The following is a 144179-nucleotide window of genomic DNA, read 5'->3' on the forward strand; positions in this document are numbered from 1 at the left end:
GTTATAGTTAGCAGCGCTAACTATAACTTGCTCTCCTGCCATGCAAACTTTATGACCTCGCATGTGACATCGCTCATGACATGTTCTATGGCATAATTTTTGTCATGACTGGTGACATCTCAAATTATATCATTGATGACATTACTGATGCCATCATCCAATGAGTGTTCTAGTTTGTTTTATGATTTACATACTAGCGAGCAACCTTCATATTGCTTTTCTTTCAAAGGGATTTCATTTGATTTTCGGACTGGATTGTAACAACAACACAGCCAACATCAACAGCGCTGATCATATCACTTGCTACATCCCTATTCTTGTCTGCCATGCTAACCCCCCCAACCATCCCCCATCTCTAGTCCCCAAGAGTCCACAAAAATGTCCAGCAATACCACACTTCAGGACGCGATTCCCAGGAGCACATTGAGTCGCATACTAACTACAACATCCCTCCCACCCCTTGAAATCACTCAGTGAAGTGCAGGGATTGTAGCAATTTGGGCATCTATAAACACAGTCTTTTGCTGTTAAGTAATTCATTAAGGGCCCCCACAATTCCTCAAACTTATGCCCCATTTCTAGTAACCCAAAGACAGTTTTTCCATCACCAATAGGTCCATAGCCATCCCACCCGCTTGGACATGGAAGGTATGTGGTCAGTTTTCCATTTCATGGCAAGCAATTGTTTGGCAAAACCTTCTCCATCATAGGCCATCTGCAGTGTCATAGATGTGGTGTAGTTTCACAGGTGTCACATACCAGCCCATCATTATTTTGTCTATGGTTTTGCAGTTCTGGACAATTTTACACAGTGAGGTAATATCCCCCTATAACTTCTCCCACTGCTGCATCAAGATCTGCCTCTCCAGGGCCAAGAGTCTCTGTTTCATAGCTCTACTCTATGACAGGGCCTACCCTGGACAATATATTTATTGATATAACTATTAGAGATAAGACCGTTCAGACTGCTATATGTTGCAAACAGTTTCTCCCACACCATCAGGGGCCAAAGAGCTGCTGCTTTGGTGTCAGGGTGAAGAGCCCAGTGCCGTAACTGAAAATAGTGGAGCCGACCAGTTTCCTTAAGGCTAAACTCCTGTTTGCTTTGTAGGAAAGACTTGATTTCCCCTCTGTAAAACAGGTCTGCAAGAATTCTACAACCCCCTTCCTCCCATTGTCCAAAATCTCCTTTAAGTAGACCCGGAGTAAAGTCTTGATTGCCCAGCAGCGGTGTGCGGGGGGGGGAAGGTCGTAAGAGTCGCAGTCCTTGTGAGAGAGTTCCACACCTGCATGACTGGCTTCAGGAGCTCTGAATAGTAGCAGACCGGTGGCCCCGGCTTGCTTGAGTACCCTAGGCACAGCCCATGGTGCCTGGTTTATCACTGCTGCATCCGCGTGGATTCAGTGACGTTCTGTCTAATTGAGAAACCTTTAAAAGAATAACCGCACTTGGGCCACCTGATAATATTTCGTGATATTTGGCAATCCTACCCTCAGAGTGTCTGTTGGATTGCAGCAACCTTCTGGACACCGGCACCCATTTCCCATTCAGAGAATCACCCTCTGTTAATCCCCGCTCACCCCCTTGGTAGCTTGGCACAAGCAGGCAGCCTTAACTTCAGAGTCTAGGTGTAAAGTATTTGTACGAGCACACACAATAACTCAGTAAAAACACTACAAAATGACACAACACAGGTTTAGAAAAATAGGTAATATTTATCTAAACAAAACAAGACCAAAATGACAAAAATCCACCATACACAAGTCAAGGTTTGAATTAAAAAGCAAAAAGAGTCTTAAATCCTTAGAAAACAGTGCTAACGCTGTTAGCGTGAAAAAGTACCTGGGTTGCGTCAAAATAACACCACATGTGCGAGTGTGCATCGGTAAAGGCCAGCGATGCGTCGATTTCTAACTCACAAGCGAGACTGTGCGTCGTTCCTCCTCCGGTCGGGTCTGAATGCGTTGTTTTTCCTCTACACAGGAGAGTGATGCGTCGATCCAGACAAGCACCTCAGGTCCGGGCAGGCTTTGCGTGGTTTTTCCGTGCACAGCGAGGTTTGCGTCTAAAATCCTGCCACACGGTATCAGAAAAAACGCGCTATGTGGGTTGCGACATTATCAGCCTCTGTCAGCGGGTGTTTCATGTAGTTTCTACAGCCGCGTGCATCGATCTTCCAGCTGAGATGCAGGTGGAGCGTACATTTCAGCCACGAAGCCGGCGGCGCATCATTTCTAAGCCGCGTCTTGGAAGGTGCGTCAAACGTTTCCCCGCACGCGGTCTGTGCGCAGACTTTCAATCTTGGTCTGTCAGCTTCACCTTTCAAGGGCCTATGCACTGGATGGCCATGACACTTCAACAACAGGAGGCAAGCTCAGGACAAGTCCTTGGAGATTTCTTCACAAGCAGGAATGCACAACAAAGTCCAGTCTCTGTCCCCTGGCACAGGCAGAAGCAGCAACTGCAGGATTGCTCCACAAAGCACAATCACAGGCAGCGCAGCACTTCTCCTCAGAGGTCTTCTCCAGACAGAGGTTCCTCTTGATTTCCAGAAGTGATTTAATTTTACAGGGGTTTGGGTGCTCTTCTTATATGCATTTTGGCCTTTGAAGTAGGCCTACTTCAAAGGAAAGTCTCTCTTGGTTGTGAAATCCTGCCTTGCCCAGGCCAGGCCCCAGACACACACCAGGGGGTTGGAGACTGCATTGTGTGAGGACAGGAACAGCCCTTTCAGGTATAAGTGACCACTCCTCCCCTCCTTCCTAGCACAGATGGCTCATCAGGAAATGCAGGCTACACCCCAGCTCCCTTTGTGTCACTGTCTAGAGAGAGGTGCAAACAGCCCAATTGTCAAACTAACCCAGACAGGGAATCTACAAACAGGCAGAGTCAGGGAATGGTTTAAGCAAGAACATGCCTACTTTATAAAAGTGGCATTTTCAAACACACAATCTCAAAACCAACTTTACTAAAAGATGTATTTTTAAATTGTGAGTTCAGAGACCCCAAACTCCACATATCATCTGCTTCCAAAGGGAATCTACGCTTTAATCATATTTAAAGGTAGCCCCTGTGTTAACCTATGAGAGAGAGATAGGCCTTGAAACAGTGAAAAACGAATTTGGCAGTATTTCACTGTTATGACATATAAAACACATTAGTATATGTCCTACCTTAAACATACACTGCACCCTGCCCATGGGGCTACCTAGGGCCTACCTTGGGGTGTCTTACATGTAAGAAAAGGGAAGGTTTAGGCCTGGCAAGTGGGTAAACTTGCGAAGTCGAATTGTCAGTTTAAAACTGCACAGACACTGCAGTGGCAGGTCTGAGACATGATTACAGGTCTACTAATGTGGGTGGCACAATCATTTCTGCAGGCCCACTAGTGGCATTTGATTTACAGACCCTGGGCACCTCTAGTGCACTGTACTAGGGGCTTACAAGTAAATAAATTATGCCAAATATGGATAAATCAATCAACAATACAATCTACACAGAGAGAATATGCATTTTAGCACTAGTTAGCAGTGGTAAAGTTCTCAGAGTTCAAAAGCCAACACAAACAGGTCAGAAAAAATAGGAGGCAAAAAGATTGGAGATGACCCTGTAAAAGGAAAAAAGTCCAACAACCAAGATTAACCTTGAAGTAAGACACCTTGCCATAACTTTCCCGGGCTGCCATTGCATGGGAATAGAATGCTCAGGGTCCTTTAAGGTTAGCAGGACATTGTTAGCAAATAGATGAATCTTATGATGATCGTCCCCAAAATGGCATACCCCTATTATTTAGGTGGTGCTGTATCATGGCAACTATGGGCTCAATGGAGAGAACAAAAAGTTTAAGCGATATGGGGCAACCCGGTCTCATACCCCTCTTTAAGGAGAGGGTGGCAGAGCACAAACCATTCACCTGGACAGATGGGGCCCTCACAACAGGCTGCTATACAGGTTTCCAAATTCTTCCCCAGGCCAACTGCTGAGAGCACGTGAAAGAGGTAGACCTAGTTGAACCTGTCAAAGGCCTTTTCAGCATCCAATGACAGACTCGTGATAGGAATGTGCAGCATCCGTCATATATTATGAGCAGCCTGGTGCTGGAGAACAAATCCTAACTGATCTGGATTAACTAAGAACAGGAGGTGCTTGCAGAAGCCTATTCGCTAAGACTCTTGTGAACATTTTCAGATCAGCATTCAGGAGTGCTATGGGCCTGTAAGATTTGCATTGGTGCGTGGGTTTAAAGTAATATGCGCCTTCTGCATCAAAGGAGTAACCAGCACGAACAGGCGCCTTCTCCGCTATGCACTGCCTTAAAGGCATCACAAAGCATATTAACATACGTCTCCTCCTCATTTTTCTCCTCCTCATTTTTCCAGACGTTGTTCCTTTTAGATTCACATAGTGCCTTCTGACAGGGGCGGTCCCTAAGCAAGGTCTGATCGAACCACCACCATGGCGTTCCTGTTCCTCCCCTCTGCTGCTCATCTCCATTCCACAGAACCCACACATGATCCAAGAGTGTTATGGGCCCTGCTCGATAGTCGCAGTTGCCTCAAGAAAAAATGGAGACCCCCAAATTACATTTCTACCTATTTTTGTACAACCAGGGTCCATCTAATGGGTGTCATTGTTACAAAACGCCTGTGCTACTGTTGCATCATAGGTGTATTGAGGTATTGAAAATGCTATAGATGTTTGCACTGAAGAGTAACCCTGTGTGCAGGTGACAGTTGACAACTCTTGTCCATTATGTTCCACACAAGTTTTTAAACATTTTAGAAAACGTTGGCAGCAGGTATATTCTACATACTAAGCACGTTAAGCACCCTTGAGTTATCAGACAGCATTGTGTGAACATGACAGTTTCTATGTAACGTAGAAGACTTTGGCCCTCATTATGAGTTTGGCAGTCTCAGGACCACCATGTTGGAGGCAGCGGTCGTACAGCCGACCGCCTGGCAGTGAAGATTGTCAAGTGTGGGGTATTCGAACTGTACAATGTGGCGTTCTGTTCTGACAGGAGTGAGTTCTGAGCGTGGCGGCTTGGACGGCAATGGTTTTCTGCCATGGAAGAACCACTGTGGTGAATTGCGGGTAGTAATCTGGTGGGTGGAAGGTTGTTGGCATGACGGTGCTGTGGTGGAACCGCCTGTTTCCTGCCCTTCTGAGTCCTGGCGATGTCGGATTTGTGGCTGTTTTTTGGCGATCTTCATAATGTGATTCTTAATACGATGGTTGGATTACCGCCAACATGGCCAACAAAGTTGCAATGAAGCCCTTTGTGTGGCAGGTATTAAGCTATGCCAATGTGCTTGTTTTGCATCAGGAGATGGGCATCTGTAAAATGTATACCACATTGTGAAAGTGTAAGTGTTATGATCTTTGGCACCTTCAGACCTTGGTTATTTTATGTAAATAGTCTCTCCTTGGACAAGTTCTGCATAAATTGTGGAGTATTTCTCATGGGAGTTTCACTGCCATAAAAACAGTGTGATACAGACTAAACACTCTCCATTGAGCAAAGAATGTTAACAGTACCCATTTTCTACTTATATCCACTTCTTTTCTCAAGGTACGTTTAGTGACTGTCAGGGGTTTGATACAGGTAAAAAATGTATGTAGTAGGGTATTAGTTATGTAACAGGGCATGACTATCTGGAGGAGCTTGGATTTCCCTGAACAGTTACATGCAGCTTGAACACCTTGTGCAGGATAGGTTACCCTTCCATCTGTGGTTCAAAGTCAACATGAATATGGCTACCCATGAAGTGTATGGTATAGGGTCAATGTTGCAAATAATACAAGCTTGCTTTACCTATCATGGTTGTATGTATCCTAGCAGTAAAGACGCTTCATAATATTCTGAGCTATTTAGCATTTACTTTGAAAGCGCTAATGGTACATCTGTTTACAGAGTAATGTGTATAAAAGAAGTTTGGATGATGTCATCAGTGATACCATAAATGATGTCATAGAAGATGTAATGAGTAATGTCACATGTGAGGTCTTAAGCAGTGTTTGGGGGGGGCACAAGTTATAGTTAGCGTCTGTCAGCTCCAGCAGCGTCTGCCAGTGAGTTAGCTTTTGAATTCTTTGGCGATATCTCACCAGACGATTTCCCGTAACATCATGGTGGCGGGAGCCAGGTTGGGGACACCATGTATTTCACATTTACTGGCATTCCCCGGCTACTACCACTCTGGCGGGGTCAGTGCGACGAGCGGAAGCCGGCCACCATTCAATAAAATAGAAAAAGGATTACAGGTACCACCAGTACCTAAAAGACGCACTCCACAGGCTTGTTGCTGTGTAATAAAGAAATTTAATGGCAACGCGTTTCGATCTCCCAGAGAACATGGACTATTGTAGAAATCGGAGTGATGTTTTCTTGTTCTGTAGAAAGCTAAAATTGTTGAAGATTTTCACAGAGGAATAGACCTTTAAGAACCGTTTTGCTGAAAATCTTACTGTTTGTCAGAAATTGGCTCTTCAATCATTAGCAGAAGATTCTAATGTAGTTAATAAACCCTCTGATAAGGGTGGAAACGTAGTCTTATGGGATGTGCAGGAATATTTAAAGGAAGCAGATAGACAGCTTATGAGATCAAGAGATTATGAGATCTCATCATATGAAACTTATAAGCAGTTTATAGGATGTTACCATAGTAAACTTGGAGATTGGAGGGGATGAGGTCTTCTCAGTAAAGAAGAATTTCAGTTCCTATATGTACAAAACCCAGTGGCACCCTGTTTTTATATGCTTCCAAAAAGCCATAAAAATAAGACCAATCCCCCAGGAAGGCCGATTATTTCAGCAAATGGTAGTCTTTTGGAACCTACCTCCATTTATTTGGATTTTTTCCTGTTACCTTATGTGTTCAACCTTCCTTCCTACTTTAGGGTCAGTGCAGATTTTATCTCTAGAATTGAGGAAAAACCTTGGCAGTCCACGTATCTTTTGGTTACCATAGATGTAGTGGCTTTATATACATGCATTGATCATGCATTGGTGATTGGAGCATGTAGACACTTTTTTCGTGACAAGGTCATCCATATGTATGATCATACCAATATGTTATTGGATATGTTGGTTTTTTGTCTCAGACACAATTGTTTTATCTTCAGCAACAAATGGTATAGACTGGTTACCTGGACTGCCATGGGAAGTTGCTTTGCTCCAAGTTTCGCTTGCATCTTTATGCGCTGGTAGGAGTAACAACATGTTTGGACTGATGAGAATGAGCATTGGACGAGTCATAAAGCCCTTTGAACAAGGTACATTGGTTACATTTTTGTCATCTGGGATGGTTCTGCAAGTCTTTTGCTTGATTTTTAAAACTTTATATTGAGTAATTAGATAAATCTAGCCTTTACTCATCAGTTCTACAGTAGTGCAATTGATTTTCTCAATGTTCAGGTGGAGATTCAGGGAGGCAGGGTGCGTACTAGCCTTCATCGTAAAGAGAAAGCAGGTAACAGTCTCCTGCATGCACAAAGCATTCATCCGACCAATTTGAAGTGGAGCATCCCCTACAGTGAATTATTGAAGGCCAGGCGTAGGTGTAGTGTTATGCATGCATATGAGAAAGAAGAGGCCGTCATGTTACATAGATTCCAAGTGAGAGGATATTCCCATTGAGTCCTTATGGCGGCTACAGATAGAGCAAGAAGTGTCTCTAGAAAGGATCTAATTATAAAGAAATCTCGATTTTCCAGTGATGAGGGTAAGGTGAGACTCATTACCTCTGACAATGCCGAATCACAAGAGATCAGAAGGATGATCTAGAAACACTGGCATGTGGTAAAATCAGATAGTGTAATTGGAGGTAAGGGCCCGCCTTTCCCCTTGATTACTTATTGTAAAGCAAGATCAGTGAGGGACTTTCTGGTCCATAGTGACGTGAAGAAGGCTCCCAAACAGGGTAGTTGGCTGACTGAACAGAAGCGCTTTCATAAGTGTGGCAATTGTAAAGCCTGTAAGAACAGTGTCAATGTCAAGACATATTCAATGCCAAATAGACAGAAGAGAAAGATTTACAAGGTAATCACTTGTAACAGTGATTTCTGTGCATATGTTTTGGAATGCCCATGTGGCTTATGATACATTTTTCCCGTCAAGAAGTGTATCCTGGAGCATTTGAGAGCGATAAGGAACTGTGATCATAATTATTCAGTGGCGAGACATTGAGAACAAGAACATGCCAACAATTCCGATACTCTTTCCTTTTTTGGTATCAACAGAGTGAAGGTATCACCAAGAGGAAGCAAAAGAGAGAGAAAACTCCAAATCTTGGAGTCTGAATATATTGTGCATCTTAACAGTAAGGCCCGATGGGTCTGAATCTTGATGAGGAGCTCTCGGTCCATATAGGCTGACAGCATTCATAATGTGGGACAATCAGCAATAGGTTTCTCATTATATTTATGATTGGCTTTATGGGAGACAAGAGTTAGGGGCATTTCCATATGTAATGCATTTTTGTTTTTTCATTTTGCTATGGTGGGATAATAGGTAGAAGTCTTTTCAGTACATTCCTTAGTTTACATATTTACGTATTTATGTGGGTGCAAGGGGTTATTTTTTTGTAGGACATTGACATGAGAAAATAAAATAAACTGAAATGTTATTGGGTTAATATGTAAGATGAGCATATAGGGGGTCATTCTGACCCTGGCGGTCGGTGAAAAAGCGGCGGCCAACCCGCAAACAGGCCGGCGGTCAAAAAAATGGAATTCTAACCCTGGCGGGAACCGCCAACCCAGGCCGCCACTTTAACACTCCGACCGCCACGGCGGGACCGACAAACAGCGCAGCGGTCACCGCCAACAGGCAGGCGGCAGACAATGTACCGCCCACCCTATCACAACTCACCAATCCGCCACCTTTTCCGGGGCGGGAGCCCCGCCGATAAAAACACGGCGGAAACAGACTACGAATGGGAAAACGCTCACCTATACACACTCCACAAGGAAGGAGGACAGCATGGAGCCCGAATTACACATCCTACCAGCTATTGTCTACCTGCTCATCTACCAGGAGTACGAATGCCGGCGCAGACGACAACGGTGAGTACTGCACCTACGACACAGGCGAGGGGGGAGGAGGAAAGCTTACGGGCACACACATGCGCCATACACCCACCCCCCCACCACAAATACCTACACCCCAATGCCGAGCAACAAGTCAGAGTGACACCACACAAACCCCCCGGAATATTGCAAAGACACAATTTAAATGATCTATAAAATATATGTATAAATAGCTCCATTGAAGGAATGGCAAATATGCCATATAAAAGATACAAAAATAAGGAATGAACATAGGCAACAATATATCCTTGGTCAAAAAGTCCAGCACATTCCGTCAAAGTTCCATAGTCCGTGGGCCAATGTGCACAAACACATGGGCAAAGCCCACACAGGAGACCAGATACCATTGGAGAGAACACTGCAGGGGCATCAGATGATAAAACTACAGGCACCTCAGGGGGAAGGGAAGGGGGGACACCTCAGCCACATGAGTCCACGACGCCAGATCCACAAGGGGCCTCCATTCCCACTGTCCCATCCTGGGGAGTGCAAAGCCAAAGTCTCACAAGTCCCTACAGTGGGAGGCTTGCCCACTGGACCATCCTGGGGAGTGCAAAGCCACAGTCTCTCAAGTCTCTACAGTGGGAGGCTTGCCCACTGGACCATCCTGGGGAGTGCCAAGCCACAGTCTCTCAAGTCTCTACAGTGGGAGGCTTGCCCACTGGACCATCCTGGGGAGTGCCAAGCCACAGTCCATCAGATGGATTACCAACTCCACTGTTATTGGAGGAGGCATGGTGCCCAGAGTGCTTCCTGAAGCCCTGCTCGACACAGAACCGGCACTGTCAATGGGCCAGCGGTGCTTGAGATGAAGGGCCCAGCGGAGCGGTGCTTGACAGGAAGGGCCCAGCGGAGCGGTGCTTGAGATGAAGGGCCCAGCGGTGCGGTGCTTGAGATGAAGGGCCCAGCGGAGCGGTGCCTGACAGGAGACGGCGGGGCCCAGCGGAGCAGTGCTTGACAGGAAGGGCCCAGCGGAGCAGTGCTTTACAGGAAGGGCCCAGCGGAGCGGTGCTTGTCCCGGCGGGGCCCTGTTCAGCGGTTCTTGTCCCGGCGGGGCCCTGTTCAGCGGTTCTTGTCCCGGCGGGGCCCTGTTCAGCGGTGCTCCTCCCGGCGGGGCCCTGTTCAGCGGTTCTTGTCCCGGCGGGGCCCTGTTCAGCGGTTCATGTCCCGGCGGGGCCCTGTTCAGCGGTTCTTGTCCCGGCGGGGCCCTGTTCAGCGGTTCTTGTCCCGGCGGGGCCCTGTTCAGCGGTTCTCCTCCCGGCAGGGCCCTGTTCAGCGGTGCTTGTCCTGTGTGTCTAGGGAGCCAGACCTGGGCAAGACTTCCCGCTCATTCACCATCCGAGCTTGCGGTCGCGGCGCCCTCCTGTGATGGAGTCCTGGGCCCGTGGGTGTCGTCCGTCACACCCGGAATGGGGCTGGTGGGGCCCTCCTGGGCAGCTCGCCTGCTGCCTGACTTCTCCGCCCTGCTGCCCTTGCCCTCCTTCGCTGGAGCTCTGTGGCCCTTGCCTCCCTTGGATGATGTGGCAGGTGACGAGGCAATGCTACTCTCCTTGGTGGCAGCCGTCTCAGGCTTGTCGCGCCGGGCCTTCTTCTTTTTTGTCCTCTTCCCGGGGGGGGCTGGCTGTCCCCTTGCTGCTGGCCGATGTTCCTGCCCTAGGATCTGGTGGACTCCAATAGCCCTGCACTATGGTCACAGTAGATGCAGGGCTGGTGGTGGCTGAGGTGCTTTTTTTTACTCTTACCAGATGGAGGGGGTGGGTCAGGGATTGGAATGAGCTCAAGGTTGGAAAGGAAAAGGACTTGGGAAGGACAGGGACGGGTAGCTGTAGTGGGTATGGGAGTGGAGGAAGAGGATGTGGTTGTAGGAGAGTCGTGTGCTGTCTTTCGGTGCAGGTGCTTGTGACGGAGGCTGTCGTGAGGTGGATGGCTGTTGGGTGGGTGGCTGCCTGCGTTTGTGTGCTTTGGAAGAGGGGGTGACAGACACACTGGGAGAGGACACAGGGGACGTGTAAATGGCAGTGGGGGTGGTGACTGCACGTGTGCGGACTGTAATGGAGGGTGTGCTGGTGATGAAAGTACTGGCTGATGGTGGTGTGCATGCAGGTGTGAGTGGAGACGTCACAGGGAGGGAGGAGGGAGATGAGGAGGTGAGGGACACAGAGGTGGTAGTGACTGTTGCCATGTCTGCATCTGGATGTTGCTTGGGTGAATGCTTGTGGGATCTGAGGTGCTTATGTCTGGATGAGCTGCCCTTGGGTGTAGAGGTGTCTGCAGGCTGGTCTGATGGTGTGGATGGGATAGGCAGAGGAACAGGAGACTGGGTGGAGGGAGTAAGAAGAGGGAGGCTGGAGACAGGGACAATGGCTGCCGTCAGTGCTGAGGCCAGAGCGTTGAACGATCGCTGATGGGCAGCCTGACCCGAATGAGTGCCCTCCAGGTATGCATTGCTCCGATGCACCTCCCTTTCTACACCCTGGATGGCATTCAAAAGGGTAGACTGCCCAACAATGAGTGTCCTGAGGAGGTCAATGACCTCCTCACTGAGGGCAGCAGGGGTAACTGGGGCAGGGCCTGAGGTGCCTGGGGCGAAGGAGATGCCCGCCTTCCTGGGCGTGCGGGCACGGAGCGAAGGCTGAGGGGCTGCTGGGAGGGCGGGGCTGGTGCGCTAGGTGGCGGCTGTACCTGTTGTGGCGGTGGGCACGGATGTTGCCGCCACCGCTAGGGAGCTCCCTTCCGAGGACGTGTCGGTGTCGCTGACGTCTCCACGGGTCCCCGTTGTGGAGCTCCACTCGCCCTCCGTCTCACTGGTGTACTCGGAGTCTGTTGTATGGCCCTCCGGGGCCATGTGAGATGCAGCTCCCTCATGCGCCGATGTCACTTCTCCTCCGCCTGATGATGCTAATGCGCACATGAACAGGAAGTCAAAGAAAATGGGGGGGGGAGAAATGAAGACAGGTTGAGTGCATGCATTGGCAACATCGTTGGCGGAGAGGACAGACACAGAAGCCCCCTGAACTAGGCCGCGCAATGGGGGTACACTACTCAGTTATTGTGACTAGGCCAACGGGTCTATGGACGACAGATGCACACATGGGTGGGGCCGGACCATGGCTAGCTGTACTTGGCACCCTACAGAGGTGGGGGGCGGGGGCACAGGGCCGTTTCTAACGGAGGGGCCTAGCCTACAGAATGCGCCCTGGCCTGGAGATAGCCACAGCCCTCCTCCCCCACCCAGACACCTTCACTGCGCGCAAAGATAGCAGAATGTGCTGATACTCACCCCCTTGTGTCTGCTGTGATGTCCTCACGCGCCCATCCAAATCGGGGTAGGCCACCGCCAGGATCCGGGGCATACTGGTCAATTGCCGGCTGGCACCCCTCCTATGTTGGGAGGCCATCCCCAGCAGAGACTCTGCGGTCTTTCTGGTCCCGCGGCGGATGTCCTCCCACCTCTTTCGGCAGTGGGTGCCCCGTCTGTTGTGGACCCCCAGGGCCCGGACGTCCTTGGCGATGGCACACCAAATGTCGATCTTCTGATGGGCGCTGACCTATGTGACATGTACAGGGTGGTAAAGGAAATCGCATCAGTTTTCTGCCTGGTCAATGTGAGTGGCCCCCCCCCTCCCCAACCTTGCCATGTGGCACATGCTCTCATCTTTCGTACGTTGCACTCCTCATTCGCTCCCCTCCCCACCATCTTACATACACCCCACTCAACACAAGCATAGCCCATTCAACGTGCACCCTGTGTACTAACCTGTTGGTCTGGAGGACCGTAGAGTAGCGCATACTGGGGGAGGACCCCATCAACAAGTTTCTCCAATTCTTCGGCAGTGAAGGCAGGGGCCCTTTCCCCAGTCGCAGCAGCCATTGTATCTCCCAGACCGAGGTCACAGCAGCACTTGCAGTATAGGTCCTCTCCTGTGGATGATCAGGTCTCGAGTGATTAATCAGATAGAAAATGGCAGTCACGCCTGCGGCGGTGCGTACCGCGACCGCCGCCGCACATCGTCATTGGCTCCTGAGACCCATAGGGTTCAATGTTAACCAATGCTGCTATGCGCCGCGGTCTTTGACCGCCTACCGCCACGGTGTGCCACGCCAGCACAGTGACCTCACATCCCACTGTCACACTTCACAGGTCAGGCAGCGCCATTTCAAGGGCCCACATGGCATGATTTCTACTGCGTCACACAGGCCTAGGCCTTGCATTGCCACTCATACATGCCGTTCTATGCATAGCGATTCGTGTACTGTGCAAGCTGTGTGAACTAACCTGTGGGTTGCTTGACTCTGTGCTCCATGTTGTCCTTCCTAGGCACCGTCCGATGGGACTTGCGAGGAGAAGGATGAATCCTCCCGTGTACCGACCGCTGGTGGACCTGTCGACAATGGAAGAACGACATATCATACTTACATACCGGCTTGACAGAGCAACTATACATGAACTATGTGCCCAGCTGGAGCCAGACCTAATGTCACCCATCCGCCAACCCACGGGGATTCCCCCTCTGGTGCAGGTTCTGTCAGTACTCCATTTTTTGGCAAGTGGGTCTTTTCAGACAACAGTGGCCCTATCATCTGGGATGTCTCAGCCTATGTTTTCTAAGGTTTTGTCCAGAGTGTTGTCTGCCCTGATGAAATACATGCGGAGCTACATTATTTTCCCTGAGGTGGGCGAATTGGCTACAGTGAAGGGTGATTTCTATGCCCTTGGACATATCCCCAACATCATTGGTGCCATTGATGGGACCCATGTGGCTTTGGTTCCCCCCAAAGAAAGTGAGCAGGTGTACAGAAACAGAAAAAGTTATCATTCGATGAATGTACAGGTGGCCTGTTTGGCTGACCAGTACATCTCCCATGTAAATGCCAAGTTCCCTGGGTCAGTGCATGACGCATATGTCATGCGAAATAGCAGCATCCCTTATGTGATGGAACAGCTACAGAGACACCGTGTGTGGCTAATTGGTGACTCTGGTTACCCCAACCTGTCGTGGCTACTGACCCCAGTGAGGAATCCCTGGACCAGGGCAGAGGAACGGTACAATGAGGCCCATGGGCGATCTAGGAGGATCATAGAAAGGACCTTCGGGGTCCTGAAGGCCAGGTTTAGGTGCCTGCATATGACAGGGGGATCCCTCATGTACTCACCAAAGAAGGTGTGCCAGATCATCGTGGCCTGCTGTATGCTTCACAATCTTGCATTGCGACGCCAGGTGCCTTTTCTGCAGGAGGATGGTCCAGATGGTGGTGTTGTTGCAGCTGTGGAGCATGTGGAGAGTGAAGAGGAGGAAGACGACGGGGACGACACGGACAACAGGGATACAGTCATACAACAATACTTTCAGTAGCACACAGGTAAGAAACAGCCACCCCAATTTACATTTACTTGAGGCCTCATGCGTCTCCACTGTCTGTGTTTCCCCCCAGTTCCTGTTAACCGATTTGTGAATTTCCCTTCCCTTTTCAGAGCTGTATGACCCACTGCCTGACTTCAGCTTTGTTTGCACATGGACTAAAGCTTATTGAAATTGGTATGTTGTCATCACAAAGTAACTGGACATTATTGCACTGTTATGTGTAATACATTTGTTAAGAATACAAGCAGACTCCTGTTTTTTTATGTGGAATAAGTGATTTATTTTAAGTGCGACATATAGGTATATGATTGGGAAGCGGGGATGGGTGGGGGTGGAGTAATGTCCATGGCAGAGTCCAGTTCTCAGTCGCACAGGTGCATTGTCCATATGCCTGTGGAAGGATGGAGCAAGGGCAGTTCAAGGTTGGACAGGGTGACAATGTGGGACAGTGGGATGACATCAGGGGGTATCTTAGGCTGGCGGGGTTCTTGCAATCCTACTCTGTCTTCTTGTGAGATCTCAGGTTCCGCTTGCGGGGTGGTTCTTCTTCTGCAGGAGGTGGGGTTCTGGTGGGCTGTCGTTGTGTGGGGGCCTCCTGTCCACTAGCGCCGGCGGAGGTGGTAGGCTGTTCCTGGCCTGGGCTAGTGACAGGGGCCCTTTGGGGTGACACATGGTCCCGCAATGTGGTGACGATCTGGGTAAGGGCCAGGACGATGGTCCCCATTGCGGAACCGATGTTCCTCAGTTCCTTCCTGAACCCCATGTACCGTTCCTCCTGCAGTTCCTGGATCTCCTGGAACCGGGCCAGTACTGTCGCCATCGTCTCCTGGGAGCGGTGGTATGCTCCCATGATGGAGGAGAGGGCCTCTTGGAGAGTCGGTTCCCCGGGCCTGCCCCCCCCCCCTGTCGCACAGCAGCCCTCCCAGTTCCCCTGTGTTCCTGGGCCTCTGTTCCCTGGACGGTGTGCCCACTACCACTGCCCCCAGGTCCCTGTTGTTGTTGGGGTGGTGGGTCAACCTGGGTGCCCTGTAGTGGTGGACACACCGCTGATTGACGTGTCCTGGAGACAGAGGCATGGGCCCGCTGGGTGGGAGCTGTGCTGGTGTTCCCAGAGGCGGTTGGGTCTGGTGTAGCCTGTGGCTGTCTGTGGGGAACCGACTGTCCAGAGGTCCCCGATGGGCCGGGCTGGTCGTCTGGCTCCAGGGAGACAGAGCTGCTGTCATCCCTGGGGGCCTCTTCTGGGGGTGGGATGGACATCTCTGGACCCTCCGTGGCGGTGTGGTGGCGTTCGGGTCCTGCAGGGGTATAAAGGTATGGTTATTGCTTCTGTGTGTGACATTTCGTGTGATGGGTGGGTGTCCGTGTACCCATGTGCAGGCATTTCCTTGTGGGGGCTTTTGTGAGGGTGGCTTGTGGGGGTGATGTGTGTGTGCAGTGGGCATGCTTTGGTGATGGGTGTCCATGCTTTGGGGTCGCATGCAGGGCTTGGTGTTGGGATGGGTGGGTTGTGATGGTGAGCCTTTTGCTAGGGGTTGGTGTGATGGGGGAGGGGGTAAGGGTGGGGGTATGATTTGGCATGCAGGTGGGGTGGGGGTGGGAAGCAGTAGTGAAGATTTGCATTACCAGAGTCCATTCGTCCGCCCACTCCTGCGAGGCCCTCAGGATGCAGGATGTGCAAGACTTCCTCCTCCCACGCGGTAAATTCTGGGGGAGTAGGTGGGGGTCCACCGCCAGTCTTCTGCACCGCAATGTTGTGCCTTGATACCATGGAACGCACCTTCCCCCGTAGGTCGTTCCATCTCTTCCTGATGTCCTCCCGATTCCTGTCCACTATCCTTTGCCATAGCTCCATCTTCCTGGCAATTGTGGTGTGCTGCACCTGTGCCCCGAAGAGCTGGGGCTCTACACGGACTATTTCCTCCATCATGACCCTGAGTTCGGCGTCACTGAACCTGGGGTGTCTTTGGGGTGCCATGGGGTGGTGTGGTTGAGGTGTGGGGTGGCGTTTGTGGTGTTTGGTGCGTGGATTCTGTGTGGGTGATGGTGTTGTGTGCCTCTGTGTTGTGGGATTCTCTATTCTGTGCTCTCTCTCTAGCCTTCGTCAATGATTTCGGGTCGTAGGGGCTTGTGGGTGATGTGGGTGTGTGTTTTATATTGTTTTGGGTGTGTGGGAGTGGTGTTAATATATGTATCAGGTGTGTGTATTTCGAACTGGCCAATGTTGCTGAGTTTTCCATGTGTGTGTGTATTTTGACCGCGGCGGTGTGTACCGCCAATGGAATACCGCGTTTGAAAGACCGCCGCGTGGATTTGTGGGTCGGAATGGTATGGGCGTATTTCTGTTGGCGTGACAGTGGAGGTTTGGTCATCGCAATTTTTGCGCTGACCTTTGGTGGGGCGGACTTTTGTGGATGTCGGGTTTTTGGCGGTTTGCCAGTTGCGGGTCAGAATGACCGTGGCGGTTTACCGTGGCCGCGGCGGTGTTATGGCGGCCTTCTGGCCGGCGGTAAGCAACTTTTACCGCCGAGGTCAGAATGACCCCCATAATCTTTACAATGAGATCTAGGAGGGAGTACGAGTTTTTGGTCTGACAAATTGTGTGTTAGAGATTATAGTATCCTGTATGGCCACTTGGTCAGAATATGGGATACAGATATTTGTATAATGGATTTGGGGAATGATAAAAATATGATTGTATTTTATAATTTTACAATTGAGGTAATGCAATATAAAATTAGTTGTTTGATGTGCAATATTGCCAATTGACCAAAATACGTGTTTTGTGTATTTACACCATGGTAAGAGAACCTGATAAAAATGTGGTTGTACAAATTGATAGTTAAATCATGAATACGATTAGTGATGATTAATTGTATATATACTGATCTGTCTTTCTTCTTACACTTTGTTAATAGCTCTTAGTCTTTTTACTATGTTCAAGGTATTTCAATTGTTTTTTAGGGAGGTGGTGCACATTATTTTTATTGGCTGTGAGGATGATCTCTGGGAGATCGAAACGTGTTGCCACAATTTTTTTTTTATCACATAGCAACAAGTCTGTGGAGTGTGTCTTCTAGGTACCAGTGACGGTGGTACCTGGAATCCTTTACATATTATATAAATATATAAATATACAGTAACAAAAATATATTGTAAAAACGTATATTCATAATTAATTCAAGTAATATACTAAATATAAAATATTAAAAAAATAAATTTTCCTAAAAATAATACAGTCATTCCAAAATACAAAGTGTGAAAAAATAAACACAAACAATATTAAACAACAATATACAAAATATTTATATGAATTCAGTTTAATCAGCATTTGGGAAAGTGTTGGACTTGGGTGGAGACTGGTATGGGTTGGTTCGACTTACTATTCCCACTCCAGTCTAAGCAACAGTAGGGAAAGGGTAAGACTATTGAGCAGTTAGATTTACTATTGCCACTCCAGTTTAAACAACAGTAGGTAAAGTGTAGGACTGTGGAGTGGTTAGATTTACTATTCCCACATAAGTCTGAATAACATTTGGAACGGTGTGGAACTCCAGTGGGGTTAGAGTTGCTTTTCCGACTCAAGTCTAAGTAATAGTGAGGAAAGTGTTGGACTGCGGACATGAATGTTGGCAGTTTGGGATGGACTGTTCCCATGGGGAACAGGGTCAAGACTAATTTCCATATGGTTGGGTCCAAACTGGGATGGCGTGGTGGGAAAAAAAACAATGGATTAAACCCAGACCTTTGTGATTGAGGGTGGATGTTTGTATTGTTCAGCATAACGTCCATCATCTGTTCATTTTATTCAATATATGTAGGGCATGCATGTGAGGGGTAATATACAAGTGTGGGCAGGGCACGTTATAGATAAATGTACTGACAGGGTGTTGAACATCATTCACCTTCCTGCATGGCTCAATATAAAGACGCAAACACTGAAAAGGAATGTAGTATTGCAGAAGGAGAGATGTACACACTTTATACAATGCACACATCTATTTTCCGTGGCCCTCGATAGATATTAATCCCAACATAACAAGAGGAGGACTTGCAGAGAAGTACAAATTCACTTAATAAGATTCCAAGAAACTTTCCATGATTGCTTTTCTTAAATCACAAAGAGCTTTTTTAAATGTGTTTCAAATTCCCTAGGACAAGCATATCTATCTCCAGGCATTCATACACTTTTGGCTCTCAAACACAAATATAATTCTATCAGTGCAACACTAATGCATCCAATTTATATATTTTTCAGAAACTGATGAGTCTAAATCACCAAGCCATGCTTCCCATGCAACGTTTATTCAGTTCATATTTTAAGAAATGTATAGCTTATGCAATAGGTTAGCATGTTGTATGCTGGCTGCAGAACCCTGGGTAGAATGTGCAGTTACATATAAAACTCAAAGACTCAACCGCAGTTTTCTGGTGTCCATAAAATAGTAGAAAAAGTAACACAACCAACCTCCTACTTGGCTCCAATACTAGAATCAAGTCTGTAAACGTCGAGCATAAATTTATACTTACAGAAAAATACATTGAACATGATTATTTGTATTTGTATCTATACAAATGATTATTCAATGTCATTGTATTCCTAAATCACAAGTAGAAGAACCTACATTAATACTTCAAAATCGCTCATACCCACATACTTTACTCATTCTCACCAATAAAAAACAACTGTAAAAATACAAATGATCTAAAAGATATTGCTCCCCTGCCCCTCCACTGATAAGAAAAAAATAGCATCAATCATTCCAAATTAGACTTAAAACATTGTATATTCATCACACGTCTTATTGCATTGTCATAAGTCAATCATATTATATTGATCTCATCATTTGATGAAACGTCCTCCAAGCGTCTGTTTCTCTTTGAATAGAACACAGAGAGTTACATTCTCTGATACCTCGGAATCTGATAGGGAGGGAGGATCGAGTAGACATGATCTCTCAAAAGAAGGAATAACACAACTCATTCACAATAGAAATACTTTTTTAGAATATTGAAGGGGGAGGAACAGCCCTCATGGATGGCAACAAAACTGAGGGATAGGGAGGTTTCAGTATCAGAATGCTTAGTCCCATCAGTATCTTCTGACGCGCAAACAACAATATTTGAAATCTTAGATACTTCTAAAGTCCTTCCTGTCTTTAATTTATCTAATCTATGGAGTTTTCAGAATTTGGGCTCTCCATGCTATGCATAGTAGGGTGGAATTTCAGAATTCCACCTTCCGGTGCAAAGCGGAGTTCTTTGTTTCATTCGCATCCGTGAGATTGTTTTAATGCGAGAAGCCTTTTTTTGCTTTTGTTTCCCAACAAGAAGGAAGTGCCCAGAGACTCCAACTTTCTGTCCCTGTCCAGCATGCTCCTCCCACTGGTTTGTCCATCTCCTGGTCACTTTTCACTTGGATTTCAAGATGGAAGGATCACTCTCTTTGTCTGCTGGATATATACCTTTGGAATTAAAGACTTTGTTTTTGTGATATCACATAAGTAAGTTAATAAACTATTATATAAGAGTGTTGTTTTGTTGATAGGCCATAAACCAGTACTTCTTAGAACTTGTATTTGGTTTTTAAGTGTAATTGTGGTATGTGACCAGGAGTTTAGGTAGGAGCCTAGTTATTTTTTTTTGCATTTCATTTTTCACCTTTTGTAAAGGGAAAAATGTTGCACAGTTCAGTACCTTTTCTCCATGTTTTTTATATTTGCAATATTAATTTATTTTACTACGTGGCCTAGTCTTCCAGTGGGCAATCCAGCCAGTAAGCCCAGTATTAGTCATCAGTGTATGAAAGAAATGTTTCTCTTGTATATGTTTTTAAAACATCATTTAGGGCAGGGATAGCATTGGGTTAAATTAAAAATGGTGGCTACTGTTTGTATTTCAGGTTTGTTTTCTGCAAAAGGTGCATGTGTGGGGTAATATTTCATGCCATAGAATGATGTGTGTTTTATAATTTAGTTAGTATTCTTGTTTTGGATTGCTGAATTAATGGTCGTGTTTTCTTCAGTGTTACCATGCCTCCTTTTTCTGGCCAGTGTGTGTGTGAGTGTTTGTCATCAGCCACCATTTGTCTTTGTTCTCCATGCCATGTGGCCAGGGGCCATTTTGTGTAGTATGTGTCCATAGGCCTGCTTGTGTTCTTTGTTCTACATGCCTCCTTGCTCGTTATTGTTGTTGGACCATGTGGCTGGTGGGCATATTGTGCAGCCAGGCGGTGTGCTTTTCCATATGTTTGCATGTGTTTTTTGTTACGCATGCCTCCTTGCTTGCTGTTGTTGTTGTTTAACCATGGGGCTGGCAGTAATTTTGTGCATGCAGCCAGTATGCCTTGCATGTGTTCATTCTTACCCATGCCTCCTTGCCCGCTGTTGTTGGTTCGCCATGTGGCTGATGGCCATTTTGTGCATCCAGCCAGTGTGCCTTTGAATAGGCTTGTATGTGTTCTTTGTTCCCCATGCCTCCTTGCTTGTTGTTGCTATTGGACCATGTGGCTGGTTGCAAGTTTGTGCATCCAGCAAGTGTGCCTTTGTCATAGGCTTACATGTGTTCTTTGTTCCCCAGGCCTCCTTGCTCACTGTTGTAGTTTGACAATGCTGCTGGTGGACATTTTGTGTATCCAGCCAATGTGTTTTTGCCTTAGGCTTGCATGTGTTCTTTGCTCCCCATGCCTGCCTGCTAGCTGTTGTTGTTTGACCATGTGGCTGACGGACATTTTGTGCAGCCAGCCAGTATGCCTTTGCCATAGCCTTGCCTGTGTTCTTTGTTCTCTATGCCTCCTTGCTTGCTGTGTTGTTTGACTATGTGGTTGACAGTCCTTTTGGGCATCCAGCCAGTGTGCTTTTAGTCAGGGAGACCAAATCCTCGGGGTCTGCGCACGTTCCTAACATGTCCACCACTAGACAGCTCCAAGACTCTGATAGATAACATCACAGAGCCTGAGAGAGTCCAAGCGGGGGAAAAGGGGATTAGGATGGGAACAGCTGGGAAGGAGGCCTGTAGGAAGCAAAAGGTTAAACCACACAATATCAAAATTATATCACATTGGTTTTCACTAGACTTTAATTCTAAGCAATGCAATACTGTAACCATGGATAACTTAAGAAAGGATTAATAACTAGACCTCAGGACGTCTGGGTCCTGGGAATGAATCAAGAATGATTAATACAACTTCTCATATGAAACTTTTCATGAAATGTTACATATTTGCCTAGGAATATAAGAACCTTCTAGGATTAGGTTTTCAGAAACAAAACATGGTCTTTTTACATGAGGACAAAAAGTAATCTGAATATTTTCTGGAAAACAATAGGAATTGTACTAAGGACATAATATGCACATGTAATGTAACATCTTTAATTTTAACACCTTTGCAGAAAATTCAAAAGCCCTGGATAGTTGTGTGTACTTCAGGAAACACTACACATCAAAAGTTTTTTATTTGCCATGAAATTATCGCGCACACTGTAAGCGATCTGAACACCTAGATTTAAATGCGGGAAAGGAATCGCGCACACTGCCGATTTCAACAAGTATATGCAAATGCCATGAAATGATCGCGCACCCTGCAAGCGATCTGAAACATCAAGATTTAAATGCGGGAATGAATCGCGCGTCTTGCCAATTCGAATACCACCATGCAAACGCCAAGAAATGGTTGCGCACAATGAGTATCAAGGTTTAAATGCAAGGAATGAATCGCGCATCTTGCCGATTCGAATGCCACCATGCAAATGCCAAGAAATGGTCGCGCACAATGATTATCAAGAGTTAAATGCAAGGAATGAATCGCGCAACTTGCCGATTCGAATGCAACCATGCAAATGCCAAGAAATGGTAGCGCACAATGAGTATCAAGAGTTAAATGCAAGGAATGAATCACACGTCTTGCCGATTCGAATGTCAATATGCAAATGTCTAGAAATGGTTGCTCACACTGTTGCCGACCCGAATGTCAAAAGTCAAATGCCAAGAATGAATCGCGTGTCTTGCCGATTCGAATATCAACATGTAAATGCCAGAAACCATGAGAACATTCACATACACAAGGAAAAATCTTTCAACATGAAAACTTGGCCCAAAAACTCAAATGCCTTCTAAAACAGTATCGGGGGCACAGCCCGACCTCCGTCTTACCGCCCTGATCAAGGATCACCAATACAATGAAGGGCAAAGGCCTGGAAGGTCAAGGTAGGCCTCTGGAACAGGAGCTCAGGAAATTGCTGCTGCTCTGCACCGGGACCTCTGAATAGTGAGCACGTGGAGCTGGGCTGGCTCCCTTATATAGAGTCTGGCCCATCCTACAAACCACACCCAGTCATGCTGCAGAAAAAGCTTCTAGAAGGCCCTGGAAAGGGACCAGACCCTGACACACTCTGAAAGCCTGCAGCAATACATTGCAAATGAACAGTATTTGCAAGCACCTTGAATATAAGGGCCAGATGTAGAAAGCATTTTGCATGGTGCAAACTGCGAAAATCGCAGTTTGCGCCATGCAAAATGCCTTTTGCGATGCACATTCACAATTTGCGAGTCGGTACCGACTCGCAAATTGTGAATGCAACTCGCAAATAGGAAGGGGTGTTCCCTTCCTATATGCAACTCGCATCGCTATGCTAAATTGCTTTGTGACCGCGAATGCGGTCGCAAAGCAGTTCGCAGTTACCACCAGTGTCACATTGGTGGTAACCCATTCGCAAAAGGGAAGGGGTCCCCATTGGACCCCTTCCCCTTTGTGAATGTTGCCAATAAGGGTTTTTCAGAGCAGGCAGTGGTCCAATGGACCACTGCCTGCTCTGAAAATCTGAAACCAAAAGGTTTCATTATTTTTTTTATTTTGCAACTCATTTTTCTTTAAGGAAAACGGGCTGCAAAATAAAAAAATTAAACCTGCTTTATTTAAAAAGCAGTCACAGACATGGAGGTCTGCTGACTTCAGCAGGCCACCATCCCTGTGAGTGCAGGGACTCTCTATGGGGTCGCAAAATGCGACCCACCTCATCAATATTAATGAGGTGGGTCTTTGCGACCCCATAGCGACTCGCAGTCGGTGTCTGAGACACCGTACTGCATCCGATTTTGCGAATCGGAAATTGCGACATCTGGCCCTAAGTCTTCAGGATTAAACTCTGGAATGCAAAAGGTTAAACAACAGCATATCAACATAATGCATGAATTACGTTATCTCATAGGTGCTGGGTTTTTGCATTTCAGTCGCCCGTAGAGCACACATTGCCCTGATGTTGACACGTTTGCCACAGGCTTGCATATGTTCTTTGTTCCCCATGTCTCCTTCCTTGCTGTTGTTGTTGACCATGTGGCTGGCGGCTGTTTTGTGCATTCGGCCAGTGTGCTTTTGCATGTGTTCTTTGTTCCCCATGTCTCCTTGCTCACTGTTGTTGTTTGACCATGTGGCTAGCAGCCATTTTATGACTATGATTATGATGAAGAATGCTTATATTTCATGCATTTTTTGGCATTTTTCATTTGCACCTCCTTGCCTCACAATACGTTTCTTCTCATAATACCATACAAACATCAGCAATTATTTATCTTTAAAAAAAAAGAATTCAACTTTTTTACTTTTTTTTCTATTTTTTAATTTCATTTAATTAATTTATTTATTTATTTGCATTATGCCTCGTTCCATCAATCCCTCATAGGCACACTTCTGCACAACAGAATTCATATTTTTCGGTATAATTCCATTTCCTCCTGGACACCCTGCCTCTGGTGCACTGCAGACACATTAGCATCATTCATTTTTTAATGAATATTCCATTTTCCCATGGACCACCTTGCCTGCCATAGTTGCACACTAATCTTAATTTTTGTAAGGATTATTCCATTTACCAACGCACATCCCTGACTGCCACAGGTGTTTCCTTTAGAAGAGATGGACATAAAACAAAGAGCTGTAACTGTATGTTGTATTATCCTGATTGGAAATTACATTTTATGGTATGGTCTGACTTTGAAATGGTTAATTTATTACCAAGTTACCAAGTAACCAACCACTCTAATGTTGCTTATGTCTGTGTTAATTCAAACTGCAACAATGCCACGTTTTTCTATATGTTTTCCTTGCTTGTTGGCTTTTAGGTGCACAAAAGAAGATGATACATCACCCGCACTTCTGCCAGACAGAAGGTCTGGACAATGATGCCAGTCCTCCAATCTCTTCCATTTGTGCAGTTTAGTGCCACTGCCAACTGAAGGCTTTAAGATGGCCCCAAAGAAAGTTGCTCCCAAAAAAGTGGTCATTGAGAAGAAGCAGCTTTTCACCAGTCCCGACCACAAAATTTTTTGGGAGATGCAGGCCTGCCGCACCAGCCACTGGGGAGGAACCTGGGACAGCACTCCCTCTTAAACAGCACCACCCCAACCTAAACCCAAGACCATGTCTGTCAGTGAGGCAGCCACTGCAATCATTGGCGACGCTGACAATCAGTGACTTTGAACTGTATTTGCCCCTTTCACAAAGTGGTACCCAATTATTTCGTGAAACAGAGCAAAGTGGACAGTAGCCACAGCCAGCAATAGTAGGTCTTCCTGAAGTTGGAGCAGAATAGGAGGTTGAGTTTCCTGCCAAGCAAGAACCTCCTCTTTAAGAATCATTGGACCCCAGATCTCCAGCTCCTCCAAGCACCACTTCTGATGATGATGATTATGGGTCCCGGAAATGCCAGGCAAGGCAAGGGAAAATAAACATTCCTGAAAGCCTTAGAATTAAGGAAGGGGATGTTGAGGAGGATGATAACAATGAGCCAGTCATTGTGGAAGCTAGCAGAGAGGAGTTTGACATGTAGCAACGCCAGTGCCCATATTTGTAAGGCCCCAGCTGAGCACCAACCCCTATGTCAGCAGAAGTATGCACTACAGGGAGGCAATTGACAACACACCCACCTACCTCCAGTTCTTTTTCAGGCATTTTCAGTGACCCACAAAGAAAGTACTTCTCCCCAGTTTGGGACTTTTCTACGCTTAGCAAACATGAGGAGAAAATTGCAATATGTTCTATTTGCCACACCAGTGTTCGTCAAAGTAAGCCTGGTTCACCTTATGGTACTGGAGGCCAAATGACCCATATGGAAAATCATCACACAAGCCAGTGGGAGGAGCACTTGCTGAATGTGGTTGTGATGGTGAGGAGAACAGGAAAATATCAGCTACAAGTCCAATCACAGTAAGAAGTCATGAGGAAGACGAGGGTGACATCCTCACACAAAGCAGCCCTGTCCCCAGCAGTGTACCAGATTCACCCGCCTCAGCAACCTCACAATGGCACAACAAGACTCAGAGTCAGATGGAAACACCACGACATACAGTGACTACCCCACAACGCACATTGAGTCTACTACCACCTACTTCTCAAAGGTCACCTGCATCAGTGGCCCCAGAAGAGAAGAAAATCTAGGCTACTATTACGAGCATGTTTAGGCAGGAGGGGTCTTATGATCACAATCACCCAACGGCATATTTGTACAATGGAAAGCTGGAAACAATGTTAGCGCTGGACCTCCTCCCTTTTTCTTCTGTGGAAGAATTTGTGGCAGCCATCTACCCAAAATGGAAGGTTTCAGGTCAATCCTGTTTTGCCAAAGTTGGTGTTCCAGCACTGCATCATGATGTGCTGCAATTGGTTGGACTAGCTTTGCAGCTAAGTGTTGCTCACACTGTCCACCTGACGACAGACATGTGGACCAGTTGTCATGGGACTGATTACATGTGCATCACTGCACACTGGGTCTCTTTTCTGTGGTAAGGCATCAGCCTGGTTTTGACCCTGAAGAGAGCTTTAAGAGCGCTTGGCAGAATGCAACAGTAGCCATGTTCGCCTTGGAGAAATCACATACAGCTGTAAACACTGTAGACCAATTTAACAGCAAGGTGTCTGAATGGCTGTGACCCAGAGGCCATAGAATTGGATTTGTTGCCATGGACAACGGCAGTAACATAGTCAAGGCCCTGGCAGACAGTGGCTGTTTCTGGGTCCTGTGTTTGGTGCATTGCATCATCCTGGTTGTGCAAGAATTTCTCAACAAGGAAAACTTAGTCAGCAACATACTGACCACCTACATGAGAATCTGCACTCATTTCAGCCATTCCTTTAAAGCCCGGAATCAGTTGCAGATTATTCAGCGTGCTAATAGAGTACCAGGTAAAGCCTGATACAGGAGGTGCCAGCACATTGGAACTTGACCTATTACATGTTGCAACATCTGTTTGAGTAGTACAGAGACATCAATGACTATGTCATTGAAAAAGGAGGGGATGCAATTGGGAAAGCTATGACCATACTGTATATGCAGACAAATGATGCCTAGTCAAATGGCTGACACAGATGCTACTCTGTTTTAAGCTTTTCACATGGGAAGTTAGCAAGGAGGACAGTACAATGGGCCAAGCTATCCCATTGATGCATCTGCTACAGAACCAGCTAAAGAAGGTGTCTCAAAGGTTCACAGTTGCAGGTGTGAACAAAAACCCAGAAGTGCATACCTTGGTTGAGATCTTATTCTTTCACTTGGCTTGTAATGCAAGGTTGCAAAATGACATCATCTCGTCCAAAGTGTACATCTGTGCCAAACTACTTAATCAGTGGTGCAACAAATGTATGCCCAGTTCCATTCCTTTTTCTGAACGGGATGTTTAAAAATACATAGAGGCAGATTATTGAGCAAGCCAGAGACCTGGAAGAAGAACAGCCCTGATATATGAGGTGCCAGCACATTGGAACTTGACCTATTACATGTTGCAACGTCTGTTTGAGTAGTACAGATAGATCAATGACTATGGGGGTTATTACAACTTTGGAGGAGGTGTTAATCCGTCCCAAAAGTGACGGTAAAGTGACGGATATACCACCAGCCGTATTACGAGTCCATTATATCCTATGGAACTCGTAATATGGCTGGTGGTATATCCGTCACTTTTACGTCACTTTTGGGGCGGATTAACACCTCCTCCAAAGTTGTAATAACCCCCTATGTCATTGAAAGAGGAGGGGATGCAATTGGGAAAGCTATGACCACAGATGCAGACAAATGGGGCTTAGTCAAATGCCTGACACAGATGCTACTCCTTTTTAAGGTTTTCACATGAGAAGTTAGCAAGCAGGACAGTACGAATGGCCAAGCTATCCCATTGCTGTATCTGCTACAGAACCAGCTAAAGAAGGTGTCTGAAAGGTTCGCAGTTGCAGGTGTGAACAAAAACCCAAAAGCTCATACCTTGGTTGAGAGCTTATTCTTTCACTTGGCTTGTAATGCAAGGCTGCAAAATGACATCATCTCGTCCGAAGTGTACATCTATGCCAAACTACTTAATCAGTGATACAAAAAATGTATGCCCACTTCCATTCCTTTTTCTGAATGGAATGTTTCAAAATACATAGAGGCGGATTATTGAGAAAGCCAGAGACATGGAAGAAGAACGGCCCTGATACAGGAGGTGCCAACACATTGGAACTTGACCTATTACATGTTGCAACATTTGTTTGAGTAGTACAGAGATATCAATGACTATGTCATTGACAGAGGAGGGGATGCAATTGGGAAAGATATGACCATAGATGCAGACAAATGGGGCCTAGTCAAATGCCTGACACAGATGCTACTCCCTTTTAAGGTTTTCACATGGGAAGTTATCAAGGAGGACAGTATGATGAGCCAAGCTATCCCATTGTTGCATCTGCTACAGAACCAGCTAAAGAAGGTGTCTGAAAGGTTCGCAGTTGCAGGTGTGAATGAAACCCCAAAAGCGCATACCTTGGTTGAGAGCTTATTCTTTCACTTGGCTTGTAATGCAAGGCTGCAAAATGACATAATCTCGTCCAAAGTGTACATCTGTGCCAAACTACTTAATTAGTGATACAAAAAATGTATGCCCACTTCCATTCCTTTTTCTGAACAGGATGTTTCAAAATACATAGAGGCAGATTATTGAGCAAGCCAGAGACCTGGAAGAAGAAAGGCCCTGATACAGGATGTGCCAGCACATTGGAACTTGACATATTACATGTTGCAACATTTGTTTGAGTAGTACAGAGAGATCAATGACTATGTCATTGAAAGAGGAGGGGATGCAATTGGGAAAGCTATGACCATAGATGCAAACAAATGGGGCCTAGTCAAATTCCTTACACAGATGCTACTCTCTTTTAAGGTTTCGACATGAGAAGTTAGCAAGGAGGACAGTACGATGGGCCAAGCTATCCCATTGTTGCATCTTCCACAGAACCAGCTAAAAAAGGTGTCTGAAAGGTTCGCAGTTGCAGGTGTGAACGAAAAACCCAGAAGCACAAACCTTGGTTAAGAGCTTATTCTTTCACTTGGCTTGTAATGCAAGGCTGCATAATGACATCATCTCGTCCAAAGTGTACATTTGTTCCAAACTACTTAATGCCCACTTCCATTCCTTTTTCTGAACGGGATGTTTCAAAATACATAGAGGCCGATTATTGAGCAAGCCAGAGACCTGGAAGAAGAACGGCTAGAAGTTAAAGTCCCACTCTGCAGTTCTGGGGTGCCGGCTTTAACTTCCAGAGAGGGCAGTCTTCTCTCACAGCAGAAAACAACAACAACAAGAACACCAGCAACAAAAGCAGCAGCAGAATCTAACCCAACCTCTGCATTGGCTTTGTTTCAAGTGGCAGGTCTTAAGTCCAGTGCAGAGGCAAAAGCAAAAGAGGTCAAGCAAGTGGGACCACCAGTGACCAGTCAGAGGATTTTTAGGGAGTATCTGGATGACCCAAAATCAATCAATCATGGGCTCAATCATGCGATTTGTAAAGTGCAGCTTATGACTGAAATCAGGGAGGGTGTGGATGGTACGTAGGAAGGGGGGAGGTTGGTCCATATCATGGCAGTGAGGTGGGAGAAGGAGTGGGACTGTAGCAGGTGCGACAGACTCTGGGGACTTGTGCGAGGGTGAGGGTAGAAGAGCGGAGTGGAGCTCCCTGATGGGCTGGTGGAAGGAGAGTCTGTGGTTGATGAGACTGGGTCTGTTGTTATGGAGGGATTTGTACAGGAGGGTGAGAACCTTGAATTTGCACCTGTTGTGTATGGGCAGCCAGTGGAGACTTCTGAGGTGGAAGGTGATGCATGTTCACCTGAGAAGGTCCAGGATGAGTTTTGCTGCTGCATTCTGGATGGTCTGGAGGCAGTGGAGGAACTGGATGGGGAGTCTGACGTAGAGGACGTTTCCGTAGTTTAGTCTGCTGGTGATGATGGCTTGTGTTACCGTATTTCTGGTTTTGATGGGGATCCATTTGAAGATCTTAAGCGGAGGTTATGGAAACTGGTGGAGGCTACTGTGTTTATCTATTGTTTGAAGGTGAGTTTGCTGACGATGATGACGCCGAGGTTGCGGGCATGGTCAGTCAGGGTGGGGAGTTTTCCGACTGTGGAGGGCCACCAGGAGTTGTCCCAAGGGGAGGTGTTGTTTTCAAAGATGATCACCTCTGTCTTGTCTGAGTTCAGTTTCAGGCATTTGGATCTCATCCATTCACCAATGAGAGACATGGCATTGCAGCAGTTGTCTCTGTGGGTGGCGTGATCTTCAGAGAGGAAGAGAATGAGTTAGGTGTTGTCTACGTATGAGATGATGTGGAGTCCGTGGGAGCAAACAATCTAGGCTAATGGCATGACATACGTGTTGAAAAGACTGGGGCTAAGAGAGGACCCGTGGGGGACGCCACATATGGTGCTATTGGGTTCAGATGTGAATGATGGGAGGCGGACTCTCTCGGTGCATCCCATGAAGAATGCGTGGATCCATTTGAGATTGTTGTTGTGGATCATGATGTAGTGGAGTCTGAAGGTGAGGGTGTAGTGGAAGATGGATTTGAATGCGGCAGAGAGGTCAAGGAAAATCAGGGCCGCCTTCTCTCCCTATTCGAGGAGGGTCCAGATGTCGTCCTTAGTGGCAATGAGGGCAGTCTCAGTGCTGTAGTTGGTCCGCATTGGGAGGAGTCCAGAAGGTTGGTCTTTCCAGGTGTTCGGAGAGCTGTTAATTGATGGCTCTTTCCAGGACCTTGGCTGGGAAGGGGAGAAGAGAAATAGGTTGGTAGTTTTTGAGTTCACTGGGGTCGCCAGAAGGTTTCTTAAGGAACAGCTTGATCTCTGCTTGTTTCCATGCTTCTAGGATGGTGGCCATCCTGATGGAGGTGTTGAGGATGGGGGTGAGGATACTACTGATTTTGTTCTGGCCCAGGTTGAAGATGTAGTGGGGGAATGGGTCGCTGAGAGAGCCAGAGTTGTTCATATTCATGAGGGCTGCTGCGTCCTGGACAGAAAGAGGCTTCCAGTCGGTGATCCGGTGGCTGAGGGGCACCATTTTACATTGTCAGGAGGTGGTCAATGTTGGTGGGTTGGAGTTGAAAGTTTCTGTAGATGGCTGTGATTTTGTCATTGAAGTAGTCGGCTAATCAGCAGCAGAGGGCCTGAGAGGTCTGTGTGGCTCAAAACTCATTGGTGTATTGGTATGGGCAGATGCGCCAATAGAATAGGCAGATCTCGGCAGGCTGGCAAGAAAGTATCTGGCTTGTCCAGTAGCCAGTTTGTCTGCTGAGCATGTGTACAGTGCAGGTGGTGCAGTTTTTACAGTGATAAAGACCAGTCTCTTTCCTCAAAATGTGGAGAGATTGACCATGATCATAATGAACCAACATTTCATAGCACATGATTACACTGTTCCTGAAACAGCACAGGAGGAAGAGGTCAGAATCAAGTGTGTTAGCTGATCAACCTCTGGGTGACCCACCTGAGTTTAAGGACAAACTTTACTTCCTGAACTGAATATGCCAGTGCCACCTTAGAATGTTTTAATTGTTTATTGTTTAACTTCTTTCTTTGCAATAAAAAGTAGCTTGTGGAACATTATGTTTGCGTCTGATTTATACTACCCCACTATTTTTTGGTCACATGTATGGCCAGATTAGAGTTAGACCAGTGTGCAGTGAAGTAGCCTCCACAGTTCATTCATGACACTAGAGACAATGAATGCCTCCCTCACATGCCTATCCTTTTTTGCATCACTTAGAATGGCAGCCCCAGAAGATCATTGATTTACAAGAGTAACAATACCAAATTACAATGTATTGCCTGCGTCAAAGATATAATTGTGTACCTACCAGTGCTTGGATTGGAAGAAGTAACTACAATTATTGTACCAATGAGTGAGCAACTGTGAGTGATGATTGATGATTTATGTGGTGGCAGACAGTGACGGAGGGTGTTCAATTAATAGTAAACTTGATTTTGATGAATAGTAATGCTTGCCGGCTGATGGGTGATCATTTTTCCTGAAGGTGATTGGCCTTTACAAACTTAGTTAGTGAAAATGTACCTGATGGGTCCACTCTTCTTTTCTGGTTCTTCAGAGACCAGACCAGTCACTTTAGTTAACAAACACAAAGCTATAATAAATACTGCAATTCTGTTTCTCTACTTGTTCTTCAACCGCAGTGCACTACAGGCCTATTTCGTTCAGGTTGGGACCGGGACGGAGTTACTCAGAGGCAGGAGGAGGATGTAAGGACTCGGGGGACTATCTCAATAGCTAGAAGAAGGAAGTTATCATCTTCAAAGGGTAACCATGACTCTGAGTCCTACTACTCATCTATGTGGAATGGAGAGAGGTGCGTTGATTTGGGAAATGCTGCTGAGTGTGTGTGTGTAATACTGGTGGCAAATGTGAAACTCCTCTTGTGTTTGCTTTGCCTCTGAGTCTTCTTGCTGCACTCTTCATGAAGCTTACCTTGCTTCTGTCGTTCTCCTTGACTCTACGATACAGTTTCTGTTTTACAATCCTTAGGCCTTCTCCTCTCCTGCACGAACAAAAGGTAAAAGCTGAGCTCAACACTCCTACTTACCTACCAGTTTAGACAGGCACCCAAGAGTGATGGCCATTCCTGAGGAGAATGCAGATGCAACGTCCAATTTGGCAATACAGTATCATATTCCTTTTAACAATCACATTCTTTAGAACTGGTTGGGTTCAATTCACTCCTTCTTCATTTTATTTTTTCAAACATAGATGGCAGAGTATTTAGCTATCTGATAACCTGGGTCTCTGGAACAGAAGGACTGTTTGCAGTGCATTTAACAAAACAGTGTCCTACTTATTCCTTTGTTTCCGTCCTCAGCAGATTGATGATGATGATGTGCTGCTCATTGTCCTGATGAATATTGTTCTTGTGTTGTGTTTGTCTTTGTCACACCTTTCCCCAAATCCCCCTTCCCACTCATTCATCAAACCCGTAACCCTCTTCCCCCGGGCTATGCAATTTTTTGAGGTGTGTCTTAATTTACACCAAATAGATCACCCACTTGGTGGAGCGGATGTGGTTAAATGTGACACCAACTCACTGCAGTATCTTCTATTACTTAAGCAGTAGCCCACACCAGCTCCACTTACCCAACCATACATAAGTAACAATGCGATTCCTCAATGTCAACATCATCATTCAGGCCTTTGTTATGTGTAAATAAGTGCTTAACTTTGTTGACTAGGGAGTAGAGACTTTGAGAACATTTTTCCTGACTTGAAGATTTCATAAGTTTGGTTGCATTAATTTCTATGCTCACCGTTGCTCAGAAACATTTACTATTGCTAGTTTTTGTTATAACTTGTGGTATTCTCGGTGTGTCATGGCGGTAGTACTCTGTCCTCAGACTTTTTAAAGCTATACTATGAATGTATGTGTATAACCTACTAACTCTCAGTTTTTCTTTCAATTTATTTGCCTGTGATGGATAATCTTTTTGATTAGCCCTACAGTTGGAGATATTCGAGGAGGGAGTGGGACCTCTCTTGTTGTGATGCCTTCCCTGTTAGCACACTACCATAAAGGAGGCACCTTGGAAAGCCCTCCAGAAAGGTGTTCGAACATTGACAGAGGAAGCAGCCGCCAGCCATCACTTCATCTATTCAGGTAAGAGAACTATGGGGTGAAGTGAACTAATTCAGTAAGTGCGTGACTAACTTCTACTGCAGATAAAACAAGTAATTGTTTATCTAGGTTTCTGTAGGCAATTTAGGGAATGGCAGCATGCCCTCCTAACTGGCATACACTTTGAGAAGTAGATTAAAAAGTCAGGCTGTGTGAAAATGCATCAGTGTAAAGTTAAAGTAAAACACAAAAAAGTCTTCAGACATAAAGTAGATTAGAAAGATTTTCCCTTTCTAAAGAACAAAACAAAAGTAAATCCACCCGCTCCACCCACAACAGGCCCACCACTTTCCCACATTGCTCCCCATCCCCAACCAATGTCCAAAACAAATAGATGTTCAAATGTCCAAAAAGAAAAATGCCTTGCCCAAATTCCCACCATCTCCACCTTCAACAAAACTCCTTCATACCAAAACAAAAAATGTAAAAAAGGGCTAGAAGAGGGCATTCTCAATGAGAATCTGAAGGTGCTGGATCTGGGTCTCAAGGCATGCCATCCTACGGCCCAGGTGCGCCAGCTCACACAGCACTCAGCGAAGGTGTAGCCTGTCTGAAAGGGGGGCGGCGATGGTGGTACAGGGTTAAGGACAGGCAACTCCAAGCTGATGGCGGCACTTGTGTGCCCAGAGGCTGGAGGTACGAGCAGTTGACTGGTAGAACTGGGTCCCGGAGTAGGGGCATGTACCTGGTCCTCCTCATCCACCATCTGCTGGTACTGGGGCCTGGTGGCCTCTGCTGCCAGAGCAGGGCTCTTGTCTTCTGCTGGTCAGTGGTAATGGTGAACCAGCAGGAGTAGCTATATCAAGAAAGAAAATAAGACAAATTGCAAAGAATTCTCTGTGCAAACACTTGTTTTTTTTAAAAATTATATAATGGGGCAGTGTAAGTACATGGCTGGTCAACTAGGGCAATTGGAATTTTTGATGTGATTAGGAAAGTCACAGGGAAATCATTTTACCAACACGTGCTTCACATAAAAGCACTGACTTGCTGAAAGGAAGTAGCATTAGATTTTTTTTTAAAAGACTGATTTTTTTTACTTGTAAAGGATTTCCTAAAAAAAGTAAACCACACAGATACTTTGTGTGAAAAGAGAAAAATAACTTTGATTAATGATTAAGGCATCATCCACTATGGAGGATAAGTATTCTATTATGTTGTGCTAAATGACTGGAGGCGTGCTAGCTAGTTAGAACATCAGGTACAATTTTGTTACTCTCTGAAGTCTGTAGCTGGAGCAGCTGCAATGGACAAACAATTATCTTTGATTCCAATTGTCCTGCTCTTATCTAAATGCATTTCAATTCTCCCTGACTCCAAAGAGGCAGATGATTAATAATATGTTACACACGTATTAACATGCAGATAACAGATAACCCGTCTGCTGTAAGTAGACAGTGGTAAAAATGATGCACTGCAGTACAAGGAAAGGAACAATATGTATAGATTTTATTGGACTCATTCGTCACAGAGTATCTCATTTGCAAAACACAAAATCTCAGACACGTAATCCCACTTTAATTCCTGGCCTTGCCCTCAAGCACAAATTATTTAAATCAAACACATTTGCTTGACAGTAGGGGAAGGAAACTTGACATAGGGCCGAATTATGAGTTCGGTGGTTGGAACGCCAGAACTCCAATACAGTGGAGGTGAGATGGCCGCAAAGCCAGCAGCATCCCTACCGCCATATTACAATGTTTCTACCTGACTTGCTGGCTGAAACAGTGTGAGTGCATTGGCCTCGGCTCTCGGAGAGCCGAGGCCAATGCCGCCACATGCAGCATACTCAGAATGCGCACTGTCTGCCATGGCAAACAGTGCGCATTCTGAGTGTGCTTGACAAGTGGGCCCCTGCACTGCCCACGATATTGTGCATTGTGACATCGTGGGCAGTGCAGGGCCCCCGTGGTCCCAACTCTGCCTTTCTTCCAGCCTTTTCATGGCAGAGACCCCGCCATGAAAAGGCTGACAGAAAGGAAAGTCGTGATCAGCACTGCTGTGCCGAACTCGGCATTGCAGTGGCTGACCACGACTTTCACCGTCACCAACTCATCGGGATCTCTGGTCCTGGCAGTGGCGGCGGTGTGCTGTAGAATAGTGGGGGAGGGTCACCAATGATGGGGCTAATCGTAGGCTTAGTGAGTCACTGTAGTTGAAACTGAAAGTTGATGAATGTCAAGAGGGAAAAGTTTTACCAAGCGTAAATCTATTATGGAAGCCATATTATGAGCCACTTGTCCTGTAACATGTGGCACAATCCAAATATGTTTTTTTCAATGTTTTTGGTAGGTTTGGATAGAAATTAGAAACAAATAAAGGAGTGTGGTACTAGGAGGTGACTGAGTAGGCACTGGGAGGGAAGGGAAAGACGCCTTGTTTTTGTTTCATTTTAGAAATCCATTGAAAGCTTTGTAAATGCCAGATTAACAGAAGAAGAGCACAGTGCACAGCCAACTCTGCAGTGCAAGATGAAACCATGCTGCTGTTAGGTGGGATCATGGCCCATGGGTCGCGAAGTGCCATGGGCAGGGGAGGTCATGGATGATGATGGGTAGAACCTACCTCAAGTAACAAATACAGTGGGTATACTAGTAATTTCAATGACAAAGCAATGTGAATTACCATTGCCTGTCCCTGCAGCCGCAGAGACTCCCCCTTCAGCTGCTGCTGCATCATATGCTGCAATAGTTCTGGCCCCAACACTGGTGGTCTGTGTGGCTAGAAAGAACATTACACATTTTAGAATCCAGATACATCTCCCCTTTTTTTTAAAAACAAAATTCTACTGCAATACATGCCTTCAGTTCAGTTTGTAGTATCTTCACTCCCATCTAAAATATATTTGGGCATTTTGTTGGTTGACAATGTTTGAAAAGCCAGTAGTCAAGACAACCATAATGGAGGGGCAGAGATATGATGTTGACTGTGAGTCATTTGAAGCATAATGAAGGGGTATAAAAAAGTTGTCAATGAAGGACAGGATTTGGTTGGCAAATGCAAAGGGACTGTCATACTACTTTCCTGCCATGCTGCACTGTCATCAGAACTGCTGGGATACTGAATAATACATACAATATAACACAACATTGAGGATTCACCATAACCATGGCCACTCTCTCTTCATTTGAGCCTGGGCAAGAAATAAAAAGCCTTCTCAACAAAGAAGTGTAAAATAGTTTGCTTGGGTCTGTAGACTCTGCAATCTTCACAGTAGACTACCTAATCTATTGCCTTATTCTTACATCATCAGTCCACAGGGTGTATAAGTTAGGGGAGAGGTAAAGCTTAATACCCAAGCAGAAGAAATCTTTAAGTACAGATTAGTACAGACAGGTGGAAGTCAGCTACAGAAACAAGGAATATATTAAAAGGAAAATGCAGGGAGGGATAACGAGAATAAACATAAAATGGAATGAAGAGGATTTGAAAAGGATCACTTTTCACTTTTCAATGCATAGATGCATACTACACATCTCTGGGAGATTGTTCGGGACTGTATGAGCCACATAAAAAGAAAGACGCTAACTCACTGATATTACATTACTACTACCACCACAGTCTATCACTATCTGAGTGACAGGAGGACAGAGAGGAGTCAGCATGACAGGTTCGCTCAAATTGGATCACATAATATGCATAATGTTACATGAACTTAACTTACCTCTGAGTGTGAGAAACATGTTATTTGAAAATAAAAGTAGCATTGTAGGACACAACAAAATTAGTAATAGTTAGTCACCAAACCTTGCAACCTGAACACCCAGCAGGTTGAGCAGGTCCTGCTTCTGATCGATGATGTCAGCCAAGTGGTGCGTCAGCTGCTGCTGGGTGTGCAGAACCCCAGTTTACCTGTGAACACAAAGGCGTACCCTCTGTCACAGCAGTCGACATCCCACAGGCCGTACCCATTCCTGGTGTGAGGCTGCACTCCCTCCCCCTCTGTGACACCGGCACCCACAGGGTGTGTGGTTCATTGCACCTCCTGCATTGGTGCCACCTCTCCCATGCTCCTCCATGACAGTGGGTGGGACTAAAAAAAGACAGGAGGAAAGAGAAGGAATAGAGAGGAAGAAAGTAGAAAGTTAAGGATATACAAAAAAAGGACAAAAAAGTCACAGAAAATGAAAAAGAGACACAAACGTAATATATGCACACAAATGCACACACTAATGAAATAAATGTAAAACAGGGGAGGATAAGTAGGGTAAACTAAGGAATACAAAGATATAAATTAGGATGAAAAGTAGGCTCAGCGCATGCACAGATTAGGAAAAACAAGATGGCCGTGCATGCGGGCAACTGTGTGGTGCCGTTTGCGCTTGCTCAGCAACAGCGGAGTGTGCCACTCACACCAATCAGTGCGAATGGACGACGAGCACAACTCTGAGCTTTCACTCGGTTAGGCAGAGCTGGTGGAGTTTTTTGGCAACCCCATAGAATTCTGCGTAGCGGAACTCCGCAAACTCCACCCAGGCCTAGTAATTAGTGGTAAAAACTTACTGCTGATGCACAGGAACAGCATAATGTTAGCTGCTGTTGTTTGCTGTGCATTTGTATATTTTCTCTTTTTTCTTTAGCGCAAAATGCACTCTTCTGCCAAGAATTTACAAAAGGATGCATTTTACTCTGAAATATGGTTCTAAATGACAGATTTGCATTTTGCACAACTATGCATAAATTCATGTAATTTAATGTAATTACACAAAAGCAAATTTCCAAACCCCAACTTTCCCCACACTGAAAAACCATATTTTTTCCCTCATTTGGATCTTTTTCCCTGCACAGATTCCTAGAAGTGAAATTAGGAGGAACTTGTATGTGGAAAAATCACCAGTCCTTATAAAATTACTGTCCAACTTGGAACATGCAGTCATGCACATTTACTATTCGCATCAGATTTGAACTTTAACAACTGATTCGAAAAAAGAAGTATTGCGTGTATACACCGTAACTCAGCTAATATGAAGTTGAACATATTTATCCTCTATGACATACACCAATGTGGTGGAAACATTTTATAGGGCTTTCATTGCTGATAATTATCTTATCTTCTTGCATTGTACTCTAAGAGTGTGAGTCACAAAGGTAACTTACCTTCTTGAGTAAGTTTATACTTTTAAGTAAGTTTGCTACTTTTGGTATTCAGAAACTGATCTCTTATAGTAAATAGGTGTTAGAAATGGGATCTTTGGTTGGCAGTCAGGTTACCCCCTGTCCAGCCCTCACTCAAGTCATGGTAAGAGAGAATCACCCTCAGCTAACCCCTGCTTACACCCTTGGTAGCAGTAAGCTTAACTTCAGAGTGCTAGGTGAAAAGTATTTGTACCAACACACATAGGGGGTGATTCTCACCCTGGCGGGCGGCGGAGGCCGCCCGCCAGAGTTCCCCCCTCCAGAATACCGCACCGCGGTCATTAGACCGCTGTGGGTATTCTGGGTTTTACACTGGGCTGGCGGGCGACCGCCAAAAGGCCGCCCGCCAGCCCAGTGTAAAACAACCTTCCCACGAGGACGCCGGCTCCGAATGGAGCCGGCGGAGTGGGAAGGTGAGACGGGTGCAGTGGCACCCGTCGCGAATTTCACTGTCTGCAATGCAGACAGTGAAATTCATTGTGGGGCCCTCTTACGGGGGCCCCACGACACCCCATACCGCCATCCTGTTCCTGGCGGGCGAACCGCCAGGAACAAGGTGGCGGTATGGGGTGTCTGAATCCCCATGGCGGCGCAGCGAGCTGCGCCGCCATGGAGGATTCAGAAGGGCAGCGGAAAACCGGCGGGAGACCGCCGGTTTTCCACTTCTGACCGCGGCCGAACCGCCGCGGTCAGAATGCCCTGCGGGGCACTGCCAGCCTGTTGGCGGTGGCCCCGTCATTTTAGCCCTCGCGGTCGACGACCGCCAGGGTTAGAATGACCCCCATAGTAACTTAATGAAAACACTACAAAATGACACAACACAGATTTAAACAAATAGAGAATATTTATCTAAACAAAACAGGACCAAAACAACAAAAATCCACAATACACAAGTCAAGTTATTAATTAAACAGCAAAAAGAGTCTTTATGTAGTTTAAAACACACACTAACACTGTTAGCGTGAAAATGTACATTGGGTGCATCAAAAATAACTTTGCACGGACGAGTGTGCATCAAAAAGGGCTTGCGATGCGTCGATTTCACTCATGAGCGAGACCTTGCGTTGTTTCTCCTTTCGTCGGGTCGGGCGCATCAGTTCTTCTTTTCGTCAGCACTCTCAGGTCCGGGCAGGCCTTGCATTCTTTTCACACACCTAGCGGTGTTTGCATCGGAAATCCAGCCGCACGATGATCCGAAAACCACGCAGCGCGGGTTGCGATCTCACCTGCCTCCGTCAGCAATGCTGCGCATTATTTCTCCAGCTACGTGCGTTGATTCTTCGGTCTTGTTGCAGACGAGCATCGATTTTCAGCTGCGATGCTGGCGGCGCGTCTATTTTTCAGCCGCAGATCAGAGTCGCGTCAATCTTTTCCCCGCACGGCGTTCTGTGCATGGATCTGCCAGCTTCTCCTTTCAGGGTCCCAGTAACTGGATGGGCACCATAGGCAGAGTAGGAGTCTCTCCAGAGACTCCAGGTGCTGGCAGAGAGAAGTCTTTGCTGTCCCTGAGACTGCAAACAACAGGAGGCAACCTCTAAATCAAGCCCTTGAAGATCTTCACAAGATGGAAGGCACACAAAGTCCAGTCTTTGCCCTCTTACTCTGGCAGAAGCAGCAACTCCAGGATAGCTCCACAAAGCACAGTCAAAGGCAGGGCAGCTCTTCTTCCTCAGCTCTTCAGCTCTTCTCCAGGCAGAGGTTCCTCCTGGTTTCCAGAAGTGTTCTAAATTCTGTGGTTTTGGGTGCCCTTCTTATACCCAATTTCCCCGTTGAAGTAAGCCTAGTTCAAAGCAAGGTCTCTTTTGAATGTGAAATTCTGCCTTGCCCAGGCCAGGCCCCAGACACTCACCAGATGGTTGGAGACTACATTGTGTGAGGGCAGGTACAGCCCTTTCAGGTGTGAGGGACCACTTCTCCCCTCCCTCCTAGCACAAATGGCTTATCAGAAAATGCAGATTACACTCCAGCTGCCTTTGTGTCACTGTCTAGTGTGAGGTGCAACCAGCCTAACTTTCAAACTGACCCAGACAGGGAATCCACAAACAGGCAGAGTCACAGAAATGGTATAGGCAAGAAAATGCTCACTTTCTAAAAGTGGCATTTTCAAACACACAATCTTAAAATCAACTTTACTAAAAGATGCATTTTTAATTTGTGAGCTCAGAGACCCCAAACTCCACATGTCCATCCGCTCCCAAAGAGAAGCTACACTTTAATCAGATTTAAAGGTAGCCACCATGTTAACCTATGAGAGAGACAGGCCTTGCAACAGTGAAAAATGAATTTAGCAATATTTCACTGTCAGGACATATAAAACACATTACTATGGCCCTCATTCTGACCTTGGCGGGCGGCGGAGGCCGCCCGCCAAAGTCCCGCCGTCAGGTTACCGTTCCGCGGTCGAAAGACCGCAGCGGTAATTCTGACTTTCCCGCTGGGCTGGCGGGCGGTCGCCTTCAGACCGCCCGCCAGCCCAGCGGGAAAGAGGCTTCCACGATGAAGCCGGCTCGGAATCGAGCCGGCGGAGTGGAAGCTGTGCGACGGGTGCAGTTGCACCCGTCGCGTATTTCACTGTCTGCGCAGCAGACAGTGAAATACATGTAGGGGCCCTCTTACGGGGGCCCCTGCAATGCCCATGCCAGTGGCATGGGCACTGCAGGGACCCCCAGGGGCCCCGCGACCCCCCCTACCGCCATCCGGATCCCGGCGGTCGGACCGCCGGGATCTGGATGGCGGTAGGGGGGGTCGGAATCCCCTCGGCGGTGCAGCAAGCTGCGCCGCCTTGGAGGATTCAATGGGGCGGCGGTACACTGGCGGGAGCCCGCCAGTGGTGCCGGTCCGACCGCGGCTTTACCGCCGCGGTCGGAATCCCCATTGGAGCACCGCCGGCCTGTCGGCGGTGCTCCCGCGGTCCTCCGCCCTGGCGGTCTTTGACCGCCAGGGTCAGAATGACCGCCTATATGTCCTACCTTAACCATACACTGCACCCTGCCCTTGGGGCTACCTAGGGCCTACCTTAGGGGTGTCCTACATGTGAGAAAAGGGAAGGTTTAGGCCTGAGAAGTGGGTACACTTGCAAAGTTGAATTTACAGTTGGAACTGCACACACAGACACTGCAGTGGCAGGTCTGAGACATGATTACCGAACTACTTATATGGGTGGCACAACCAGTGCTGCAGGCCCACTAGTAGTATTTGATTTACAGGCCCTGGCGCCTCTAGTGCTCTTTACTAGGGACTTACTAGTAAATCAAATATGCCAGTCATGGATAAACCAATCAACAATACAATTTACACAGACAGCATATGCACTTTAGCACTGGTTAGCAGTTGTAACGTTCCCAGAGTTCAAAAGCCAACAGCAACAGGTCAGAAAAAGTAGGAGGCAGGAGGCAAAAAGATTGGGGATGACCCTGCATAAGCAAAAAAGGCCAACAGTAGGACATTGGGTTACTATTTGAGGAGTATTGAGGAGTATGAAAACCTGAAAGAAGTAGCCACAATTCCTGTCAGGCTGGAGCACAAGCAAATCTCAAATTACCCTGTGCTAAACCCTCTGGTAGTTTGCCACAAAAGCACTCAGGCTTAACTTAGTGGCAATGTGTAAAGTATTCATGCGGCACTTCAAACAGTAACAAAATGACAACACAACACAAGAAAAAATCCCACCCGAACTTAGAACAATACAGTAGATTTTAATAAATTATATGTCACTAAAACAACAAATATCCAAACAATAGAACTGGAGATATACAATTTTAAAGATTTAGGTAAAAATAGTGCTTGAAAGCACAAAGCCACAACTGGTGCTATCTGGTTGCTCCTGACCAGGACAAAGTCACAAGTTCAGTCCAACCACAATAGAGCATGGGCCAGATACACGGGCCAAGATAGCCCCGCCTGTTGAATTTGGCCCTTTCTGCAGGGTTATCCCCACACTTTTTTGCCTTCACCCTCCTCTTTTCCGAGGCCGTTTTTGTGGCTTTTAGGACTTTGCACACCTTTCCAATGCTGACCAGTGCTAAAGTACTTGTGCTCTCCCCTTTAAAGATGGTGAAATTGGCTTACACACAATTGCCACATTTACTTGTAATTCGCTAGTAAGGTGGTACTACATGTATCTAGGGCCTGTAAATTAAATGCTACTAGTGGGATGGCAGCACCCATCATGGCACCCTCTTAAGTGGCCCTCTAAATATGTCTCAGGCCTGCCATTGCAGCCTGTGTGTGCAGGTTTAAACTGACATTTCAACCTTATAAAATAAATCTTTTGCCAGGCCCAAACTTCCTTTTTAATACATATGTCACCCCTGGGTAGGCCCTGCACAGCTCAGAGAGCAGGGTGCAGTGTATTTAAAAATGTGGATATGTACTTTTAAGTTTTACAAGACCCAGTAGTAAAGCCCTCCTAAATGAGTTTTTCACTGCTGCAAGACATACCTCTCCCATAGATAACATTTTAATTACCTTATTGCATTTAATAAGCTGTAACTTCCAATGAGGAGCAGAAAGTGTTGGATCTGGCCCTCTCTGCTCGGTCATCCCCAAATGTTTTTGCCTCTCCTCTATTTTTGCTGGATTTTTTTTTGTTGAACTTAGGACTCCCCTAAAACATGGCTAATTTAGCTTATACCCGCTTGGCCTATTTAATTTGCTTATAAGTCCCTTGTAGAGTGGTATATTATATACCTAGAGTCTGTAAATTAAGTGCTATCAATGGCCCTACTGAACTTATTGTGCCACAAACTTACGTAGCACCTTAAAACAATCCCTAGGCCTGCCACTGCAGCCTATATGCTGTCATGTTGACTTGCCAATAAAACCCCCTTGCCAAGGCCTAAACTCCTCTTTATTACATATGTCACTCCTAAGATAGACCATATGAAGCCCTTAGGCAGGCTGCCATCATGTATTTGAAAGGTTAGGCGTGTACTTTTTGGTTGTAAATTTCCTGGTAGTGAAAAACTGCTAGGTTCATTTTTCACTACAGTGAGGTCTACCTCTCCTAACATTGGATATTTCTTATTATATTTAATAAGCTGTAATTTTCAATTGGGAGCAGGTAGCTATGTCATGTTAGGTGACTTTGGAATTGTAATGAAACACCCTATTTGGTAAAGTCATGCTTTTGATCACAATTTTGAAAATGCCACTTTTAAAAATGTGGCATTTTTCTGCCCTTAGCACTTTTCTGCCTGTCTTGAGTCACATGACCTGGTATAACTGACACACTTTGTGAATTCCTCCCAGACAGTCACACAATAGAGGGAATATTGACTGAATGAGCCATATGCTGGGACGATGCAGGAGGGAGGTGGGTGGAGCTGTGCACAGCCCCACTTGCAACTGAATAGGAAGTGCTCTGCCTTCACACAAAAGACCTGCCATCTCCACATTTTCACTACAGTTAGCTTGGTGCCAGGGCAGGGGAGCCAGGAAATTCCATGCACTTCAAAAGCCACTGTCCCAAAGCTTCTCCAAACTTCCAGAAGGACGGCACCAGGGCACAAAAAGAGTACCTCCGACACCAACTCTTCAGTTCACTCCTTGGCCTGCAGAAGGACTCTCATAGGACTGCCTGCTACTGTGACCTGCTGTACAGTCTGTAAGCCTGCTTTGCTGCACAAGGAAGGACTGCGTTTCTGCTTATAGTATGCCTTGACTCCCCAGAGGCCAGCCCTCCTGTTGAGCTCTGCATTTTCACCTGAACCCAAGGCTATCAGAGAGACTCCAGGGGCTAGTTTTCTGGTCTCCTTCTGAGAGCCACAGGGTCACAAATAACTCCCACCATTATCAACCTAGCACCTGGACCTAACTTGAGTGAGTCCTGAATCCCTATGTTGTGTCCACCAGTACTGGTCCCCTGGTTGTGGTGCTAAAGGTGCCCAGATGGCCAGATCCCAAAACTGAGGACCTTGAAAATCTTTGACCAAAATCAGCACCAGGAGGAGACTGGAACCAACCTGCTCGCCTATCCACCAGAGGTGCATCACTGCTGATAGGATTCACAATGCAGCTTCTCTCACTATGTTCTTACCAGCATCAGAAAATCCTGTTCAGCCGTCCCTCGCCAAAAGGGTATCAGGCCTTGTGGAACGTCTTTGGCTACAACCCTCTGTCTCATCATGCTGGACATTTTCAACTTCTGAAAAAGGGACAGAGTCCGAACATAGCAATCTTCACAGCAGCATTGTCCCAAGGCTCCCCGGCGACAACTCTCTCTTCCCAGACACCGTCTGCAGCCGGGCCCCACTGAACTTTACCTTTCCAAATCAATTTTCTCAAAATTTCTTCTAAGTTTGAAGGCTACCACTGACTGGCCCCATCCACTTTTGTATATGAACCGCCAGTGGCGGCTGGTGACATTTCAGAGTGGTGGGGTGCAAAAGTTGGGTATGCCTGTTACGTACTCAGGGATGCTAGCAAGCCTAATGGACAAACATGCAATTCACGAGGTCATCATTCCAAGAAAAAAATGAAATTGAAAAAAGATTTGTAAACGGTGCATTTTAAAGCAGATTCATTTAGTGAGAAAACCAGGATTATAAAGTAGTGGAAAGATATAGGGCCTGATTACGACCTTGGCAGAGGGAATTACTCCGTCCCAAACGTGACGGATATCCAGTCCACCGTTTTACAAGTTCCAAAGGACATAATGGAACTTGTAATATGGCAGGTGGGATATCCATCACGTTTGGGATGGAGTAATCCCCTTCGCCAAACTCGTAATGAGGCTTATAGTCTTCAAACACATTAAAAACTGCCCCATATCTTACTGCATTAATGTGTTCAACTGTTACTCTAATGTGAAAATTGTACAGCGCAACAACTTCAGACCCTTTATAATGTGTGCTTGCTCATTATCATGTACTCCATTTGGCATTGTCTTTTGAAGAAAATGCTCTAACCAGGCTTCAGGAGGCACCCACAGCCGCCAGTTGCAATCAGTCATATTGACATATGTGCAGACAGATCTTTATGTGGGATTAAAAAAGTGGGGACTTTCTAAAAGGGAACATGTGAAATAAATTTCTACGATTCCCATAGTGTGCCACCCGACCAGTATTTTGGTTTCTCTCTGAGATTTTATTGCGTCCAAATATATAATGCAACAAGTGACATACACCTAAAACCTGCCTCTACTGTTGACTTTTGACAATGGTTGTTAGCTATTTAAGATTAGCGAGTAACAGCAATGATTTGTTATAAGTAATTAACATTGGAAATGTTTCAATTATGAAATTGTGAGACTGTGAATTAAATATTATTGTGGACTGTGGAAGAAGTATTAGCCTTCAGTTATGTGTGCTTTATGTTAGATATGTATGCCTTTTTTCTCTGCACATCTCTTCAAACTGCACATCTTCAACCTCTTCTCTTTCCTCTTCAGCATCCTCTTTTCACTCTCCCCGAATGCACTTCCTTGCATCTCCATCACTTCAGCATCCTCAAACATTACACTGCACTCACTCACAACTAAGCACTGTATTTTCTTCTAATTTTGCTTTGTAAATATTTTGACACATTTACTTAGAATTTCATTTGCAACTGCAATACATGACCATTAGTGTGTGTGCTCTGCAGGGAGGCCAATCCACTGACATGCACTTTGCTTTGCCTTCAGCCTCAGCACCAGAGTTCTCAAACATAGTCCCTCTTAAACACCCAGCATGACTCAAAGTATGCACTATACAAGAATAATAGGATGTACGAAACAATACAGAAGCACTTGCACTACGTGATAAAATAGGTAACACTATTGGGGAATGCAAGATTAAGTAAAACGTGAAATAAAAGAGGAGCTAAATTGCTGACATGTATTACCTTAATGTTTTTAACATTCATTATTCATAAATCAATCCATGCTTTTGGCATTAATGTTAAGGGCATGAAGTTAGGCCCAGTTTTAACGCCATACAGTATGTAACTATCTTTACAATAAGCACACATTTTTCCCTTTGTGCTTGACTCAGCTATTTGGTTCAGCTTTACAAGGAAACAAAAACCCTGCTTGTCTTTTGGGTTAGTTTTATGGGGGAACAAATATATCAGCTCCACATCTTAAGGAGCAACAACCTGCAGCAGGGGCCTGGGGTATCACAGTGGGGAAGGTTTGCATGACTAGGGGGGTCTCAGCACAATTTATGTAACACAAGATTTACATTATAACACATACCATTACTGATGCCAAAGCTCCAAGTCACTAGTGCTTGTATCCAGTCCTACTTGTGACGAATGGGAAAGGGTGAGAACTATGCATGTGAATGACGGACGCCTGGGCTGTTGCAGGGATGCAGACTTCAATGCACAAAAATGTGACACTAACAGCGTCACCAGCCCACAGTGGATACCACCATAGACTACAATGGCAATGAAGAGCTTTAAAAAGATAAGCCCTGCGTCATGCATCACTGTAGGCTTTAGGTGACAGCAAGGAGTCAGAGTAGAGGTGTTTACGTATAGCCACTTTATTTATCGTTCATTTTATGAAGACAAAACAGTTTTGGGGAGTAACTCATTTTCTTATTCTTGTTTCAGCTCCCAGTGGAAGGACAACGCACCACCACTCCCTGAGAGAGAAGGAAACATATGCAGGTAAGTGTATTTGTCTTGTGTATGGAGGTTTTGCACTGCTACCTACATCATGCTTTTTGTATCCAATGATCTGTTTATAACACAGACTTCTCTGCATATAGTGCTCTCTACATTGTGGGGTTTAGGTAGAGTATCTAGATTACTAGACGTTCCTAAAATACTGCAATCACCAAGCATCAAAACTGCATAGTGGTAAAACGTAATCACAAAGAAAAACAAACCCAAAGGAAAGAGTTGCAGTAAGAACAGAGTAACACCCATGTGATCACAGAGGAGTCCGGGTTCCACCTGGTCAGTTTCCCTTCTTTATTCCCTGAGCCTGTACCTGGCCACATACCTTCGTGAGCCACGCTCCTCCTGGAGCGTGGCTGAGACAGTCAGCCTGCCTGCAGGGCTCCTGTCATGCTGCGGCATCTCCTGTGAGCATCTGTCTGGCTCCCACTTCTGTTCTTGGATGAGTCATTCCTCCTTATCAGGGTCGTGTCCTCGTTCCTGGCCTCAGGAAATGTCAAAGTCTTCGGGTCCTTGGTGTCTTCTGCACTCTCCTTGTTAATCCCTTGTAGGTTCTCCTCTAGCCACGACGATGCGCAAGCATCGTTCTCTGGCACCTCTTCCTCTTGGTCCTGATGCTGTACCACGCCTCTAATCCCACCTCCTCCGACTCTGAAGTGTCTTCCTTAAAGGGGCCAGCCTGTGAAGAGAAGGGTTTCTTTATATGTGTCCAAGATGCCAATCACAGACACATTGCAGAAAGTTGATTCACTGCCTGGCTTCCATCTCCTGCTTCAGAGCGAGATGGGGCAGGCAGCTTGGGACAGGCAGCCCAGACTAAAATACATCCATTTGTTTAGAGATAACGATCGTATCTCTAAATAAATCGATCTATTTAAAACATTTTAATGTAAACATGTAGGAATTTGAGGGGGGCGCAACCCCAGAGCGCTAATAGAGGAACCACCTCTGCGAACTGCGCTGCATCACGGTAAGCCATATTTTTCGACTTTGACCAAGGCGCGAGAGACTAGATGTCCGCGGTTGGTGCTTTGATCTTTTAGACACTCATTTTTACTAAATATTTTTAAAATTCATAATGCTGGGTTTACTGATTCGATGTTTGTTGTTCTGGTGTCAATTATTTCATTAAAATGACTAAATTGTTCTAAATAGGTGTGTCATTTTGCTTGTATAGTGTTTTCACTTTATTAGTGTTTGTGTGCTTCATAAATAGTTCACAAATTGCCTCTAAATTATGCCAGACTTCTCTTTGGGGCAAGCTACCCAGGATTAAGCACAGGTCAATTTAATGACTTTTTTGTGGTTCACCCAGCAAGGAGATTGTGGCTGTTGCTTGACCAGAGCTCACACCCCAGTCAACCAACAACCCAATTTCTCATAGATAGACAAAAGAATTGTATGGGAAATACCTTTCTAATATTAATGTGGATCTTTTGTCACAGTTCTGAATATGCCACTTTTAGAAAGCTGGCATTTTCTTGTTCTAACTATTTGGTGTCTGCAGCCTGATCCTGGGTCACATGACTAGGTGTATCTGGTAGTTAGTCTTTGAGCATTGCATCCAGACAGTGACACAAAGGGAAGATAGGTGTTGACAGAATGGGCCACTCTGAGTTGACGAAGGGGAGGAGCTGTCACCTACCAGATCACAAAGACTCTGCCTGAGCACTCCCACAAAGAGTTCATCACTAGTCATTTGTGGCCCTAGGCAAGCTGGGTCCAGGGAAGGGAGGAAACAGATGGCTGGTATCATAGGGGGATGGAAACATCTAGAAGCTTCTCCTACTTCAAAGTGGGCACCAGGTATAAATATTGGACCTCAGACACCAGCTCTTTAGTACACTTCTGGACCTGTGAACTCTGCCAGGAAGAAGGGCTGCTGTGCTGCTGAAAGGACTGACGCTCTGCTTGACTGCTGCTCTTAAGGACTGCTGCCCTGCTGCCGTCTTGCCTGGGTGAGGAGGCCTGGACCTGCATATCTGAACCCAGGACTCCACAGTGACTCCAGGGGCTAGTTGGCTAGCCTCTTGATCAAAAGGCTAAGAACATAACGGGATTCCAAAAACCTTGATCCCAGCAACCGAAATCTGCTATCTTTGAGTCATGCAATCCCAGTACTGGACCCTTGGAAGTGTGGTTGAAGGTGCACTGGCAACCCATGTATGGATCCAGCAGAACCAATGCATCTCCGCTGCAGGGCAGCACATCTCCTGCAGAATTGGTGCATCGCCTCTGCTGCTTGACACATCATCCCAGGTGAACCAACGCATTGCCTCTGCTGCTAGTAGAGTTCCCCGATGCAAGGACTTCACATCACCCATCAGAGCCCATTGGAGATGACACATCTCCATGTGAGGAAATCGCCTCACTCAACATAGCCTGTCAAAACTGCTGTTGTGTGGTGCATCTCCATGCAAGGACTCTTCTCCTCTGCTGTGTGACACATCCTTGACCCGGGACACTGCATCTCTTCGCAACCAGGACTAAGGTACTGAGTTCAGCGTGTCTAAGTGTGCCCCGGTAGCCAGTCTGCACTGTTGTCCCGGTTCACTGCTATCAGGTAGCCACAGTTGCCGTTTTGTGCTTTTATGGTGCTATTTTCACTTAAATCTTTAAAGTTGCATATCACTGGTTCTACTGATTAAATTTTGGTTGTTTTTGTCCTTAGTTATTTATTAAAATGTACTCTATTTTTCTGTTTTTACTTGATTAGGCTTTGAACTGTTGCATAAATACTTTACACATTGCCTCTAAGTTAAGCCTGATTGCTCTGTGCCTAGCTACCAGAGGATTGAGGACAGATTAATTTGGGGTTTGCTTGTGAGGTCACCCTGACAATGATTGTGGTTGCTGCTTGAGTAGGTGTTCACCCCCCCTCATTCAGTGACCCAATTTCTTTCTCCACTGAACAAAGTACTTTAAAGTGTGGTTTAGGAACATTGAGAGCTCCAGTGTTGAGGATGCATTGTGCAGCAGAGTTTCCGAGAGGTAGCAGGCCTGTGATGTGAGGTCCCGCATCAAGGATGCGTCATGCAGCTGCAGCTCCTAGTAGCTGCGGAGCCGCCATGAGAGGTCCTGCATTGATGAAGCATCATGCAGCAGTGGTTCCGAAGAGCTGCAGGGCTACAATGTGAGGTTCTGCATTGAGGATTCATTGAAGATGCATTGCGCAGCAGCTGTTCTGAGAAGTTATGGAGTCCTGCTTTGCGCTGCATGTTTCCACTAGGATCACAGTTTGGCTGGTGGAGCACCTTCAGGCCCACTTCCAAGGGTCCAGAACTGGGGTGGCACCAATTTCGGGGTTGGGCTCACAGCAGGCAGAGTTCAGGTGCAGAGTTCAAGATGGTTGGAGTCTTTTCTGTCCCTGAGGCTCTGATCAGAAGGCCATCCAAGTTGCCCTTGGAGTCACTCTGGTGACCCTGGATTCAGGATGTGGGTCCAGCTCAACCAGGCAGCAGTGCAGCAAGGTAGCAGAATAGTAGCCCTCCTTGCTTTAGAGTAGCATAGTAGTCCTTCTGAGTTTTCCACTGGTCCAGATGTGTACTGAAGAGTTGTGTCTGAGGGTCCACGATTTATCCTTGTGCTTGCTTTGAAGTAGAAGAACTTTCTAGAGGTTTTTTTCTGCAAAGGTATTTGGATTTTTTTTCCTCCCTACCCTGGCACCAGATGGTCTAGAGACACAAAAGTCTAGTGAGTGTACTGAGCTAGAGTCTTATGTGATGTGCAAATGTAACAGGTGACAGCTTCACCTCCTCATCAAGTCATAGATAGCCCATCCTGCCAGCACCTATTCCTCCTTTGTCTCACTGTCTAGGAGTAATGTGCAAAGGCAAACTGCCAGCTACATCTAGTCATATGACGCAGAATCCATGCTACAGCCATTAAATGGTTGGGACAAAAAAATGCCAACTTTATAAAATTGGCATTTTCAGAATTGTGGCTTAAAATCCAACTTTACAATTAAAGAGGGTTTTAAATAACAATTCTTTAGGTATCAAACTCAAAATTTCTACCTTCTCCCTATTGAGCGTTATCACTTATAAAAAATGTAATAAGGCCATCCAATGTTATCCCATGGGAGAGGCAGGCCTTGCAGCAGTGAAAAACAAGTGTAAGAGTTTTTCAACCAACAGGACATGTAAACGTCAAAGGCACAAGTCAAACTTTTTAAATACACTGCACCCTGCCTCATGAGCTATGTAAGGCCTACCCTAGGGGTGACGAATGTGTATTAAAAAGGAAGGCTTAGGCCTGGCAAAAGGTTTATTTTGCCAGGCTGAAATGGCAGTTTGAACTGCACACATGCTGCAATGGCAGGCCTGAGGCATAGTTAGAGGGTTACTTAAACGGGTGGAACAATGAGTGCTGAAGGCCCACTAGTAGCATTTAATTTACAGGCTCTGCGTACATTTAGTACCACTTTACCATGGACATACAAATACAGTAAATGTGCCAGTTGGATGAAATCCATTCTTACCATGTTTTAGGGAAAGAGCACAAGTAATTTAGCACTGGTTAGCAGCGGTAACATTGTGCAGAGTTTTAAGGGCAGCAAAACAGGAGGATTGGAAGCAAAAGGCTGGGGGAAAAAACACACCACGGATGTCAGGTCTAACATTTTATCTTACACTTTTGTTGTAACTTACACTTTTATAGTAAGTCCTGCAATACACTTGGCCAGCCACTGATACTGCAACATGGTTCCATAGAAAATTAGGGAGATAGGGACTTACTATTAAAGAGTGTGCTACTACAGAAGTATAAGTTAATACAAACATGCAGTTTGTGGATACAAAAAAGTTTCCAGTTTCAACAAGTGCGGAAGTACACCCAGTGAAACTGCTGCAGCTAAGGGCAGAGAGCAAGACCACAGATGATGACCACCCTATCCGTACAGCAATATGGCTGAGGAAAGCATACAGCCCTTCTTCCCAAGCAGCAGGGTTCGGTGCAAGTGCACCCTCTGACATACCCAAAGCCCTTGGCAAGAAGCTGTGATGGGGCAGACAGGATTCCAATCCAACTTAACACCAGCATCAGAGGAGCAAGTAGGTCCAGCCCATTTATGGACCCACCTTCCGCCATCCCTGCTCTCCACGCCTGAGGAAGAACATCCCCAAGCATTGGCTTAGGCAGGGTCTGAATACAACCTCCTTTCCCTCCTCCACTGCGCTGTGCGTGTTATGGGAAAGTAGACAATGATCCATCCACTTCTCTAGCCTCCTGGACCCTGTGTCTTCCACCGTAAACTCCACTGGTCCTCCTACTGAAATTTTTTGCCTGCTATGAGAAGGTGGAAAATGTTAGCAGAATGACTGTTCCTGGAACTGGTGATTAATTTATAATTAAGGAACCTTATTCCCTTGTATGTGCAGTTATTCCCCATGTTGAGGACACAAAGGGCCTGATTCTGACCCCGGCGGTCACGGACCGCCGGGGCCAGGGTCGGCGGGAGCACCGCCAACAGGCTGGCGGTGCTCCTCAGGACATTCTGACCGCGGCGGTTCAGCCACGGTCAGAACAGGAAAACCGGCGGTCTCCCGCCGGTTTTCCGCTGTCCTGCAGAATCCTCCATGGCGGCGCAGCTTGCTGTGCCGCCATGGGGATTCTGACACCCCATACCGCCATCCTGTTCCTGGCGGGTCGCCCGCCAGGAACAGGATGGCGGTATGGGGTGTTGTGGGGCCCCTGGGGGCCCCTGCAGTGCCCATGCCAATGGCATGGGCACTGCAGGGGCCCCCGTAAGAGGGCCCCACTTTGTATTTCAGTGTCTGCTTTGCAGACACTGAAATACGCGACGGGTGCCACTGCACCCGTCGCACATACCCACTCCGCCGGCTCCATTCGGAGCTGGCTTCCTCGTGGGGAGGGGTTTCCCGCTGGGATGGCGGGCGGCCTTGTGGCGGTCGCCCGCCAGCCCAGCGGGAAAGCCAGAATGGCCTCCGCGGTCTTTCGACCGCGGAGCGGCCATATGGCGGCTCCCTCCAGGCGGGCGGCTCCCGCCGCCCGCGGGGGTCAGAATGACCCCCAAATTATAATTTCCAAAATGTTGTGCATACATGGTAGCTGGAATGGTAGATCCGCATACCAAATTCTAGGTATCTTTTAATGAAGTCCACATTGTGTGCTAGGTTCTGCTCCTATCAGATCAAAATTGTTGCACAAATTTGCAGCAATGAGAAGGAACACAAATAGTATAATTTCAAGTTTGTATGTGAGAACCAAAAGGGTAAAACAATTAGAAATAGTGCTAACACGAGACTGAACCACGTCAGTCGTTTCACAACAATAAAGTGGTTGGACAGACTTGAGGAACATGGTGGTGCTTATCTGCTGTTAGCATCGAAATAGAAATTCAAAGGCATAGAAGACCACACTTTATTGAGCAAGAATGGAAACAAAGCACGCTTCTCACTTTTATAGTCAGTGGGCAACGCACCACTGCCTAGACTCCAGTTTGACCTCATTTTCACAACGTAGGTCTTGTGAAAGAGCTGATGATGCAGTGATGCTTATCTAAAGGAAATAACCCCAATTGTGAAGCATGTGACAAGCAGATGTGGTTCTTGGCTTTCCGATTTAAGCACCAATTATTATCATATGCTTAATTATAGTTTGTAGAAATAAAATGCACAAAGAGGGGAATCAATTGAGCAGGGGAAGATGATTCCCTTAAATTCTGTTATTGCTGAAAAGTGCTCCCCACCTCCTATATCACTGTGTTGTGATGTGAGAACGGCTTTCATTTCACTTCCTACTGTGTAGATGTCATGTTTAGAGGAAATTAAGCATGCCCAGTAGACCCCGATTGCTTTTTGTCAGCCCTGTAGTGAGGGCCCTCGCCCTCGTTACTGATTGAAACACACCATACTAGTATGCTGTCACACTCTGGACTGCCGGGTCAGCAGCCCTTTGTTTATTTAATAACTCGGGTTTGCGCCTTCCCACGGAGAGTCCGTGTGGCTCTCTACATCCTTCCAAGGGTTTAATCATGAACAACGAGAAATAAATAAAACAAAGAAACACCCAAAAAACCCAACATGATATATAGATATATATATATATATATCTCGTTGGAGCGACTGCTCCATACACAGTTTGTAGTCTTTAACAGGATCTCCAGGTTAGGCTATCTCTCCCACTCTTGGACTTCAGAGTTCTCTGGAGCTGCCTAAATGTTCAGCAGACAAAGGGGGTTATTACAACTTTGGAGGAGGTGTTAATTCGTCCCAAAAGTGTTGGTAAAGTGACGGATATACCACCAGCCGTATTACGAGTTCCATAGGATATAATGGACTTGTAATACGGCTGGTGGTATATCCGTCACTTTACCGTCACTTTTGGGATGGATTAACACCTCCTCCAAAGTTGTAATAACCCCCAAAGTCTTTAGGCCTCTGGCTGAGTTCAGGTTTGGGGTGAAGATGATACCTCTCACTCTGACCAACCTGTACCTCCTCTCCAGCTTTGCAAGATGGATTAATCTCAGCCAATGGTAAGGTGTCTCGTGTGGCCGTCCTACCTATTCACTTTCCCCAGCGGCACCTCCCTCTTCTTCTTCCTGAGTCATCCTTGACTCACAGACGCGCTTGTTGTGTGATGCTTTTCTCGTGACCTGTCTAGCACCTCGACAGGCCGTCACCGTGGACCCGTGGACCTTTACGACCTCCCACAGCTCCAGCTTGAACTGTGTCTGAAATTCCCCTCCAGGGTGCCGATTTATCACGACCAGACAGTCTCCCACCTGGAAGTCACAGGGACGCGTTCTTCGGCTCTTGTTTGCCTTTTGATTGGCACATACTCAGCGTTGTTGGGTGGCTTCCACATTCAGCTCTGGAGATTCCCATTGAGAGTCGGATGGTATGCAGTCCCTCGGGCCATCTTGAACATTAGAGCAGCCGGAGCACTTCCAGTGGTGCTGTGAGGCGTCTGTCTGTAGGCTCTCAGGAATTGATGCAAGCAATGTTCTGCGTCTTCGCTTCGTTATACCCCAATTCGCAAGGCACGGTTCAGTGTTCTCATAAACCTCTCCACATCCCCATTAGCCTGCGGCCAGTAGGGCATGATCTTGCAGTGACGTATTGCAAACCTTACCAGATAGTGCTTAAACTCCAGGCCTTGAAAGGGTGGACCATTGTCCATCCGGACTTCATCAGGGAGCCCAAAGACTGCAAAAGTTCTGTCCAGCACTGGTTTCATGTTCTCGAAGGAGGTAGAGGCAATCACCTCCACTACAGGAAAACTCCTGTAGGAGTCTATCAGGACTGCCGTCAGCCACCCATCTGGAAAACTTCCGAAGTCCATGTTTACTTTGAACCATGGCTTCTGACTGGGACGCTTAGTGACTATTGGGCATACAGGTTGTTCGATGGAGGTGATAATGCAGGAATGGCATCTATTCATCACTGTGTCTACCTTTGCGTTCATACCCAGGAACCATACCTAAGCTCTGAGCCTCGCTTTGGTCTTGGCAGCACCTCAGTGACCCTGATGGGCGAGCTGTACCACCAGATCCCATATGCACTGTGGGACGACTATCCTCTGTCCCCGAAGGACGAGACCATCGCCCCCATAGACAATTTGTCTTTTACCTTCCACATCCCTTGCATGGTGGCTCTTTCGTCTGGGTCATGTGTTCTCACGCCTTCAAGGAAATGTTTCCATTGCTTTTTGCTGAGTGCTTCTCTAACATGGGAGAGAAAGGGGTCGGCTTCCACGGTCCCCGCAATGTCCGCAACTGTCAGAGCCACAGGGCAGGTGGACCTGATGATCATACTCACAAAATTCTCAGTGCTTTCTTCTTCTCCCTTCTGAGAAGCATCCAGTGTGTCCAATGAGGGATGCCTGGACAGGTAATCTGCCGGGTTGTTCATGCCCGGCCTGTAGATGATTGTAGATTACTGTGAACTGGTAAGGTTGGAGTAGAACAGCCCACCGCTCAATCCATGGGGGAGCCAGGCACATGGTTCCTGCAAACAAGGAGACCACGGGCTTATGGTCCATCACCACTTGGAACTCATGCCCATAGATATACAAGTGAAAGAGCTTGCACGCCCACCGGATCGCCAGTGCCTCTCTCTCTACCTGTGCATACCGGGCCTCTATGGCCGACAATGCCCTGCTGGCATACGCCACTGGTGCCCACTCCTTGTGATGCTGTTCTTGCAGGAGGATGGCACCCAAGCCTACGGGGCTAGCATCCACCACTACCTCAGTCCGTCTTTCTGGATGAAAGTAGCCCATTGTTGCTTTGTCCAGTAGAGCCCTTTTCATATCATGGAAGGCTTTGTCGGCATCCGGGCTCCATTCCCATTTGTGACACGCTTTTGTGAGCTGTCGCAGTGGTTCGGCCAAAGTGGCCAACTGGGTTATGAATCAGCCACAGTATGTCGCCAATATCAAAAAATGTCTGACCTCCATTGCATTTCTCGGGATGGGGACCTGGCGAATGGCATCAACTTTCCGTAGGTCTAACTGGAGTCCTTCATGGAGAATATGTACCCAAAGAACTCAACTGACGTTTGGTAGAACGCACATTTCCTCTTGTGGAGGGTGAGACCTGCATCCGCAAGCCTCTGCAGCGTGGCTCTTAGGCATTGATGGTGCTCCTCATGGGTCTCAGAGAAGATCAGGATGTCATCGCTCAAATTGATTGCTCCTGCCAACCCCGAAAGTGTCTCCATGATCGTGTTTGGAAACACTTCCGCAGCCAGCGACACCCCAAAACTCAACCTCTTTTAACGCCTCAGTCCCACATGAGTCGACAACGTGGTAATGCTCCTACTGTCCGGGTCTAGTTCTAACTGGTGATTCCCAGAATTCAGGTCTAGCTTCGAGAACCACTGAACTCCATTGAGGTCTGCGATAATGTAATCCATCGTGGGCGTAATATGGCATTCTCTCTTGATGGCATGATTAGGTAGATGCATGTCTACGCACAGGTGAATGGCTTCTGGCTGTTTGGGTTTGGGAGCGATTACCCGCGGCGAAACCCAGGGTGTGGTCCTATCAACCTTTTCGATCACCCTGTGGTCTTCCAACAGCTGTTGTTCTCTTACTACTGCAGGCCTTAGGTGGAATGGCACCCGCCGATGTCTCAGTGCCACTGGTGTCACACCTGGGTCAAAGTGCAATTTAATGCACTTGCCTTTGAGCTTCCCTAGCCCTGAAAAGGGCTGCGGGAGCTCGCGGAGGAGAGATTCGGTGTGCGCTTTGTACACCTAACGTGAAAAGAATACCAATACTACATAGGATTTTGCATTAGTAGAGCGTTGTCCATTTGCTGTGGATATCTCGATGGTGCCTTGCGAAGGAAGTGGGTCACATCCTCCATAGGAGTAGATTCTCGTATTGCTGGGAGTCAGGCTTGGTTTGGGCGAGAGTTGTGGGTACATCGCATTGTCCATGACATTAACCAATGCCCTTGTGTCGATGAGCACCATCGCCAGAGTATTGTTTATTGCTACTGTGCTCATGGGGGTTGGTCACCTCTTATGTTGTCTCCACCCTGTGAATGATATGATGAAGATGTCCTCTTAATCATCTTCCTCATAAGCCTGCACATTGTTGTCCTTGTGCCCACACGGAGTGGTCTCTCCCGAGCTGATGGTTCCGACCGTGGTCGCTTTCGCTCTCGACTCCCACTGTTTTCCTTGCCCCATCCGGCACATCCTGGGAAAGTGACTGTTCTTGCCACACTTATTGCAAGATTTTCCTCTCGCTGGGCAACTTCCCGGCATCTTGTGCTCATAGCCGCAGCTGCCACACGTTTCCTCTCCCTGTCTTGGGTTGCTTTGACGATGTGCAGTAGGTGGACGCATCTGAATGGCATCAACTTGTTCCTCCTTTAGTGGTGACTGGCGTGGCGCGGCGGCAGCCGCCATGGACTGACCTCCCACTGCGGCCATGGCATCCACTGGGCCGGCAGATAGTTCATGGGAGTGAGCCAAGATTAAGATCATATCGAGGGAGATTACAGGTTGCCTCATGATTAGTTTGCGCAACATGTTGGACAGGCACCCCTGGATGATCTGCGAACGGATCTCCTCATGTTGGTTGAGGCCTACACATGTGCTGGTAATTTTCCTATGTCTGGCGTAGAACATGTCTACCGACTCAACGTCAGCCTGCTGAGCCTGGCGCAATTTGAAACGTTCGTAATCTGGGTTGAGTTGAGGTTCGAAGTGCCGGTTCAGCGCCGTGACTGCGGCGTCATAATCGGTCGCGTCCCCTGTGTTGAGGAGTGTGTCGAACAATTTGTGAAGTTCATCGCATTCCATGTGGAGCATCAGTGACTTACGCACAGCCCCATCCATTTCTCTTGTGGCGCAGAAATAGTTATCCAGACGGCCAAGCAAGTGACGCCAGCCCAGCGCAGCTGTGGCGGCGTCAATGAGCTGGCTGAAAGAGGGCAATGCTGCCACCGACAAGTAGATGTTCGGGGGAGCAGGTGCAGGTGGCTGCTCACGGCTCTGCTGTGGTGTGCTCATTTTTCCCCACCAAATTCTAAGTGTCTCTCTGAGGGAAAGGTGGAGTGCCTGCGAAGACCCACACAGGCAGGATGATCAGGGAACCTTGCGTGCAACAGAGGTGGCACACGGGGAACCAGCGGACTATGTGGCCAAGCCTTTGGTAGAATCGTAGCCTGGCGCATGCCTCCTGGGGCTACCAGTATGCTGAGTTTCCTTTTCCAGGAGAGGGAAACACAGAAAGCCGACAAAGGAAGAGAAAAAAAATCCTCACTGCTGCAAGGCCTCAGTGGCTGACACCACGTGGTCAGCATTCATCAGGGGAAGGCCGAACTCGCCTTACTCCCGCTCACAGTGCAGTCAGGGGTCCTCGCGCCAGGCCTGTTGTCGGGCCGAAGTGCTGCACGAGGCACCACAGTCGTCAGGCACCTCCTCCGTAGCCTCAGCAGAACAGCGCGTCCACGCCTCACCCTGAGCAGCGAGCAGGCTTACCTCCTGGAGTGAGGCACCGGAACCTACGGACACGTGCAGGTAGGCTGCAACAGTGGTCAGGCTGCTTCACGCAAGGAGCAGCAATACGCCGTCGCCCGTTCCACAGTTTTCCTATATTTTTTTATAGTTTCCTTCGTCTGTCGATTCTTCAGTGTTGCGCCATCGCTCTGCTTTGGGGGTTTTGCGTTGTGGATGCCGTGGGTTTGCAGATCCCGCACTCGTCGCCAATGTAGTGAGGGCCCTTGCCCTTGTTACTGATTGAAACACACCACACTAGTATGCTGTCACACTCTGGACTGCCGGGTCAGCAGCCCTTCGTTTATTTAATAACTCAGTCTTGCGCCCGCCCTCTTGCCTTCAGAGGGCAACACAGTATAAGAGATTCCAGGTGGCTGTCTACTAGCCCCATCACAAAATCCAGAGGCTGAATGAACACAGATTTCATGTACATCGAGCTCTTGCTATCCTGAAGAGAGCTGAGATACTTCGGAGGTGTGACAAGAGAAGTCTTCCAAAGATGGCAGGTTTTGACATCTTTGTGGCCCTGGGTTAAGAAAGCCTCAAAGCGTACTGCTCACCCGCCGAAGAAATGCAATAAATATGTTGACAAAAGGACCGAGACCAGCCATGTCTTCCAGACCGTATCGAATGACAGAGGGCTGAGAATGGAGCGGATATGCGGGTTGCAGGGCCGCCAATGATAAGGTCATAATTTTTGCTGCTCCTATATTTGGCTAGTAGTAGCTTGTAGTAAGGGGCGGGGCTAGGCTGGAGGGACGGGGCCAGAGGAGGGCTATGCACTACAGTGTGTGCATGTCTGTTAGGCCAGCCTAGTTGGGCCGGCCAAACAGACATGCACACTTTCCATGTCTGGTACCTGGCTGTATTGAACAGCCAACTGGAGAACATGCCCAGGCTCCCACTCCCAGTCTGAGCAGCAAAGCAGGCCTTATCCTTGCTTAGGACTTCCGAGGCCCCCTCATCCACTGCCGTACATGTTCCGCGAAGTGTGCTGCAGGAAGTCGCATGCTCCAACTCTGGCAAGTGCAGGAGGACCCAACGCGAGTGGTGCAGCTTTGTGAACTGCAACCTGAAGCCGATAGTGGCAACATGAGAGCTCCAGCTCAGAGATGGGTGCGCTCCTCCGCCCTGGGAGATTTTCCTTCATAACTGATCCCAACTCCCCTCTGGTTTTACATGGGGGAATGACTATTTTTGGCGTGCCAGACCCAAAAGGAATGATCTATCTCTGCCTACGGTGAGATCACCTGTGCCCACCCTACACAGGGAGGCCAAATCTATGGGGAGGACGACCTCGTCTTGACACCTGGAGGTCTGTTATGATAAGCACTGCACCAGGAGCCTCCTCAGCAGCTGCTTGGCCTTGATCTGCGGCATTTGATTCTTGCTGCTGCTCCTATGACCCCTATTGTTCCCCTTCCTGTGGCTGTGGATGAACTACACGAGATTGGCCTCCTGAAACATTTAATTTGCCTTTTCCTTTTCCTTATCCTGCATAGGAATATTTGGCTTGTGTTGAGGGGGACACAAGTGCAGCAGTGAGTCAAACAGAGAATAATTGCTTGGACTGTGGCTTCCAGGAATATTGAATATAGAAGAGGGGCCCGGCCCTTGCCCCCCTAGCATCTCCACACCTATACCAACTGTCTGTGCACTATGGATACTTGCTTTTGTATATGACAGCCTACCTTTTTTTTGTGGGCTCCCGTCTGGTTGCACATAGCTCTGCGAGCCACTGTGGTCGAACTCCTGCATATTTGTCCTTCTCCTTACTTATGGTTGAGGCTTCCTGTGAGCACCAGGGTTGGCCTTGCAGCTCTTTGGTGCATTTCTTATCCACATAACACTGACCGAGAGCGACTGCCTAGTCTGATCTGGCCGTCCTGGATATAGAGCCTCACGATCCCTTGTGGGCCGTCCACCTGCATCCAGGATACTATAATGGGTCGCACCAAGGACACAAATACAGACCCAACTCTGAGCCCTGATCCCCCCAAATTGACAGAGACGCCATCAGATGGATCTCTGGTCTGCACAGGTGAAGACTACATATCACTGACAACAATGGGCCCTGCCTCGGACAAGATTAACCTTATCCTGCAAGAAATCCATAACCCTGAGCGACTATTAAACATCGCACCAACACATGGGGATGCAACATAGGCCTACTCCGTGATGATGATTGCAGGTGCTCAGATACGGTATAAATGTGAGAAATAGAAATAGCAACACTGGTCCTGCAGCAGAAAACCCACACTGCAGAAATAGCTGAACTGCGCTTGCAACTGCACCATCTCTATGACATCTCTATGACAGACTGGAGGATGTGGAGGGACGATCCCAACGCAAGAATGTGTGCATAATAGGACTGCCTGAAGAGGCAGAGGACCTAATGCCACACTGTTTGTAGAAACCTGGATGATGACTAAAGTGGCCCCCCAGGAGCTCTCTGACATGTTGTCTGTGTAGAGAGCACACAGAGTCCACGCTCGATGACCATTGCCGAGGCTACCTCCAAGACACATTGTAGCCCACATCTTGAAATATAAAGACCAGGATATGCTACTCCAGAAAGCAAGGGACAATCCCCCACTTGCTTTTGACAATACTAATGTGACACTCTTTCCAGACTAAACCCTAGTCGTACAACAAAAGTGTGTATCCTTCTTTTCAGCAAAGAGACTGCTCCAAGTGGAAGGCCTACACACTATGCTTTGATGTTCCCAACTCACCTGCGAGTGGTTCACAACTGAAAGACCTTGTTCTTTGACACTTCTGACTATATCTGGGACTGGATGGAGACACAGTACCCAAATGCCCACCGGCCTCCTCCACAGGAGCCATCACATGGGCTTGCCCCGAAACACCCTCAGCGCCACGGGGGGGGTAACTCTCAAGAGCCTCCGACCGGAGTGGCCCCCTCTCCTCAGCAAGAACTGAAGGAGCACTGTGTGGTGTTGGCCACCATGACTACGTCCAGTGAACAACAGAAACACTGGCCCCCTACCAGCTCTTTCTCCAGGGCAGTATCTGACTCAGATTCAAACATGATTATTGCCCTTTTCCCCACCATGACACCATACACAGCGGACGTGGTGATCTGATCTCCCTCTCTTCCTTCCTTCAGCTGTGGAGACTCATCTTTGTGTCCTCAGAAATTCACTTGGGGCGGACGTCCTTCCACACTACCCCAGACACACGCATTGTACTGTCTTCACTTTAATCTGATATATTGTGCTCCTTTGTGGGGTCCATCCTAGGGTGTCTTGTGGGTAAGGTGTACTTTGTGCACCATGATTGTGGATACTACTGAACGAAAGAATGCTCCAGTTCTTGCTATGCTGAGTTTTGTTTACAATTTGGTTAAACTTATGTTTTTTTCAAGGGACCATGTATTTGGGGCTGTTTGTTGTTTTTGTTGTGTTTTCATCTGCCACACATATGCTTTTGATCAAGTTATCTTGGGGATTCCATCGGGGTTTATGTTTGCAATGTTTTTCATTCTCCTGCTCCATGACAACAGTAGGCAGTACATTTAAATGTTTGACCTGGAATGTTAAGGGGATGGGTTCAGCATATAAACACAATTGGATCCACTTTCAGCTCAGCCACTGCAAAGCTCAAATAGTTTATTGGCAGGAAACTCACCTCTCCGCAGCTGAGTCTTTTAAACTATGAGCAAAATTGGGGGGAGGGCTCAACTGCTGGCCACTACTTACTTTGCTTTTGCCCGAGGCACGGAGATGTGGGTGTGGCAGGGGTGCCGTTTGAGGTGGGGGAGACCAGAGTGGATACCGACGGCTGCTATGTTCTTGTCAATGGAAGGCTAGATGGTAAATAACTAATACCGGGCAGTGTATACCCTCCTAATTCAGACCAGGATGTATTTCTAGATCTGTCCTCCCCTGGCTACTTGGGGGGGACTTCAATGCTGTTTTGGACAGACACATAGACCCATCCCCCTCCTCCCAGCATTCCTTCATTCAGGCAGGCATGGGAGTTGCTTGAATGGGTCTCAGGATGGGCTTTGATAGAAGTTTGGGGGGAATGTAGTGCAGGAACGAGGGAATACTCCTTCTACTCTCCCCACATGTTATACTCCCACCTATATCGCATATTGTGCCATGCTGATATGTTTGTAGATGTCACTGAGTCTACATACTAAGGTAAAGCACTTTCTGACCACAACCCCCTGGACATTGTCATGTCCTGGTGATGCATCCCTAGCCCACCCCCCACATGGAAATTGCAGCCTCAATACTTGGAAGATATAGGTGGTCATTCTGACCTCGGCGGTAAAAGGCGCTTACCGCCAGTCAGAAGACCGCCATAACACCACCGCGGTCGCGGTAAACCGCCACGGTCATTCTGACCCGCAACTGGCAAACCACCAAAAACCCGACATCAACAAAAGTCCGCCACAGCAACCGCCAGCGAAAAACTGGCGATGACCAAACCTCCACCGTCACGCCAACAGAAATACGCCCATGCCATTCCGACCCACAAATCCCCGCAGCGGTCTTTCAACCGTGGTATTCCATTGGCAGTACACACCGCCGCGGTCAAAATACACACACCTTTACAAAACACTACCACATTGGACAAATCAAAATACATACACCTGAGACACATACACACACCACTCCCACACACCCAATTAAATATAAAACACACACCCACATCACCACAATTGCGACTGAAGGACAGAGAGAGACAGCACAGCATAGAGTAGACCATCACACAGAGGCAAATCACAACATCCCCCACACAATTTCCACGCACAAAACACCATACACCACCACACTCACCACACTCTACAACACATACACCACCCCTCACCTCATCCACACCACCCCATGGCACCCCAAAGACACCCCAGGTTCTCTGACGCAGAACTCAGGGTCATGGTGGAGGAAGTAGTTCGTGTAGAGCCCCAGCTCTTCGGGGCACATGTGCAGCACACCACCATTGCCAGGAAGATGGAGCTATGGCAAAGAATAGTGGACAGGGTCAACGCTGTGGGACAGCATCCACGAAATCGGGACGATATCAGGAAGCGGTGGAACGACCTACGGGGGAAGGTGCGTTCCATGGTATCAAGGTACAACATTGCGGTACAGCGGACTGGCGGCGGACCCCCACCTACTCCCCCAGAATTCACAGCATGGGAGGAGGAAGTCTTGCACATCCTGCATCCTGAGGGCCTCGCAGGAGTAGGTGGAGGAATGGACTCTGGTAAGTCAAATCTTTACCACTTCATTCCCCCCACCCCACCTGCATGCCAAATCATACCCCCACCCTCACCCCCATCACACCAACTCCTTGCAAATGGCTCACCATCACAACCCACCCATCCCAAAACCTAGCCCTGCATGCCTCCCCAAAGCATGGACACCCATCACCAAAGCATGCCCACTGCACATACCCATCTCCCCCACAAGCCACCGTCACAAAAGCCCCCACAAGGGAATGCCAGCACTGGGGTACACGCCCACCCACCCATTACACGAAATGGCACACACAGAAGCAATAACCATACTCTTATACCCCTGCAGGACCCGAACGCCACCACACCGCCCAGGAGGGTCCAGAGATGTCCATCCCACCCCCAGAAGAAGCCCCCAGTGATGACAGCAGCTCTGTCTCCCTGGACCCAGATGACCAGCCCGGCCCATCGGGGACCTCGGGACAGTCGGTTCCCCAAAGACAGCCACAGGCTACAGCAGACCTAACCCCCTCTGGGAACACCAGCACAGCTCCCACCCAGCGGGCCCATGCCTCTGTCTCCAGGACACGTCAATCAGCGGTGTGTCCACCACTACAGGGCACCCAGGTTGACCCACCACCCCAACAACAACAGGCCCCCACACAACGACAGGCCACCAGAACCCCACCTCCTGCAGAAGAAGAACCACCCTGCAAGCGGTACCTGAGATCTCACAAGAAGACAGAGTAGGATGCCAAGACCCCCGCCAGCATACGATACCCCCTGATGTCATCCCACTGTCCCACATTGTCACCCTGTCCAAACTTAAACTGCCCCTGCTCCATCCTTCCACAGGCATATGGACAATGCACCTGTGAGACTGAAAACTGGACTCTGCCATGGACATTACTCCACCATCACCCATCACCGTTTTACAATCATGTCCCTAAATTTAGCACTTTAATAAAATCACTTATTGCACTTAAAAAATCTGGAGTCTGCTTGTATTTTGAACAAATATATTAGACATAACGGTGCCAAAATGTTCAGTTACATTGTGATGACAACATACCACTGTCACACAGCTGTAGTCCATGGGCAAACAAAGCAGAGGTCATGCAATGGGGCCCACAGCTCTGAAAAGGAAGGGAAAGTCACAACTCAGTTAACAGGAACTGGGGGGAAACACAGACAGTAGAGAGGCAGGAGACTTTAAGTAAATGTAAAATGGCGGGGTTGATTCATACCTGTGTGCTACTGAAAATACTGCTGTATCACTGTGTCCCTGTTGTCTGTGTCGTCCCCGTCGTCTTCCTCCTCTTCACTCTCCACAGGCTCCACAGCTGCTACAACACCACCATCTGGACCATCCTCCTGCAGGAAAGGCACCTGGCGTCGCAAAGCCAGGTTGTGAAGCATACAGCAGGCCACGATGATATGGCACACCTTCTTTGGTGAGTACATTAGGGATCCACCTGTCATATGCAGGCACCTAAACCTGGCCTTCAGGAGGCCGAAGGTCCGCTCGATCACCCTCCTAGTACGCCCATGGGCCTCATTGTAGCGTTCCTCTGCCCTTGTCCTGGGATTCCTCACTGGGGTCAGTAGCCACGACAGGTTGGGGTAACCAGAGTCACCAATTAGCCACACACGGTGTCTCTGTAGCTGTTCCATCACGTAAGGGATGCTGCTATTTCGCATGATGTACGCGTCATGCACTGACCCAGGAAACTTTGCATTTACATGGGAGATGTACTGGTCAGCCAAACAGACCACCTGGACATTCATCGAATGATAACTTTTTCTGTTCCTGTACACCTGCTCACTTTCACTGGGGGGAACCAAAGCCACATGGGTCCCATCAATGGCACCAATGATGTTGGGGATATGGCCAAGGGCATAGAAATCTCCCTTCACTGTAGCCAAATCGCCCACCTCAGGGAAAACAATGTATCTCCGCATGTATTTCATCAGGGCAGACAACACTCTGGACAAAGCCTTAGAAAACATAGGCTGAGACATCCCTGATGATATGGCCACTGTTGTTTGGAATGATCCACTTGCCAAAAAATGGAGTACTGACAGAACCTGCACCAGAGGGGGAATCCCTGTGGGTTGGCGAATGGGTGACATCAGGTCTGGCTCCAGCTGGGCACACAGTTCCTGTATAGTGGCTCGGTCAAGTCTGTATGTCAGTATGACATGTCTTTCTTCCATTGTCGACAGGTCCACCAGCGGTCTGTACACGGGAACATTCCTCCATCTCCTCGCAAGTCCCAGCGGACGGTGCCTAGGAAGGACAACATGGAGCACAGAGTCAAGCAACCCACAGGAACGTAACCACAGCTTGCACAGAACACGATTCGCTATGCATTGAATGGCTTGTATGAGTGGCAATGCAAGGCCTAGGTCTGTGTGACGCAGTACAAATTAAGCCATGTGGGCCCTTGAAATGGCGGCTGCCTGACCTGTGAAGTGTGACAATGGGATGTGAGGTCAATGCGCTGGCGTGGCACACCGTGGCGGTAGGCGGTCGAAGACCGCGGCGCAAAGCAGCATTGGTTAACATTGAACCCTATGGGTCTCAGGAGCCAATGACGATGTGCGCCGGCGGTCGCGGTACGCACCGCCGCGGGCGTGACCGCCATCTTCTATCTGCTTAATCACTCGAGACCTGATCATCCACAGGAGAGGACCTATACTGCAAGTGCTGCTGTGACCTCGGTCTGGAAGAGACAATGGCTGCTGCGACTGGGGAAAGGGCCCCTGCCTTCACATCTGAGGAATTGGAGAAAATTGTTGATGGGGTCCTCCCCCAGTATGCGCTACTCTACGGTCCTCCAGACCAACAGGTAAGTACACTGGGACCATGCTTTGTGGGCAATGCCTGTGTTGAGTGGGGTGGATGAAAGATGGTGGGGAGGGGAGCGAATGAGGCATGCATCGCACGACAGATGAGAGCATGTGCCATATGGCAAGGTTGGGGAGGGGGGGCCACTCACATCGACCATGCAGAAAATGATGATATCTTTTTTCCCACCCTGTCCATGTCACATAGGTCAACGCCCATCAGAAGATCGACATTTGGCATGCCATCGCCAAGGACGTCCGGACCCTGGGGGTCCACAACAGACAGGGCACCCACTGCCGGAAGAGGTGGGAGGACATCCGCCGCGGGAGCAGGAAGACCGCGGAGGCTCTGCTGGGGATGGCCTCCCAACGTAGGAGGGGTGGCTCCCGTCAATTGACCCCCCTGATGTCCCGGATCCTGGCGGTGGCCTACCCCGATTTGGATGGGCGCGTGAGGACATCACAGCAGACACAAGGGGGTGAGTACCAGCACATTCTGCTATGTTAGCGCACAGTGGAGGTGTCTGGGTGGGGGAGGAGGGCTGTGGGTATCTCTAGGCCAGGGCGACTTCTGTAGGCTGGTCCCCTCCGTAAGACATGGCCCTGTGCCCCCGCCCCCCACCTCTGTAGGGTGCTAAGTACAGCTATCCATGGCCCTGGGTCACCTATGTGTGCAGTTGTCGTCCATAGGCTTGTAGGCAAAGTCACAATAATTGAGTAGTGTACACCGAGTGCGCGGCGTAGTGCAGGGGGCTTCTGTGTCTGTCCTCTCCGCCAACGGTGTCGCCAATGCATGCACTCAACATGTCATTTTTTCTCCCCCCCCCCCTTTTTTGCTGCTCTTCCTGTTCATGTGTGCATTAGCATCATCAGGCGGAGGAGAAGTGGCATCGGAGCACGAGGGAACTGCATCTCACATGGCCCCGGAGGGCCATGCAACCGACTCCGAGTTCACCAGTGAGACGGAGGGCGAGGGGAGCTCCACAACGGGGACCCGTGGAGACGTCAGCGACACAGACACGTCCTCGGAAGGGAGCTCCCTTGTGGTGGCGGCAACATCCGTGCCCACCGCTACAACAGGTACAGCCGCCACCCTGCGCACCAGCTCCGCCCTCCAAGCAGCCCCTCAGCGTTTGCCCCGTGCCCGCTCGGCCAGGAAGGCGGGCATCTCCTTCGCCCCAGGCACCTCAGGCCCTGCCCCAGTTACCCCTGCTGCCCTCAGTGAGGAGATCATTGACCTCCTCCAGACGCTCATTGTTGGGCAGTCTACCCTTCTGAATGCCATCCAGGGTGTAGAAAGGGAGGTGCACCGGAGCAATGCATACCTGGAGTGCATTCATTCGGGTCAGGCTGCCCATCAGCGATCGTTCAACGCTCTGGCCTCAGCACTGATGCCAGCCATTGTCCCTGTCTCCTGCCTCCCCCCTCCAATTTCCTCATCCCAGTCCCACTCCCCTGTTCCTCTGCCTATCCCAGACACACCTACAGACCAGCCTGCACACACATCAACACCCAAGGGCAGCTCATCCAGACATAAGCACCACAGATCACACAAGCATTCACACATGCAACATCCACATGCAGACATGCCAACAGCCACTGCCTCCTCTGTGTCCCCCTCCTCCTCGTCTCCCTCCTCCCTCCCTGTGACGTCTCCACTCACACCTGCATGCACACCACCATCAGCCAGTACGTCCATCACCAGCACACCCACCAGAACACTACGCACACGTGCAGTCACCACCCCCACTGCCATTTACATGTCCCCTGCGTCCTCTCCCAGTGTGTCTGTCACCCCCTCTTCCAAACCACACAAACGCAGGCAGCCACCCACCCAACAGACATCCACCTCACGACAGCCTCCGTCACAAGCACCTGCACCCAAAGACAGCACACTTGACTCTCCTACAACCACATCCTCTTCCTCCACTCCCATTCCCACTGCACCTACCCTTCCCACTGCTCCTAAAAAGTTTTTCCTCTCCAAAATTAACCTCTTTGCATCACCTGACCCACCCCCTCCATCTCGTAAGAGTCCAAACAGCACCTCAGCCACCACAAGCCCTGCACCTACAAGGACCATAGTCCAGGGCTATTGGAGTCCACCAGCTTCTAGAGCAGCAACATCGGCCAGCAGCAAGGGGACAGCCAGCCCACCCCCTGGGAAAAACACTAAAAAAGGGAAGGGCCGGCGCGAGAGGCCAGAGACGGCAGCCCCCAAAGGCAATACCCTGTCACCGTCACCTGGCACATCCACAAAGGGAGGCAAGGGCCCCAGAGAATTGGCGAAGGAGGGCAAGGGCAGCAGGGCGGACATTTCCGGCAGCAGGCGAGCTGCCCAGGAGGGCCCCACCAGCCCCATTTCGGGTGTGAAGGAGGACACCCATGGGCCCAGGACTCCAGCACAGGAGGGCTCCGCAAGCAAAAGGTCGGATGGCGACTGAGCGGAAAATATTGGCCCGATCTGGTTCCCTGGGAACACATGTGAAGCACTGCTGAACAGGGCCCCGCCGTGGCAGGCACCGCTGAACAGGGCCCCGCCGTGACAAGCACCGCTGAACAGGGCCCCGCCGTGACAAGCACCGCTGAACAGGGTCCCGCCGTGGCAAGCACCGCTGAACAGGGCCCCGCCGTGACAAGCACCGACAAACTGGGCCCCGCCGTGGCAAGCACCGCTGAACAGGGCCCCGCCGTGACAAGCACTGCTGAACTGGGCCCCTTCCTGTCAAGCACCACTACGCTGGGCCCTTCCTGTCAAGCACCGCTCCGCTGGGCCCCTCATCTCAAGCACCGCTCCGCTGGGCCCTTCCTGTCAAGCACCGCTCCGCTGGGCCCTTCCTGTCAAGCACCGCTCCGCTGGGCCCCTCATCTCAAACACCGCTCCGCTGGGCCCTTCCTGTCAAGCACCGCTCCGCTGGGCCCTTAATCTCAAGCACCACTCCGCTGGGCCCTTCATCTCAAGCACCTCTCCGCTGGGACCTTCCTGTCAAGCACCGCTCCGCTGGGCCCTTCCTGTCAAGCACCGCTCCGCTAGGCCCTTCCTGTCAAGCACCGCTCCTCTGGGCCCTTCATCTCAAGCACCGCTCCGCTGGGCCCTTCATCTCAAGCACCGCTCCGCTGGGCCCTTCCTGTCAAGCACTGCTCCGCTGGGCCCTTCATCTCAAGCACCGCTCCGCTGGGCCCTTCCTGTCAAGCACTGCTCCGCTGGGCCCTTCATCTCAAGCACCGCTGGCCCATTGGCAGGGCCGGATCTGTGTCGGCCAGGGCTTCACGAAGCACTCTGGGCACCATGCCTCCTCCAGAACCAGTGGAGTCTGTAATCCACTTGATGGACTGTGGCTTTGCACTCCCCAGGATGGTACAGTGGGCAACCCACCCACTGTAGAGACTTGTGAGACTGTGGCTTTGCACTCCCCAGGATGGTACAGTGGGCATGGAGGCCCCTCGTGGGACCTTCCTGTCAAGCACCGCTCCGCTGGGCCCTTCCTGTCAAGCACCGCTCCGCTGGGCCCTTCCTGTCAAGCACCGCTCCGCTGGGCCCCTCATCTCAAGCACCGCTCCGCTGGGCCCTTCCTGTCAAGCACCGCTTCGCTCGGCCCTTCCTGTCAAGCACCGCTCCGCTAGGCCCTTCCTGTCAAGCACCGCTCCGCTGGGCCCTTCTTGTCAAGCACCGCTCCTCTGGGCCCTTCATCTCAAGCACCGCTCCTCTGGGCCCTTCATCTCAAGCACCGCTCCGCTGGGACCTTCCTGTCAAGCACCGCTCCACTGGGCCCTTCCTGTCAAGCACCGCTCCGTTGGGCCCCTCATCTCAAGCACCGCTCCGCTGGGCCCTTCCTGTCAAGCACCGCTCCACTGGGCCCTTCATCTCAAGCACCGCTCCGCTGGGCCCTTCATCTCAAGCACCGCTCCGCTCGGCCCTTCCTGTCAAGCACCGCTCCGCTAGGCCCTTCCTGTCAAGCACCGCTCCGCTGGGCCCTTCTTGTCAAGCACCGCTCCTCTGGGCCCTTCATCTCAAGCACCGCTCCGCTGGGCCCTTCATCTCAAGCACCGCTCCGCTGGGCCCTTCCTGTCAAGCACTGCTCCGCTGGGCCCTTCATCTCAAGCACCGCTCCGCTGGGCCCTTCCTGTCAAGCACTGCTCCGCTGGGCCCTTCATCTCAAGCACCGCTGGCCCATTGGCAGGGCCGGATCTGTGTCGGCCAGGGCTTCACGAAGCACTCTGGGCACCATGCCTCCTCCAGAACCAGTGGAGTCTGTAATCCACTTGATGGACTGTGGCTTTGCACTCCCCAGGATGGTACAGTGGGCAACCCACCCACTGTAGAGACTTGTGAGACTGTGGCTTTGCACTCCCCAGGATGGTACAGTGGGCATGGAGGCCCCTCGTGGATCTGGCGTCGTGGACTGAACTGGCTGAGGTGCCCCCCTTGCCTTCCCCCTGAGGTGCCTCTCGTTTTACTATCTGATGCCCCTGCAGTGTTCTCTCCAATGGAATCGGGTCTCGTGTGTGGGCTTTGCCCATGTGTTTAGGCCCATTGGCCCATGAACAATGGATGATAGCCAATATGGGCCGGACTTTTGACCTATGTATATATTGTTCATGATGTAATATATTTTATTTATATTTTCATATTTCACTTAACTTCAATTATGCTATAATATACTTCATTTTTAATGATCATTTTATTTTGTCTTTGCATTCTTCCGGGGGGGTGTCACTCTGACTTGTTGCTCTGCATTGATGTGTGTGTTGTGGTGGGTGAGGGTGGGGGTGGGTGTGTGGCGTATGTGTGTCCCTGTAATTTTTTGCCTCCCCCCTCCCCTGTGTTGTAGGTGCAGTACTCACCGTTGTCTTCTGCGCCGGCGTTCGTGCTCCTGGTAGAGGAGCAGGTAGACAATAGCTGGTAGGATGTGTAGTTCGGGTTCCATGCTGTCCAGATTCCTCGTGGGGTGTATGGAGGTGAGCGGTTTCCCGTTCGAAGTCTGTTTCTGCCGTGTTTTTATCGGCGGGGCTCCCGCCCCGGAAAAGGTGGCGGATTGGTGAGTTGTGATAGGGTGGGCGGTACATTGTCTGCCGCCTGTTTGTTGGCGGGGACCGCCACGCTGCTTGTCTGTACCGCTGTGGCGGTCGGAGTGGTAAAGTGGCGGGCTGTGTTGGCGGTTCCCGCCAGGGTCGGAATTCAATTTTTTTGGCCGCCTGCCTGTTTGCGGGTTGGCCGCCGCTTTAACACCGACCGCCAGGGTTGGAATGACCCCCATAGTATTCAAAGGTACCCTGGCAATGACAATCACAGATTATTTAATGGACATTACTGGCACTGCCTCCTCCCCTTTGGTTGAATGGGAGGCCTTTATGTTGATTATACATGGAGTCTCTTTTTCTAACACTAGGTGCATGACACTAGGGGCCATATGTACAAACACATTTTCCCATAGACACAGAATGGGCAAAACTGCTTGCTACATCTGGCCCTAGGTGCTAAATGACATTAAACACACTAAAGCACGTCTGGTATTCCTGAAACGTAAGGTAGACCATGATAATTCCACTGCAGGCGACCTTTAGGAATGTCACATTCAACACACCAAATTGCTAGAGCGCTTGCAAGTTACATATTTCAGCGCATTCACTCAGAAATCACATGCTGAAAGAGATAATGCCAGAGCGCTATTGGCATGCATGATCCAACCCCAATTGTCGCCCATCCCCATCCTCTTGGTGCGAACTCCTAAGAACACCCACTGTATCACCCAAGTGGATATCAATGAGGCATTCAAGGAATATGATGCTTCTCTCTACGACCCTCACCATCCCCCGTCTCCTACCATCATTACCACATTTCTGGATGGTCTGCAATTACCCTGGGTGTCCCTATCTCACCAGGCGGTCATACAAGCCCCTCCCCCAACACAGGATGAAATCTGCACTGCAATATCTCAACTACTCTGTAATAAGACCCCTGGCCTGTAAGGCATACCAGTTGAATCTTACTCCTCCTTTATATCCCATTTGCTGACTCATCTAGAAATACTATATAAAACATTGTTGAAAACTGGCTCCCTTCTGCCCATAACTCACCAGGCTCTGGTCACGTCCCTGTTCAAGCCATTTCATGATCCTGAAGCTATGAACCCGTACAGGTCCTTATCTTTGCTAACAACAGAATATAAGATACTGCGCAAAGTGTTAGCGAGGCAGCTGCTTCCTATAGTACCAAACTTAACACACACAGATCAAAACAGGTTTGTCCCACACCAAAGCACCTCTTTGAATATCTGTCATCTGTCATCTGTACCAGGTCATGGAATTGGCAAAGTCCCATCTCCCTAATGCAGGATGCCTCTCCCTTGACCTCCAGCAGGCGTTTGATACTCTGGGATGGGAAGGGAATACATATTCGCAATTCTGATGAAGTTTGGGATCCCCTGGGTCTATATTAGCTGGGTCTGATGCCTTTGCACAGATCCCACCACGAGGGCGAGAACAGGTTCACACATATCCATTCTTCTTGCAAGTCACGAGGTACTAGACAGGGATGCCCTTTACCCCGCTCCTTTTCATGCTACTGATTGAACCTCTAGCACAGTGCATCAGGCAAGCAGAAAATGACTGGTGCATTTCACAGGGCTCCCAGGCAAATACTGCCTCCTTACATGCTGACAAGATGATACGTATGTGACTTGATCAGGGATCTTACACTCCTGGCCTCCTTCCTTAATAAATTTGGTGAACTTTCGGGCCTCCGCATTAATCATACTAAATCTCATGCTTTTTATTTCTGGAAATGTGCTTATGGGGATACTGTACACATGGGTACACATGCTATCCCCGTTGCCCCCCACATCTTCTGTTACTTTTTTTATACAAGACTATAGGACCACAACTGGACTATTAGATGGAAACTTAAACAAGACCAATATGTCTCTTCTCTCACAAATTAATTTTTGGACCACTCTGCCCCTCTCAGTGGCGGGCCGAATGACTTTGTGGAAAATGGCAATGCTGCCCTGCATTGTATACTTATTTGTCAATCTACCAGTGGTAGTCCCTGCAAAGTACTTTAAATTGCTTAACTCCTTACTTATCACTTTGATATAGGGAATGGGGAGATGTAGAGTTGATCTCTCCATCAGAGGATGGGATTCATGCCCCTGACTTCCGGGCCTACTATTAAGCGGGTAAATTGCAGTGGTTATCTTATTGGCTAGCTGGATTTCATTTTACAGATATTGATTATACCACAAATGAGTCAGTTCAGGAAACTACATACCCTACTACTGCCTGGACTACACTGCCCCTCTAGATTACCATTATTATTGGCTAACGTACTTATTTACTGGGAGCAGACCCTCAAATACATGTCTGCTAACACATGTTATGCTCTCAACATACTACTCTGTGGTATGCTTAACCCATTGGGCCCTCTCACAGCTCACTGATTAGAACCTTGGGAATCTGCTGGAGTACATACACAGGGAGATATGTTTGCGCATGGGGCACTTATGTCACACCAAGACTTTATAATATTGTACAAGCTCTCTGACTTCTTATTTCTGACCCATGCTAACATCTCCCTCTATATTGAAACACATTGGGCATCAGCGGGATCAGAGCCCACTACACACTCATTCATTCAAGCGGTGTATGAAACGGGCATGGGCAGACGCATGGTAAAATGGTAAGAGCTTGTGCACACACTGGTATATTTCACTAGTGCCCCTACATACTTGGTGGGAGGAGGATCTCGCTGCATTTTTCATGATAGGGAATGGCATTTTCTTCTGGAATACCCCAGCTTGATCCCCTGTAACCCCCTATTTAAATTCATCCAGTTCTCGCTGCTTCATAGGGCGTAACTGAACCCCCAGAAATTACATATGCTAGTTCCCACATTTCCTCTGCGTTGCCCCGGATATCATGCAGACCCCGCAACCTTATTGGGCAACTATTCAAGCAGCTCTGGTGGACTTGGCCTGGGTCCATCATCGGAACACTGCAGAACACTGCTTGCTGGGTCTTTATCCACACCCTAAAACCTCCAAAACTTTGTTACATTTTGTACACCTAGTGCTCCTATTTGCCAAAGATCAAATTACCAGGCACTGGAAGTTCCCCAAAGCCCCCTAGCCACCCGCTGGCGCTAAGAGGTTTTACACTGGGGTACTGCAGAGGTTATGCCCTGCACAGAGAGGAGTATTGGGGGGTTCTGTAAATGGCATATTGCATCTGTGTGGAATGGCTTTTTAGAGGCGTTTAAATGTTATGTGGATAGTAATTAATGAGTAACAAATGCATAGGAAGGTTAATTCAGTGAATATGGATTTCCTTCCTCTCGACTCCCCCCCCATCTTCTGGAACCAAATTTATGGATTGAGGCAACTATGTCTCAATCCATTCGATTACAACCTGAGGCGGCCTCATGTACTGTTAACCTCTGTTACCCCGCTGCCCCCCCAGGGCCCACACATGTCTATTCCTAATTAGGTGATTCTACAGGCAGAGGACCAGTTGGGGTTAGGGTGAGGGGCATTGTTTGTAACTGCTACCTGCAATCCGTAACTTTACTAGTATCAATATGATGCATGCTATATATATTCTGTGAGCACAACTGGCTATGTTGACTTAAGTGTTGTGTCACTTGAATATACAACCTGGGATAACCTTAAGTCTGGCCTGTGCATGCTTTCCATTGTGGTATTTAGAAAAGTGTTGTGGATGTTCAGCTAAAATACCAACCTCAACAAAGTTTGTTTAAAAAAAAAAATAGAGGCTCCCTTGGGGAGCTGTGTAAGGCAGACTGTAGACGTTTGGAAGGCTGGATACATAAATGATCAAACTAGCCATGATTCTTTGTTTTGCTTGGTCTAGGGGTTCATGTGAGTAATGCACTGAGGGACCTAGTGATATATTCAGAGGAGTTCAATAACCTAATATGGCCGACCTTCTCGCCCAGAAAGTAACTGAACTCAGTGGAGTTCATAATTGACAATTTCTGCAGCACACACCTGGGATCAACCCCTGCCCATTTGATACAGACACCATTAGGCCTAATTGGAGTGACATTGGTGATGAGTGTTGTCTCTTTAGTGCTTTTTGCCTGGAGAGACATTGCTATAACTAGTGGATTGCGATCACTTGCAGCCGTCTGAATAATTCTATGGTTACAGACCAAGTTACTAGCATGGAAGATATCAGAACGTGATCAATGGTAGTGTGGGCATCTCTACCGATAAAAGAAGGGATCAGTTCATTACCATCCTTAAGTCTACACTCCAGGAATATAAGATCGTACCTGAAAATCAGGGAATTCAATGCTTTCCTACAGTCATTAGGTGGAAAATGCAAAATTCCATCACCAGCTGTACCAGTTACACCACACACACTTCTAACTGGGAAGGAACATTTTAGAATATTAAAATGACCTGCCCAAAAAACTAAGGGGGTCATTCTGACCCCGGCCGGCGGCGGAAGCCGCCGGCCTGGCTGGGACCGCCAGAACACCGCTGCGCGGTCAAAAGACCGCCGCGGGTATTCTGGGTTTCCCGCTGGGCTGGCGGGTGACCGCCAGAAGGCCGCCCGCCAGCCCAGCGGGAAACACCCTTCCATGAGGATGCCGGCTCCGAATGGAGCCGGCGGAGTGGAAGGGGTGCGACGGGTGCAGTTGCACCCGTCGCGATTTTCAGTGTCTGCATGGCAGACACTGAAAATCTTTGTGGGGCCCTGTTACGGGGGCCCCTGCAGTGCCCATTCCATTGGCATGGGCACTGCAGGGGCCCCCAGGGGCCCCACGGCACCCCATACCGCCATTCTGTTCCCGGCGGCCAAAACCGCCAGGAACAGGATGGCGGTATGGGGGTCGGAATCCCCATGGATGGAGGATTCCCCAGGGCAGTGGGAAACCGCTGGTTTTCCGTTTCTGACCGCGGCTGTACCGCCGCGGTCAGAATGCCCATGGGAGCACCGCCAGCCTGTTGGCGGTGCTCCTGCGGTCGTTGGCCCTGGCGGATTTTACCGCCAGGGTCAGAATGACCCCCTAAATGTTTAGAATGAATTGAGTGCAAGAATGTTTCCAAGTCTGCATCAAGGGTATGAACAATGTTACTGCAGGAGGAAATCAAACATGTTGTAATGGAAATTGACCACCACCAAACGAGTACCGCTAGTAAATGATAACCATAAGAATTGAAAATGAGGTGAAATTGAGACTGACCTAATAGTAACAGGTAACAGGTTTGGTATGAAGATCTGTAATCCCCCTTTAGCGCACCCTGCTGGGGACGGTATAGTTACTGAAAAGTAGGAAGAGAACCCTTCAACATGAATTGGGTTCAAATGCCAGGTTTCCTGGATACAAATTACATCAGAAATTGAGGTAATGTGGAGCCAATTCGGGGAACTTAGTTTAATACGAAGCTCACACACATTCCAGGTAGTAAAATGGCATGTACCTTTGTAACCCGACCTTTGAAGTTAGAAAATAAAACAGGAGGGCTAGGTGAACCAAGATTGGTGTGCTTAGATGACAGGTAAGGTTGGGTAGAAGCTGGGGCTGTAGATGCGGTCATGCCAAAACTTAGCAGCCACAGAGCCAAGTCCATCAATTTGCCCATACTGTTAGGGAGAGGATATTCAGGAATATAAAGTCAGTCATTCTATTGCAAAGTGCTCAAGGCCAGAAACCTGTTGGACAGAGGGATATGGGATGGACTATAAACAGTGAATGGCTGATTAAATAAGAGGTGGTTGGAAAGCTTTGGTGTTCGACATAAATGGCAACAAAAATAGCCCAGGGGAAAAAGAGCAACATTCCCTCCAGTTGGTGTAAATGACACAGGTCTTCACAAGGACTCTCCCGCAAATCTAGGTTGCTTAAAGTTAATAATAATGCAGTTCCCTTAAAAGCTTTCTTAGCTGGGCCAATCCACCCAACCCTTCTAGCCAGCAGGATTTGGCGAGCTTTAGCAATCGGAAATACAAACTTAGATTGAAGCCAGTAGAGGACATTGTTCCTGAGCTAGACAGGTGTTTCAGTTGTACCAGGGAGCAGAGGAGTCACGTTGACGATAACTGCCACACAAAAACAACAGGCTGGAGGTGAATTAATTGTCACTTTTTGGGGCGGTCCTCATTACATTTTCTTCTCCCATTTTCCAGGGCTTGGGAAGGGCACTAGAGAAGAATTAAGTTAATCGAATAGCACTTTGGTTCCCCATCAAATGATCCGAGTCAGCTCTCTCGCTAGAGTGCCCCCTACCCTCGTAACACAAAGCCCAGAAAAATATTGATTTTGTCAGGGATGATGCACTGCAGAGGAACTGCTGCCTTCAGACTTTTCCTTGGCACAATTAGGGAGCAGATTTTCATTGCTTGCAGGTATTACCAAAGCCGGTTTCATGGCCGATGACTTGGGGGGTTGGGCTCCTAGACCAGCAGTATGCAAGACACTAAGACTATGCAAAAGGTACTTGATTTCCCCCGGCCGTTAAGCAATAGGTTGAAGTAAACTTTCCATCAGTCTCCTTATGCTGTCCAATACTCTTCCCTGGAACGTGACAAGATCCCCAGCTAATGATATAGAGGAAATAGCTGGACCGGTGGCAATGTTGGTACTAGCTTGAGAGACTGAACTAGGTATCGATTTCTTAGCCCATTGGCATCTTTTGCTCTTGGCTGGTGATGCCTTATTATGAGGTGGTGCTAGCAATAAACTGTCATCTGGGCCATGATCTTTTGAAGCAGCAACTACCGGAGACACTGTATGCAAGGATTTTGAGGATGGCCTTAACACTGAGTCCAATGCAAATGAGTGTGTAAGGTCAGTTTTGATTTGAGACACTGACTGTGGAGTAGTGGTAGCCCAGGGGCTGATGGAATAGTGGCAGATAGGAGCCGATCAGCATGTTCAATGTTCAATCTCCTTGCTTAAGGTGCCCACTACCTTTCTGATATAGCCCTCCAGGGTGGGCGAATTTGCTCCACCCTTTGCGATGGTGGGGTTCTTATGCTTAACCATCCTCAGACACAGTAACAGTGACTAGAAATAATTGTAAACAGCACAGTACCTTAAGGAGTCCTCAAAGGTATTAGGACCAAGAGGGGGGCCCAGGCCATCCTCCTCCAGGCTCTTAGGAGTGCAGAAGGGACAACTCTTTGCCTGGTTTTCGCCCGGGCACCCACCCAGGTGCGCCCCATGCATGTCCCACGCTGCGGAAAGATTCTTGCGCTTCTGAAGCACATCACCTGCAGGGGGCCCCTCCTTGACCCTGAGAAGGCTGGGGGATGTAATCCCATCCCAGCCAGCGCCTTAAGTAAAGTGCAGGTGGTGCGGGCAGGCAAAACTGCCAAAGGTCCATCCCGCGCTGCGGAAAGAGTCCTGCACTTTTGAAGCATGCCGTCTGCTACTGGGCCTCTCCCTGATGGTGAGAATGCTGGGGGACAGAGTACCATTCCAGCCAGTGCCTTCAATTAAGTGTGGGCAGGGTGGGCAGAAGAAACCACCAAAGATTGTAGGCTAATTCAATACTTTGTATTGCTCAAAAATGACATTACCAACCTCCAAAAAGTACAGAACTATGCAGTGCAGCTCATTTTCAACCTGGGTCATGAAGGGCACATGACACCCACCCTAAAAACACTACATTAACTCCCTGTTAAACAAAGCTCACAATTCAAAATATTCTGTCTTTTCAAAAAGCACTACAAGTCCCCGCTGTTGTTTATGTCTCCAAGATCTTCCAGGCTTAGAAAAACCCTTAGATGCGCCTCCAAAAACCACCTTGTCATCCATGCAGCTAGATACAAATGGTTTAGGAGCAGACCACTACCATGCACAGGAGTGTGTGCTATAAAGCAATCTCACTGCACATTTAGGATTTCAGAACAACTTTCAGAACTTACCTGAAGCTCTGGTATGAGATCCTTCAGTGGGGTCTTTGCCGGGCCATCTACAAGAAAACAGACAAAGGTCAGTTACAAAGAGGTCCGCTTTGACCCCGTATGTTTTTTTCACAGAACCTATGGAGGCAAGGAAAGGGAGGGGACAACCCGTAGGGGGGGATCAACGGGGAAGAGAACAGATTACAAACAAAGACAGAGAGACATGGTGAAAGACAGAGCAGGAAGAAACTACTGAGTGGAAAATGGAATGAGAAGTAGACGAAAGTCGAGGAGAGGAAGAATACGAGGAGCGGGATTCGAGGATGAGTGGTTTGAGGCCGAGTGCTGGGACTCTGCCGGAGATGGCAAAGCTCCCGCCACGGCTCTGGAGCATCGTGGCTCCGGCAGTGAGTGGCAGGGCCATAGACAGTAGAAGGAGGAGACTAAAGAAAATGTACTGAAAGAAAGGGCAAAACACCACTGTTACCTGTCACTAATTTGGGAATTTCATCTGTTTCTAACAATAATGGGACCACTGCACGGGTAGTGCCTGGCTCACTTTGAGACAGACTGACAAAACACTGCTAAGGTACTCTGTGCAGTAAGGGTGGAGACCAAGGACAAAAAGCGGGTCTGCTTTCTGAAATTTCACCTTTTTGGTCACTCAAGTTTTTTTTTTTTTATCCTTTTCTCTGTCACACCTAAAAACACATTAGCTTATCATTTTTGTCCTGCCCTCTCTTGGTAGCCGGAAAATAGTGCAAGTGAGACACTTTGCAGAAGGCTTATACGCCTTTGGTGTTTTGGTAGTGTGAAACACTCTTGTCGTAGACCATCTTTACTTACCTATGACTGGTCTCAAACTTTAGTTACACCCTTTCTGGCGCTTCACCTCCATTGGTCCAAGAAAGATGTTTTCAAAAAATATATTGCCAGGATCCTAACGTCCTCTTGAACATAGTGTAAGCCATGTCTCACCTCATTTTTAATTCCATTTCTCTAGTTTCTCTTTAAAGAGTACTTGGTTTCAGCTCCTAGTGCATAGGACATTTCAAACAAAAACTACTACAAGTAAATAAATAAAATCCCAAGTTAGAATGATCCTAAGCGCAAAGGCCCACAATGCCTTGCCGCACAGCTGACAGCCTCTTTGGAATGGACACAGAGCAATGGAAAGCCCTACAAGCCTCACTGTACAGCAGTGAACTTCATCAGAATCGACACCTGCGATTAAAGCCCTGTAAAAGCCTCACCGCACAGCTGAAAGCTTCATCTGAAGCAATGCAGAGTGATGCAAAGCCTTGCAAAGCAAGACCGTGAAGACCTCACATCAAGTACATAAGGTACTACTTCCAGTGGGCCGAACTTGTCCTGTGCCTGGTCTACGATCCATCGCGTATGGCCTAAATTTGTGACTTTGTCCTGCTCCAGTGCGATGAGATATCCAGAGATGATACTTTCTTCTTGTCACTATTTTTACTTAAAACTAGACACCCAGAGTTGGTGCTTTCTGCTTCTTGGCATTTTTACTCAAAACGTAAAAGTCAATATGGCCAGTCATTGTGATTTTTGCCATTCTGATATAATTTTTATTAAAAATTACTCAACAGTTCTAAATTGGTCTCACATTTTTCTTGTGCTGTGTTTTCACTTTATTACTGTTTGCGTGCTGCATAAATACTTTACACATTGCTGTTAAGTCAAGCCTGAATTCTTTTGTCCCAAGCTACTAGCCAGTTAAGCACAGGTTAATTTAGTGACTTTGTGGTTCACCCTGATAAGGATACTGGTTATTACCTGAGTGGGGCTTTCACCCCTACTCAGCAAATAAGCCAATTTCTTACAGACTTCATACCATCAAGCCAGTTATTGTTTGAGCCAGAAATCCAGTATCAGTTTCTGTTTCTTCAAGGTTTTGTGCTGGCTCTCTGTGAACTTTACACCACATTCATAGATTGGTACACACTTTTGGTTTGGTTTTGCACAGTAGTTCAAACCAAATTCAGACTTTAGAATAATTTTCATCTTATAGGAATGCTGAACTGTTGTTTATACTTTTGCATTATACCGAGTCCCTCTGACATACTTTTTGTCTGCTTCTACTGTTGAATGATATACCTTGTCGATCAAATTTATATCCTGTTATCTAACTTGGTTTGGTCCTTTATATTCTTTATTTCGAAATCATTTTGTTGTTTTGGCTAGTTGCTGCACATGCACCACAATCATTTTCTACGATGATTCCTTGCTCCTTGTGACACTGAGAAACCAAGAGTGACCCATGGATTCCTCACAAACCCATTTTCTTTCATGACACAGGTTATTTGGGCCCTATAGTGGGTTACTCATAGCTCAGAAGACTTTGGACTCTATGCTTGTAGCCTAACAATCCATTTTTCATACAGTAATCCATCTTCATCACACAAGTCAACATCAGCCTTTCATTCTAAGGAATGAATGGCTTATGAAATATCTCAAGGGACTTTTCAGGTTTTAACAGGAGAAACACTGTGAAACAGATACAAGAGAAAAGGCAAAGCATTTCACTGGGACAAAGAACGTGACAATTATTTCACAACCTACTAGCACATAAGAAACAAAAGCACTGTAACTGCATTACTGGGAGAAGGCAGGAACTGTACAGAAGTGGGCCCAATGCTCATAACAGGGGAGTTTGTTGCAGCGTGGAGTTGGAAAGGCAATTTGGCAGAACTGTCCCTGGAGTGAGATATCACCAATAAGGAATGGGTGAGCAAGAAGCAACTCACCAGACCCACAAGAAAAAAAGGAAAAGAAAAGGCTGGCACAGGCCTATTCCCGTCACCGGTATCCCAAGATCAATTCTTCAATGCGAAATGCAGAATGACCTTGTTTCTGGTGTGGAAAATTAATTTAATTTGAAAAAGGGGTGTGTTTTGAAAAATTACATGGTTTGTGCTGCACCTCCGTTACTATGCTCCTTGTGCAAAACAGTCAGTTAAATTAGGATGCAATTCCATGTTTCTGTCCAGTGAAAATTGTTTGCAGGGGGATGTTTTGGAAAGTAACAGTCTGATTTGTTTGCTATGCAAATACCTTTTTACCTAATGTCATGCTAAGAAACTGTGCCCTCATTACAACATTGGCGGGCGGCAACTGCCGCCCACAAGTTGTAACCGATGTGCGGCCGCCAATGCGGCGCACTCCCGCGGTGCCCATTTTGACATACCCGCCGGCCCAGCGGGGAGTGGGCCGCAACATGGGAGCCGGCTCCAAATGGAGCCAGCGGTGTTGCGGCCGTGCGACGGGTGTAGTTGCACCCGTCGCGCTTTTCACTGTCTGCTTAGCAGACAGTGAAAAGCCGCATGGGGCCCTGTCAGCGGGCCCCTGCACTGCCCATGCCAGTGCCATGGGCAGTACAGGGGCCCCCAGGGGCCCCGCGATTCCCCGTACCGCCAGCCTTTTCCTGGCGGTTCAAACCGCCAGGAAAAGGCTGGCGGTAGGGGGACTCGTAATCCCCTGGGCAGCGCTGCTAGCAGCGCTGCCCTGGCGGATTACTACCGCCGGGGCCATTGTGGCGGGAAACCGCAAGCCCCGACGTTGCGACTGCGGCGCTACCGCCGCGGTCGTAATGACCATGGAAGCACCGCCAGCCTGTTGGCGGTGCTTCCGTCATAACAGCCCTGGCGGTCTTGGACTGCCAGGGTTGTGATGAGGGCCTGTGTGTTTTCATTGTCTGAAACATTATAAGAGATCTGTTATTTGAGGAGGAATTAATCGTCCTATTCTAATTATTATTCTGCTGTTGTATTAGAGAGGGCTGGATGCTCCGTGGTCCCTTTATATTATTCATTGTTATTATTCATTTGACTATTGCCATATGCACCGTGGCTACTCGGTTTCTTAAAGGCTCATTGTATTACAGCATTTATTAACGAACTGGCTTCTGGTGTTCACTAATGTTTTACTTTCTGTAGTAATTAATTTGGCATGTCAATACATCTACAAACCGAGAACTGAAAGAAGCCTACTTGTGCATATTTTCCCTTTATGGTCCTGACTGATTATTTGAGCACAGGATTCTCCCTTTTTATGAAAATTGACCCTCCTTAATGTTAACTGAGTTGGGGCATCCACACCTGTAACTCCTACCTTTCAGTTTAAACACAACATAGCATAATAAAGGACAAAAGAGTGGGGCAGGGAAGCACATGAAAATGAGTGAGAGAAGGGAATCTCAGTCCAGAAAGAAATTCCAATGACAGAAAGATAGGAGTGGTTCTCAAATAGGCTACCATTAAGGAAGAACCCTTGACTCTCGTTATAGAACAATGGTTGGGCACAGTCTCCTATCCCTACCCTCTATGGGAGTAGCAGATGCAGATGTTGTGACTTTCTGGTGCTGGCCCGCAGCACCAAATTCTGTAGCCTTCCCATGGTCTGTGCTGAATTGGGATAGGAAATGCCTCCTGGGAACAGAATACCAAATTCCTGTTTTTTTATATGAGTTCCAGTGAGTGAACAATAAATGGTGTGGAGAAGGTGCAGTCAATAATGGACCGGGCAGGACTAAAAGGTATTCCCCTGCTGAACAAAAACCTACACGATTATGAGTAGAGCCATCATGTAAGGAGACGGCCTACCACAATGACATAATTCAGCACCTCATAGTAACTAGCATACACACATTTGTTGCTGAGGTTGTTAAAGATTCCTCTTTGCATACACTATACCCTGTAATAATACCCAGACTCCCTAGGACTGCACTGAATAGCACCATTATATTTTCTAAATAATTAAATATTAACTGGATCCATAATTATGCAAATTGGGCTGTAGCTATTGAAGAACGACATCTTGATGCACAGCTACGTCTTTAAATTGTTTTGAGGTCTGAAATAATGACAGTTTTAGCTCTCTCACCAGCGTCATGTAATAAAAAAAATCCATAAAGAATACATACATATATTCATTCATGCAGAATCTTTGAGTGAGCCTACTTAATCATTGATCTGTTCAACTGTTAAACACATTTTGCCTCAGCAGGCCACAGCATACAGCATGGGGGAATGGGTTAGCTGACTTCAGGCTGTGGCTCTCTTGCACTATGATTGAGGGCATTTTTACTTTTTCATTCAATGTTTTCATCTTTTTTTATTTTTAAGTTATCGATTTTGCTTAAAGTATGCCTTCAAGTTACAGTAACTCTAAGGCAATAATAAGTTACTTTGCACCAATAAGAATCTTATTTTCCTGCGATATACATTGAAACTAAAAAGGGTTTATTACCTATTCTAGGCAGAAAGTACCCATACTTTCTATTACAGCCTATAACTTTCAATAAAAATTATATGCAATGATTATTTTTTTAACATTTAGAGCTTTTATTGCAAGCATATATTCACCAGGAGTAGGTGGTACAGATTGTTTTTTCCTTCTTTTTATATTGTGGTATATGCTTAAATAAAACACATGAACCATTGCAGAGGTTGGCCAATGCCAGTTGGATATGGCAATACTGTTCATTGTGCTACCTCATAAAACTTGCTGCACATGTGAAGTGCATTGTATCCTAACACCTTAAAACACTTTTAGGCTTATAGCTATTCAGAATCAGATGCTATATCTGAAGTTCTCCTAATTAACATTTGCCTATTTAAATTTCGCACCCAGGTAGATGAAATATTAAAAAACCCATGAGGTACTCCAATTGTAACCTTTGGCCAGTTACTGCTTTAAGATAGCTCTTAAACTGGTGCATGCATCTACAGAGGAAATTGTGAATTTCTCAGAATGGCAAGTTCAACTCTTAAAGGATTAGTTCAAAAGTTCACCCTTTCAAGGGCAATACGTTTGGCACTACTGATTTTTGTAAACCCTTTCACTGGTAACAATTCACACAGGACTTCAATCCAGGAGGGCTGGTAATCCAGATTTCGGTGCAAACAGGAGTTTCTACCTGAATCACAATTTCGGTCAGACCATGAGAAAGGTAAGACCACATCTGGTAAAAACCACACCTAGCTATATCATTGTTATTTGGTGTGGTATTACCTCCCCCAAATAAGTAAGCCACAGATACATAGACACTAGGGCCCTCATTATGAGATTGCTGGAATTTTTGCTGGGACACTACAGGGCCGCTATTATCTCACCAAATTCCAGTAACCACAATTTTTCCCCCTGGAATGGGAAATAACTACATAGACTAGGACAGAAAAACTGTTAACATGTGCTGTCTACACACGTTGGAAGAAAATGTCAACAGGCTAACTAACAGATGAAGAGGCTTAGTGAAGGCTTCAGGTTGCTGGGGGGGTGGGGTGGGGGTGGGGGAGGGAAGGGGCTGGGGCATTGCTGCCTCCATGCTGTTGCGGGCGTCTTGCAGACATTGGAGTGTTTTGTTGTACTGTGTGCTTGCCCATGCAACAATGAATATAGGTCCGGTGTCTCTGGGACCAGAATTCTCATATTCAGAGTTTCCAAAGATGATAATTACGCACTGGGAGCAGTGGCAGACGGTAACCCTCAACAATGGAGGGTTGTCGAGCCCAGTGCTAAACCTAGTGGTAGTCACTGAAATAAATCAACAACGCCTTTAGGCTCAAATTCCAACACTCTCAATCATGGCTCATTATTTTATAACGGGTCGTGACTGAGAGCTCTGGAATTAAGGCTGAAGGCAATGCGAGTTTCTCACAGTGCCTGTCAGTAGGCGAAAAAGGTAAAAATAAAATGAAAAACAAACATACCTTTGTCGTCTTGATGGCAGAATCCTGCTGGAGCCCCAGCCAGCTCCCCTCTCCAAATCCCAACACTGCTTCCATGCTGCAGATGAGCAGCATGAGAGCAGTGCCAGGATTGGCTGAAGCGGGCTGCCTCGACGCTCCAGCAGGCACAGCCGGCCTGTGCTTGCTCTCCACCAAGCTGTCTAAGCTTGGAGAGGTGGAGAGGTTTACACTGCGCATGGAAGGCTGGCTGGCTCAAGAAAAAAATGGTGCCGGGGAGTGCCGCTGGCTGGGAGACACTTCTAATTGTAGTTGGCAGAATTTTACCCAGAGGTAATACGCTGGATGAAATTACACCACTCATAATAAAGGCCCAAGTGTCTAGATTTTCTGTTTTCTTGCTATTAATAATCTACTTTTTAACACTACTGACTTGTTTCTATCCACCGGTATTGGAAACATTTTCTGGGAAAGTTCTACACAGTTTAAGCGTCATTCCTAGAATATTTGAGCTTGTTGAGGTGTTCATCCTTAAATGGTTTACTTAATGGAGTGGTAATTAACAGTGTTAACTGTGCTCTCAGGTCAAGACTGCTAATGTAAGACTGTAACATGTACCCTTCTCTGGAAAGGCGAAACCACACATATTGCCCTTCGAGAACTAACTAGAAGTTGGTACGATGGGTATATTGCGCTGCCAGATATACACAAATACTATTTGGCTGCCACAGCTCACTGTATAGCATGAGCCAGGGGGCCCTCTTCTGACTGTATATGGTGGGCAACGATATACTTCCCTCCTGAATCCAACTGCAATGACTGTTACCCTTTGGCATAAAATACTTGACGCACTAGGCTGGCGTGACAAAATTACATAGGCCACCCCACTGTGGGATGCTTCACTTCTGGGTATGCTAGGGACACAGTTAGGCTTTGATAAACGGTAACTAATTGGCCTATCTAGGGTGGGAGACAACTAAGCCTATCGCTACCTCCAGTTCCAACATGTGTTGCTGAAGGTGCTGCAAGGAGAGAAGATCCCACCAAATCATCATCCTTGGAGGACACACTCCTTGATGACTACATGCCCCGTAAGGTAATGTCCCTCACCTTTACAAATACTTAATAACTCCCCTGATGCCCTTTACAAGCTGTGAACACAGTGGGGGGCAATAATAAAAAATAATAATAATAATAACACATAACTGCTGTGCCGCCACGCCTCTGCTGCTCTCACTGCCTCGGTGCTTCTGCCTTGCTCCCCTCCCCACCCAATCCATATGCTTCTCTCAATCTGTTACATAGCATGAGAGACACTGCAGGATTGGCCTGACCAGGCTGAAATGCCACTCAGTGAGGGAGTCGGAGTCTGGGCTTGGTCTCCACCCGGCTCTCAAACACAGCTGTGTGGAGAGTTCTCAGTGTGCATGTCAGTTTGGCTGGCCTCGGACAGCAGGACAAACGAACAAGCGCACTTAGAGTGCCCCTAGCCCCCTCCCCCCGGAGGATGCTGGCCCGATAAGTCTGAAGTGTAACTTTGGGGTAAATTATGCTTTGTCCTCTGCTATAATGTTTTTGTCTGTTTCAAATGCAATAAAAAGGTTTTCTAAAAAAGACTGTTGATGTATTCATTGCTGAATGGAAGTTTCATGCTGCACCCAGGTATCTGCCCTTTTCCACCTTTCCCTTTTTTGTGCATTTTCTGCTCTAATTGGCCCTTCACAGAACAGATGTATTCTCAGCAGGTCCTGAGAACTGATATTGAGCAAAGAGGGTTGGTGAGTGAAGGAAAACTCTTTGTTGATTAACAAGTAGATTTATCATAATTAAGACAGTAATAAATACAGAACCCCAACGGTGTTTTCCGTCTCAACCACCCAACTCTCTCCTTTCCTTTATTTTCCATCCCACACATATTCTTTTTTTACAATCTACCTTTAAACATTCTACCTCTAAGGTCACATAACTATTTACACAAGAAGATCACACATTTCCCCCTTGTACAACAATAAAAATGAGCAGATTACAACACATCTGCTCCTTATACAACTGTAAAAATAAAATACAATCCCATGTGCATAAATCAGTCTGACAAATTTCTTTCCAATAATATTTCAGATTTAGTGATCATAATAATCTTTCATCCATACAGGGCACCTCCTTTAGCTTTGTAGAATTATTTCGTTAACTTCTCCATCTGCAATCATTTTGGAATTTTTTACATCAGCATCCTTGACACCATCATTACAGTCCATCTTGCTATAATCAAGTAATCAGGAACAAGCCTTCTTACATTCATTTTCTCCCCACATTCCAGCATCACATTGTTACCCACACTTCCCTGATTCTTTTTGGATCAGAAAACTTGGATTACATTTTCTCACATTACTGCCCAGCTTCACATGCACTCAATCTCCAACATCCAATTTACACATTCCTTTCTTCAATTTACTATTATGTCTTTACTCATAAATCATCTGCTTGTCTTTCACCCTCTTACTAACTGCTTCAGCATCATTGCCTCTCTTCATTTCTTTCCTCTTCCACAAAGCATAGGCAATCATTGCAAGCTCCATTCCACGTGGAAGCGTAAAAAGTTAATTAGTAACTGAGTGAGGTGTCGATCAATAATTGCACAACATGTTCCTCGGTTCCTGTTTCCAGATCAAATTATTCCTAGTAGGCAATTGTAAACACTCTACCAACACTCTGTTGAATCTCTCAACCAAACCATTTCTTTAGGATGATATAAAGCAGTTCTGTGATGTATGTTGTATAATTTGATATATTCAGAGATGTTTTCCAAAACGAACTGACGACCATTATCTGTAACTATCTCCTGGGAAATTCCCTTTCTTGAAAATATATCCTTATAAAAACGTATGCAATCATCCCTCTTTACCTCATTCACAATTCAAACCTCTGGCCATTTGGAATATTAGTCAACCATGACCAATGCAAATTTTCTTCTCAATCCACTGTGATTAAAAGGACCGCATATATAGAGGTATGATTACGGCAAAGTCTGACAATATATCTTTACCCAGTTTCTTCCATGGGCTATTTGGGTATCCTATTGACCCAATAGGAGGTTCCCTAACAACACACGATTTGTCACTGATGGTACATTAATCACAACTTCTTAAAAATCACTATATATATCTCTGTCTAACATGGCCACAAAAGTTCACATGTGCTTTACATTTCATAGCTGACTGCCACAATGTCTTTCATGTAGTAATTCAAGCAGTCTTCCACTAATAGACTCTGGTATGACCCATCTTTCCTCTCTGTACAAAAGTTAATCCACCATTGACAACCCTGACCAAATCAATTTGAACTTTGCAAGTGAATCATCATTAGCATTCCTTCCTCCATCCTCCTGCCAAATTTTGTTTTAGCATTAATAAACTTCCATCCTGATCTGAAGCCATCTTACCACCTTCAGGAGTAATTACACCATTAAGTGACACTTCCATGCCTGCTGCAATCCATTCATCAGTTTCACATTCATCTGCAGTGGACAATGATAACCAGGACAAACAATCATCTTTGATATGTTTAAATCCTGGTAAAATTCCATTTCAAATTAACATTCCTGGAGCTGAAACAAGCAGTTTGCTCCACTCTTAGTTGTGAATACATCTATTAATGGTTTGTGATCAGTTCTTAATTCACATGTTGTTCCTTCTTAAATATGTTAATCCTCACCAACATGCTATCACCTACTTCTCAAACACAAAATGACTATTTTCAACCCCTTCGATGTTTTTGATGCAAATGTTATGACCCATTAATTTCCTTCATGCAACTGAATAAAAATGACCATATGCCTGTTCTATAATCTGGATTGTACAATTTCAAAATGGGTGTGTTAGCTTTACTTTCCTTGCCACACTTAAAAGATAGCTCCCTTCTGCAGGAGCAATCTCATTGGCGTTGTAATGTCAGCAAAAGTATTTACAAATGATGTATAATTTTCCACCAAACCTAGGAATGACTACAGTTGCTCCTCCTTAATTGGAATTGAAGCACCCTCAATGGCCTCTAACAGTTTCAGTATAGGATTAACACCCTCTGCTCCAATAACATGCCCTAAATACTCCACCTCTTTATATTTCCACTTCTTGTTAACAGGTCTCCTAATGATCGCCTGCGTTGTGCTGATATCACATAAAGCAATTAAAAATGTATTGGAATGTTCCCTCCAGACATGCTTTATAATAGGGTTGGAATAGGCACTTCAGTTAAATATGCCCATCAACATCCCTCACTTGAGGGATGAGGTTGGCCAACTACCAATGGAGCAAAACATGAGGACCCAAAGCTTCGCGGCTGAGCTTCGTCATCAGGGCCATCCTGTCTGCCGTAACCTGATCTCACCCCATAAACAGGTGGCGGAGAGTACGGACTGTGGTACTCCATGTTTACAAACTCCCAAAACGGTGCACACTGCCCTGGTGACACAATAGGACCTACGGCCTTGCCGACATTCACTCACCCCTCACAAGATGGTGGTGTGCAGTGGAACGAGGTGTTCGTGGATAAGGAGGACATGGCCCGTGACTCCTTGCATTGAATTAAGGGGGATCCTGGGATGCCCCAGAGGACCGATTACTACATACTTGAGGGCCAGGAGCACCGAGAGCACTGGTTGCGGCTGTTAGCAGTGACTAGCTGCGTGAAGGCCACTCTGAAAGAGCTGATTTGTGCGGTGATGCAGTGAGCGTGAGTATGGCCACTCCCCTGCCGCCACAACTCTGAAAACCAAAACGAGGAGCCGTGAGGGCTACCGAGACGCTGGCCCCATCCCCTGTCTCTACATTGCCTGCAGGTGGGGTCGTGTTGTGGGCTGGGCCTGCTACACGACCCAGCCCAAGGTCTAAGATGCAAAGAGCACTGTTGCTGGATGAAATAACGGGCCTACAAAGAACTTGGCGATGGCCACTGGGGTGTGCTTAGACACTGTGTGATTGACTGCCTGAGGGGACGGGGACAAAGATCTGCTGGCTCCCCAGCCCCTCTCCTGCTGGATGACGTTTGCTGGGCACTGCAGAGGGAAGAGGAGAGTAACAAAGTGGATCTGCAGCTCCTAAAGCTTCCCCCTGCCCTCTGGAGGTTGCCACTATCATATTGTCACAGAGAGGAGTTCATCTGGAGCAACCTGGTGATGGTTAGATGGTGTGCAGCCCCCCCTTGACCTGCTGCACATCCCCAACGGTGCATTAGCGGGGCTCGATGCTGGTAGTGCTTTGCCCCCACAGGACGACTAGAACCCCTCTGGACAGATCACTTCTGGGTGCCTCTCCTCGATCGTGCACAACACCCTGCCCGCTACTGTGGGCCCCTTGGATTGCACCACCCATTGCACAGTGAATCACACCACAGTGGGTAAAACCTCCAGAAAAAAGGATCTGGATTGTATGAGCAGTTCCCTGGAGGGGAGTCTTCCATCAATATCAGCTGCTAGGACGATGTTCGAAAACTGCTCGCATGATGAGCACACTGATGTAACACTGGATACCATACTCCAAGCCATAGCTGCATCTCGAGAAGCAGTGGAGTCCAAAATAGATGCGATGGTCACAGATGTGGGTATAATGAGAGATAACCATAGACGTTTTTCAGAGAGAGTCAGCACTACTGAAAGAACCCTAGATGACCCGAATCCTGCAGTAATGACCATGCAGGACTATTTATCTACTATGGATAACAGGGTAAATACACTGGAACTACGTGCTGAAGAAGCTGAGAACAGAGCGTGAAGAAATAACCTTCGCATTGTGCCACTGCCGGAACATGGCACCATACAGAGGTTGACCCTGGAGGCCTCTCCCCCTTTTATCCACTTCAACATGCTCATCATATGCCTTTTCATCCCGCGCCACCTGGATGGGCCCCTGTCTGGAGGTGGGCAGAGTCCTCCACTTCAAAGATCAAGATCATATTCCCTCCCAAGCTTGAAACAAAGGTGAAATTATGGTAGGCAACAGGAAGGTGATGATATTTCCGAACTTTACAAAAGAAGTAAAGCGGCAGAGAGCATCGTTTACAGAGGGAAAACGAAAGCTGAGAGACCTAGGTATTAAATATGCCATGTTGTTCCCAGCACGACTCCGGGTGACTTATGCTGACACTGTGCAGTTTTTCACTTCTTGGCCCCAGCTTTGGGATGGATCGCAAAACTCCCACAGCCTGGAGATGGCCTCGGGACTGAGACAAAACAAAATGCAAAAAGAAGACTGTGTAGAACACCCAAGGCCGGCATGAAGATAGCACTGTCCAGCTCGCAAGTATTTCAGAGACGCGAGAGGGTGGTGGAGGTGGTAATGGCTTTAAGTGGAGTGGGCTCAGAGCAGGCCTTAGAACTGTGTAGTGATGACGAGGAGAACTATGGCTCGCAGCATGTCTCCTTGTCCTCCTGTAGCGCTGTTGTTTTTCTTCCACAGGTTACCCAGGGAACAGATGATGAGATGATTTAAACACACCTGCTTGTGAGGTGGGGTGCTGGCACTGAGAGAGCATTGTATGAAGATGTGATGTATTGGGTGAGATGGGTTCTCCATATTCACCTTACAGAAGTCTATGTGTGGCGAGTAGCAAGCTGAGGAACATCCTAAAGGGCACCACCCCTCTTGAGTGGAGTTAATGTGTGCATATGAAAGGTGCACAACAGCTGCTAATTGGTTTGCTAGTTTGGATGGGGGTGGCTTCACTACTTGTCCTGGGGCTGGGGAGTTATGGGATTTTACTTGTTTGTTAACTGGGTCTGAGTTGAAGTTATTCCCTGCCTCCAGATCTACACATGCCACCCTACACTGGCTTGTGTCTTGAGGGTGGGTGCTCCTGAGCTCCTTTTAACTTTATTAGTTGAAACGTCAAGGGCCTAAATAGTATGGCAAAACGGTGCAAGGTGCATACTTACTTAAAGAGGGAGGGTGCACATATCGCCCTGTTACAAGAAACCCACCTAACTGCACCAGAGAGTGGTCCCTTACAAAAGAGATGGCGGGGGGCAGATCTATGCAAGCAGATATTCCACATTCTCGAAGGTTTAGGCCTGGGGTCCCATTCCAGACGACAGGGTAACCAATTGACCATAATAGAAGGTATGTATTACTCTGGCTGACTCGCCGGTCAGGATCTGATGATTGTCTGGGTATATGCCCCCAGTACAGATCAGGGAAGCTTTTACATTGGCCTCTCTAAAATAGTAGCAGCACATCTGATGCACCCTATAATTTTGGGTGGGGACTATAATAGCGTAACAGACCCTGCCCTTGATAGGTCCCACCAACACCTGAGAGACTCACCGGTTGTATGGGTGGCACGGACATTCCATACCTGGGGTTTGATAGATTCTTGGTGACAACTAAATCCTAATACTGGGGATTATTCCTTGTTCTAGGGAATGCACAACCTTCATGTGAGGTTGACTTGTTCCTTTGCTCCCCGGATCTCCATAGATCGGTGCGCCACATGGAATACCTCTGTCGCACAGTAATCAATCACAACCCAATACTACTTACACTGGACTGGTATAGCGAACGCCTATGAATCCTGGATTGGGGCCTGCAAGTAGAGGTCCTAGAACACCCGCCGTTTAAGCAATCCATAGGTGATGCCATTAGAAATTACTTTGCGGATAATACATACTCTCCACATCCATTCTCAATGAGTGGGATGCTTTTAAGGTGGTCATCAGGGGTAAATGTATAGCTGAGGTGGTGGGAGTTCGGCGCACCCCACTGTGTGGCATGGAAGCACAGGAAAAATACTTTAGGGAAATTGAGAGGGTCTGCCCTGGCCATAAGGAGCTCCATCGGCAGCTTCTGGAGGTGAAGGAACGCCTTGCGGTTTGTATTGAAAAACTCAGATGCTTTGACCATCGGTGATATTTCATGAGGGCAAATGCAGAACGTGATAACGCAGGCAGCGAAAGAAGCTGGCTGCCTTTCCACTACCGTGGGGAAGCCCTCATAATTCCCCTACTAAAGCCAGACCGACCCCCATCCCCTGAGATTTGCAGGCATATCAGCCACTATCCATGCTGAATATGGATTATAAACTCCTGAGCATGACTTTGGCCTCATGCCTCCTCCCTCACATGGTCACAATTATACATCCAGACCAAAATGGTTTACAGCTCTGAGGCCCATATTTATACTTTTTGACACAAATCTGCATTAGCGTAGGTTTGCGTCAAAAAGTATAGCGCTAAGGCTTAGTCAGTGTCAACATTGGTAGGGGAGGCGTAGGGAAAACTGGAGGTTGTGCGGCAAAGAATGGCATTAGTCCGGTTAGAGTAAAAAAAAAGGCTAACCTGCCTAGTGTCATTTTCTTGACGCATAACCCCCATGGACTTGACTTCTGTCTTACTCAAGACAGAAGTCATCCCCCCAGCCCAGTGGCCATGCCCAGGGACTTATGTACCCTGGGCATGGCCATTGGGCATAGTGCCATGTAGGAGGGCCCAAGTTAGGCCCCCTATGGCACTTAAAAAGAAAAAGAAATACTTACATGGACTTACCTGGGATGGGTCCCCCCATCCTTAGGTGTCCTCCAGGTGTGGATGCGGGTGGGTGGGGGCAGAGAAGGGCACCTCTGGGCTATTTCCATGAACTCTGACTATGGAAATGAGCCCAAAGGTCCCCTCATACCTGCCCTGACCCATGCGTTAAATAATGGCGCTAAGCTGGCTTAGCGCCATTATTTAAGGCCCTCCTCCTCCGGTGCGTGATTTTTGCATAGGAGGATAAATAAGGCGCTAGGGCCTTTGAGTCATTTTTTGCCCTGGAACGCCTACCTTGCATCTCATTGATGCAAGGTAGGTTTTCACGGTAAAAAAATGACGCTAACTCCATAACTTTGGCGCTAGACGGGTCTAGCGTCAAAGTATAAATATGGAGTTAGGTTTGCGTTGAATTAGCGTAAATAAAAAAAAATGACGCTAATTCTATGCAAACAGAACATAACTATGGGCCTGAGTATCCATAGACTTCTTTCCCCAATGGATAGGACAGGCCCAAACGGAGATAAGGCCATTGTAGTCTCCATAGATATCGAGAAAGCATTTGATAGTATCCGATGGGACTACTTATATTAGGTACTAGACAACATGGGACTGGGAGTGGGTTTTCTCCAGAGAACCAGGCTTTTATATATGAATCCAATTGCAGAGTGCCTGTATTTCCTTGTTATAATCCCCATTGCTTTCCCACTTTATTTTTTGGGGTATCACCCGCAACAATGCATGTGCTGCATGCGCTCTCATTCGCAAGAGATATTGTATGCAACAAGGGGCTTGTAGCCTGCCCATTGCTTACCATTCATTGGTTTCATGGTCACTTGCTGCCTTCTAATTGGTCAGGTCATGTTGGCTTTACTTCCTCTTCTTTCGGCTGGAGCACAGACCAAGTGCTGCTTTCTTCCGCTTGATTGCTGCCTTTCCACTGATCACGCTGTGATTGAGGTACTGCTTTTATTTTCTCAGCTTCCCTCTCATCCTTATTGAACCTCTGGCCATCTGTAGCAATGTTTTACTATGCCACAGCCAGTTCAAAGAAGCATCTTTCTCCCTTAAAATGAATGTTTATTGTGACAATCGATGTTATTTGCATATATTGTGACAAAGGTGTTATCTGCTTTCACGTGTATTTTCACTAAAGACATGGACATGAGTGCAATTGCTTTCTTTATGTGATAGGACTTTTTTCAAATCACAAGTATTGGCAAAGCCAAAGGTTCTCCCCTTTGAGACTATTGGCTCTGCCATTGCCTTTTGTTGCTGCTGTACGGCATGAACATTACAGGTTTTGGCAATAATTTGTAGCCATGCTGTATAGCAGTGTGCCTGCTGTGCAACATGGCTAAAAGTCATACTGAAAAAGGAGATACTGAATCCTGTGCTGATGCCCTTAAAAAAAGCACATTGGCCCTGGCGGCATCATAGCGCTTTTTTAATTAGTTTTAGCACACTTCAAAACACACTTCAAAACATCCATGCAGTTGTACAGCATAGCTACAAACATTGCCAAAGCCAACAGCTCTCATTGGTTTGTCATTTTATTTTTTATTTTATTCATATGTGTCATTTTGATCAAGGGCATGGCAGCTACACATCGATACCATGGTTGCTGTCTTCAAGTTCCCCAAACTCGAATTTCGGCTCATCTACCAAAGGCCCTCTCCTTCCTAATCGATTTTCTACTTATGTGTTTTCTAAAAAACAAACGCTTTCAATGACGGCCTTGAAGACGTACATTGCTGCAGGAATGCTTGCTTCCCTCAGATCTGATCTACGAGTGTTCCCCCACCCTTACCCTTCCCAATCCATTCTTTAGTATTTAAAACACACGCATTTTTGCTAAGGGCTCAACAGCTGCACACTGCTACCAGGCAGTTTGCTTCTGTCATCTTTGAAAGGCAAATTAAAATTTTACTTTGCCCAAAACATGCACCAGCTGCCTTCTTGGAATTCATTTTCTCTGAGAAAAGACAACTGCAATTATGAAATGGTGTTTTCTCAAAAGAACCCTTTATTAGATAGCCATTGTCAAGAGTGCATGCATTGCGATGTAAGGACGTATGCACGTGTCACTGCCGGCATTTTTTTGTTTGCCAATTGAAGCAAGCATTGCCAAAGCCAACGGCTCGCCAATCCTTTAAAAAGCCCAGGTCAACTGTCTTTTCCAAAGCTCTTATCAGTGGTTACCCATCAAGTACTTTCACGCAGCTGCAAAACACTAGGCGCAAATGCGTCAAAGGAAGATACGGGCCCTGGTTGCTATGCCATAAAATAGACATTTTTTTCCTTTGTTTAAGGTGCCTTTATTTTTGCCATTGCTAGCGTGCCTTGTCCTTAGTAAGTAAACTCACAAGAGGACGCGTATAGGTCGATGAATCTTTCGGATCGCATGGAGTATCCTAGCCAAGTGGTGACTAGTGAAAACATTAACAAATCCAGGGGCATATTTATACTCCGTTTGCGCCGAATTAGCGTCGTTTTTTTCGACGCAAATTCGGCGCAAAACTAACGCCATATTTATACTTTGGCGCTAGACGCATCTAGCGCCAAAGTATGAGTAAAGAGCGTCATTTTTTAGCGTGAACGCCTTCCTTGCGTTAATGAGATGCAAGGTAGGCGTTCCCGTCCAAAAAAATGACTGCGACGCAAATGCGTCGTATTTATACTCCCGGGCAAAAATCACGCCCGGGAGTTGGCGGGGCAGAAAACCCCGCATTTGCGCCACTTTTTAACGCCTGGGTCAGGGCAGGCGTTAAGGGACCTGTGGGCTCAAAATGAGCCCACAGCTTCCCTCCCATGCCCCCAGGGACCCCCCCTGCCACCCTTGCCCACCCCAGGAGGACACCCAAGGATGGAGGGACCCACCCCAGGGACATTCAGGTAAGTTCAGGTAAGTATAAATATATTTTTTTTAAATATATTTTTGTGGCATAGGGGGGCCTGATTTGTGCCCCCCTACATGCCTCAATGCCCAATGACCATGCCCAGGGGACATAAGTCCCCTGGGCATGGCCATTGGGCAAGGGGGCATGACTCCTGTCTTTACTAAGACAGGAGTCATGTAAATGGCGTCTGGGCGTCGTTAAAAATGGCGCAAATCGGGTGGAGGCGATTTTTTGCGTCAACCTGACTTGCACCATTTTTAAGACGCCCTAGCGCCATTTTTCCATACGCCGGCGCTGCCTGGTGTACGTGGTTTTTTTCCACGCACACCAGGCGGCGCCGGTCTGCTTGCGCCGGCTAACGCCATTCAATAAATACGGCGCCCGCATGGTGCTTCAGAATGGCGTTAGCCGGCGCAAAATTTTTTGACGCTAAACTGCGTTAGCGCAGTTTAGCGTCAAAAAGTATAAATACGGGCCCCAATGTGCATGCAATACCAAAACCTAGTCTAACAATAAAACACCATCACTCACCATAAGGTTAGTTTGTTTTATTCCCTATTAATTACAATCCTAATCAAAGCCTTTATTCAATGAATCCATGATTAATCAAGCTTTATTAGCATCATTAGCAACAATTCATCACGATTTTATTAATAAGCAAAACCACATCAATTTAAGCTGGCAATTTTATAATCATTGATTAATTCAGCAATGCATGTCAGTCAGTCAAAAGTCAAAGTCACCATTTAGTCACCCTTATCAGCCTACCTATCTCAGATTAGCACCAGCATGTGGTTCTTCATGCAAATTTTTTTTGTCAAGACCAATAATTTGGAAAAAATCTAAAAGAGAAAACATTTCTAAGCAGCGCAGTTGGTACCTAGAAAGAAAAGCACATTAGACAGTCAATCATTTATAGCTACCTATCCAAGATAGATCAGCAACGAGTCAGTCTTCATCTCCAGGTCATCATTCATCAGCTAGGCTCAGGCTCACAGGGAGCAAGCCCAAATATCAGCACTTAGGACAGCTTCTCCTGACGTCATCAACTTTTGCCTCTCCATTCTGATTTTTCCTCTCGTGTCATGACTTTTTATTAGGGTCTCCCAGTCCGTTCCACAAATTGCCAATTGGTCAACCTTATCAGGGGTTATGACTCTAACCTATAGTTTTTGTTTACCACTTGTCTGTTATTTTGAGAGTCAAGTTCCATTAACATGATTGGTCCTTCTGTCGATGAGAACACCATCCAGCTATTCAGGTAATGAAATTGTTGCCCCCAGCTCTTGGTCAGTGGTCCCATTGTTCAAGTCCTGGGAAAGTACATTTAGCCTACTCTACACATAATTGTATCAATTTTTTCTGATCGTCTCCTGTCCGCTGGTGAGTTTGCAGAATTCTCTAGCAGCGCTCGTCACTGCACTCTGTACAGTTCAAGGTCTTTTTCTCCAGTTCCAGTCCTCGGCAGCTCATCGCGTCTCCACGTTTAAGCAAGCAAGGCCCAGCGCCGACCAGGCCTCTAGTTCGGCTAAATTAAGAATACGAAGCATCATAAAACATAGGTTATATCATCAATTATGACATATTAATACATAATTTTATAAATTTCACATTATTTCAGTACTGTTAACACACATGGGGACCACTCCCCGTGGGCGCCTTTTACACATTGCATGCTGTTTTCAATTATTAGCTTAATTTGTCATTATGTCTCATTAGTATGTATACGCAACTCATTAGAATATTCTCATATTAGCATATCTGCTGCAACACCATGTTTAATTTTTCAATGGCTAGTAATAAAAATGTGCTCGTTTATTAGCATATTGTGCAGAACTTTATACAGCCTCAAAGGCACAAGATGGAAATCAGGCTGTGAGTACTAAGCTTCTCCTTCCTTTAGGCAGAGGCAGATTGAGAACCATTATGATAAGACCTAATGAAAAACTTTATTTGTTTTGATTGTGCATGGACAATTATTTTTTCCTCATATCTTTTTAGGTCTGGCCACAACGCAGTTGCCCTTACGTGTTCAGCAGAAAAAGAAGCTTTAAGAAGCACTTCTGAGAGTGCTTTGGTTATGATATCAAGCCAATGTTTCAGTTCATTTGGAAAGGTTATGTCAGATGCCACAGATCTAATCTGTTTATTGTGAAAAGTTATGACAAAGGCAGTAAGTCTTAATTAGTTATTTGAAAAACCATATGTTGAAACCAAAATGCCTTTCTGGGTGGATTGTTATTATTACACTGTGTTAAAGCCTATAAACAAGCATTTTCCAACAGTAGGAAAGCGTTTCGGTTACCTCCATTACAGATCCTTTTTATTAGAATTTAATTGATTTTAAACCTGGCTTGAAATCACAGCCTTCTCTCAGGGACTCAGGTTTATAATCACCCGGAGAGGAGCTGAAAAAAGTTGTTCTAAAAGAGAAGTTGCGGCTCCCCCCACATGTTGATCTTCTGCGCTACAAGCATTTGATTGAAAAATAGTTGTGTTAATCTGCCTAGGAAAGCCCTAATAAAGACACAGAGGCAAGTATTATGCTTCTCTAGTCTTGCTTTATTTAATTAGCATTAAGAAAGAAAACTACAACTCCCAAAAGGCCAAAGGAAAACAATAGTATCAGCCCATCCCACCAATCATTATAGAGGAACCCTCTGGCATACCTAACTTGACTGCAAGCAGCCCTCTTTTCTAGCTGCTCGCAGTCAAGATAAACATATATTTTATTCCCTGTTAGTAATTATACCACTTATGTGAAATCATGAATAAATATGAAGCAACGAAGAAATACAACAAACAATAGAAATACACAAAGGAAAAAATATATTGACCAAAGTCCATCCAAAGAAGTCCAGGATATGAAGCAAGAGCCAATACTTTAAGGATTTGGAATGCAGAACACGCCCTTTGGAGGTATGAGCCTGGTGAATCAGGGAAATCTTGGAGCTTTTTAGGTGGTTGTAGCTGTTGGAGTAAATTAAACTGTTAGAGCGGAAACACATAATTAATATAGTGTTGGGGAGGGATAGTACTCACCTGTCTTTAATAAAATTAAGACTTTCCTTTATTACTTGGAAAATCTGGTTGTATGAAACATGCATGCCTGTATCATGCATGCCTTAACAACTAATTCTCGAGTTAAAGCATGTTTGGGAAAGGAATATGCATGGTAAATTCCACACTTGTCCTGTGCTCTAACACCCTACACCCCAGCCCTGTAATCCACCATGCCGAAGCCCTTAAAACTGTCCCTTCCCCCTGCCCTCAGCCCTAAATCCCCCTCTCCTAGAGTCCTGAAACCGACCCAGCTCTAGCCTTAAAACTACCCGACCACCACCCTATGCCCTTAAACCAACCTGCTCTGCATTTAAAACTACCTCTTCCCTTCCCCCACCCTAACGACTAAAACCCTGCCCCCTGCTAAAAACTACCCCAACCCCAGCCCCCGCCCTGAGCACTAAAATTGATCTCACCCCTGAAAACTGCCCCTTTCCCCGCCCTGAGCCCTAAAGCCCTGCCCCAGTCCTTAGAACTATCCCACCCCCACCCGAGCCCTAAAACCCTTCTCCCTGTCCAAAAAAATAACCCAACCTCGCCCTCATCCAAATAATCCAAACCAACCTCCGCCTCCCTCTCCCTGAGCCCTAAAACCACTCCCACCCCTAAAAACTACACCCAGCTTAAACCCAGCTATAGGTCCTATAATCCTGCTCCCTGCCAAAAAAACTAACCCGACCTCCCCCCGTCCAGAAAAACTAACCCAACACCACCCTGAGCCCTATAACAGACCCGCCCCTACAAGCTGCCCCCCCCAACCCGGTTTTAGTTTCTAAAACCCTGCACCCTGCCCAAAAAAACTAATCTGACCTCCTCCATCTAAAAACACTAACCCAACCCCCCCCACCCTGAGCACTAAAACTGCCCCCCCTCACAACTAACTCCCAAACCCAGGCCCAAACCAATATGCATGCTTAAGGTATGTGCGTGGTTAAGGCAGACTCCACACCTATGCGTGGTTCAACTTGCGTAGAAATGGCGTGTGTGGCTCAGTCCACGTTGTAAAGCCTGTTTCCCGGAAAATCTACATTTTATGGCAAGACCAGAGGCTCTTATTATGCTTCTTTAAAGCATATTATCTACCACAGAAGATGCTGTTTTAACAAGTTTGCATTAAAAAGTGGGAAAAATGACACAATTTTTGACAAATCAGCTGATTTCAGAATGTCCTTAAGGCTTGAACCTGCACAAAAGACTTTGGAAGCCATGGCACCCCGTGATGAATGGGCCCCAAAAATGGAGGTGTCAGTACCCAAAAGTGACATCACCCAATTAACACATCGGCCCAAAGTGGAAGAGGAAACCGGATTATGTAGTTTTCTAAAAGAAAGCAATTGTATTTTTTGTTCATACATTTTTAGAACATTTCTGACACATAATTAAGGTTGACTGAGAAGGTAAGGAGAAAGAAAACAGTAGATAAATTAGTCTTAGTACGTCTCCTGACATTAAAAGGAATACCTGTAGAGTAAAATGGTGTGCAGAAATGTCTAGAGCTTTTACATCTGACAGACATTTAATGGAAATTCAACACAACAAAACTGTTAAATTATCTGAAAGCATTTTGAGTGATAGGGAAATATTATCAGGCCACAACAAAAACAACTGCAAAACCATATTCACATCTCATAAGTCACTACATTTTGGTATAGGAGGATTAGAACATTTTACTTCCTTCAACAGATGATAGATAAGCTGATGTTCACCATCAGGTTTCCCGTTAATGTGTGGATGGTTAATAGATATTGTAGAGTGGTAAAGATTTATAGTTCAATAAGATTTACCTGAACTAGCGTGGGAAGCTAGGAAATTGGCAATCAGAGAGATATCTGCTGAAAAGGGATTTGCAAGATCATCCCATTCACCAGCTAGCCCAAAGCGACCAGGCTGATTTATATGATTTGGTAGTGCTTGGAGACCAGGATTTACTGATGTACTCCAAAGCTTCTGCTGAAATACCCAGATAGGATGTGGAAGTCCTGCTACTTTCTAAGCTGACAGGAGTAGGGTATTGTCCAGAATTAGATTGTGTGGGTGTCCTTCCGGATTCTAGGAGAAGATCAGGAAAGGAAGGACGAAGAAATGGAAAATCTATTGCAAGTTCTAGCATGGGAGGATACCATACCTGAGACTGCCAGAATGGCACAATCAGAACTAGGATGACTTTCTGAATCCGAACCTGGAAGACGACCCTGTTGATCATCAGGAAAGGAGGAAAAGCATAGTTAGTTGTCTGTAACCAGTCCTGAAAAAAGCATCCGCCGCTAATGGGTCTGGTCTCCAACTGAAGAACTGGGGAAGATGAGAATTTAAATGGGACGCAAAAATATCTATTTGAAGAGGTTCCCATTTGTGAAATAGCATATTGAAGACTAAGGGATGAAGCTTCCAATCGCTGGAGTCAAGTAGGCAATGAGAACACCAATCTGCTACCAAATTGAGTTTGCCTGGTAAGTATTCTGCACAAACTGAGATTTTCTGATGGTGACAAAATTCCCCAAAGTTTTTGCTAATTCCGCTAAGGGTTTTGACCTGGTTCTTGATGTATTCTACTGCTGAAAGATTGTCCATTCGTAGGAGAATAGAACACTGGAGTCTTTTCTTTGCTAAGCTTTTGATTGCAAAGGTTGATATGCAATGAAGACTCCTGTAGAGACCATGTACCACCAGTCAATATTTGACCATACCGGGTGCCCGAACCGGTCAGGCTTGCATAGGATTCTAATACAAAAGCTGGGACTGAGGCAAATATGGTCCTGCCATTCCAGGCGCCTAGATGGTCCAACCACCGTTGGAGTTCCACACCAGATTTTTGATTGAGGGGGATAGATCAAAATAAGCAAGTCATCTTTGCAGGTGATGGATTTATAATCTCAGATGCGCCTAGTAGTGTAGTGGACCCAGGTAGATGGCTGGAATCGAAGAAGGAAGCAGCCCAACAATCCTTGCAAAGGACCTGAGGCAGATAATAGAAGGCATAAAGAGTGGGTTACCTCCGACTTTATAGCTTTTACCTTTCATTCGTGCAAGTGAAGAATTGCTTCTGTAGAATTTATAAGGAAACCTGGGAACTCCATGGGGGCATATTTATACTCCATCTGCGCCGAATGTGCGGAAAATGTTTTGTCGCACATTCAGCGCAAACGTTGCCCCGTATTTAAACTTTGACGCCCGAGCCCGCGGACGACAAAATTCCACTGTGTGCGTAATTTTTTGGAATGCGGCAACCCGCCTTGCGGTAATGATATGCAAGGTAGGCGTTCCCGTCCAAAAAAAGACTTAAACGGCTGTGCGTCGTATTTATGCTTTCGGGCAAAAATGACGCACGGCCGGGATGCGGACCCGGAATAAGACGCACAGCCCGATTTGCGTAAAAATGTAATGCCTGGGTCAGGGCAGGTGTTAAAATGGGGCAAACACACCTGTATTTAATCAAAACACACAGAAGCAACAGCAGAGCAGCAGAGCAGCAAAAGGGAGACATGGAGGTGATTCTAATCCAGCATGCACGCAGACGCAGAGCCCAGCAGCTACAACAGCAGCTACAACAACATCAGCAGGGACTCCAAAGGCAGCGCAGAAGGCAGGAGAGGATATTCCACCCCAGAACAACCCTTCATGGCCTCAGGGAATACGACATCATCCAGAGGTACAGGTTGAACTGGCAGGCCATTCAGCAGCTGCTGCGAAGCATTGAACCGCAGTTGGCACCCACTTTGCTGACACCCCGCACCATCCCAACAGAAACCAAGCTGCTTGCCGTACTTCACATGCTGGCAAGTGGCTCTTTTCAAACAACTGGTGCCCTGGTTGCCGGAATATCACAACCATCATTCTCTGCCTTTTTTCCCAAAGTTCTGGATGCCATCATTGGACTTACACCACACCACATCTGCTTCCCTAACACACTGCAGAAGCAGCAGGAAACAAAACAGGGGTTCTACCTCATTAGTGGCTTCCCACACGTCCTTGGTGCAGTCGACTGCACACATGTACGCCTTGTGCCACCTGCTGCAACTGAATACCTCTACCGCAACAAGAAGCACACACATTCCATCAATGTGCAGGCCATAGTCGATCACCAAGGATTGATCACCAACATCGTGGCTAAATATCCTGGGAGTGTCCATGACTCCTTCATCTTCCGTCACTGCACCATCAATTAACACTTCCAGGATGGACGGTATGGCAATGGATTACTTGTTGGTAAGTACAGAAACCTACTTATATACACACTGCACAGCAACCCTCTAGGACACACAACACATACATAACAACAGCAACATGTGAACAGGAACACACTGAGGTCGTGACATCGCTAGCCATGTTTCTTAGGTCACCATTGAACCTGTCACACATCTGAAATGACTGTACAGCCTAATGTTAAGACGTCAAAGATCACAATGTGTGGAGTGGGTTGCCTAAATGTCACCTTGCAAATTGTAAGTGTCCCAATGACGTTTACATTAATCCATTGCATAAGTCTAAAGGTATGGGATGTCCAGGGTACATTGATATGAACGTGTTAACAACACTGTCAAAATGATTCTGTGTATGGAACTATCATCTCTCCCCCAGTGAAGACACACGGACACCTGTATCACAAGTCACAATGCCAGGGAGGGCACACTGTACTGCAAATCCCAAAACATACTGCTGACAAACGGTAAGCAGCCAAACACTTGTTCAGCCAAGGAAACAACACAATGCAGATGGTACATTCTACAAGCCTAGGATGCGACATTATAACACAAAAGAGCCACAGACAACACAAGACAACTACTGCCATGAAAGGTCATTTCAATGGGGCTAGCTACATCAACATAATCCCATTTATTTTCTCCTGCGGCTGATCAGGGGTATGGCATCCAGCCATGGATAATGACACCTATTGGCAACTCGAGTACTCCAGCAGAGCGTGCCTACAACAAAACACAGAGGAGGACAAGCACCATAGTCGAGAGGACCTTCGGCATCCTCAAGTCAAGGTTCCGGTGCCTCAACATCACTGGTGGTAGCTTCCTATATTCCCCGGAGATCGTCTGTAAGATCATCTTAACATGTGCAATATTGCACAACATTTGCATCAAAAGGAACATTCCCCTCCTGGAACCAGAGCCACACATGCCTGAAGAGGAGGAAGAGGAGGATGCTGGCCTGCAACATGAGGGGGAACTACAGATCACGGCCGCTGGTATATGCAGGCGGCAACATATCGGGAACAATTTCTTTTAAATATAATCACCATCACCACTTTAATGAACTAATTTAAATAAACACCTATTCTAATCACCATATCATGATCTGTCTAATCATGTTCGCACACCTTCATCTCTAACTATCAGAATAAGAGTGTTGCCTCATGGAGCATTGCTGATATACTGATTAGGACACTGAAAATCCCAGAGCTAATGTGATGCGTAACATACAATGGTCACATACACACACACTGTAAATGACATATATCATGTAAATTTCTCCTTTGAGGGCCAATAGCAGAGGACCACACCTATTTCACACATACATGTTGAAATCAAGGTCCAACGCAGCATATTGCACACAACTAAGACACCATCACTCAATAAGGGGAAAACAAGCCACATACATGAGGCAGTCGATGTGCTTTTGCATCAGTAACAGGAATGTCTGACCAGACCCTTGACAGCAGTAAGTCCAACTGCATCCAATATTTGCAAGGACTATCTGTGACCAGAGTTCCATAGAAGCTGTACATAGACAGCACAAGTGCCACACATATGAGCAGCATTGCGCACATGGCATTCCATGTACATGTCAGCCCATTTCCTAACTCCTGACACACCCATGCACCTGGTCACAACCCACCTGTCTGAAGAGGTCCCTGGAATAGTAAGATGTGTATCCTAATATTCCCTCCTCTACACACACAGCCTGTCAATAGCAATCCAGTGTGCTACACCCTTTCCTATGGTATGCCATTGTTGTAGAACATCTGACTGCATGGACGTCAGGTCAATTAATACACTGGCTTCCAGTTTCTAAGCCCTGTTAGCACCTGTAGATTGCTTCCCGTGTGAAAATGTCTGTTGGCCATTAGAATGCAAATCTCACCTACAGGACTTGTGAGAAACAGATGCAGCCCACACCTGTTATCACCTCCATGCACACCACCCATTTCAACAAGCACTGCCCCTGCTGATGCCAGGAACAGCATAGGAGTTGCCATTTTGTCAAATACACCGTTAAGCATTGATACTAATTAAGCCGTGTAACACAGCCCTTGGGTTCATTTGTCACCTTCAAATACACAGGACATACACAGTTTGACATGTCAGCTCTCTAGTTCGTCCTCCAAACAGTCTTAGTCAGATCAAAATTGCTGGATCCTGATTCACCCTGCATTCTGTCAGCCTGACTGGCATCTGTCTGTGCGTCACACTAAAGTATCCCTGTGTCTACATATGTACCACACTTGCGTTAGCAAACCTCTCATTCATCAGGGGGTATATGGGCATGGGCTTCTTCAATGCACACCCAAATACATTGTATAGCATAATCTGCCTTTTAACTGTACCATATGAGTTAAATCCTCTGTGAAAAGCAAAATTCATGGCCCATCCCTTGTCTGGGTCTCATTTATGCATGAATGACAAAGTGTGACAGTGTCCCAGGGCCGTATGTAGGGATTGGGTACGGGGCCTTCAGCAGAACCCGCAACCTCTGATAATGTCCATGAAAAATCCACACATGTCAGGACCCTGAAAGTTCACACACAGAATCACAGTGCTCACAACATATTAATGGGCCATGTGTGGTGAATAGCTGCGAGAATAATCAGCACAGAGGCTATGATGTTCCCAGATGCAGTGGGAATTGCAGAGGCTAACCTGTGTACAAATGTTGTAATGACACCTGCCAGAACATGACACCTGAGACATTATCTCACTCAGCACACCAAGGTTGCCCTGTTGACTGTCTCATTAAACGTCTTTAGTGACAGGGTGGGACCATCCCCATGTAGGTTCTCATGTCCACATCCACGTTACTCACATTGATCAACAAAGGATACTCAGTAGATACAGGAATAGCTGCCACTGACCTATGATGAGTCCTGGACCGAACTGTGACAAATTACACCCCAAAAAATATACAGGATCATCATTGGACCACACACATGAACAAGACACCTATGTGCAATTGATCACTGGAAATATGTGGACACGTGCTGCCTCGTCTGCTGGTCCACCACAGCCACTTGAGAGTTGTGGCTCACTTCTATCACCTCAACTGTGGTGTCATCATACATTTGTGATTCACCTTTGTCTGTCTGGGCAAACAACATGGTACCCACTTCCTCAATGCATGTGTATGACTCACTGTGGGATTCACCAACTAGTGCCTAGGAAGCTGTTACCAAAACTCTAGGACATAGGATGTTGAAAATGTGGACCATTGGCATGAACAAGCATCTGCCATCTATCTGGTGCATGCTTTGTCACATGTGGTGTCTACGTTACCCTAAATCTTGGAAGTCCACATTACGGATGTTGCTACATGTATGACTAACACATGTCCTCTCTCATTTCCAAAATGACTTGCATCTAAGGATTGGACACATGGACGTCACATTCATACAAGCATATGTGCAATAATGCATCATGTGATACACACACACTTGGTCAACAAATACATTAGTTGCCAAAGCACACACATTGAGCCAGAGGCATTTAGGTATTGTACATATGTGTGTCACATTGCTATCCTCTCCTTATGCCAAACATGCCCAATTTGTGCAATACATATATGTAGGCCACACATATGGCCATCTAGTGCGTCAGCCAACCGTAAAAATACTGTGAAGGAAGTAGCGGATCATGGTCCGCTGCAGTATGATGTCACATATGTGAACATACACAATCAACACCATAGTGGGTGCCATCAGCCTATCTCTGATGTGTCCCAATTGTAACATAACAGAAAAACAGAAAAAATGCCTAAAACCAGTTCATGCCCTGCAATTTTGACATTCCTAGCGTTATGCGTCATTTTTTGTACACCAATACTGTATTTGCATAATTTTTTGGGATGCACAGGAGTGAACATTAGGCCGCATGCAGATAATTGTACAGGCCATGTACTATTATTTGGATGCGGGCTAATTTTCACTCCTGTGCGTCAAAAAAAAGGACGTAAATACAGTATTGGTGTACAAAAAATGACGCATAACGCGAAAAAGGGCGGACATTTTATACAGGAAGTGATGTAATAGGATATCCTATTTACAGATCATGTACAGTGGGTGTACTTTCACTTTCACTTTGCAGTCTATGATTCTTCTAGACTGTGTGGCTGTGTAGAGAGTGGTGTCCTTAGATTTTGTGCTTTTTTGTCCTGTGTGCTGTCTCTATTGTCAATTTGTGAAATAAATATTGTTGGTGTATACTGTCCTACTGTCTTTTGTGTACACTTGTCCATTTATCTAGTGTTTTTGTTGTTTGTGGGAGTCTGTTGTGAGTAGTGGTAGTTTGGGGATAGTTGGGCTCTTTTAGTGGTTAAGTTTACTTTTCTTCTGTATTTGTACCCCTACTTTCCCCCTTTTCCCCTTTCTATTTCTTTAACCCCTATTCCCTTTCACATTTCCACAATGTCTGGTAAGCCACGTCTTGACAGGATGGGTGAAGAGGAGTTGGGGGCTTCATATGGCTTGTGTGCCATTTCTTGCCACTGATGATCGAGGCAGGGGGCAGGGTGATACAGGGGTATCACACAGAGGTGCGAAGAATCCAGTGGGGAAAGGTGCTGCATCACCTGCAGCGTGTGTATGCCAGCCAGAGGAGTGACCACCAGCTGAAGCACCGGTGGGCTGACCTCATCACAAGGGAGCAGGATCTCTTGGACCACCTGGGAATCGTGATTGGTGGCACTGTTGGTGAATACTAATCATGTAAATGTGCACGATTAAATGCTCTGTAGTGACATCAGATGATTTGTACTATGTCTGCCAGCTAACTTGCTGACTGTGTGTAATGCTGGGGAAACATATAGGGATAATTGATGCACTATGGGAAGGATCACAATTGCTAGCTGTCAGGTAGCACGTGCTCAGCAAACTTACAGGATACTTTTCCGTGAAGTAAATTGGTGTGGCCTTTGTGTCAGACAACCAAACAAAATAGGAGCCAATCATGTCTAATAGGGCACTTTTGCCAGAGAAGTAAAGATGTACCAACATATTGGCTAACTTTGTTGACGCAATAGCTAGACTGACTTTAGAATCACTACATGATGCAGAAAATGAGTGCTGGCTTCACGTCAATTGATTATAGCAAAGTGGCTCAGACATATGTCTCATGTGAGTCTGGTGAGTGTGGAAGGAAAGCGTTCACTGAAGTACTATGAATGTTAGGGATTATTGTGGTCCTTTATCTTTTTGGATACATGTCAGATCTGGATTTGGAAACATCGTGAAAAGGTGTAAGGTGCCCTTAGCTAACATCTTAGAATGTTTGTTGGAGTTAGTTGTGCCACATTCCAATTAGGGATGGCAGTCCAAAGGCATACACATGGGTTCACATCTCAATGGTTGGTGCAAATCACCATAGCTGGGCCACATCAAATGAATAAACTGTAACAACATGAGGGCTTACAAAAGTCCCTGTCCCTCTGTACATTGAACCTATGTGTCATAAATGTGTCATGGCCACATAGCATGTTTGACTGGTAATTGTCAGGATACTTCAATTCGATTTCCTCAGAAGCAGAAGATAACTCCTCAGTCCCGACCCGAGCTACTCACAACGAATATTAATCCTTCGTGCTGAGTACCCCGGAGGGGGAAAGGGGAATGGGATGGTAGAGAGACTGCCACAGAGATGATGAACGCCAGTACTCAGTCTGCCTCTTCACATCTAAGATTGGATACAGCACCTGCAAGAGTCACAGTCGCAATTACTAGGGACATTCAACATCAGTTTTTCAATTTCTACTCTCAACACTTAATTCTCTTTAATTCTATTATTTCTTCACTCACCCTGAGTTCTCTGTAGCCTTGCTTCTCTCTATAAATGATAGCTCTTCTTAAAATAATGCTTATTACTGATTCTGGAAGAACTTCTCAACCTTTGTTAGAGATTGGTTTTATGTTGCTATATATATATATATATATATAGTTGGTGATAATGCGTTCTTCAAATCAGCTGATGTTATTTAATTTCTCCTGTCTTATTGTGACTTCTGTCAATACTTGTATTTGTAAATGCTTGTTTATTAAAGTTTGTTTCTCCTTTCTTACTTCGACATTTGTTGCTAACTTGTATTTGTAAATGCTTGTTTATTACAGTTAGTTTCTCCTTCCTTACTTCGACATCTGTCGATAACTTGTAGTTGTAAATGCTTGTTTATTTAAGTTTGTTTCTCTTTTAAACTCTATTTTGGTTTATTACCATTGAATTTGTAAATGCTTATTTGTTAACAGTTCGTTTCTCCTTTAAACTTGGCCTTTGTTGATAACCTTGACATTGTAGATACTTGCTCTTTTAAAGTTAATTTTTTCTTTGACTTTAATATCTTAAACAAGAACCTTGTAAACATAAGGTTAATTCATACATTAACTCTGTAGCCTTGCCGACTTCCACGGGAACGGTCTACTATCAAACTCTTCGAATAAACCTTGACAATATTTATCCGTTTTCTGTAATATAATCTTCAAATGTAATTTTACCTCACAGGAGTTCCTGTTCTGAAGCGCGCTCTCTCTCCACACAGCTGATTCCTGTCAGACCTCAGTTGAAGTGCAAGGCTTCCAGCTGGAGAGCTCGTAACCTAGCAACCAACAGATTGCAAGACTAGAACTGTAACTAACCTTCAGGACTCACAGCGGCCATCTTGGATCTTCTCTTCTTGATTCTTCCTTTGAAATAAGCGCAAGATTACTCTGCAAACCTTCTTCCAGTTTGAGCTTTGCTGTCTCCACTGAGGATATCTCTTTGCTTTTCTCATGCACTTCTTTGATTTGACTTGGCAAGTTTGTGTGGTCATGACAGTACTCCCCCTCAAGGAACAGTTCTCCAATTTAGGTTTGCTTGGGTAGGTTCTATGAAAGTTTCTCACTAATCTTGAAGCATGTACATACTCGTGCGGCTCCCAGGATCGTTCCTCTGGACCATAACCTTTACAATCATTTAGATAATAAAGCTGGCCATTACGGATTTTGGAATCTAAGATTTGATTGACCTCATACTCTTCCGCAGAGCTAATATGGATAGGAATTGGAGGGGAGTTTTGACGTAAATTTGGAGGACTGTTCTTTAACAAGGAGACATGGAAAACAGGATGTATCTTTAGATGAGCTGGCAACTGCAATTTAACTGCCACTGGATTGATCATCTTGTCAACTTTGAATGGGCCTATAAATCGTGGCTGAAATTTGCGATTTCCTTTGAGACGTAAATGACGAGTGGATAACCAAACTTTGTCTCCTTTCGAATAAATGGGTCTCTCTCTTCTTTTTCTATCAGCCTGAGTCTTATATGAGTCTTTTGCTTGAATGATGTTTTTTCTAGCCCTAACTAACGTGGTCTGCAAATCCCTCACCATCTCTTCTACTGCAGGCACTGAATCATCTTCTTTACCCAACATTACATTAGGATGTCTACCATGGTTCAGATAAAAGGGGGTGAACCCAGTGGTGGAATGAACAGCATTATTGTAAGCAAATTCAGCTGCCCACATCAACTCGGGCCATTCCTTCTCTTTATCAAATAGATTGAGTCTTAAATACTGTTCTAACTCTTGATTCACTCTCTCTGTTTGCCCATCGGTTTCAGGATGGTAACTGGTAGAGTAACGAGAATCAATTCCTTATCTTTTACTAAAGGCCTTCCAAAAGCGAGAAACAAATTGGGACCCCCTGTCTGAAACTAGAATTTTTGGGATACCATGGGCGCGTACTATGTGTTGTGTAAACAACTGTGCAACCTGTGGGGCTCGAGGGATTTCTTTCAAAGGAATGAAATACGCCATTTTAGTGAAAGTGTCTACAAAAACTAGGATAGTGTTAAAACCTTGGCTACTATGGAGGTCCACTATAAGATCCATAGTGACAGTATGCCAGGCATGGGGTGCAGTGGGCAAAGGTCTTAACAGACCTTGTGAAGCTGTTCTATCTGATTTCCCTCTTTGACATTTGTCACAAGTTGACACATAGGGCCTGATTCTAACTTTGGAGGACAGTGTTAAACCGTCCCAAAAGTGGCGGATATACCACCTACCGTATTACGAGTCCATTATATCCTATGGAACTCGTAATACGGTAGGTGGTATATCCGCCACTTTTGGGACGGTTTAACACCGTCCTCCAAAGTTAGAATCAGGCCCATATTGTCTTATCTGAGTTTTCATTTTTGGCCACCAAAATTCTCGTTGTATTAGATTTTGAGTCTTTTGAATTCCTTTGTGTCCAGCCAATTGATCGTCATGATAAGCCTGAAGAATTTTTTCTTGCAGCTCCACAGTCGGAACATACAGTGCACCTTTAAAGTATGGCAAACCTTTTTTGATTTCTCTTCCTTGGCCTTCTTTGGACCACTTCAGCATTCCTTCGAATGTTAAGTTTTCTTGAATTTCTTTGGTTAAATTTTTATACAATATGGCAGATACGAACTTCTCTTGTGGAATAATCAATTATTTTTCTGGAGGCTCTTTAACTGCACCGGTATCAATTCGAGATAGAGCATCTGCCTTCCCATTTACTTTTCCTGGTCTGAAAGTGATAACAAAATCAAAGTCTGCAAAATATAGGGACCAACGCAGTTGTCTAGCTGTTAGAGTTTGAGCTGATTTTAAAAACTGTAAATTTCGGTGGTCTGTGTAAACGGTCACTTTATGCTTAGCTCCCAAAATGTAATGCCTCCACTCACGAAAAGTTTCTTTGACTGCCAATAGCTCCTTATCTGCAATTGAATAATTTATCTCTGGTGGTGTTAATTTTTGAGAGAAATAGGCCACTGGATGTAAGTGACCTGTATCTTTATGATGCTGGGAAAGGATACCTCCTATGGCAACATCTGAAGCATCTGCCTCCACATAATATGGCTCATCTGGATTGGGGTGGAGCAAGATTGGAGGTGAGACGAAGGAATTCTTCAAAAAATTAAAAGCATTTTCAGCTTCTTTTGTCCACTCAAACTTCACTCCTTTCTTCAACAATCGAGTAATGGGTGTAACTGTTTGAGAAAAATTGGATATGAATCTTCGATAAAAATTAGCGAACCCCAAGAAACTCTGGATCTCTTTGACATTGCAAGGAGAAGGCCAATGTTGCACTGTCTTTATCTTGGCTTGATCCATACTAACTCCTTCTGGTGACAAAATGAATCCTAAGAACTCAACTCGTTCCACATGAAATGCACACTTCTCCAATTTTACATAGAGATGGTTTTCTTGCAACCTTGTGAGGATGGATCGAACATGGGAAATGTGCTCCTGTAGATTGTCGGAAAAGATTAAAATGTCATCTATATAAACCACGGCAATCCGGTCGAGGAATTCTCGTAATATATCATTAACGAAATGCTGGAAGGCAGCGGGAGCACTGCATAACCCATAAGGCATCACTTGATATTCAAATAATCCGTATCGAGTCCGAAAAGCGGTTTTCCATTCATCCCCTGAAGCCACTCGAATCAAATGATATGCTCCTCGCAGGTCCAATTTGGTGTAGATTCTAGCATTCTTTACTTGATCTAATAAAACTGACACTAAAGGCAGTGGGTATCGATTCTTGATGGTAACCTGATTGAGGGCTCGATAATCAATGCAAGTTTGAAGACTCCCATCCTTCTTTGGTATGAAAAATAGTGGGGATGACACTGGAGATTCAGAAGGACGAATAAAACCATTAGCAAGATATTGATCCAAATAGTCTTTTAACTGTTGATTCTCTGCTTCGGTCAATGCGTATATTCTGCTACATGGCAATATCGCACCTGGCTTCAGTTCAATTTTGCAGTCGTAGGGTCGATGTGGTGGCAATTTCTCAGCCTCCTTTTCATCAAAAACGGCGACTAAATCCTCATATTCTTTTGGGATTTCTGCTGTCTTTAGTGCACAGATCATTGAAGAGTGTGATGATAAACAGGCCGCTTAGGACTTGGTGGACACTTCCACTCCATCATGAAAGCAATTCTCTTTGCAGTAAGAGGAATTCATCTTGATCGTTCTTTTGCTCCAATCAATTTGTGGATTATGTTCTGTAAGCCAGGGCAGACCCAAAATGAGTTGAAATTGTGGAGCATCTATCAAATTAAAGATTATCTGCTCCTGATGTCCACCAAAACCTTGCATCTGAATTGGTTCGGTCTCATGGGAAATGGGTCCTGAAGAAAGATTGGTTCCATCCACAGCTCTTACTACTTCCAAAGTAGATTTCTTGATAAATTGAATACCCATTTTACGAGCGTATTTGATATCACAGAAGTTGCCCATAGCTCCAGAGTCTATCATAACTGAGATCCCTTGAATTTCCTTCTCAAGGCTCTTAACTGATACTGTTTGTACCAAATGTGGCGCTGCGGTCTGTAAGGTATTCGCCACTCGTTGATCTAAAGGAGTTGTCTTGGGTTCTGCTTTCATCAGGGCAACTCCCTCTACTGATGAAGCTGGCCTTTTCCCGACTGAAGAGCTTTGGGTTTCTTGGGACAGTTTTTAACAAAATGCCCAGATGCACCGCAATATAAACATAGTTGATTCACTCTTCTTTTCTCTTTTTCTTCCTTAGATAAAGGACCTCGGATGGAACCAATTTGCATTGGTTCTTCTATCGTTATCCCTTCTCCGGCTCTCGTATGATCATTTCTTACACCATCAATTCTCATGGGAAATGGTCGATACTCTCTTCCCTTTTCTGCTCTTCGTTCAGTTAACCGGTGGTCAATCTGTAACACAAGATCAATTAACTCCGAAATTTCGGTGGGTCTATTTGGAACTTGTGCTAAGGCATCTTTCAATTCATCTCTCAGTCCACGATAAAATATGGTGGCTCTTTTTTACTCCGGCCAGGCAGTCTCTACAATGAGTTTATTGAAATGAGCCAGATAGGCTACTAGATCTTCATTACCTTGCCTGATTTCCAGTAGTTCATTGTCAGTGGCTTGAGCTGCAGTTCGCCGATCAAATATTCTTAAGAACTCTTCCTTGAAATTTTGGAAATTATATAAAACAGGATCATTTCTGGAAATTATTGGCATGGACCATGCGGCCGCATTTCCTGTCAGATAAGACCATATAAATGCCACTTTGGACTGGTCTTCGGAAAAAATGACTGGTCTACATAAAAAATGCAATGAGCATTGGGTCAGAAAAATCTGCGCCTTATTTGGATCCCCACCGAAGCGCTCGGGTTGAGCCAAAGGAATAATAGGGGAAACCGCATGAATTACTTGAGTGGATATACCTGCAGACTGTGAAGGGCTAGGGATTTGTTAAAACACAGATTCATTTGATTTAGCGGTGTTCCCTAACTCATTTATTCGCTGTTTTATTTGGACTGTTTCTTCTATGGTGTTATTTAATTGTTTCTGTAACCCTTCCAAAACGGTGGCTAATGCTTTTATATCAATTCCTTCTGCCATTCTGCTCAGGAGGAAATCTGTTTTTTCCCTAAAATTAGGGTGATGGCACTTCAATCTGTCAGGATACTTCAATTCGATTTCCTCAGAAGCAGAAGATAACTCCTCAGTCCCGACCCGAGCTACTCACAACGAATATTAATCCTTCGTGCTGAGTACCCCGGAGGGGGAAAGGGGAATGGGATGGTAGAGAGACTGCCACAGAGATGATGAATGCCAGTACTCAGTCTGCCTCTTCACATCTAAGATTGGATACAGCACCTGCAAGAGTCACAGTCGCAATTACTAGGGACATTCAACATCAGTTTTTCACTTTCTACTCTCAACACTTAATTCTCTTTAATTCTATTATTTCTTCACTCACCCTGAGTTCTCTGTAGCCTTCCTTCTCTCTATAAATGATAGTTCTTCTTAAAAAAATGCTTATTACTGATTCTGGAAGAACTTCTCAACCTTTGTTAGAGATTGGTTTTATGTTGCTACATATATATATATAGTTGGTGATAATGCGTTCTTCAAATCAGCTGATGTTATTTAATTTCTCCTGTCTTATTGTGACTTCTGTCAATACTTGTATTTGTAAATGCTTGTTTATTAAAGTTTGTTTCTCCTTTCTTACTTCGACATTTGTTGCTAACTTGTATTTGTAAATGCTTGTTTATTACAGTTAGTTTCTCCTTCCTTACTTCGACATCTGTCGATAACTTGTGGTTGTAAATGCTTGTTTATTTAAGTTCATTTCTCTTTTAAACTCTATTTTGGTTTATTACCATTGAATTTGTAAATGCTTATTTGTTAACAGTTCGTTTCTCCTTTAAACTTGGCCTTTGTTGATAACCTTGACATTTGTAGATACTTGCTCTTTTAAAGTTAATTTTTTCTTTGACTTTAATATCTTAAACAAGAACCTTGTAAACATAAGGTTAATTCATACATTAACTCTGTAGCCCTGCCGACTTCCATGGGAACGGTCTACTATCAAACTCTTCGAATAAACCTTGACAATATTTATCCGTTTTCTGTAATATAATCTTCAAATGTAATTTTACCTCACAGGAGTTTCTGTTCTGAAGCGCGCTCTCTCTCCACACAGCTGATTCCTGTCAGACCTCAGTTGAAGTGCAAGGCTTCCAGCTGGAGAGCTCGTAACCTAGCAACCAACCGATTGCAAGACTAGAACTGTAACTAACCTTCAGGACTCACAGCGGCCATCTTGGATCTTCTCTTCTTGATTCTTCCTTTGAAATAAGCGCAAGATTACTCTGCAAACCTTCTTCCAGTTTGAGCTTTGCTGTCTCCACTGAGGATATCTCTTTGCTTTTCTCATGCACTTCTTTGATTTGACTTGGCAAGTTTGTGTGGTCATGACAGTAATGCAGTCCTCAAGTAACCAGGCTTTGGATGTCTCTCTTGAATGCACATGATGAGACGATTACACTCCATATTTTTTTCAGGTCACCAATGACGGGGCATATTTGCCACCACATGATAGTTAGGGCCAATGCATGTGTGCAGATATGTGTGTAACTGTCACAGGAGAACCATGCTATGTACAAGTTGGCCGTGATATATCAGATGCAGTATCATCATGTCTGAATGGCTGCCATTTCCTTATTCAGCCTATACATTGTATATGTTAATGAAATTGTTGGTCTGTGCACAGATTTTGAGCACATTTCTTCCTTCCATGCCTTACAGGTGGACTGGCACCCTACACTGTGGGAGAGATGGCTACATTTGAGGACCCCGACCACTCCAGTATATGTCTGTTATGTGTTGTGTTGGCTGGTTATGGACTCCTGTGTGTTGAACGCATAGCAAGGTGTGATGCGTTGGGCAATCATTTGTCTTGTTCCATGAGTGGGATTTCAGTTTCTCAAATGTTTTGAGTTGGCCAATGCGTATCCTATGGTATTATCTAGGGATTGTAGGCCATTCCTGTAGGCACCACAGTGAGTACTGGGGTGAGTCATGTAGATAACACTTGTATCAACAAGAGTCGCACTGGAAGTCAGCTCAGATTTAGTCACCCTGTCAGACCCACATTCTCCAAGATTGGTACAGCAAATTACTTTCCAATAGACTTCTGCTTCCCTATTTACCAAGGTACTTATTAAACTGTAGGTAGAACCTCCTAGCAGCATGTACTTCCACATGTAGTGCTACAAGTATGTGGAACTTGAGTGCAATGGCCTAGGTGTGCATGCTAATCATGATCATGGGTGTTCTTACAACTCTGTGTCTGATGTAAGTCAGGCCTTACTGGAAGTATATGTTGTGTACCAAGTTCTGCATTTCCTGACATGTGTGGCCCTATGATTGGTCTAGGGTTTGCTGACTCTTATTGGTGATAGACCTTACCTGTGGTGTGTGTGTAGAGCAAAACACATGTGGAGTTTTCTATACACTCCTCAGTGTACATGTTGTTGGGAATTGATAGTTGTTTATCCACCCACCACCCTCAAACACAGGCATAGGTTTGTGAATGGGGTACCTAGTACTGATGCTACCAGTATGTTACACATACATGTGAATAAGTGACTGGTTGGAACCTAGTATACACACTCAGGTTTGGAACTTGGTACTATACAGGCAAGTCCTGTTACAACTTGCAGACCATGTGGCTTTAGTTTTGCATTCCGTACACTGACATTTGTAGCCCAGGTCTTGGCGGAGGATATGCAGCATGATTGTTAGCTGATAACTGGCAGAACTCAGATGGCAAGTTAAAGCCACTTGTTACCCATCTTGTAGGTTATGGATGCGCTATGTGTGATGTGACCTTTGTAGGCTGGCCTGCCATGTACTTCCTCAGGGACATTCAATGATCTGTATTGTGATATGAGCTGTTACAAGTACAGTAGATGTATTGTCTGATTAACTTCTTGTGCCATTTCACACAATGCCGTTACTAATGTAGAATATTTGCATTTGTCTTCACAGCTGCAAACATGACTCCAGACCAGGTCCGTGAGTTCCAGCGTCGGGCCATGAGATACCAGCACATCCTGCTGGTGGAGTCGGGGTTCAGGAGGATGGCTGGTCGATATCGCTATGAACGGGCCTCTGGGGCATGGAGGGCCTTCCCACAGGGTGGCCCTACTTTGCCCATCACAGCCACCACCAGCACAACCACCACTTCAAGCCAGGTGGCCCCACCCACAGCTGGGACTGTTGTGCCTACATCTGCCGGACTTCCAGGCCCCAGCATTGCTACAGGTGCAGGACAGCCCACTGGCCTTGGCTCCACACACACACAGACCTCTTCCACCGGTACCCAGACTGCCCCAGCTCCATCTGTTGACCCTGCAGCCTGCCACAACATGGAACGGAAGATGGACCGTGTGCTGCGCAAGTTAAGCCACCTGAGCCAGGATGTGCGCCACATTAATCGGCGTGTGAAGTCGATCAAGAGGACCCTCCGCAGGGCCAACCTCTAGACTGTTTTTGATATGGACATGATTCCCTCCCCTCCCCTCCCTCCTCTTTCCTTGTTCTTATACTTAGTGGGCTTAGGGGGCTTAGTGTTAGGTTAGTATAGGCTGTTAGTTTAGTTAGTGTTGGTGGGTGGGGGTGGGGGTCCTGATTGTTTCTATTTTTTCTTATTACATGTGTGGGTGGGGGGCTATGTTGGGGTTCTTGTGTGTTTAATAAAAAATTAAAAAAAATAATTGTTTAGGATAGTATAGTATGTGTTTAGGTTAGTATGTGTTGTCCTCCATGTGTCCCGTTTCATAAGGGGGGTGGAGGGTGAATGTTTAGAACGTTTCGTTACATGTGATAAGTAAGTGTAGCTTAGGTTAGTTAGGTTGAGGGTAATGAGTAGTCAGGGTAGATTAGGGTAGGTAAGATTTTTCCCTCAGTTTCCTCTTCTGTGATTAGCATTTAATAAATATTTGGTTAACCCTTAACAGTATGTGTTAGATGGTACTTGATCCTGGGCTTGGAATCAGTGTACATGAATTTTGTACTATTACATTTGTGTCCTATGCTACAAACAAATCCCATCTGAGCTGTAAGATTGGCAGCTACCCCAGAGCTACCTTGCTAAGTTTCCACCCTTCGTTGCAACCACCAATCACAGTTAATATGGATGACAATGTGTTTCTGTTGATAAGTGTGTTTTCTACGTCACAAATAGTGCTTCCAGACTTGGTATTGGGGAACAGTTTTAGGTCTGACTGCAGTGTGATGATCACGGACACCCTTATAAGATGAGTTCTCGTAGGCACTCTAGTATTCTTGTCTTCATGACTCACATACGTCATTTGTGACACAGTTCAGCATGATTACCTATTTGTATGTAAACTCAGACACCTTCATTCGTGCAGTTTTTGTAGTGTTTGCTTAGATTAGTGTGCACTGTTATATGTGTTAGTATTGCATGGTGACAACATTTTGCGGGTACTATTTGATGACTTAGATATCCCTTGAGGAAGCATTATTCTGTCCAACACAGCATGATGGTGTATGGTGTCTCACTTCATCAGATATGTCCCTCAGGATGGGCAGAGTATGATGCAACCATGGGCACTGTGCAGATTTCTCTGACTACATAATATCAGGACAGTTGTATTGACAAGCTACGTAATTTGACAGTAGGCACATTTCAGTTATCTACTGCACAATTGATATGTCACATTACCCAGAGACAGATTTGTTGTGTAAGTGCTATTTATTGAAAAGTGCTGTAGTGCTATCTGTACATTGTCCATGATTGTGAGTCCATTAGAGTGACATCTTATATTGTGATCCTACACAAGGGGTTACGGAAATGCTTGACATGCTGGGGTGATGTTTCAGACAGTGCAGAGGGACATGATTTGCCAATGAGTAGGAGAGAGGCAATCACTGGGCAGGCTGACAAGATATACAGTGGTAAGCAGAAAAGTCATTAAGTAGAGTTGTTGCAAGACTGGCATGTTACAAAGCGCAGGACCTTGGTAATAGTTGGCCATGTGGCAGGGACTAGTGCTTCCGGGTACTTTTCCGTGTGAAGGTGATCTGTTCCATGTCTTCTTGTTCTGATGTGTGTGTTGCCTCCTCTGTTCTTGGTGGTGGTGGTTGTGAAGGGGCAACACACACCTCAGTGTTAGAAGACGTGGAGTCAGACATCCCGGCCACTGCAGATCTGCTGGTTCTTGAGAATAGCAGCCACATCACGATGGTAGGCAGCCAGGACGGCCCTGAGGGGTTCAATGTTGTATTCGTGCACGCGTTGACAGGATTGCTGTTGTAGGTGTTGGGTCAACTGTATTACAGCTGTGCTGATTTCCTTCTGGGTTTGTTGCTGTTCCTGCAAGATAGATGTTAGGGCTTGCATAGATTCTGCCTGATCTGCAGATGACATCATGCACGAACGCACCCCCTCTAGGCTGGCTGCCATAGTTTGCATCCCCATCTGCACCACCTTGACCAGCTCCCGCTGTACCCCAACTACAGTTCTCTCAAAGCTGGTGCCTGTGTCGTCTGAGTCCTCAGCTGTATTGGAGCTGGCAGGTCTTACAATTGGGGTGGTGGGTGGATCCTCTGCAATGGCTGCTTGTTCTGTGCTCCTCCTTGTGACTGAAGGTGGGCTCTGGAGGGTTTCAAGGACCTTTTGGATAGTCTCCTGGGGAATGTTTATCAGCTCGTCATCCATCTCATCAGGGTAATCTAGGACAGGCATTTCGGCAGGAGATCCATCTTCCTCTGCAATGAAACAGGGTACAATTAGTGTGTCTGTGTTGTGGCATGAGTGATGTGACATGCCTGCCTTGTGATGAATTCACATTGTGATCTTGTTTCGTGTTCATTGCTCCAGTCCTTCAGATGGGCATTCTCCCAGGCCTATGGCCCACCTGCATGTCACATGTATGTTATTAAGTTATTAGACTTGTCGGCATCATCTCTTCTAGGTGTTGGTTTTGGCCAAATAGTGAATTGCCACCTTCTTGTCCTACTCAACCCTCCGTCTACATCCATTCTCATGGTGATACCTTTCACTGGCTGTGGGTGTTCTGATGGCACTGGCAGCACACTTAACAATCTGGACCTGCCCCAATCTCTGATCTTTCACATCCACTTAAATGTATCTGACATGCAGAATTTCCCATGCATTGCAATGTTATGACACAATATGGATGTTGGCATTGGTAATGTGTACTGCTGATGTTGGGGAATGTGTGGTACATTGGATTGCCCTGATTGTCGTAGCAGTGTCCTTTTTCCTCCTCTGACTGTGCAGGTGTATGTCAGTGACCAGTTACATGTGCCCCTCCCTCAATGCTGTTGTCTGAGCAGTATGACATTTGGGATGTTACATTGTGACCCAGGCACAGGATGGACCCTGACATATGCAGCATGGGTATGTCCTTAGTGCTGTGTAGCTCCTATTGTTGTTGAAATTGGCTGATGTTTGCAACAACTGTGGGCATTAACATTTGACAGTACTGGGGCCTTTGTCTTTTTTCAGTGGATTGTTGAAGTTGTCATCCTCAACCCCCTAATTTAGGTGTGTATGATCCATGGGGAGGTTACTGCCATTGGCTACTTGAGCTGCACACAGAGCGGAAGTGGTAGTGGCAACTGTTGTTGCAGTTACGTTCCAGTTGTCGGTATGGCTAGAGGTTGTTAAGAGGGCCCTAGTTAATGTGGGGAGTATGGTGGCTGACGTGTGCCGGGATGTCAGTTTGACGTTCTGGCCTTTCCTCCTGGCGTGGATTTCCCTTTGCTCCATCGTTGGCATGACAGCATGCCCCCATGGGACTGTTGTTGGTGTAGTGTAATGGTGTGCCCCTGCTTCTGTCTGTGCAGGCCATGCCCCCATGCTCTGCCCCTTTACCCATGCCCCTCCATGTATATGATGACTTACATGCAATGTGTAGTAGGTATTCCCCCCCGGTTGCAGTTGACATTAGTGCATTTCAATTCCCCATGCGACTTACCCTGCATGTGCGTTGTCTCTTGGTAGTCTGCGCTGTCCTGCCCTTGAATCCTCAGGGATCTCCTCAGGGATGACGGCTGCGACCATGTGGTCCAGGGCCTCCTGCTGTGTTGGACTCCCACCTCCAGTCTGCAGTGCTGCCTTCCTGTTCCTGGCCATCTTTTCCTTGGTCCTGCGCTTGCAGTCAAGCCAGCATTTCTTGCACTCGGTGACTGTTCTGCGTACTTCTGCCACACTGTTAATCTTGTCAACAATTTGTTGCCATATATATCCTCTTTCCTACTGATTGGCAACTTTGAGGTGACATACAGTTCGTGCTGGTGTTCTGTCAACTCTTTAACCAGAATGTCCTGCTCCTCTGCACTGAAGCAACACTTTCTTTTCTTCTTATAAGTGTCCTGGTTCTTGTGTGGGTCCTCCTGGCTGGTTCCTGGTCTGTTGTCATCTTCCTGGGGGTCTGTAGTGGCATCTGGGATCCATTTTGGCTCTCCTCTGGTGAAATGGCAGTGTTCACGGGGTATTTTGATGCTATTGCGTCCAAAAACGGCGCATATCCGGTGTGCGGTGTCGTAAATCGACCCCCAGTCATTTCCGCCACGTTAACGTTGTTTTGCTTTACGACTTGACGCTGCGGTGTGCATCAAAACAAATGACTCCCACCTGTGGTTTGCGCCGCCGTGCATCAAAGTATAAATTTGACGCCCGCACGGCGCACCAAAATGGCATTAGCCAGCGGTAATATTTTTGACGCAAAACTGCGCCAGCGCAGTTTTGCGTCAAAAAGTATAAATATGGCCCCATGTTCTGAGAGGGAGTTAGAATAGATTTTTCTTTGTTTAGAAGTGATCTGTATTTGGGTATGAAGAGTAGGAAGACTCTGACACATCAAGAGTATATCGTCCAGGTAGATAATTAATCTGATGCCCTGAAACGGGCTACGATTGGTTTCATCAGTTTGGTGAAACACCAAGAGGCGGAAGACAGACCGAAAGGAAAAGAGGAGAATTGATAGGTTTTTCCCTGTGACTGGAGTTGGAGGTATTTTCTGTGATCTTTGTGAATAGGAATAGTGAGGTATGCATCTTGTAATTGCAAACGAACAATCTAATTGTTCTGTAATAAGGTATCTCTGAGATGTAGAATAGTCGCTATTTTGAAGTGACAGTAAACTACAAACTGGTACTTTAGATTTATGACTGGTCTTATTTTCCTGTTTTTCTTTTCAACTAAGAAAATTGAACTTAAGAAACCTGAAGGATGCCAATAGGTGTCTTAGATTGCACGTTTTTGTAAGGGAGAGAGAATTTCTTGTGAAAAAAAGAAGTCATCTCTGTTGAGAATTTAATGATGGGGGGGGAGAAACTTTTGAAAAGGCTTTTCGTAAAGTTCTAAGATATAACCCTGCGCAGTGTTTATAACTCAAGAAAGAAGATCAGAAGTGATGGTTCTCCATTTGTAAAGGAAGAATTTTAGACTCCTTACCTACAGAAAGAGGGACAGAAGATAGGACAATAGGAAGTTTATTTTTCCCCGACCTCGATATCCTCTTGATCTTTGAAGGTAGAATTGTGGTCAGAATTCTTGCAGAGATGAGTTGAAGGAGCCTTTGTAGACTTTAGATCAAGGGTTCCAGCCGGTAAAGTGACTCCTGCCTCTACCGGCCCTGGCCCTGGCAAAAACCTGATTGGCAAAAACCTGATTGGCAAAAATCTTTTTTAAAGATTGTTGTGATTTATCCATCAAAGCAAAAGTGGTCACATACTTGCTTAGGTCCTTGATAATGGAATCTCCGAACAGTAACAAATCAGCCATAGAACCAGGATCCATTGTTGCCAGAATTGCCAGTTTAGAGTCTAACTTGAGCAGCAGACCCTTATGACTTTCATGTGTGATTGCCACATTTGTATTACCCAAAAGGCAGAATGCTCTTTGTACCCACATAGACAGTTCATCTGCATCAATAGGGACATTATCAAGTCTAGCTGTGGATCTTTACCAAATTTTTTAAAGAAAGTCAACATCGTGGGATCAGTAGCAGGTGTTTCAGTGATGTGAAGAAGAAAAGATTGCCTGGGACACTCAGATTTTTATTTGGCTCTTGTTTGTTTATCCAGCGTTAAACGGAGTCCGGCAAAAATATATTCTTCCACATGCTCCAAAGGAAGCCATTCTGTGGACTTGGGATGGTGGATTCATTTGTAATCGAACATAGGATGACCCTCTGTGTCAAGTATTACTTTTTAGGTAGAAAGGGTCTTTAGAAGGAAAGGACAATTTTTGTTTATTTGGTTGTGGACCATCTGAATTATCCAATCCATCTCGATCATTATCAGAATCAGGATCGCCCATATCGTCATCAGCATCCTGAATCGAAGATATCACAATCTTATGTGCACTGTCTTCCAAGTGCTTGGATTTGCTTTTACTTTTTGTAGTAGTAATGAATCACCACAGGGGACATTCAATGGTGGTAAACAATTGGCGGTACACTCCTGCGTGCTCAGAATGGACACCCAAATACAAAAAACACTACATTGGCCAAAACCGAAATCACACACCTGACACTGATACACACACCACACCCACCCATCAACAGCACTATAAACCACACACCCACATAACCCACAACCCTTTACAAACACCAATGTTTGCCACCAGACTAAAACCAAGACCTCTGAGGCAACTAGACACACACACCACAAACACCCATACATCCGTCACGCACCCCACATCCCACACCCCACCACATTACTCAACACCCTCTCAACAACACACACCACACAACACTCATGTCCCCACTAAGCCACCCCTGTTTCACTGATGAGGAGTGGTGGGTCAGGGTGGAGCAAATAGTCAGGGTAGAGACACATATGGTTGGAGCACAGGTCCAGCAAATATCCATTGCCAGGAAGATGGAGCTATGGCAGAGAATCAAGGACAGGGTGAATGCCATGGGACAGCTTCCAAGAACGAGGGATGACATCAGGAAGTGGTGGAATGACCTACAGGGAAAGATACGTTCCCTGGTAGCAAGACATCAGCTTGCCATCCAGAGGACTGGTGGTAGACCCTCCTCCCCCACAGCTCACAGCATGGGAGGAGCAAGTCTTGAAAATAGTGCATCCTGAGGGACTCACTGGAGTAGCTGAAGGACTGGACACTGGTGAGTCAATATTTACTACTTATCACCCCCATACATGAATGCCATCACACCCCCTTACCCTCACTCCACTCCACCCCATCCCACACACTGCACCTATACTTATGACTAACCCCAATGCCTAGCCCTGCATGCTACACCAATTCATGGACAGCCCTCCCAGCCCTGCATTTACACCCATCGCAAAAGCATGCACAGCATGGAGAAAAAACAATCCCACAATACACCACCATACTCAAACAAATGTGGAAGGGCAACAGCAACAATAGAGTGGAAGCTAGGGATGTACAATTTGTCACAGACATGTTGCATAATATATCACTTACATCCCCACAGGTGCCCCAGCCAATCTCAGCGGAGAGGAGGTGCCACGTCTAACCAGTCCCTCAACAGACGATGCCCCCAGTGATGACAGTAACTCTGGACTTCTGGATCTGGATGAACTACCTGGCCCGTCAGGGACCACTGGTCAGTCTCTAACCCCTCAGCCCACTCACAGTCCACCACAGAGCCTCCCCCCATCAGTATCCAACACCACAGCACCCACCCAACGTCCCCACACCTCTGTCCCCAGGATGCATCAATCAGCAGTGTTGCCACCTGTATAGGGAATCCCAGTCCACACCTCACCGCCAAGACAATCAGGGATCGGGGGTCAGTGGCACTGGGCACACCATTCAGGGGACAGAGGCACAGGGGAACAGGGACACTGGGAGGACCGCTGTGCACTAGGGAGAGGACAGGCCCAGGGAACCGACTCTGCAGGAGGCACTCACAAATGTCCTGGGGGCTTACCAACAATCCCAGGACACGATGGGCCAGATCCTTACCAACATGCAGGAGAACAAGTGGCTGCAGGAGGAACACCATCAGGAGATCAGGGAGGATTTGCAGGCCCTCAACACCACCATAATCTCCATAGCAGGGCTGCTGGCAGACATGACCAACATCATGATGGAATGGACAGCACACTAGCGGGCCTCTACCACTAGCAGGCCTGCTGACCAGCCCTTCACTTCCACTACAGCTAGTAGTCAGGAGGCCCTGCCACAGGACCCACAGGCCACCAGCACCCCTCTCCCTGCAGAAGGTGAACCACCCTGCAAACTTTCCCTGTGACCCAGACAGAAGCTAGTGACACTTGCCAAGACCAAGACCACCACCAGGAAATAAAACCCTCCTGAATGTCCCCCTTGTGTCCCACCATGTCACCTTGTCCACAGTGAACTACCTTTGCTCCCCTTCCTATGGCCCATTGGACACTGGACCTATGCTACAAACAGAATGGAACAATACCCTTGACTTTCATCTACCATCACCCCATTCCATTGCACTATTCCTCCTATATTTTTCACTTCAATAAACACCCTTGAACACAACTTGAGTGATAGTGCTTTCTGTGATGAAAATGTATAATAATATCAATAATTACATCTTGTGCAATTGTCCAGAACTTTGTGATTGCATACAAATAATGGTCTGTAGCTGTCTGTAGTCATCACATCAGTACACTGTTGTAAAATCACCAACATCTGCAAAATGAGAAGCTATAGGTGACAGTAAATTGTGATGCAAAGGAAGTGAATGCCATCCTGCCACAGCCACACAGTTAAAACAATAGTCAGGGGACTGGTCAGTTAACCTGTCTCATCTGTGTGTCATTGGATGTATTGACGTATAACTGATGTTCTGTTGTCCACATCCTCATCCTCTGCCTCCTCATCCTCACTGTCCCCAGTGTCCACTGCTGCCACAGGGGCATTTCCAATCACTTCCTCCTCCAGAAAAGGCACATGTTGTCTCAGGGCCAGGTTGTGCAAACATGCAGCATGCCACTACTTTCTGGGAAAGCTGGTAGCACAGTGATCCACCTGTCAGATGTAGGCATCTGAACCTGGCCTTCAGGAGGCCGAAGGTCCTTTCGATAACTCTCCTGGTTCACCCATGTGTATCATTGTAACGATTCTCAGCACCTGTCCTGGCATTCCTCACAGGTTTCAGGAGCCATGATAGGTTTGGGTAGCCTGAGTCACCTGCAAGAATTGAGGGACAAACATTAGCCTTACTCAATGGTATGGGGTTAACACCAGAAGGTATACACTGACATACATTTGGTGATCATTCAGGCTCACCTGTTAGCCACACTCTGTGCCTATGTAGTTGTGGCATCACATTTGGGATGCCGCTTTCCCCAGAACAAAGACATCATGCACTGACCCAAAATACTTGGCAGTGACGTGGGAGATGTACGAGTCTGCCCGGCACACCTTTTGCACATTGAGTGAGTGGAAACTCTTCATATTCCTGAACACCTGTTCATTGTGGCGGGGGGACGCAATATGTTTTCTGTCAGTCACCCCAATAAGATTGAGTATATGTCCCATTTCATAGAATCCTGCCTTCACAGTAGCCAAATCATCCACTTGGGGGGGAAGCAATGTAGCTGCACATGTCTTTGACCAAGGCAGGCAGAACCCTTGCCATCACAATTGAGAACATTGGATGTGACATTCCTGCTGCCAAGCCCACTGTCACTTGGAAAGAACCAGTTGCCAAGAAATGGAGTACTGATAGAACTTGCACAAGAGGGGGGATTCCAGTGTGATGACGGATATCAGATTTCAGATCAGGCGCAAATTGTGCACACAGCTCTGTGATTGTGGCCCTGTCCAATCTATAGGTGAGTATTATGTGTCTGTCCTCCACTGTAGCCAAGTCCACAAGGGGTCTGTACACGGGGGCTTGTCTCCTCCTTCTATTCCTCCGCAGTGGTAGGTATCTAAGGGACACAAGAGTGAGTAGGCTGTCACAATTCAAACAATAGAACCACCAACTCAGTGTACATAGAACATTAATGTGATGGGATAGTGGGAATGGCAATGTACGTGCAATCTTTAGCAATGACAAAGTTATGGATTATCTGAATGTTTTCCACCACCATTAAATGGCGACCGCCTGACCTGTATCTAGGGGCAGGTGGAAGTGAGGTAACTCCCCCGACATTGGGCGTCGTGACGGAGGCCGTCTCCCACCGCCATGCAATTCCTCATTGGCTAATATGGGTCTCTATGGAGTACAGTGGCCAATGGGGATCAGCAGTGGCGGTGACGGTGTACACCGCCGCGGACGTGACTGCCATTTTCTATCTAAATCCTCACTTGATTCCTGACTTTCCACAGGACAACATCTACACTGCGTGTGCTGCTGTGACCTGTGTCGGGAACCTATCATGGCCCGTGTGACGGGGGAAAGGGCCTCTGCCTTTTCTTTGGAGGAGTTGGAGCGTTTGGTGGAAGGGGTCCTACGCCAGTATGGACTGCTGTCTTGGCCTCCAGACCAACAGGTGAGTACACCTTGGGCACGATGCATGTGGCAAGGTTACTTGGAGATGTGTGTGAAAGCATTGTGTCATTTCGGGGGTTGTATGTCTGTTGGTAGTGTACATGGTGCGCGCTTGGTGATGTGTGTGCCAATGGAGATGGAAATGGGATTTGTGGGCCATATGTGTGACAGACTGGATTGTATGTGTAATGGTGTCCTCCCGTCTGTATTACTTCTGCAGATCAGCGCCTATTAGAAGAAGGGATTGTGGCGTGCCATCACCAAGGGTGTTTGGACCCTGGGGGTCTACAGCTGGTGGAGCACCCACTGTAGGAAAAGGATGGGTAGGACCTGAGAGGCTGGGCACGGAAGACCATGGGAGCCCAGCTGGGGATGGCCTCCCAACGAGGAAGGGGTGCCTGTCAGAATCTGACCCCCGTAATGGCCCACAAAATGGCGGTGGCCTACTCAGATATGGAAGGGCACTTGAGGGCATCACAGCAGCCACAAGGGGGTGAGTACAGTGGGCGTAAGTACAATCATTGGTAGATGGCATGGGATCCAGATGGTCGGTGTGAGTCAGTCGGTGTCCCTTAATGCCAGGTCAGACATTACAGCATGACCCAGCTCAAGGGTAGTGGGTGTATAGCAAATTCAGGTAACCTCGCTAGGTTGTATTCCATGTCAGACAGGGCTTAGTGGGTCCCAGGAGGGCTGCAGTTGGCGGTGTTTGGCCCTCATCTTGCTGTGGCACCTAACCAATTGATTGCCAGTGTGGGGCATAATGCTCAATCCTGAACCCTGTGTGTGATGGTAATGTTTAGGCCAACTGTGGTGTTGGTGCTGTAATTGACGCAGTGTTCCCTTTCTCTCTCTCCCTCCTTTTTTTCTTCTGTCATTTCATCCATGTGTGCATTAGTATCATCTGGCGGAGGAGCAGGGGCACGGGCAACAGAGAGAGCTGCATCCCACAGGATCCAGGAGGCAGAGTCCACCGCGCCGAGGGAACCAGTGGGACGGAGGACAACACTGACTCTGATTCCTCCTCCAATGGGAACTCCCTGGTGGTGTCCGACACCTCTGGGACCACCCCAGCTCCAGGTACAGCCGCCACCCCCGTACCTGCACTGCCCTCCCAGCTGCCCCTCACCGAGTTGCCCGTGCCCGCTCACCCTTCGTCCCTGGCACCTCAGGCATTTCTCCAGTGAGCCCTGCTGCCCTCAGTGAGTAGGCTATTTACCTCCTGAGAACCATCTCTGTAGGGCAGTCAACCATAGTGAATGCCATCCAGGGGCTGGCATCCCAGATGCAGCAATGCAATGCATTCCTGGAGGGCGTCCATGGTGGATTGGCAGCCCAACAGAGATCGTTTCAGGCTCTGGGCTCCTCACTGATGGCAGCCATTGTCCCTATTACTACAGTCCCCCCTCCAACTACCACTTCCCAGACCCAGTCACCTCAACCCCAACCCATGCACACATACAGACAAGCATGCACACAAAACATCACACAAGACTAGCACAGTCAAACACAGGCAGCACACTTCAGGCCACAAGCACTCACACAAACAACAGACAGTTGCACACACAACAACATCCGCTGCCTCTACTGTCTCCCCCTCCTTCCTCACAGTCACATCCGCACTCACACCTGCATTCACTGGTTCAACAGCCAGCACCACACGAAGCAGCATACACACCTCACTAGCAGACACCCCCACAACATCCATCCATGTGTCCCCTGTGTCCTCTCCCACGCTGTCTGCCCCCCCCTCCTAAGGGATACAAACACACGCACTCAGACAGCCAACAGCCATCCATCTCACATCAGCACACTGCCCATGCACCTGCACCCAAATCTAGCAGACATACACCGCCAACAACCACTCCTCAACCTCCACTCCCATGCCTCCTCCCTCATCCCACCCCATCGTCCCTAAGAAGGCTTTCCTTGCTCAACTTGACCTCTTCCCTCCCCTTAAACCCCCTGTCCTCCCCATAAGAGCAGGGTCCCATCACCCAGCCCAGCACCTCAGCCAAACAGTCCACGAGGACAGTGGAGGCACCTCCTAGTCGTGGAGGCAAGAAAGTGAAGGATCACACTCCACCAGCCAGGAAAGGGAAGGATCCCACTCCACCAGCCAGGAAAGGGAAGGATCCCACTCCCGCGGCTGTACTCAACGTCGTCATCTATGTCGGCGTTGGTGTTCCAGGTGGAGCATGGCGTAGAAAAGCATTGGGAAGACTTGCAATTCTGGTTCCATGGCGGCGTTGATCTTCTCTGTGTCTCTGATGGTGAGTCTTTGGTCTTCAGTGTTGTGTTTCCACCAGGCTTTTGATGGCATTGGTACCTCCCCGGAAATCGTGGTGGTTTGCTGTGTCATGATATGGTGGGCGGACCTTGTCTTCCGCCTGGCTGTTGATGGCTACTGCCGTAGTGAGTGGTGTTAACGCCCTGGGGGATGATGTGGTACATTGGCTGTCTATGGGAGTTATCACCGCCATGGTCTTCATTTGGCGGTAATTACCACCAGTCTGTTAGCAGTATTACCATCACTTTAGTGGTCACCGCCAATGTCTTGATGACCACCATGGTCTAACTTGGATGTTGTGAGCTGAGAGGGTTATGGCCTAAGACAGGGCCTGCGCAACAATCTTTTTTGGCACCCCCCTATCCCATGACCACCTCCTCAGGGTCCCTCACTACTACACAGCAAAAGTGGCACTCATCTCTCCATAGCCCCTCTCACATGCATTTTATTTGTTTTAAAGCACTTTTAGAGGCTGGTTTTACTAATCCACTCAACTATCCACATAAAATATAGTTCTCTTCTTCACATCAGGCATATTACCCCTCTGAGCTACTTTAGGGGGAGCCAGAACTGTTGCTGGATAAAATGCCGATCTCCCGCTCTAGCAAGAACATTAATCACTAGAATTATCTTGACTCTTTAATGGTTTCCTGAAGGCTGGACTCACAAAGAACTTTTCAGCAGGTTATTTGAAATCGCAAGTTTCGTAAGATATTGCGAAACACAGAGCCCCCCTGAGGCCAGTGCCCCCCATCCAGGTTAGCACCCAGTGCGGCCGCACCGCTCACACCGCCCTAAAGCCAGCCTAAGAACACTGAAGTGCTAGATGCATAATCTCTTCTCATTAGCACTTGCATAACGCTGATGAGAAAAAAGTAAGTGAGAGATGGCTGCTAAATAGCCGGGCTGTTTTTTATGATATTGGTTTTTGCACCTCATTTTTCTGCAATATAGGTCACAAATAAGGAAGGAATAAGCAAACATAGAAATGGGTTTTACCCTAAGACTATCCTCCCACTTCCACTAAAAGGGACTGAAAAGGACAAAGCATGAACGTAGATGAGGTTGAACCTCAAGAGGCCTCTGTTGTCTGCTTCCTCTTCACCTAGAAGGTTGCCTCCAGTCCCACTAGGGCTGTACTTGAGGCTTTTAATTCTGCTAACCCTATTAATACTCCTCTACCTGCTGCACTAAAATTCCTCAAAGTTCATTGGCTCAGCCAGCTAGGATGACTGTGGAACAGATGCAGGCTCGGCTGGATGCAAGTGTGAGTACAGCCCTCTAAATGAGGTTTCCAGAGACCTTGACTCCCAGAAGACCTCTTCCAATGGACGTGGAGCTGGAAATAGAGTAGAGAGGGAAAAAAGGCTTTGACTGAATGGTCTGGGATATAATGGGAAAAGTACTAAGTTGTGCAGCAGACACATCCTTTGATAGTTTGAGAAATGTGATGTTTTTTTTATTTCATTCAAACTGGCTGCAGACACTTCAGCCTTCAGACATGAAAGGCATTGCTTCTGAAGCTCTTCAAGCTTCCCTTAGGCAGAAATGTTTGATTATTATCTCAATGAACTGGTGAGGTGAGCTACCAATAATGCTAAACTTATGTTTCAACCCAAACAGTCACCAATCCTAGCAGTGATGCCCTCATACATACAGTCGCTTTGACAATCCTTGCTAAAGTCAAATTCACCTTCATAGGAAGAGTTGGGGGAGAGTGTTTAGAGCTACCCTACAGGTGACTTCCATCTCCTCTGCTGATCAGCCTTCCTGATAAAGGCAAGACCTTCCCATGCCTTAAACCAATCCCAGCTGTCAACTCTTTGTTTACAGGGATTTTGAGCATTTGGTCAAGATATGGGAGGAAAAACAAGATATATTTCAGATCTGACCTTGTCAGGAATAGAAACTCTTCTCCCACAAGGGTTATTATATCTTGTTGGCCTACAAAAGGAAGCAAGAGACAAGCACTGCTAAATGGTATTCTCAAACTCATGGAGACAGGTATGATAATATGAATTCCCAAGAACAAATACAGTAAATGCCTTCTCTTCATCCTCTTCCTTTTTACTAGGTCTTTGGATTAGTTTCTCCACATTAATGACTTGAAGAAAGTGAGAGGCAACCTCATCAGGTAATTATTCACATTTTGTCAGTAGTGAACTGTCTGACTTTAGTGAAGAGAAGCTAGAATATCAGTATTTCCACATACACGTCTTGCAGGCAAACCAAACTGTTCTTGACATTAGCCGTCTCAATTGGTGAGTTAAATCTCAATGTCTTTCTTTGAGAATATTTAACACGATTCTGGCATTACAGAACAAAGACACTTTCTTCCTTATTGAAAGATTTGGGGAACTAGTGAATGTGGAGACGTTCAGCTCCATATGTGTCAGAAGTTGACCCCCCTGGGATCATGCTTTAATATGAGATTTCATTTGAGTGTCCCATTGCAAACTCACTGAATCTCCAATCACATTTTCTCATATTTTCGGACCTCAATGTCGTTCAGAAAAGAGAAAGGGGTTATTAAAGGCAGTAGCTATAGTTCTCAAAATGTTTCAAGACCTGTGACATTGACATCTTGCACTAGTCTTACAAGGATGTTTTCTCCTTGGTGTTATGAGGTTTCTACATCAAGCCTCTCATGTGATGTATCCTTGTGCCTAACCTAAAATAGCAGCCAGTGGCTACAAAGGCATTCAGGGAGCCCTACTTTTGCAGCGTTGCTGTTGAGGAGTATTCTGCTCGATTTCTTGACTCATTGGAAATAGCTTGCCATGGGGGGATGATTCTTGTTGGATGTCTGATCTTCCACTAGTGATAAAGGCCAACACTCTTGAGGTTACTGTCAACTATAGTGCTAGTGACACTCACTTTGAGGAGTCTGATTTGAGATCCTGGGATTACGCTGTGTAGGAGCCATTATGTGAGGTTTTTCACAGAGGGGTTAGTTCTTCCGTGCCTTCCATTTGTAGATTTATTCTGATTTCCACATTGACCATGACATTCTGTGTCAAGCTTGGGTGAAGGGCTAAGGTGCCATTAGGAATCCCACTTTTCCTGCTCCTTCTGCGTTGATAGGTATAGCACAGGCACATTTACCAAAAAGTGAGTGGGGAAAAGGGGATGGAAGTGAGAGAGACACAGGTACCAATTGCTTGCTTTTTGGGGTTCAAAAGGAAGTCTGCAGGCTTGGTAATTGACGTGATTTTTGGTAGCAAAGAAATACATAATGAGCAGGTGAAGCACGGGTAGACAAGCAACCCATAAATAATTGAATATTGAGCATAACTTCAGGAACATCATCAAAGATTGCACTGTAATGCGCCCAGTACAACCAGGATACAGACATAAAACCCTCAGATACCAGGAGAGCAAGAAGTATTTTATGAGTTAGGGAAGCACACAACAACTAGAAGAGTTACAAGTTCCCAGCCTGAATCTCACTAGCACAAGGGAAACAGAAAAAGGGAAACCCAAGAACAGTGAAGGGATTTGTAAACAGTATTTGTAGCTAATGATGCATTGCATTATGGCACATTTCTCAATTTCTGCTGAGAGACCTAGAATTCCTAGCATGCACTGTTCATTGTGAAAAGGACTGTCTTTCTGTGTCTCACGTATCCTGGGTTAAACTCGCAGCATGCTTACCTTACATTTGATAAGAAGAATCAGGCAAAACAAAAGTTAACATTAATTGATTAATCAACGTTACTAAAGAAAAGGTGGTTGATGCTAATTGTTGCACATCTGAAACAGGGAGCTCAAGGGTATCATATCATATGTACAGTCTTGTGAAGGGTGCCATCCTGGTTCAGAAACTCAACCACCAAGGGTTTCAGAATGCACAGAACACAGGCGGAGAGGCCCACCACCTATGCCATTGGCTGTAGAATACAAAGTGCAAGACGAAAAAGCAACCAGGGCACTCCACAATAATAAGTCCAAGATGAGTAAAGTTGCAGGAACTATTTTAATCCTTTATAATGGGAAATTGAATTAGTCCTCAAAAAATGTTCAAATCCAAATGTTATAACAGGCACATGTGAATTCCAAAACAGCCAACACGTGTTTCGTCTTCTCTGACTTTTTCAAGGCTGTAAACAAACAAATGGGAACTCTTACTAATAAAGTCACTACCATCCGGTAGGTACAATGAACAGTGATTTATTTGATTAAAATTAGATCTACAGCAAATAAATTTTACATTGGATGCAAAGCCCTCAGGCGTGCAAGGATAGTCAAAATAGAGATACTCCCAGAGTTGAAAAGTTGGGCACAAACACATGCTACCCTATGCATGATCAGTAGATAAAAGAAGGAAGTGAGAAAGAAAATATGTATTTCATAATAGCGAGTAGAGATATAGAGAACCACCACATGGAAATTGGGTGTAATATGGGGTGTGTGTACTAGACGCAAGGGTGAGAAATGGTGGTAATGTGTACATGCTGTATACATGAGTGGGACAAACAGTGCCAGTGGATACGTTGAATTTACCTCAGCAACTACAGTTGAAGAAGAGTCCTTCTGTTAACCTCCAAAAAATCGGTTCTAATCCTACGGGAGGGGACCAAAAGAAAAGGACTAGACATATGAATTCTATGTTCAAAGAATGAGGCAGTGAGAAAACGGGGAGGAAAAGGCGTAAAATAACCTACCAAAATCGATAAGTGATCTATTAATGTAAAGATTGTTCCTTGTGATGTGGGGAACCGGAGGGTTGTATTAATAGTTCTAGCTTTCGTTGGGAATGTTAACTATAATGGCTTTCCTTTAAGACTTTGTTGAGTATAAAACTGTTCTGAGAATATGTTGCAGAGCTGTTTGAGCAGATTCACACTAGATTGTTAATTGCTCCCTATGGATTTGTGCAAGGTTTACTCAGGTATGATTGCTGGCTAAGCTGAAGACATACAACCTTTGGAATTTTTTTTTAACCTGTGCAAAAGATTATTTGAATTGTACATTAAGTCATGGCTTAGCAACAGATAAGGGGCAACAGTGCATATGTACTTGGGAAATGATGTTTATTAAAAAAGATATATGATTGTTTTTATGGGCTAGCTTTAATCTTTGAAACAAATTCTAAATTTCTGTTCACCTTTGAAAAACAGACACTTTCTCTAGTACCCGTTGTGTTCCTGTTGACACTTAAACTCAATTACCATTAAGTAGGGTCCACGCACGGGAAAGAAAGAATACTGTGCTCAAATAATCAGCCAAGACCATTAAGAAACAAGCATTTGCAATGCAATAGGTCTCGCATTTGTGATCATTAGAGCCATTGGTCTTGTTTATGTTATTGTATTAGAATACAAATGCTATTGTGATTATAGAACGGTCTCTGTTAGTGATGTTTGTGAGACACAGTACTTGTGTCTAAAAGAGAGCGCGTGTGTATGGGAGAAAGGATGTGTGTATGAGCGTGAGACCATGTATGTTTGAGAAAACTATGTGTATGTGTTATAAAAAGAGATAGTTGAGATAAAAAAATAGTTACAGTGTCTGTGTGAGTGAAATAGTGCAGTGTATTAGGGAGGGGAGTGAGAGAGACAGAAAGAGAGAGAGTGCTGTGTAAATGAGACTGATTGAGAGAGACAGAAAGAAAGAAAGAGAAATAGAGTGTGCATGTGTTATAAAGAAAGAGAAAAAAACGTAAGCGTTGAACAAAGGATGTGTGAATGTGTGTCACAGCATGCAACAACACGAAAAATTTGCATAATATTACTGTAAGGTAATTATTCATCAAAGCAGTGTAAACACGATCTGAAAGCTAATGCGTTCACTGCTAGATGTAATAATGTTTTGAAAATTACTAAGCAAAGGTGTGCAAACAGGACATCGTTAATAATGAGCGCACTGCTATATGTAATCATATTAAGAAAATTTACGTAGCGAAATATCTGTGCAAAGGTGAGATAAAATGAAAAGTGCACACTGCAGTGTTGACATACATGGCGAAAACACAGAATTAAATCTTTGTAAATGTTTTTGTAAGTATTGTCTGTGAGACAGAGTTTGTGTGTAAAAATGTGTGCTTGTATATGGAACAAAACATGTGTGTATGTGCATGTGAGCTTGTCTGTGTGAGAGAGCCTGTGTGTATTTGTAAAAGTAAGAGGGAGGAGAAGTTGATAAATAGAGACAGTGTGTGTGTGTGAGATCAATAGTACTGTGTGTGAGGGAGGGAGAGCGAGAGAAAGAAAGAGAGAGAGTGCTGTGTGAATAACAGAGATACAGAGAGATAAATAGAAAGAAAACAAGCATTTACAATGCAAAGGGTCTCGCGTTTGCTCGTGTAAGAGCTGATCGCGTTGTAAACTCCTAACCCGACTTTTCACCTTTCGGGCAAAAGTGCCTTTATGTACATAACCCGAAAAAGTGAAATTAACTATGTAAAGCGCTCGACTTCTTCCAAGCGAGATCGCTCTCGTAAATTAGAGAAAAAGAAGTCCACGAGCCCGATGGAAAACAGCGAGTCTTGCATGTTTTCTGTACTTGGTCGCTGCGCTGGAGGAGGGCTAGCCACCGGAAAAGGCATGACCTATGCGTGCCTCCGACTAATTAAAGCAAGCCGATTTTATTAGGCAAGCCCATGAACCAATAAAAAACACTGACGTCATGTTGATAGGGCTCCGAGCCCTTTTCTGAACACTAAAGAGTCTCCCTGCTTTACGCATGCGCCAGCGCATGAAACGCAGGCTCGACCCTAAAAAAGAGTATATGTGTTATAGAATGAGGAAAACTGTATGTGTTAGAGAGAGAATGTGTGTATGTTTTTGAGAGCTTATATGTGTGAGAGATCATGTAAGTGTTATAATGATTAATGGAACAGTACGAAAACTGTGCTTGATATTGCTGTAATGTAATTCATATTTGAGAGTGTGTAAACATAAGATAAAAGGCAATGCACGTACTTGTACCTTCAAACACGTCTAAAACATTTCTAAGCTAAATATCGGTGCAAACACGAGATAAAGACAAAGCGCACACTGCGGCGTTGATATAAAATGGTCAAACCTTACAATGAAATCTATGTGCATGTCTTTGTAAGTGATGTGTGTGAAACAGAGTATGTGTGTGTAAGAGAGAGCGCGTTTGTGTGGGAGAAAGGATGTGTGCAAGTGTGTGAAAGGTAGTATGTCTTAAAAAGTGTGTATGTGCGTGAAAGGTTGTATGTTTTAGAAAGCGTGTGTGTGATTAAAAGAGAGAGGGAGGCCGACGTAAGAAAAAAAGTAAATGTGTGTGGCAACGAAATAGCGTTGTGTATGAGTGCGGTGTGCGAGAAAAGTAGAGAATGCTGTATAAATGTGAGAGCTGAAGAGAGACAATGAGAAAGTCAGACAGAGAGTATGTGAGTAAAAGAGAGCGAAAGTCAGTTTGTGTGGAAAACAGAAAAGTGCCTGTTTGTGAAAGTGTCTATGTTTGAGAGAGCGTATGTGGGTTATGCGGACCAATGTGACAGGACGGATACTTTGAATGAGATCGTGGAAAGCTAATTAATAACTGAAACTTGTCAACCTCAGGAAAAAAGCTAATGTGCGCTCTGCTCTTTGTATTAATGGTTAAAAAATTACTAACTAAACCTGTGCATACCGTAGATCAAAAAAAATTTGCACATTTAAATTGAAAAATAGGCATTTCTTACATTTTTAAAACTAAAACTGTTCAAAGACGAAGTAAAACACAACGCACACACTGGTTTTGTTATGAATGTATATAAAATTAGTGACCGAAACTGTGCAGAAAGTGTGTAGTGGTGTGATAATTAGAATAAATAGGCAGTATTCGTCAAGGATCCCACTCGGCTTCAGAGAAGAATGAATTAGTATACTTGTAAACCTCACCGTCACATCCACATATGGTGTTTAGGTTAATGATAATGATCTTTAAAGCTATGCTAATTGTCTACTGGACCCTGCCTGGCAACTGCAGACTCTGTGACTAAATTGCTTTTGTTCCTGGGAAAAAGGTAGTGGCAAATGCCTTTAAAGATCACATCCTTTAACTGTTTTTTTGTAATAATGAAGTTTAACAAAAAACTGTGCAATAGAAGCCTGTACTAGTAAGGTTTAAAATTAGGTAAGTGTATAATTAAAACTGTGCTGGAAGAGTTGAGATCTGTGAATTAACAACACGGAAACTGTGAATAATATGACTGCAATGTAATTGTTAACCGAAACTGTTCAAATACAACATGAAAGGCAAAGCGCGCGCAGCGGTATTGTCCTAAAATGGTAAAAATGTAAAATATAAAAGGAATATGAATGTCTCTGTGAGTGCTGTGTGTGACACTGAATACGTGTGTGTAACAGAAAACACGTATGTATGTAATAAAGGATGTATATATGTGCGTGAGAGCTTGTATGGTTAAAACTGCGTGCGTGTGAAAGAAAAACGAAAAACAAGCACGTTTAGAAAATTACAAACCGAAGTAACATTGAAAACACGAGATACATTTGTGCAAACATTACATAAAAAGCAACGCGCGCACTGCTATGTTTAAGCACGTTTAAAAAATAACCATAACAGAGCAAACACACATTAAAAGCAACGCGCGCAAAGCACACAAAAAAACGTGAAACTCGTGCAAAACATACTGATCGCTACAGTGCAACTACAAAGAGTAAAAAAAATAGTTCCACTAACATATTATTAAGGAAACCTGTGTAAGAAGATTGTACTTGGTCGCTGCGCTTTGGGAGGGATAAACACGAAAGGAGGCATGACAAATGCATGCCACAAACCAGTAGCAAACAAAGAAAAAGCAAACAGCCAATAAAAAGCCAGTAGGTGGGTATCGAGCCCACAGAGTAATTACAACAGTCCGAGAGACAGCGCATGCGCGCTGCCTAGGCTCGACCTAAAAATATGGGCAACTAGGCTTCTTCCAGTACTCAGTTTGTAGATCTATTCAAATGTCAAATAAACCACTACGGAAAGTAAACATGTGATTATAATTAGAAACCAAATCATTAATATATGCAATACTTCAATGTGCTTTTAAGGAAATTAAATAATCACAGCATATATGGCAATAGTCAAGTCAATATTAGCTAGCCCTAATAAAAAACACCACACAACTTCTAGCCCCCTCTGGTAAAAACAAATTAAATAGAATTAACTCCTCCTCAATAGCACTACTTTCATAATGTTTCAGACAATGAAAGCACATAATTTCTTAGCATGACATTACATAAAAAGGTACCACTAACATGTTACTTGCACAACAAATTACACTGTTAATTTCTAAAACAGCTACTTGAAAACACAGAAACGAGAAATTTAACATAATAAAATAGACTGTTCTGCACTACCAGGTTAAGTTTATAACCTCATAATGTTTCAAAACACATCCCTTTAGCTGAGGAAGCTAGAGAAAATGTTACTGTACATGTGGAGAGACAGACTGTGGCTGCAGCTGGATTTCGAAGATAATCGGAAAAGGAAATGAAAACAATGGCCATGAACACCTTATAAACCCGCAATTTTAATAATGTAACCTAGCTTGACCTAGTTTTGTCAAGTAAACCAAACCTATGTTAAGCATTATTTTCAAAATAAAATTGATTTGCCACACTCCCTTTCCCCATATGTCTGAGCTGGCCTCTTGAATGCTCAGAGGGGAATTCTGAGTGAATGACGTAATCGAATATTGGTGGGTGGTCTGATGTGAAAGCTAGGATACAGCACAGTTTGAGAGATGATGAACAGGGTCTACCTGCTGTTGTTGTAACCTAAGGGTCCAACATGAAATAAAGAACTTACCTTCTACCTGAGTGGCTCCAGATTCTTGTATGAAGGATCTGTCATTTAATTAAAGCACTTTCTGCAGCATTCACGTTCGGCAGGGTCCATTGTTGCATCATTATAACAAGTATACAGTAAATGTGGAATGTTAAAATGCAAAATTATAAATTAATTAAATAATATACAGTCACGAGGTGGATGTTCGACTGGGGGACATTTTCCTGAAAAGTCAGAAGGAAGGCAGAAATAAGACAGGGGATAGAGAGGGAGGTGATTGAGAGAGAAAGGACCAAATAGGAATTCTAACAGAAAGGTTCGGGCCAAAAAAGTGAGTCGGCGAGAACAAGGGCACAATCAATACTTGTCTTCTTTGGATTGGAATTGGTTAGAAAGGTCATGGAAGCATTTGTAGACCAGGCAGAAAAAGCAAAATTGGTGAGAGAAAGCAATAGGTAGCCAGAAAAGAGAAATTAGATAAGTGGTGATGTGGGAGACTAAAGTGGCATTGAATAGTATATGGATACAACAATTCAAATTGGACTACACTGAAGCATTATGGGAAGCAGCAATGTTGTAACGAAAAGTAATTGGTCCCCTGTTTGCAAAGTACACGGAGGGGCCCCCTCCCTCCCTGGCCCACAACCTACTACTTTGCTGAGGGGGGCCCTTGGAGCTTGGACCCTACCCCCCGCACCACATGGGCAGCGGGGTTTATGTTATGCCATTGGTAAGCAGTAAGTCCAAGGAGTCAAGAGTATTAAGAGACAGCAGTCAAGTCAGGAAAATATGAGAGCGAGAATAAGCATTTTTAATCTCAACCATGAAGTCTATTATAACAGCTAATGCAAACATTTTAACACAGATGGTCAGGACAGGTTGGGAACAGGGCCACATTAGAGGTGCTGCACACAAGAGTGCAGACCCTACATATACACATAAAAGAGGACTCCCAGAGGCATTAAATTATGTATTTACTGAAGGGAACAACAAACCTTGCTCTTATCCAGCCTCACTTGGAATACCTAGAGGCATAGGTGCATATGGGGATGTGTGTTGCCATTTAGACTGGACTACGTTTTATGGGTATGGACAGACAGACTGTTGGTACTCTGTCATAATAGCACTACAGAGTCAAAATAATGAAAGAATTATGTCCTGGGATTATTTAATATAAAAAAAACCTTCAGCCTAAAGCACTTCAATCACAATTTTTGGTTTACAAGACGTAAACAAAAAGAAGAGAGGCCAGGACAATGAAAAAACCAAACTTCAGCCTAAAGCACTTCAATCACAATTTTTGGTTTACAAGACTTTAAAAAAAAGAAGAGAGGCCAGGACAATGACGTGCAGAACAGTGGCGTAGCGTGGGGGGTGCAGGGGGGGGCCGGCCGCACCGGGCGCATCATCTTGGAAGAGACTCGAGTGCTAAAATCCACAGGTTAGGGGGCGCAAATTACTTGCCTTGCCCCGGGTTAGGGGGCGCAAATTACTTGCCTTGCCCCGGGTGCTGACAACCCACGCTACGCCACTGGTGCAGAATGATTCAACTGCTTACCAGCATTCTTTCTTACTGAGTCCTGCTCTCCTTAACCCCAGTTCTTATCAGTGAGTGCAACACTGGACTTTTATGTAGACATAATGATGGCTTTGATAAATTCTTAAAATTATATTTTTTTATCTCTTTCTCTTATAAGAGCACCTATCTTCCACTTATTCATTCTGTAGGAACAGCAAACAGATAGAATTACTCCCCTGAGACAGAAGGAAAGGGAAAGATGAAGGTTTGTGACGAGGAAGAGTGGGGCTTGGTGTATTGAAGATCACTCTCCAGGTTAT

General features: G+C 46.2%; 1 long non-coding RNA gene across 1 annotated transcript; it reads left to right on the top strand.

The window, feature by feature from the left end:
* Positions 1–33330: 33330 nt before the first annotated feature.
* On the top strand, positions 33331–100240 carry LOC138283472 (uncharacterized). Its single transcript, XR_011201261.1, has 3 exons — positions 33331–33406; positions 47099–47155; positions 100204–100240. It is a non-coding gene; the product is annotated as an uncharacterized lncRNA (long non-coding RNA).
* The last annotated feature ends 43939 nt before the right edge of the window (positions 100241–144179 follow it).

This window comes from Pleurodeles waltl, chromosome 3_1 (genome assembly GCF_031143425.1).
Source record: "Pleurodeles waltl isolate 20211129_DDA chromosome 3_1, aPleWal1.hap1.20221129, whole genome shotgun sequence".
In the NCBI taxonomy this organism is placed as follows: Eukaryota; Metazoa; Chordata; class Amphibia; order Caudata; family Salamandridae; genus Pleurodeles; species Pleurodeles waltl.